This window comes from Hemiscyllium ocellatum, chromosome 21, assembly GCF_020745735.1.
Source record: "Hemiscyllium ocellatum isolate sHemOce1 chromosome 21, sHemOce1.pat.X.cur, whole genome shotgun sequence".
NCBI lineage: Eukaryota > Metazoa > Chordata > Chondrichthyes > Orectolobiformes > Hemiscylliidae > Hemiscyllium > Hemiscyllium ocellatum.
In genome coordinates this window covers 63,029,043-63,145,406 of record NC_083421.1, presented here as the reverse complement: position 1 = coordinate 63,145,406, position 116,364 = coordinate 63,029,043, and the positions used below count along the sequence as shown (strand labels likewise).

The 116,364-nt window shown below is 44.8% G+C and overlaps 3 protein-coding genes across 10 annotated transcripts in view; all 3 read left to right on the top strand.

The window, feature by feature from the left end:
* Positions 1-25,630: 25,630 nt before the first annotated feature.
* On the top strand, positions 25,631-75,302 carry tsc1b (TSC complex subunit 1b). Of its 7 annotated transcripts, none has more exons than XM_060841609.1 (23): positions 25,631-25,804; positions 37,462-37,677; positions 38,908-39,011; positions 40,197-40,349; positions 41,964-42,108; positions 43,517-43,671; positions 46,610-46,683; positions 49,017-49,195; positions 51,744-51,859; positions 51,942-52,059; positions 55,017-55,129; positions 56,432-56,513; positions 57,137-57,241; positions 59,853-60,459; positions 61,139-61,186; positions 62,983-63,026; positions 67,786-67,952; positions 69,297-69,479; positions 70,406-70,516; positions 71,048-71,170; positions 72,461-72,654; positions 73,193-73,351; positions 74,016-75,302. In XM_060841609.1, exons 2-23 carry the CDS (start codon positions 37,572-37,574, stop codon positions 74,479-74,481), a joined length of 3,552 nt encoding a protein of 1,183 aa, XP_060697592.1. In that variant the 5' UTR covers positions 25,631-25,804; positions 37,462-37,571; the 3' UTR covers positions 74,482-75,302. The 7 variants fall into 7 exon arrangements, with proteins under 7 accessions (XP_060697592.1, XP_060697593.1, XP_060697591.1 ...); XM_060841610.1 differs by having other exon boundaries at positions 25,631-25,811; positions 55,020-55,129; XM_060841608.1 differs by having other exon boundaries at positions 25,631-25,811.
* A 1,811-nt stretch (positions 75,303-77,113) lies between these two features.
* Positions 77,114-101,330, top strand: gtf3c5 (general transcription factor IIIC, polypeptide 5). 2 transcript variants are annotated; one of them, XM_060841606.1, is made up of 11 exons: positions 77,114-77,315; positions 78,999-79,227; positions 80,615-80,813; positions 87,117-87,312; positions 87,933-88,037; positions 92,763-92,877; positions 93,570-93,650; positions 95,498-95,595; positions 95,958-96,040; positions 98,323-98,465; positions 99,048-101,330. In XM_060841606.1, exons 1-11 carry the CDS (start codon positions 77,145-77,147, stop codon positions 99,194-99,196), a joined length of 1,569 nt encoding a protein of 522 aa, XP_060697589.1. In that variant the 5' UTR covers positions 77,114-77,144; the 3' UTR covers positions 99,197-101,330. The 2 variants fall into 2 exon arrangements, with proteins under 2 accessions (XP_060697589.1, XP_060697590.1); XM_060841607.1 differs by lacking the exon at positions 77,114-77,315 and adding an exon at positions 78,141-78,495.
* A 10,563-nt stretch (positions 101,331-111,893) lies between these two features.
* LOC132825731 (bile salt-activated lipase-like) overlaps positions 111,894-116,364 on the top strand; it is a 21,823-nt gene continuing 17,352 nt past the window's right edge. The window contains exons 1-3 of the mRNA XM_060841154.1: positions 111,894-111,962; positions 113,232-113,379; positions 115,872-115,991. Coding sequence (XP_060697137.1) covers positions 111,894-111,962; positions 113,232-113,379; positions 115,872-115,991 — 337 coding nt within the window. The remainder of the gene's footprint in view (positions 111,963-113,231; positions 113,380-115,871; positions 115,992-116,364) is intronic.

The window sequence follows — 116,364 nt, the reverse complement described above, 5'->3', positions numbered from 1 at the left end:
TCTTGTCTTAGAAAGTTATGAAGAATCTAGAATCAATGTCTATTTATAGAGGCATTGAATACAGTATACAGATACAAATACCTGTTGCTGAGAGCATAAGGTTTCAAGGTATATTTGCATGGATGTTTTTTTCAAGGGAACATACAGTTTGGGAGTGTATTTAAGACTAGGACTTTCTCTCACTGACTTTTTTTAACAGCATATTAAATGTAAGATTGTGTTGACACTGGAAGCTGTGTCTGTTTCAGATTCAGAAATGTTTATTCCATTTCTCTCTCTGATCTGATGTATCTTTTTTAATTCCTCCTTACTGAGCTATACCCTCACATCTGACTGATAACAAAGCTCTTATCTAAGCCATACAGCGAAAACTTGGGGTTTGGTAAGACAGAAAACCGCCCTACTCCAAGTGAAGCTGAGAGATAGGCAGAAAGAAGGAAGGAGAAAGCAGTGAAGGCAAAATAGCAAGGAAAAAGAGGCAGGAGGAAGGAGATATGATGGATAGAGAAAGAAAACAGTCATGTTTATAACAAACAGCAGCCGAGGTATAATTTCACATGCAATTGTCCTGTTAATTTGTGCTTAATATAAACAGATCTGAAACAGTCCACTCAGAGTTTATTAACTCTTGTGTACTATAATTTCTAAAATTGAAGAATATTCTACAGATTCACAAAGAATTCAGGGAAATGTTTGAGATGATGTGCAAAATACAAAAAACACAGATATCAAGACTCACTTAAATAGAGATATTTCTCTCTCTCTCTCTCACACACACACACACATACACGTTCACAGACCCCACAAATATAGGCATCTGGACAAACAGACACAGACACTCATACCCACACGTACAGACAGACGGACACACACATTCACAGAGATAAACACACACATACCCACAATCACTTACACAGACACAAACACATGCACACACTTACACAGACAGATAGACTCACACACCCCACACTCTCAGTCAGAGACACAAACAGACACACACATACCTACATGCACACACAGCCACATGCACACACAGCCACACTCACAGACAGACAAACACAGGCACAAAGACATACACACCCACAGTCCCAGACACAGACAGACAAATGCACACTCAACCACAATCACAGACAAACACTCAGACAGACAAACAGACCGAAACACACCTATCCACACTCATGGATACAGGCACACACACACCTCCCAAAACACACTCACACACACACCTCCCAAAGCACACACACACACACCCCTCCCAAAACACACACACACACACACACACACACACACACACACGAATACAATTTGTTGCAGTGCCTGGCTACATTCCCAGAGAGCAATGTGAGGTGTTTGCCACAGTCACCAAAACAGGGCTATCTGCAGCTTGCGGTGGTGAATGGGGAACAGCCACTTCCCAACAGGAATAAGTAGCTCAGAGAAATCCAGCTGGGAGCAAGCAATGGGGGAATCCCAACGATGGTGCCTAGAAAGTACTTATGGCAAAGAAATTCAAGGGGTCAGTGATTTTTACTGACAGTGTCAGGCTCTGAGTGAGAATAGGCCTCTGGCTTTGAACAAGTCGAGGACACAGGGATAGACAGAATCCAGCCATAGACTCGATGGGCTGAAGGGCTGTAGACTCCCAGACATATTACTTCAGTGACTTCAGGTAGCCTCTGGAGATACCAACCGTGAGAACAGCGAAAATGAGATGGGTTTGCCTGTAGACCTTGCGCAGTGACTGTTCCTGGGTGTCAACATGTCATGCCTTGCTCTACATCACAACAGCGAGGTTATGTTACTCCTGTGAGTGACTCCTCTTGAAGAATGTCCCGTTTTTATATGGACAGTGAGTATCCTGGTAAATCTCCCTGTGCTATCAGGTGTAAGAGGTAAAGTGACTATGCCTCACTCCTTAGAGAGAGACGACTGGTGGGGATTTAACCTGAGAGTCACCACAGCTCAGGTGAGGGGAGAGGTTGAGTAAGAGAATCCTTCATGGTAAATTCAGCCGGGTTGGGAATTGAACCCACTCTGTAAGCATCGTTGCAAAGGTTCACCAGACTGATTCCTGGGATGGCGGGACTGACAGATGAGGAAAGGTTGGATCGACTGGATTTGTACTCACTGGAGTTTCGAAGAGTGGGGGGGATCTCATAGAAACATATAAAATCCTGATGGGACTGTGCAGGTTAGATGTGGGAAGAATGATCCCGATATTGGGGAAAATCAGAATAATGGGTCCCAGTCTGAGAATAAAGGGGAAGCCATTCAGGACAGAGATGAGAAAGAATATCTTCACTCAGAGGATTGTGAAGCTGTGGAATTCTCTCCCACAGGAAGCTGTTGGGGGCCAGTTCATGAGATAGATTCAAGAGGGAGCTGGATGTGGACCTTGCGGCTGAAGGGATCAAGGGATATGGAGAGAAAGCAGGAGTGGGATCCTGAGATTGAACGATCAGCCATGATCATATTGAATAGTGGGGTAGGGCTGGAAGGGCCGAATGGCCTGCTCCTGTTTTCCATGTTTCTGTTCAGAATTCCAAGCTAACTGATTGCCAAAGATCAGTCCACCCAAGAGGCACCCCGTCTCAATTTCCCACCCCACCTGAGACAGGGTTAAGCCAGCACCTGTTGTTTTTCTCTCTCTCTCTCACTCGAATGAGTGAGTGACCCTATGTAAGACTATAGCAGGACTATGGTGACTACAGGATGTACAGTATAAGGGAAAGGGCAGAGTGCTCTCTGGCCTCTCTGATAATGTCACAAGGAAACTAAATGAATGCATCAGCAAGAAATCCATCTCTTCAATATAGCCCTTTCCTCAGTCCCGTTGTTATCCATCTCAATCCTTCTTAGAATCCCACTCTGATCTTGAGTGATAGTGCCTCCCTGTAGCTCTCCTAGTCCTCTCTCAATCCAATGCCAGCCCTCCCCACTCACTGCTCAGGAATCCCTCCGATCTCCCTTTCCCAATGGATGGTCACCTGGTAGTGATGCTAGCTCAGTCCCATTGGCTATTTGGTTTGTGATGTAGAATGAAACCCACAACGTGGCTTTGATTCCTGCACGGATTGTGGGATCTGTTGGGGAATTGAGGGTTACGGAGGAAGGTTGGGAAAGTGGACGTGAGGAACGTGGGATCATCCTAAGTGATGGCTCTCTCCCCACCCCCACCCTCCTCTCGCTTATCTCTCCACGCCTCAGGCTCACTGCCTTTATTCGTAATGAAGGGCTTTTGCCTGAAACGTCGATTTTGCTGCTTGTTGGATGCTGCCTGAACTGCTGTGCTCTTCCAGCACCACTGATCCAGAATCTGGTTTCCAGCATCTGCAGTCATTGTTTTTACCTAAGTGATGGCAGCCCAAGTCAGAGGGGCTGAATGGCCTACCCCTTTTCCTATTTCTTATTGTACTCTTAACCATCACATACGTGAGACATGAACTACAAACGTCCCAATAAATGAATTAGGAGCAGAAACCACTACTAGCCTGCTCCTACATCAATAAGATCACAGCTGATCTGTTTGTGTTTGAAATTCCCATCAAAACCTTTGTCCTTCTGTCTCACATAAATCTCTCCGCCTCCACCGTCATATTCAATGACCCACCACATTCTGAGGCAGAGGGTCTCAAAGTCACACAAGCTTCTGAGAAAAACATTCCCCCCTTCATGCCCTGAAAAGGTCACCCCTCATTTTAAAATAATGCCCCCCTGGATCTGGACTGACCCACAAGAGGAGACATCCTTTCCCCAACCACCTTGTCAAGACCCCTCAGCATCTTATAGACTTCCATCAAATCATCCCTCACCCTTCTAAACTTCAGTGGAAACAAGCCCAGTCTGTCCAACTATTCCCCAAACAGCAACACACTCATTCCAGCTCTCAATCCGGGAAACCCTCCTCAGAACCAGCTCTCATGTATTTACGTCGTTCCTTCAATAACGAGCTGAAAACTGCACAAGGTATTTCAATAAATGTTCTCAGCAATCCTCTGTATGACTGCAGCATAATCCTCCCAGTGCAGTGCCCAGCAGGGGTCTGCTACATTGTCAGGGGTCTGCCAAAGGGAATCAAATATCAGACAAATCAGGTTGGTGTTGGATTGACTGAAATAACTCCAAAGGTAAAAACAATGACTGCAGATGCTGGAAACCAGATTCTGGATCAGTGGTGCTGGAAGAGCACAGCAGTTCAGGCAGCATCCAAAGTGCAGCGAAATCTGCACTTTGATTAGATTAGATTACTTACAGTGTGGAAACAGGCCCTTCGGCCCAACAAGTCCACGCCAACCCGCCGAAGCACAACCCACCCATACCCCTACCTTTACCCCTTCACTTAACACTACGGGCAATTTAGCATGGCCAATTCACCTGACTTGCACATTTTTGGATGTTGCCTGAACTGCTGTGCTCTTCCAGCACCACTAATCCTGAAATAACTCCAAAGGCCAGTATCCCATCACCAAGTCACCCTCAATTTACACACGATGAGTCATGATCCTGAATCAGCTCCCTCAGAGCCAGGTCACAGAGAGGACAGAATCTCTGAAACTCCGGTTTCTATCTGTCAGCTGGGGCTCCCTGATTGGATCAGATCAACAGCCCCAGTCAGGGAACTCCTATTCTAGGAGGTCCACCTGGCTGACCTTGTTATAATCACTACAGAGACAAGCAGAGACATCTGGTCAACATTTTCATTGAACACAAACTGACCTGGGACCCTGATCTGACATAAATTCATTTGTTGTGTGTTGGATCAATCTCCCATTGCAAGACTTTGGTGGTCTTTCTCAACATGATGACTCTTGCAACACAGTCATGAACTTGTTGAATCTCCAATCATTTTATTCACTCAGTGCTGGCTTGACCAGTATTTATTGCCTATCTCCAGCTGCCATTGAGAAGGTGGGGGTTAGCTACCTTCCTCACTGCTCCACTCCATCTGCTGGAGGTTGATTCCAGGATTCTGACCCAGCGACACTGAAGGAACGGCGATATATTTCCAAATCAAGATGGGGAATGGCTTGGAGGGGAATGTGCAGGGGGTGGTGTTCCCATGTATCTGCTGCCCTTGTCCTTCTAGATGGAAGTGGTCATGGGTTTGGAAGGTGCTGCCTGAGGAACTCTGGTGAATTTCTGCAGTGCCTTTTGTAGATGGTACACACTGCTGTTACTGAGCATTGGTGGGGGAAGGGAGGGGATGGTACACACTGCTGTTACTGAGCGTCGGTGGGGGAGGGAGGGGATGGTACACACTGCTGTTACTGAGCATCGGTGGGGGAGGGAGGGGATGGTACACACTGCTGTTACTGAGCATCGGTGGGGGGAGGGAGGGGATGGTACACACTGCTGTTACTGAGTGTCAGTGGGGGGAGGGAGGGGATGGTACACACTGCTGTTACTGAGTGTTGGTGGGGGGAGGGAGGGGATGGTACACACTGCTGTTACTGAGCGTCGGTGGGTGGAGGGAGGGGATGGTACACACTGCTGTTACTGAGCGTCGGTGGGGAGGGAGGGGATGGTACACACTGCTGTTACTGAGCATCGGTTGGGGAGGGAGGGGATGGTACACACTGCTGTTACTGAGCATCGGTGGGGGAGGGAGGAGATGGTACACACTGCTGTTACTGAGCGTCGGTGGGGAGGGAGGGGATGGTACACACTGCTGTTACTGAGTGTCGGTGGGGGGGAGGGAGGGGATGGTACACACTGCTGTTACTGAGCATTGGTGGGGGAGGGAGGGGATGGTACACACTGCTGTTACTGAGTGTTGGTGGGGGGAGGGAGGGGCTGGTACACACTGCTGTTACTGAGTGTCGGTGGGGGAGGGAGGGGATGGTACACACTGCTGTTACTGAGTGTCGGTGGGGGAGGGAGGGGATGGTACACACTGCTGTTACTGAGTGTCGGTGGGGGAGGGAGGGGATGGTACACACTGCTGTTACTGAGTGTGGGTGGGGGAGGGAGGGATGGTACACACTGCTGTTACTGAGTGTCGGTGGGGGAGAGAGGGGATGGTACACACTGCTGTTACTGAGTGTGGGTGGGGGGAGGGAGTGGGTGTTTGTGGGTGTGGTGCCAATCAAGCAGCTGCTTTGTCTTGGGTGGTGTTGTGTTGTTAGAGCTGCCCCCATCCAGGGGCAAGTGGGGAGTATTCCATCACATTCCTGACTTGTGCCTTGTCGATGGTGGACAGGCTTTGGGGAGTCAGGAGGGGAGTTACTCACCACGGTATTCCTGGCTTCTGACCTGTTCTTGTAGCCACTGTGTTTATATGGTGAGTCTGGCTAAGTTTCTGGTCAATGGTAATCCCCAGGATATTGACAGTGGGGAATTCAGTGATGGGAACACCGTTGAATATCAAGTAGTGGTGGTTAGAGTGTCTCTTATAGAGTCACAGACTCATGTAACACAGAAACAGACCCTTCGGTCTAACCAGTCCATGCTAACCATAATCCCAAACTAAACGAGTCCCACCTACCCATATCCCTGCAAACATTTCTTATTCATGAATGTAGCTCAATGTCTTTTAAATGTTGTAACTGTACCCACATCCACCACTTCCTCTGATGTTCATTCCACACACAAACCACCCTCTGTGTAAAAAGTTGCCTCCATGCCCTTTTTAAATTTTTCTCCTCTCCCCCTGAAAATATGCCCTTAGTCCTGAAATCCCCCACCCGAGGGAAAAGGCACCTGCTGTATTCCCCTCATTATTTTAAAAACCTCAATAAGGTCACCTGTCAGCCTCCGACGCTCCAGTAAACTCTTATTGCTGATGGTCAGAGCCTGGTATCTGTGCGCTGCAAATGTTACTTGCCCCTTGTCAGCCCGAGCCTGGATACTGTCCAGATCTTGTTGTATTTGAACATGGGCTGCTTCAGTATCTGAGGAGCTGTGAATGGTGCTGAACACTGTGCAATCATTGGTGAACATCCCCACTCTGACCTTACGGTGGAGGGAAGGTCATTGATGAAGCAGCTGAAGATGGTTGGGTCTAGGACACTACCCTGAGGAACTCCTGCAGAGATGTCCTGGAGCTGAGATAACTGACCTCCAACATCCACAACCATGTCCCTTTGTGCCAGGTATGAGTCTAACCATTGGAGTGTTTGCCCCCTGATACCCATTGAATCCAGTTTTGCCAGGGCTTCTTGATGCCATACTCAGTCAAATGCAGCTTTAATGTCAAGGACTGTCCCTCTCCCCTCCCCTCTGGAATCCAGCTCTTTTGTCCATGTTTGACCCAAGGCTGTAATGGGGTCAGGAGCTGAGTGACCCTGGGGGGCCCTCCCTCCTCACCTTCCTCTCCCCCTCTCCCTCCACTCCCTCCTCAACTTCCACTCCCTCCTCACCCTCCTCTCCTTCCTCTCCCTTCACTCCCTCCTCACCCTTCTTGCCCTCCCTCGTCTCCTTCCTCTGCCTCCTCTCCTTCCTCTCTCTTCTCTCCCTCCTCACCTTCCTCTCCCTCCTCACCTTCCTCCCTCCTCTCCTTCCGCTCCCTCATCTCCCTCATCTCCCTCCTATCCTTCCTCTCCCTCCCCTCCCTCCTTCCTCTCCTTCCTCTCCATCCTCTCCCTCCTCTCCGTCCTCCCTCTCCTCAACCTCCACTCCCTCCTCAACCTCCACTCCCTCCTCCCACTCCTTCCTCACCCTCCTCACTCTCCTCTCCCTCCTCACTCTCCTCTCCCTCCCTCCTCTTCCTCCTCTCTCTCCGTCCTCTCCCCCTCCCCCTCCTCTCCCCCCTCCCCCCACTGTTTCTCGGGCCCAAGTCTCCCCTCTGCAATGTCACACACTCCTGTTTATCCCCCCGCCCCCCCCCCCGTCACTGCTGCTGCAGACTCTGATAACTGACATAAACCTGTCTGTTTGAAACATTTGCATTGGAAATTACTTTGAATGTTTCCACCTGATTTGAGTACAACTGTTGTGAGAAACGTTGCTGGGACAGAATTTATGGAAATGACAGTCAGAACTCTGAGCAGGAGATAAAAGTTTAAATCCTACAGTGAAATCTCTGCTTGTATCAGTGTCTGAACATCACATTGGAAACCCAGCCCTGAGACTGGGGGACTGACCATTTAAACCGAAAGCAAACACCAGCTTCTCCCTGAACAAAACTTAGACCAGGGCAGTGACAGATTGAAACAACTTCTCCCGATCGCTCTGTAGTGGTATGAGGGTTCGGTGGTTAGCGCTGTTGTCTCATAGCGCCAGGACCCGGGTTCGATTCCAGCCTCAGGTAACTGTCTGTGTGGTGTTTGCACATTCTCCCCGTGTCTGTGTGGGTTTTCTCCAGGTGCTTGGGTTTCCTCCCACAGTCCAAACATGTGCCATTTAGGGTGGATTTGCCACGTGAAATTGCCCACTGTGTCCAGAGATGTGCATTAATTAGAGTTAAGTGTAGAATAATGGGTAATGCAATTGGGTGGGATACTCTTCGGTGGGGACTTGTTGGGCTGAAGGGCTTGTGTTCACACAGTTGGGATTCTATGATTTAAAATAAACCAACAACTTCCAGTACCTTCAGCACTGACCCTCCGACAGTGCGGCACTCCCTCAGCACTGACCCTCCGACAGTGCGGCACTCCCTCAGCACTGACCCTCTAATAGTATGGCACTCCCTCAGCACTGACCCTCCGACAGTGCGGCACTCCCTCAGCACTGACCCTCTAATAGTATGGCACTCCCTCAGCACTGACCCTCCGACAGTGCGGCACTCCCTCAGCACTGACCCTCCGACAGTGCGGCACTCCCTCAGCACTGACCCTCTAATAGCATGGCACTCCCTCAGCACTGACCCTCCGACAGTGCGGCACTCCCTCAGCACTGACCCTCTAATAGTATGGCACTCCCTCAGCACTGACCCTCCGACAGTGCGGCACTCCCTCAGCACTGACCCTCTAATAGTATGGCACTCCCTCAGCACTGACCCTCCGACAGTGCGGCACTCCCTCAGCACTGACCCTCCGACAGTGCGGCACTCCCTCAGCACTGACCCTCTAATAGCATGGCACTCCCTCAGCACTGACCCTCCGACAGTGCGGCCCTCCCTCAGCACTGACCCTCTAATAGTATGGCACTCCCTCAGCACTGACCCTCCGACAGTGCGGCACTCCCTCAGCACTGACCCTCCGACAGTGCGGCACTCCCTCAGCACTGACCCTCCGACAGTGCGGCACTCCCTCAGCACTGACCCTCTAATAGTATGGCACTCCCTCAGCACTGACCCTCCGACAGTGCGGCACTCCCTCAGCACTGACCCTCTAATAGTGTGGCACTCCCTCAGCACTGACCCTCTGACAGTGCGGCACTCCCTCAGCACTGACCTCTGACAGTGCGGCACTCCCTCAGCACTCACCCTCCAACAGTGCGGTGCTCCCTCAGCACTGACCCTCTGACAGTGCGGTGCTCCCTCAGCACTGACCCTCCGACAGTGCAGCGCTCCCTCAGCACTGACCCTCTAATAGCGTGGCACTCCCTCAGCACTGATCCTCCGACAGTGCGGCACTCCCTCAGCACTGACCCTCTAACAGTGTGGCACTCCCTCAGCACTGACCCTCCGACAGTGTGGCACTCCCTCAGCACTGATCCTCCGACAGTGTGGCACTCCCTCAGCACTGACCTCTGACTGTGCGGCACTCCCTCAGCACTGACCCTCTAACAGTGTGGCACTCCCTCAGCACTGACCCTCCGACAGTGTGGCACTCCCTCAGCACTGACCCTCTAATAGTGTGGCACTCCCTCAGCACTGACCCTCCGACAGTGCGGCACTCCCTCAGCACTGACCCTCTAATAGTGTGGCACTCCCTCAGCACTGACCCTCCGACAGTGCGGCACTCCCTTAGCACTGACCCTCTAATAGTGCGGCACTCCCTCAGCACTGACCCTCCGACAGTGCGGCACTCCCTCAGCACTGACCCTCTAATAGTGTGGCACTCTCTCAGCACTGACCCTCCGACTGTGTGGCACTCCCTCAGCACTGACCTCTGACAGTGCGGCACTCCCTCAGCACTGACCCTCCGACAGTGCGGCACTCCCTCAGCACTGACCCTCTAATAGTGTGGCACTCCCTCAGCACTGACCCTCCGACTGTGTGGCACTCCCTCAGCACTGACCTCTGACAGTGCGGCACTCCCTCAGCACTGACCCTCCGACAGTGCGGCACTCCCTCAGCACTGACCCTCCGACAGTGGAGCTGACTCTCCAACAGTCTGTCCAGATGGAGGGAGGTGGGAGTGAGTATCACGGGACGGAGGGAGGTGGGAGTGAGTATCACGGGAGTGTTGATGAGAGTGACCATGAGGTAGGAGAATGTGGAAGGACAGTACAAGAATAACGCCCTTCAGTCTGTGTCTGAAGCTGAGCTGCTGCTGCTTTGGTTTCTCTGAGACAAACACTTGACCAGCACTTTATCCAAAATCTGAAAGTTTGCAAAGAGTTTGCCAGCACTCCCTGCTCCTCGATCAGTTGGGGAACTGATGCAGCAATGAAGGGAATTGCTGCCTGACCTGCTGTGCGTTTCCAGCACCACTCTAATCTTGACTGATTTCCAGCACCTGCAGTCCTCACTTTGGCCTGGTAGAGATTGGAACCCTGTTCACAACCAGTTGTTAATACCAGCTCACTTGTTCATTACAAATCTGATATTATTTGAAAATGAACAGTTATTTGAATTATTTGAAAATTAACAAAGGTCTTATTGATTGCTGGAATTGTCTTGAGGGGCTGAATGGCTCCCTGCTGTTCCTTCGTTCTGCACTTGTCTGTTCTCTGACATGTTCTGCACATTTTCTAGCTAAGACTGTAATAAGATCTAAAGAAATTGTAACAGCAGTAGGCCATTCGGCCCCTCGAGCCTGCTCCACCATTCAATAGAATCCTGACTGATCTGACATTCCTCCCTTCCACTTTCCTGACCTTTGGCCATAACTATTGATTCCCCGACTGATCACAAATCTAACCCTAACCCTAGCCCTAGCCCTAATGAAGGGCTTTTGCCTGAAACATTGACTCTCCTGCTCCTCAGATGCTGCCTGACCTGCTGTGCTTTTCCAGTACCACACTCTCGATACAAATCTCCCAACGTCAACCTCAGCCAAGGACTCTGCCCCTACAGCTCTCTGTTGCAAGGAATTCCAAAGACTCTGAGAGAAGAAATTCCTCATCTTTGTCTTAAATTGATGTTCCTTTTTTCTGAGACTGTGCCCTCTGGCCCCAAATTCTCCCACAAGGGGAAACACTCTCTCAGCATTGACCGTTTCCAGCCCATTACGAATCCGATTTGTTTTTACCAGATGAGATGTATACAAGTTACAGCCAGTAACCAGGACATGAGAGACTCCCAACTCGACTGGAGTCTGTCTCCCGAATCAATCCAGCTCAGTGCTCACTGACAATCCTGGAGTTAAGTCGGACATTGCAGGTGGTGCAGCACCTGTGGAGAGACAAACAGAGCTGAGGTCTCAGGTCCAGTGAGCTTTCATCATTTTTTTTTCCATGTGAGGTGAGTCCAATGTCAGGGGCAGTCGCTGAGGAGTGAGATGTGGCTGTGGAAGTGAGTGTTGGCAAATATCTTGCCAGAGAAGGAGGGATAGTGAAAGAAATGATTGTGAACAAGTAGAAAGATTGGAACATAAGTCCTGTCAGAGACAGTCATACAGCACAGAAAGAAGCCCTTCGGCCCAACTCATCCCTGCTGACCAGCTTTCCCAAACTAATCTCGTCCCCCTTGATTCCATTTGGCCCATATCCCATTACCTGTCCAAATGTCTTTTGCATGTTGTAATTGTCTCTGCATCTATCACTTCTTCTGGCAGCTCATTTCCACACATGACCTTCCAGGTGGGAACACATGGCCGAGTGGCAGTGGGTTAAACCCTAAAGCAAAACCTGGGAATAGCAGGGGCTCAGCCTCCCTCATGAGGAGGCTGAAAGCTGCACTACAGCTGGACCGCCAGTAGGCGGCGTTCTGATTCCGTTGTGGCGGCGACACAGGCACGTCCTCTGCTGGTGATAAAGCGACATGACACGCACCCGTAGTCCCGCCCTCAGCCAGCAGATGGGAGTGGTGCGCTGTTCCAGGATTGTTGAACCTGATGCAAAAGCTTGTGATAAACCTGTTGGACAATCACCTGGTGCTGTGTGACTTGTCAAAAATAATGAGGGTCTTAGAGTGGACAGGGAAGGCCTGTTTCCCCAATCAGAGATCAGTTATCAGGAGGCACAGACTTAAGGTGATAAGGTTATAGATTAGAAAGGTGAAAGTGAGGTCTGCAGATACTGGAGATGGGAGCTGAAAATGTGTTGCTGGAAAAGCGCAGCAGGTCAGGCAGCATCCAATTTCCTGTTCCTTGGATGCTGCCTAACCTGCTGAGCTTTTCCAGCAACACATTTTCAGCTATAGATTTAGAAAGGACATGAGGAAAAGCTTTTCCGCAGGGACTTGGTGTGGATTAAGACAGGGACAGCAGACTTTTGGATGAACTCAATTCTGCAGATGATGGAAAATGGGAATGTGGCCAGGAAGCCATTGGAATGGTCAAGATTGGAAGTGACAAAGACATTGATGAAGGTTTCAGCAGGGACAAATGGGGATGGGTGACAGTACGTCCGTGGAAATAGATGACTTGATGATGGAGAAAACGGGTTAGAATATTTTCACAAAATATGTTTTTTTAATCTTTCTTTGCACAACAAACAGCGCCTATAGTTCAAAGTCAAATCTTCTTGGAGGATAAACATTGCATGACAATCCGAGGACCCTGGTATATCTCAAACTGCAGTTGGGTGTCACACTGCCACCTGTTGGTAGCAATGAAAGGTACACAGAAAAACACTACCACTCATGTCCAGTTGGAGGCAGTGTGGGAATTGAATTGAATTTATTGTCATGTGTACTAAGGCACAGTGAAAAACTTTGGTAAAAACAATGACTGCAGATGCTGGAAACCAAATTCTGGATTAGTGGTGCTGGAAGAGCACAGCAGTTCAGGCAGCATCCAAAGTGCAGCGAAATCGACGTTTCAGGCAAAAGCCCTTCATCAGGAATAAAAGGAATTTATTCCTGATGAGGGGCTTTTGCCCAAAACATCGATTTCGCTGCACTTTGGATGCTGCCAGAACTGCTGTGCTCTTCCAGCACCACTAATCCAGTGAAAAACTTTGTCTTGCAAGCAATACAGGCAGATCACAGAATTAAGTCGCATAGATAAGTAAATAATAGGTAAACAGCAGCAAAAACAAAAACACAGGTGTAGGTGAATGTTAAGAGTTTGTAAGTCCATTCAATATTCTAACAACAGTAGAGGAGAAACTGTTTCAAAATCCGGCTGGTGCGTATGTACCTGCTCCCCAATGATAGAAGTTGTAGAAAAATATTGCCACGGTGGGATGGATCTTTGAGAATGCTGGCGGCCTTTCCTTGACAGTGGGCCTGGTAGATGGCTTCTAATTCAGACGTGTATACAAGGGAGAACACCCCCAGACACTCTGAGAGGCTTCTCAATCGTTCAGCAGGTCTCCAGTGCATTTGGACCATTTCACAGAATCATGGAAGGAAGCCATTCAGCCCATTGTGTCTACATTGGCTATCCCCAATAAGCATTATGGCTTAGTGCCTTTTCATAAGGTTTCTGCTTAAGTGACCAGCCAATGCCTGGGTGAATCACATTTCCAGACAGTGCGTTCCAGACCTGAACCACTTGCTGTGTGAAGAAAGGTTTTTCTCACCTCATATTTGTTGTGTTTGCAAATCATTTAAACCAGCACCCTCTCGATCTGGATTCTGTTACGAGTGGAAACCGTTTCTCTCAGAATACTCGTGATCTTGAAAACCTCGATCAGATCACCCTCTCATCCTTCTCCTCTCCAGGGAGGACAGTCCTAACGTCTTCAGTCTAATCTCCCTGAACTTCCTCAACCCTGGAGCCATTATTGAAAATGACTGTGCTTTCTCCAATAAATACACGCCACATCTTACAGCATTATTTCATGGACCCCAGTTACGTTACGGATCACTGCTCCTTATTTATACTGCTGTTCCTTACACAGATTGTGGAAAAAAAGATTAATCAAGTCCCCTCCCCATCTCCTTCCCTCTTATTCCAAAATATCCCATGGACTGCCCTTCGGCAACAGGACTTTAAACTAAATACAGGGCTGGATTCAGATGCACGTAAAATTAGAAAATCGAAAGGAAAGCAGAAGGTAGGATTGCAGGTTAGTGATGGAGCTGATTATTACCAGAAAATAAAAGGAAAGGGCAGAATGTGTGAGTGTCATCTTGTACCAAGGAACTATGAATGTCTGGGGAAATGCAATAATAGACCAAACTCAAAGGCTTTGTATCTTAATGCATGAAGCATTCGGAATGAGGCTGACGAACTGCAAATTGAGGTAATTGAATGTCATCTCATCATCTTTATGGAAACAAGGAGATCAAAACCGGGAACTTAACACCCAGGGATATTTATCCTTTCAGACAGACAGGAGGTATAGAATTAGAATTGGCATTAGCTTTATTGTCACGTGTACGCGAATGAGCACGGTTTTCAGCACCATCTTAGGGACAAAGATGCCGAGGCACAGCTTCTTCAGTTACAGTTCTTGGAAAAATAGGGAAATAAAAAAGGCCAACATTGCTGGAATAAATTAACAAATGGAGAAAAAAATGGTTCAGAGCAATGGTCTTCTGACCCAGTCCGTACCGGACCGTGACTCCAGTCCACACTGGGCCGTGATTCCAGTCCACACTGGGCCGTGATTCCAGTCCATACTGGGCTGTGATCCAGTGCATGCCAGGCTTCACAAGGCTGGGAGACCGCTCTGGAATCACCTCAAAACTGGAAGTTCAAGCCGAGGCCATGCCAGGCCGAGAGACCACCTCGCTGGGCTGAGAGACAATGGGCTGCTGGGAGATCTCCATGCTGGGAGGCCGCCATGTTGGGCCTGTGCTGAGGGTGGGAGTTCTGAGGCTGACAGCTCTGAGACAGTGAGGTCAGAGGCCACAAGGTCAGAGACCACAAGGTCCAGAATGGAAAAGCCGGTGCAGTAGCACTGTTATTAAGAGATGAAACGAAGACAGCTGTAAAAGGTGATCCAGGTTTAGGTGATGTAGAGTCCATTTGGGTGGGAGTAAAATAAAAGCAAGGGAACAAAGACATTGGTAGCAGTAGTGCACAGACCCCAAACAGAAGCCATTCTGTGGGAAAAGTAAATGAGAGGTGACCTCATTGAAATATATAGGATTCTTTAGGACCTGACTCTTTCCGGTCAATGCTGAGAGGGAGTTTCACCCACATGGGAGAATCTAGGACCAGAGGGCACAGTCTCAGAAACAAGTGGTCCCAATTTCAGACTGAAGTGAGGAGGAATTTCTTCTCTTAGAGAGTTGAGATCCTTTGGAACCCCTTGCTGCAGAGAGCTGTGGGGGCAGAGTCCTTGTGTATATGTCAGGCTGAGACAGATTCTTGATCAGTCGGGGAATCAAGGGGTACAAGGAAAGGGCAGAAGAGTGGATGTGAGGAGTGTAGGATCAACCATGATCCCATTGAATGGTGAAGAAGTTTGAGGGGCTGAATGGCTTTCTCCTGTTCCTAGCTTTTAACATCTGTGCTCTAATCTTCTCAATTTCCCTTCCTCCCCTTTAGTCCTTTTCCTGTCACATGTTAATGATTCAATATTAAAAATTACGTTTCAGTATCATTGCATTAATTAATTGAATGTTAAATGTTTTAAATCTATATTAATATTGTTATTGTCAGCTAAATATCTCCCCCTTAGAGCATCAGTTTTGCTCTTGCCCTGCTGATGACCTACGCATCAGCTTATTAGTTAATCCCGAACTCATTTCTGCAATTACAGCAAGTCTGTCTACAGGACTTTGACATTAACCCTTCACAATGTTTCAGCCGTAGCCTTTAATCAGAAGCACAATGTGAACATGAACCTCATTCACTGAGAACAGAATAGAAAGAAAGGCTGTATCAATGTGAGAGGGAGAAAGCGACTTGTTATGTGGTTAAAAGCCAAACAAGGGAATGGTTAAGCATCTGAAGTGGTATCAATGTATGGCTACTTCATTCCCCCGCCCCCCCCCCACCATTCTCCTGATTCCATCCCTCTCCCCACACCTTTTCTTGTGATTGAATCAGATTGCCTATAACCTTCAAATTGTATTTGACAGCAAAACTAATCAACCACACATCTACGGTGCCACTACAGCTCCACACTTACATCTTCATTCTATTCTCTTCTCTGTCCCTCCCTTCCATTTGCCACTCCTGAAATCCTCAGCCATGCTTTTCGTTACCTCCGGGTGTGGCAATTCTAACAAAAGCCTCTTATCCTCCAGAGACGGTGCTGCCTGTGTCCTGACTTGTACCAAATGCTGTTTATCATTGCCCCATGTTCATTGTTGTTCCCGTCAACCATCTTGGTTCTAAGATTCACAGTATTGTTTGTGAATCCACCTTGTGATTGTCCCTGCTCCACACTCCTCCTAGCCCTCTGCATTCCTCCAATTCTCGCCTCTTATGCAGCCTCGCTTTTAATTGCTGTATCACCCACAGACAGACCTGTGTCGTCAGCTCTGCAACTCCCTTTCTAATAGCTCAGCTTCCCTTTTACAACTATCCCTTTGATGGAACCTTTAGTCTCCTGCCCTGAAACTTCCTTTGAAGTACATCTGCGAGACACCTTAAGATGTTTTGTTATTTTACGAATGGATTATTCATTTTGTTAAATGTTAAAGATGCTAACTAAATACAAGTTGTTCTTGACAAGAATTTACCAGTTTTAGTTAACAGTGTTGTCAGTAAATTAAAATCAAATTACAAAGACATTGCAAGGCTGTGCTCTGAACCAATGCCACCATCCATTGCTAAAAATCACATAACACCAGGTTATAGTCCAATAGCTGAAAATGTGTTGCTGGAAAAGCGCAGCAGGTCAGGCAGCATCCAAGGAGCAGGAGAATCGACATTTTGGGCATGAGCCCTTCTTCAGGAATGAGGAAAGTGTGTCCAGCAGGCTAAGATAAAAGGTAGGGAGGAGGGACTTGGGGAGGGGCGCTGGAAATGTGATAGGTGGAAGGAGGTCAAGGTGAGGGTGATAGGCCGGAGTGGGGTGGGGGCGGAGAGGTCAGGAAGAGGATTGCAGGTTAGGAAGGTGGTGCTGAGTTCGAGGGATTTGACTGAGAGAAGGTGGGGGGTTTGAGGGATTTGACTGAGAGAAGGTGGGGGGGTTTGAAGGTTTTGACTGAGAGAAGGTGGGGGGGTTTGAAGGTTTTGACTGAGAGAAGGTGGGGGAGTTCAAGGGATTTGACTGAGACAATAGTCTAATAGGTTTATTTGGAAGTGTGAGCTTTCAGAGCACTGCTCCTTTGCCAGGTAGCTAGTGGGACAGGATCATAGGACACAGAACTTATAGTAAAAGATCAAAGTGTCATACAACTGATGCAACTTATTAATGAATCGAAAACTGCATCCCCATTCTAAGTGATTAAAGACTTAACAGCAATCTGGGTTTGTTTGACACATCGCATTAGTTGGATGATACTTTGATCTTTTATTATAAATTCTGTGTCCTATGATCCTGCCTCACTAGTTACCTGACGAAGGAGCAGCGCTCCGAAAGCTTGTACTTCCAAATAAACCTGTTGAAAGATTTAGAATCTCCTCAGTTTAGGGGATTGACTCTGTGCGGTTTGGGCCACAGTTAGTGTGTTACTGCTGCAGTTGGTTTCTGCTTTTTTGGGGGGAAACCTGATTCCTGAACAGGCTGAATTATATAGCCAGTTTACTAACTGGTATTCCTTTTTACCATATAATATATTTTTATTAAGAAAAAATAGATTTTTAAATATTACAACAAATACAAAACAGTACAAAAATAGTACAAAATTAAACCCAAAATATAAAAAAATCCCCAGCCCACCCTCCTATACGAATGTATAAACATATATAGAGAAGTATAAAATTAAAAAAAAACCTAAACTAGCTATTTAACTAACTAAATAAATACCTAACAACAAACAAATAAATAATAATAACTCAATCCAGCCAAACAAACCACTCATACATTCACAGTTCCTCCTCCCTGGATCCATGAAACACAATCGTTACGGCTATATAAAAGCTCTTGTTGGTGTGGCAGATAAATCTGTGTCCAGGTATTTCAAAAGGGGTTGCCATGTCTTGTAAAAATTCTCAGTTTTGTGGTGTACCATATTTGTGAGAAAATCCAGGGGAATATGCTCCATAACAATCTTCCGCCAACCCGACAGGCCTGGGGTGTTTTCTGATATCCAACCTAGCAAGATATTCTTCCTTGCACAGAATGTAAGAATATTGAAAAGTTTTGCCTTATGTGAGTCTGCAGGAAATACAATGGGTAGGCCCAAAAGGAGAGAGACAGGATCCTTCTCCACCCCTACAGCTAAAATCCCCTCCATTGCACCCACCACAGCGCTCCAATATGTTTGAAGCCTGTCACAAGACCAAAGACAATGGGTAAGAGTACCCGTACAGACCTTGCACTTGGGGCATGCTGAAGATACCCCTGGTTTAAATTTTGACAAATGGTCTGGGGCTAAGTGGACCCTGTGGAGAATCTTCAACTGTAAAGCATGGGCCCTATTGCAAACTGATATCTTCCTTACATTCTCCCAAATATCCACCCATGGCTCTGATGAAACTTCAACATCCAACTCTCTTTCCCACATCTTGCAGAGTCGATCAGACTCATCTGAGGTGGCACCCCCCAATTGGTGATCTAAAGTACTGACAGAGAGTACACTTTTAGCCCTTAGTACCCCTCTTTCTATGTCAGATTTGTAGGGATCAGTCAAAAGTGTATTTTTTTTTAATAAAATCCCTAACTTTAAAAAAACGAAAGAGGTCTCTATGAGGTAGCTCGTACTTCCGTACTAACTGATCGAAGGACATCATTACAGCTCCCTCAAATAAATCACCCATGCAAAATATACCCCTAGCTGCCCAACATTTAAATCCTGAATCTATCATACCTGGTTGAAAACTCGGCATACCCACTAAAGGTGTAAACAAAGAGGTTTTGCCAATATTACCTTCCCTCTGCCGAATTGCCCTCCATGCTTTAACAGTATTGATGACTGTTGGGTTATGGCAATATTCCCTAACTGTCCTCACCTTGTCCAAAAACAGCAAACTGGTAAGGGGGCACCTTGCCTGGGAGGCTTCAATATCTAGCCATATTGAAAGAGGGTCCCCACAAACCCAATCACTTACATAGGTCAAAAGCGAGCTTAACTGGTAATTTTTAATGTCCGGAAGGTCTACTCCCCCGAGTCTGTGAGGCAACTGCAGTTTGGCTAATTTAATGAGGGGCCGTTTACGGGGCCAGATAAAGGAGCTGAACCAACCGTTCAGTCTCCTGAGTGTTTGTTTATTGAAAATCAGGGGAGCATCTGTATAGGGTATAGCAAACCAGGGAGAATATTCATCTTAATAGGTGCTATCCGACTCAACCATGAGACTGGAAGTGCCTCCCATCTTTGGAGATCTTGTTTAATTTTTACAAATAATTGAGTAAAATTGGCATTGAACAGCCAATCCAGAACTGGAGTAATGAATATGCCCAAATACACAAACCCCCCTGTGACCACCTAAATGGGACTCTATAGGCACTCTCAAAGGCCAACTCTTTCATAAGACCAGCCATAGGCACAGCCTCTGATTTAGCAAAATTAATCTTATACCCTGAAAAAGTGCCAAACATGTGAATGCATTGTATCAGGCAAGGCACTGAGACTGCTGGATTTGTCAAGAAAACTAGAACATCATCTGCATACAGCGAGATCTTATGTAATTTTGACCCCACTTCTGGAGCTGATATATTGAGATCCCCACGAATGGCCGCTGCCAACGGTCAATCACCAACGTAAAAAGTAATGGTGAATGGCTGCCCCTAGAAATATTAAAATTGATTGATCGTACCCTGTTGGTAATGACCACAGCAAGAAGTACACTGTAGAGAACATTTAGGTATTCCTTTTTTTCTTAAGGACTGATTTCTAACCTGCCTGTTCTACACAGTTAATGTGTTTCGGGTATAACTCAGTTCTCATTAGGGAACATAGAACATAGAAAAGCACAGCACTGAACAGGCCCTTCAACTCACTATGTTGTGCTGAGGATTACTCCTAATCTAAAATAAAATAACCTAACCTAACCCTGTGCATGTCCAGCAGTCCCCTAAATGTCCCAAATGACTCTGCTTCCATCACCACCACCACTGACAACACATTCCATGCATTCACAGCTATTGTTTCACTGTCTGGTTACAGCTTGTGTAAAAAAATATAAAATAAACCTGTTGGACTATAACCTGGTATTGCATGATTTTCAACTGCAGTCTAACACCAGCTCTTCTACGTCTTGGTTACCATCCATTGCAATCAATTTGAATCATTGATATTTTCCTGCAGTGGCATTATCATTCAGCAGGGGGCATTGTTGCACATGTTGCGATCCCAGTTGACGTGAGTAGGGGACAAAGAGCAGACGACAGAGCAGGAGAAGGGCAATGGGGAATAACTGCTGACCCTACCACATGACAGAAAACTAACTGACATTTTGGGGTGCTTATAGCTTTAGACATTTAACAGCAGCACTGTGATCAACAGGGTTCACTGCAGAAATTCACCAAAATACCTTGGATGGTACCTTCCAAACCAATTTACACCAAGGTGGACAAAGGCAGCAGATACATGGGAACCCCATTCCAAACTATTCACCATCTTCACTTGGATACATATTGCTATTCCTTAAGTGATACTGAGTCAAAATCCTAGTAATCCCTCCCTAACAGCATTGTGGATGTAACTAAACCACACAGACTGCATAGTTCATGAAGACAGCTCACCACCACCTTCTGAACAGTATTCTGGGGAGGGGTGATAAATGCTGTCTCAGCAGTGACACTCACATCCCCTAAATGAATTTTTTAAACAAGGACTTGAAATGTTAACTGTTGAACTGTTTCTCTTCCCCACGATGCTGCCAGACCTGCTGAGTTCCACCAGCATTTATTTAGTCATAGAGATGTACAGCATGGAAACAGATCCTTTGGTCCAACTTGTCCACGCTGACCAGATATCCCAACCCAATCTAGTCCCACTTGCCAGCACCCGACCCATATCCCTCCAAACCCTTCCCATTCATATACCCATCCAAATGCCTCTTAAATGTTACAATTGTACCAGCCTCCACCACTTCCTCTGGCAGCTCATTCCATACACACACCACCCTCTGAGTAAAAAACTTGCCCCTAAGTCCCTTTTATATTTTTCCCCTCTCACCCTAAACCTATGCCCTCTAGTTCTGGACTCCCCAACCCCAGGGAAAAGACTTTGCTTATTTATCCTATCCATGCCCCTCATAATTTTGTAAACCTCTATAAGGTCACCCCTCAGCCTCTGACGCTCCAAGGAAAACAGCCCCAGCCTTTTCAACCTCTCCCTATATCACAAATGCTCCAACCTTGTCAACATCCTTAAATCTTTTCTGAACCCTTTCAAGTTTCACAACATCCTTCTGATAGGAAGGAGACCAGAATTGCATGCAATATTCCAAAAGTGGCCTAACCAATGTCCTGTACAGCCTCAACATGACCTCGCAACTCCTGTACTCAATACTCTGACCAATAAAGGAAAGCATACCAAAAGCCTTCTTCACTATTCTATCTACATTAGGAACCTGCACTCCAAGGTCTCTTCATTTAGCAACACTCTCTTGAACCTTACCATTAAGTGTATAAGTCCTGCTAAGATTTGCTTTCCAAAATGCAGCATCTCACACTTATCTAAATTAAACTCCATCTGCTACTCCTCAGCCCATTGGCCCATCTGACCAAGAAGGCAAAAGTGAGGACTGCAGATGTTGGAAACCAGCGTTTAGATTAGAGTGGTGCTGGAAAAGCACAGCAGATCAGGCAGCATCCAGAGAGCAGGAAAATCGACGTTTCGGGCAAAAGCCCTTCATCAGGATCAAGATCCCATTGTAATCTGAGGTAACCTTCGCTGTCCATTACACCTCCAATTTTGGAGTCATTTGCAACTTACTAGCTATACCTCCTGTGTTCATATTCAAATCATTTATATAAATGACGAAAAGTAGTGGACCCAGCACCGATCCTTGTGGCACTCCACTGGTCACAGGCGTTCAATCTGAAAAACAACCCTCCACCACCACCCTCTGTCTTCTACCTTCGAGCCAGTTCTGTATCCAAATGGCTAGTTCTCCCTGTATTCCATGAGATCTAACCTTGCTAATCAGTCTCCCGTGGGGAACCTTGTCAAACGCCTTACTGAAGTCCATATAGATCACATCTACTGCTCTGCCCTCATTAATCCTCTTTGTTACTTTTTCAAAAATCTCAATCAAGTTTGTGAGACATGATTTCCCATGCACAAAGCCATGTTGACTATCCTTAATCAGTTCTTGCCTTTCCAAATACATGTAAATCCTGCCCCTCAGGATTCCCTCCAACAACTTGCCCATCTCTGACGTCAGGCTCCCTGGTCTATAGTTCCCTGGCTTGTCCTTACCACCTTTCTTAAATAATGATAGCACATTAGCCAACCTCCAGTCTTCTGGCACCTCACCTATGACTATTGATGATACAAATATCTCAGCAAGGGGCCCAGGAATCACTTCTCTAGCTTCCCACAGAGTCCTAGGGTACACCTGATCAGGTCCTGAGGATTTACCCACCTTTATGCATTTCAAGACATCCAGTGCTTCCTCCTCTGTAATATGGACATTTTTCAAGATGTCACCATCTATTTCCCCATATTCTATATCTTCCATGTTCTCTGTATCCTTCTGTCTATTCCTTTATTTTGTCCTTTATCTCTTCTCTCTCCATCTTTCCATCCCTCTCCCTCTGTAGTTCTGGCTTTATCTCTGTTTATTTCTCCTTCTCTCTGTCGTTTTTCCCTGGCTCCATCTCTGTGTTCCCCAGATCTGTCTTTATCTCTCTTCCCCTCTCACTCTCTGCTTCGCTATCTCTGTATCCTTTTCTCCGTTCCTCTGTCTCTTTTCTTATTTGGCTCCATGTTTTTATTACTCTCTGTCCCTCCATCTCTCTCTGACACTCTATCTGGGTTGCTCCATTCTCTGTCTTTATCTCTCTCTCTCTTGATATTTCTCCCTCTCCCTTTCTTTATCCCTAATGTGGAGGTGTAGGTGTGGTACTGGCTGACTGCCACACTGACCAACTGCCTACAGGTTGGTGCTTTTTGAAGAAAATAGACTGTATCTATGAATACAAATATCCAAATGCAAATTCACCCCATAGATTTGATAAAGTTTTGAGAATTCAACAGCAAACATTCTATTATGACAGCCTGTCATCATGTTTTAGAGCATTGGGAATTCAACAGTCAAAAACTCTCTATGATAGTGGCTTACTATAATCTTAAAAATCACACAACACCAGTGACGCTCCTTCATCACTATCACCTGATGAAGGAGTGACGCTCTGAAAGCTAGTGTGCTTCCAATTAAACCTGTTGGACTATTACCTGGTGTTGTGTGATTTTTAACTTTGTACACCCCAGTCCAACACCGGCATCTCCAAATCATGACTACTATAATCTTGACTGTGTCCCTGCCCTCTGGCAGGCTGAGACCGGAAATCACAGTGGGTGTCTGGTTCTCTCAGAACTGTAGAAAGTGTCTGGAGCCGTAGGTGTGTATTTTGCCCTCAGCCCTCGGGCAAAGCTATTTGTTCCAGATTGTCAGCCCTGGTTATAGATCTTATTAACTGCTTCCTGTTCCTATTAACATACTTCCTTACCTAGTAAGAAGGGTATGTGAAGACCAACAATGAGAACACTACTGGATCCTATTATCTACCTCCTTACCTATTAACCCAAGATTGTAAATAATACAGTAACAGGGTCATGTGAACAATTCAGTATTTGTCACAGAAAGGAGGCAATCACTAGTCATTGTAAGATTGCTATTATATTATTAAAAACAGGTATTTCTCAATCAGCCATGTGGTGTTAAGAACTTTGTATGAGTCACACCTGAACAAGATATAAAGTATACTGCTTGCATGTAATGTTCAGAGATTCATCGAGGAATGCCACTGCAAGCAGGCTATCAGATTTGTTTGGTGTCACCAAGAATCCCTCCTGGCTAAGCAGAAATAAAGGTTTGTTTCTCTTCAAACTGAAATTTGTGTCATCTGGAATTAAGAGTCAACAGATTTATATATGTGTGTGAGAGATGGCATCTCTCCATCATGCTCCCTCTCTCTATCCTTCTCTCCCCATCCTTCTCCCTCTCCCCTCTCTCCACCCTTCTTCCTCTCTCTCCCCATTCTCTCCCCCTCTCTCTCTCTCTCTCCCCCCATCCTTCTCCCTCTCCCCTCTCTCTCCATCCTTCTCCATCTCCCCTCTCTCTCTCTCCCCATCCTTCTCCCTCTCCCCTCTCTCCACCCTTCTTCCTCTCTCTCCCCATTCTCTCCCCTCTCTCTCTCTCTCCCCCCATCCTTCTCCCTCTCCCCTCTCTCTCCATCCTTCTCCCTCTCCTCTCTCTCTCCATCCTTCTCCCTCTCCTCTCTCTCTCCATCCTTCTCCCTCTTCCCTCTCTCCCCCCATCCTTCTCCATCTCCTCTCTCCCCCCATCCTTCTCCCACTCCCCCCTCTCTCCCCATCCTTTTCCTTCTCCCTCCCTCTATCTCCTTCCTTCTTCCTCTCTCCCCCCATCCTTCTCCCTTTCCCATCTCTCTCTCAATCCTTCTCCCTCTCCTCTCTCTCCATCCATCTCCTTCTCCCTCCCTCTCTCTCCATCCTTCTCTCTCTCCCTCCCTCCCTCCCTCCCTCTCTCTCCATCCCTCCCTCTCTCTCCATCCTTCTCCCTCTTTCCTCTCTCTCCATCCTTCTTCCTTTCCCTCTGCATCCTTCTCCCACTCCCCCTCTCTCTCTCTCCATCCTTCTCCCTCTTCCCTCTCTCTCTCCCCCCCCTCTCCATCCTTCTCCTTTTCCCTCTCAATCTTTTTCCCTCTCTCCATCCTTCTCCTTCTCTCTCTCTCTCCATCCTTTTCATTCTCCCTCCCTCTCTCTCTCTATCCCTCTCCCTCCCTCCTTCTCCTTTTCCCTCCATCCTTCTCTCTCCATCCTTCTCCCTCTCCTCTCTGTCTCTATCCTTCTCTCTCTGTCTCTATCCTTCTCCTTCTTCCTCCCTCCCCCCCTCTCTCTCTCTCTCTCTCTCTCTCCATCCTTATCCTTCTTCTCCTTCTCTCTCTCTCTCTCTCTCTATCCTTCTCCCTCTCCCCTCCCCCGAGCCAGGTCGGGACACGCTGTGACTGACAGGTGGGTGACCACGCCCCCTTGACCGGGAATTACCCCTGTTTACCAGGGCCCGGTGACGTCATGCGGGTCCGCGGCTGGCGGCGCAGGCGCGCTCGGGACACCCGCAGTCACGCGCAGCCGCGTCGCCCCGCCTGGTATCCGTCCGCAGACAATGGGGGGAGGGGGTGAAGAGCCCGCGGGGACTACTTCTCCACACACTCTCCCAAAGAAATGAGGGGCCTGGACGGAGAGATGATCGGGGAGGGGGAAGTAGAGTTTCGACTACGACTGTAGTTGGCGCCCAGCAGTTTGTATTTTAGGATTTGAAAGGAGATTGGAAGATGTAGTTCCGAGTTTATTTTTTATATGGCCGAGGCTGGCGGATGTGGATGGTCCGTCTGTGGTGGTGGGTGGTGAGGCGGTTAAGATGGCGGCGCCCTGTGGAATGTCGACTCGGTGAGAGGTAAACCCCCCCTCCCCAGGACACCCCAACACCCCCCTCCCCCCCTCCCACAGCTTCTCCCCTCAGGGTTCGGGATCCTCCCTCCCCCCCCACCCCCCTCATCCTCCCCATTACCCCTCATCCTCCCCATTACCCCTCATCCTCCCCATTACCCCTCATCCTCCCCCCCACCCCCCTCATCCTCCCCCTCCACCCCCCTCATCCTCTCCCCCCCCACCCCCCTCATCCTCTCCCCCCACCCCCCTCATCCTCTCCCCCCTCACCCCCTCATCCTCTCCCCCCTCACCCTCCTCATCCTCTCCCCCCTCACCCCCCTCATCCTCTCCCCCCTCACCCCCTCATCCTCTCCCCCCTCACCCCCCTCATCCTCTCCCCCCCCACCCTCCTCATCCTCCCCCCCCACCCTCCTCATCCTCCCCCCCACCACCCCCCTCATCCTCTCCCCCACCACCCCCCTCATCCTCTTCCCCCCCATCATCTCCCCTTCCCCCCATCATCTCCCCTTCCCCCCCCATCATCTCCCCTTCCCCCCCCATCATCTCCCCTTCCCCCCCCCCATCATCTCCCCTTCCCCCCCCCCATCATCTCCCCTTCCCCCCCCCCCCATCATCTCCCCTTCCCCCCCCCCATCATCTCCCCTTTCCCCCCCCCCCATCATCTCCCCTTCCCCCCCCCATCATCTCCCCTTCCCCCCCCATCATCTCCCCTTCCCCCCCCCCATCATCTCCCCTTCCCCCCCCCCATCATCTCCCCTTCCCCCCCCCATCATCTCCCCTTCCCCCCCCCCATCATCTCCCCTTCCCCCCCCATCATCTCCCCTTCCCCCCCCATCATCTCCCCTTCCCCCCCCCCCATCATCTCCCCTCCCCCCCCCCCATCATCTCCCCTTCCCCCCCCCCCATCATCTCCCCTTCCCCCCCCCCCATCATCTCCCCTTCCCCCCCCCCCATCATCTCCCCTTCCCCATCCCCCCATCTCTCCTCCCCCCCCCAACCACCAACCCCCATCTCCCCTTCCCCGAATCCTGATGTGGCGGGTGGGGGTTACACGAGTCCCAACCTGAGTCTGGGGGTTGGGGGGGAGATACGAAATGAATGAGTGAATCTGTTGGGTTATATTTTGGGGTCGGGGTCGGGGTCGGGGTCGGAGTCTTGGCCGTGGGATTAAGCTGAGTTTGTGTATTTGGGTTTCTCCTCCGTCCTGGTCTGGGCCTGGTCCGATGCCATAGGAGCTGCTTTCTGTCCAGTCTTTTGTTCTGATCCATTGTGTGTTTTTTTTAATATGGCGAAAGTTAAACTGTAGAGTCAGATTTTGCCTTTCCTCTTCCTTTTTCTACCTCTGCCCCCGTGTATGGTGCAGGGTTTATCTCCGACTCTTTGCAAAGAGAAAAACAATTCTTCTAACTGCCCCCCCCTTAAATGATTGGGATTGCAAAGCTCGCTTCAGATTGTTTTCAATTTATCAGAGATCCTTCTTTAATTTTCACAACTGAGAATCAGTAATGTCTGGTCTATAGATGCAAGCTAACCTGGGACTATGTTATGTTTGTAAATAGCCCTGTTTTTAAACGCGCAGGAAGTATCAATGGATACTTCTAGATCAATCACCAGAATTGATTTGAAGGGCTGAAAGGCCTGTTCATGTGCAACTACAAGATGGAGCATTGATAGGCCATTCACTTCTGACCCACCCCATGCAATGCGAACGTGACTGTTTTGATAACCCTGAACTCCACTTTCCTGCTTTATCCCCATAACCATTGATTCCCTTCCTGATCAGAAATCTGCCTCAGTTTTGAGTATGCCTCCTCATCTGGTCTTGATAGTCTCTGTGGTAAAGAAATCCACAGATTAATTACCCCTATGAGGAAAAAAATCCTCATCTGTTTGAAATGAGCAACCCCTTACTCAAAGATTGTGCTGTTTGCTTATGCATCCTCCCACAACAAGAAACAAATTTGCAGCATCTAGCTTGTCAAGCCTCCCAGGAAGCTTGTGTATTCTAATAATGAATCCTCCTCTTCCTATAAACTCTAAAATGGGTACAAGCCCCACTTACTCAACGTCTCCTCATAAGTTTAAAAATCACACAACACCAGAATATAGTCCCAACAGGTTTATTTGGAAGAACTAGCTTTCAGATCGCTGTACCTTCAACAGGAACAGGGCTTCAAAAGCTGGTGCTTCCAAATAAACCTGATGGGACTATAACCTGGTGTTGTGTGATTTTTAATTTTGTACACCCCAGTCCAACACTGACATCTCCAAATCTCCTCATAAGCTCCCTCCATACTTGGGATCAACCTAGTAAACATTCTGTAGACTGTCTCCAATGCCAACATATCATTCTGCAGATAAGGGGAGACAATACTGATCAGTATTCCAAGTGTGGTCTGTCCAATTCCTTGTATGGTTTTAGTAAGACATCAACATTTTCAGACTCTATTTCCATTGAATTAAAGGTCACTTGTCCATTTGCGTTCCCCTGTTATATGCTAGCAATTTGTTGATTCATGCATGAGGATCCCAAAATTCCTCCACTGCAGCTTTCTTGAGGTTGTCTGGATTTAAATGAAATCCAACTCTTGTTCTTCCAACTAAAGTGTATACCTCATTTCCCCATGTTATATCCCTTCAGCCAAATTTTGCCCACTCACTTTCCCTGTTGGTATCCTTTTGCAGGCTTCAAGTCATCCTGACTACCTGCCTTCCCACTTATTTTTGACATCTCCAAATTTATATGTGCAAATCGTGAATGTATATAGTAAATAATTTTGACCCCAATGCTGACCCATGCAGCACTGCCCTGATTACAGGTTGCTATAGAAAGAGAAGATAGGAGTAGGCCAGCCCTCCCCTCGAGCCTGCTCCCCTAGTTAATATGATCATGGCTGATCCTCCAGCTCAATACCCCTAATGCTTTGATCCTGTGGCCCCAAGACCTGTATTACCTCTTTCTTGAAAACAGTGTTTTGAACTTTTGGCCACTTTCAGTGGTAATGAAGTCCACGGGCTCACTACTCAGTGGGTAAGAAATTTCTCCTCATCTCAACCCTTAAAAAAGGACTCCCTTTTCCTTCAACTGTGACTCTGGTTCTGGACTCTCCCACTGTGTGAACATCTTTCCTGCATCTAACCTGTCTAGTCCTGTTAGAATTTTATAGATTTCTGAGATTATCCTGCTTAATTATTCTAAACCTCAGTGAATACTATCCGAGCCAACACAATCTCTCTTCTTCTGTTCGTCCTGCTGCCCCAAGAAACAGATTGGCAAAACTTTGCTGCATATCCTCTGTAGCAAGAACATCCTTCTTCAGTAAAGGAGACAAAAACTACATAGAATGTTCCGGGTGTGGTTTCACTAATGCCCTGCATAACAGCAGCAAGACATCCTTGTTCCTGTATTTGAATCCTCTCACAGTGAAGGCCGATATACTGTTAGCCGCCTTTACCACCTGCTGCACCTGCATGCTTACTTTCAATGATTGGTGGACATGGACAAGGTCTCGAGAACATTTCTTGCTCCCAACTTAGTTGTTCAAATAACTATCTGTCTTTTAATTTTTGCTACCCGTGTTGTGGGCGACACGGTGGCACAGTGGTTAGCACTGCTGCCTCACAGCGCCTGAGACCCGGGTTCAGTTCCCGACTCCGGCGACTGACTGTGTGGAGTTTGCACGTTCTCCCCGTGTCTGCGTGGGTTTCCTCCGGGTGCTCCGGTTTCCTCCCACAGTCCAAAGATGTGCAGGTCAGGTGAATTGCTCATGCTAAATTGCCCGTAGTGTTAGGTAAGGGGTAAATGTAGGGCTATGGGTGGGTTGCGTTTCGGCGGGTCGGTGTGGACTTGTTGGGCCGAAGGGCCTGTTTCCACACTGTAAGTAATCTAAAAAAAATCAAAGTGAATAACCTCACATTTATCCACATTAAATTGCATGTGCCTGGTTGGATGCTGCCTGAACTGCTGTGCTCTTCCAGCACCACTGATCCAGAATTTGCCTATCTGGCTTGTTCAAATCACACTGCAACATAGTTGTATCCGCCTCAGCTCACCTTCCATACAGCTTTACGTCATTTGCAAATTTTGGGAAATTACATTTGATTCCCTCATGTCAATCATAACATATATTGTGAAGAGCTGGGGACCAAGTACTGATTCCTTCAGTACCCCACTAGTCGCTGCCTGCCACAATGGGTCACACCCATTTATCCCTACTCTTTGTTTCCCCTTTGCTAAGCAATATTATATTCATCTCCATACACTGCCATCAGTCCCATATGCTTTAATTTTACACATTAATCTCTTATGAGGGACTTTGTCAAAACTCTTCTGAATGTTCAAATAAACCTCATCCACCAGCTCCCCGATCAACTCTACCAGTTACATCCTTGAAGAATTTCAGTTGATTTGTCAAACACTTTCCCTTTTGTAAATTCATGCTGACTCTGTCTGATTCTGTCAATGTTTTCTAAATGCTCTGCTATAAAATCCTTGATAGTGGATTCTAGCATCTTCTCCATTACTGACATCAGACTCACTGGAGTATCATTCCACTTTCTCTCTATCTCCCTTTTCTAAATTGTGGGGTTCATTAGCTACTGTCCAATCTGTAGGAACTGTTCCAGAGCCTAAAGAGCCTTGGAAGTTAACCACCAATGCATCCACTACTTCTAGGCCCACTTCCTTAAGTATCTTAAGATTTATCAATGTTCAATCCCATCAATTTCTCCAACACCATTTTTCTTATAATACTGATTTGCTTCAGTTCCTCCCTCTCACTGAACCCTGTGTTCCCCATCATTTCTGATGTTATTTATATTTTTCTTTGCAAAGACCTGAAGCAAAGTATGAATTTAGTTTGTCAGTCATTTCTTTATTTCTCATATATTTGCCTGTTTCTGACTGGAAGGGATCTACATTTAGTTTTTACCCAACTTTTTCTCTTTGATACTTTTGTAGTCCGTCTTATGATCCCTGAAGCTTACTGTCTCACTGTATCTTAGTCAATCTCGGTCCTCCTTTGCTGAATTCTAAACTTTCCCAATCCTCAGTTTTCTTTTTTTCTCGCCCATTTGAATGCCTCTTTTTCTGCATCTGATGCTGTCACTAACTTCCTTCACAAGCTATTCTTCTCTTTGCACTCTTGCACCAGACAGGAATAAACAATTTTTGTAGTTCAGCCATTTGCTCTTTGAATGTTTACCATTGCCTACCTACTGTCATTCCTTCCAATAACATTTCCCAATTCATCTCGGCTAACTCACACCTCATGCCATTAGAGTTTCCCTTTATTAAGATTCAGGACCCTTGTCTCAGACTCCATTACCCCACTCTCCAATTTGAAGAATTCTATCATGTTCAATCATAGCCATTTTTTTTCCCAATTTTCTGTCTTCTAGTCGTTAGCCAACATTTATCCATGCAAATGCACCAACCCTAACACCTTTTCAATAGCTTGATAAGATATTGAATATAAATATGCTGTGTCCTGCACTGATAGTCAGTTGCATATCTTTTCAGAAAAGTCCTGTCCTTTTTTGATTTGCAGTGTAAGCTGCCTTTTTAACTTCTGTAGAATCTCTGTAACAGGGACTATATCTTTAAAAATTAACTCACCAATACTTTGTTTAATATGTAAATCAACTGTGCTTTCATTTCTGTAATCCTTTAGTGTAGTCAACATGCTTCAGAGAAACAAACAAAATTTGATGCTGAGTCTCGTAAGCAGACCTGAAGAAGGCACGTTCAATTAAAGCTTTCTAGAAAGAATTAGACTTTTATCTGAAAAGAAAGACTGTGCAAGATTATGAGCAAATTCTGGATGAATGGCATTAAGTGAAATGCTAATTAATTTAACCAGTACAGAGAAGATGGACTCCCTCCTGTGCTTGAACAATTCTATGATTGGTGTAGATAATCAAAACTTTGGTAGGTTATAAAGAGCCTTCTAAAGGAGGACAGTGAGACTTTATGACCGAGACACCTGAGGGCGGCCTGTGGTGAAGTGATGAAAATTAGCAATGCTCTAAAGGCCACAATTGGGATGAGCACAAATACATCCGAGAGGTGAGGAGTGGGACTGGCAGAAGTGAGCAGCTGTAAGTGACTTGAAAACTAAACCAATGCGTGTTAGTCAGTGAGCACAGGATCTGAGCATGACTTGGTGCTCATTGGCAGTGGAGGTTTGCAGTTGACCAAGTTTACAGAAAATAGAATGTGGAGGTGACCCTGGAGTGCATTGGACTAGTGAAGTCGAGAAGTAACTAAAGCCGTTGAGGGTTTAAACTGAGGATGAGCAATTGAAACTGGGAATTGGGCGATATCATCAAATTGAAATTGATGTGGTCAGGAACTCAGCTTTGGTCAGGTTTGTCATTGCAAACTGAACAATTTATTTCAGCCTTCCAGTTGTCAGGCACGGATGGAATTTGAATAAGTTCTAACTCTTCATGCTAATCCGTCTTGCTTGAGTTCTGTTGCAGAGAGCATCTTGGGTGAAGTACGAGTTTTACCTGGCTGTTTCATTAGTACATTCCCCAGCTTTCTTCACTGTTGCCTTACCAAGCTGCTACATCTTGTTGGGGTACAATTTTACATGTGTTAGTTGTTCTCTGCTAATTCACCTGAATGATCAATCTGGAGTAATCTGTCAGTATCTGAGGGCTTGATCCTAACATCGCCGCCTCTGCCAGTGTTTGATTTGCACCAGGACTCCGTGTGAACAGGAACAGCAGTTTTTTTTTTCCTACTGAACCTCCCCACAGGAGGTGAGGATGAACCTCTTGGAGTAACACATCTGCCCACCCCCAAATCTGTGAAACTTGTTGGAAGGGGCATGGGGCTACTGGTGGTGTTAGTGGGTGCACACTGTCTGCAGCAATACTTCATGTCAGTTACGGTTCTGTACCTTGATGGGGAAGCTTGCTCCTCACAGCAGTGCCATTCACGCATTGCATAATGTGTTGCTTGTCCTGTTAAAGGGCACAAACACTGACTCATTATGACTAAAGCCAAGAGAGCTTTGCTAATGTATACATTTACAGCTAGTTTGTATTTTTTATTCATACATGAGACATGGATGTTGCCAAACCGGCTTGTATTTATTGTCCTTGAATGGGTGGTGTTGAGTGGTTACCTTGAACTGCATTGGTGAGATCACATCTGGAGTACCGTGTACAGTATTGGTCATCTCACTTAATGAAGTAAATACATTAGAAGTAGTTCAGAGAGTGTTTCCTGGGTTAATATTTAGAATGGGTGAACTGTCACATGAAGAAAGACCTGGACAAACTGGATTTGTATCTGCTGGAGTTTTGATGAGTAGAATTTAACTTGACTGAAGTACAAGATCTTGAGGGATTTTGGCAGGGTGATGTGGAAAGGATGTTTACCTCTTGTGGGAGAACCTAGAGCCAGAGGTTACTGTATAAAAATAAATTTGACCATCCATTTAATACAGGTAACAATTCGTTTCTCAGAGGCTGATGTGTCTTTTTAACTTTCTTCCTCAATAGGTGATGGAAGCAGAGTCCTAGAGATGTACAGCACGGAAACAGACCCTTCGGTCCAACCCGTCCATGCTGACCAGATATCCCGACCCAATCTAGTCCCAGCACCCAGCCCATATCCCTCCAAACCCGTCCTATTCATATACCCATCCAAATGCCTCTTAAATGTTGCAATTGTACCAGCTGCCACCACTTCCTCTGGCAGCTCATTCCATACACTCACCACCCTCTGTGTGAAAAGTTGCCTCTTAGGTCTCTTTTATATCTTTCCCTTCTCATCCTAAACCTATGCCCTCTAGTTCTGGACTCCCCAACCCCAGGGAAAAGACTTTGCTTATTTATCTTATCCATGCCCCTCATAATTTTGTAAACCTCGATAAGGTCACCCCTCAGCTTCTGACGCTCCAGGGAAAACAGCCCAGCCTGTTCAGCCTCTCCCTGTAGCTCAAATCCTCCAACCCTGGCAACATCCTTATAAATCTTTTCTGAACCCTTTCAAGTTTCACAACATCTTTCCGATAGGAAGGAGACCAGAATTGCACACAATATTCCAACAGTTACCTAACCAATGTCCTGTACAGCCGCAACATGACCTCCCAACTCCTGTACTCAATACTCTGACCAATAAAGGAAAGCATACCAAACGCCGCCTTCACTATCCTATCTACCTGCGACTCCACTTTCAAGGAGCTATGAACATGCACTCCAAGGTCTCTTTGTTCAGCAACACTTACCATTAAGTGTCTAAGTCCAGCTAAGATTTGTTTTCCCAAAATGCAGCACCTGTCATTTATCTGAATTAAACTCCATCTGCCACTTCTCAGCCCACTGGCCCACCTGGTCCAGATCCTGTTGTAATCTGAGGTAACCCTCTTCACTGTCCACTACACCTCCAATTTTGGTCTCATCTGCAAACTTACTATGCTCGCATCCAAATCATTTATATAAATGACAAAAAGTAGAGGACCCAGCACTCCAGTCTGAAAAACAACCCTCCACCACCACCCCCTGTCTTCCTTGAATGTATTTAAGGCAAATACTGATCGATTCTTGTTATGGGAAGTGGATACAAGGTTATTGGGGGTGTAAGGCTAACAATCAGACCAACTGGAGCATTGAGGGGTCAAGTGGCCCGCACCCTGTCTGTGTGACCACCCTTGTTCGACAGATGGTATAGGAAAGGGTGAATATGCTGGGGCTATTTTCCCTAGAGAATCAGAGTCTGAGGGATGACTTTATAGAGGTTTACAAAATCTGAGGGGCATGGATATGGTGAATAGCCAAGGTCATTTTCCCGGAGTGGAGGAGTCCAAAACTAGAGAGCACAGGTTTAAGGTGAGAGGAGAAAGATTTAAAAGGGACCTAAGGGGGCAACTGTTTCCATGCAGAGGGTGATGCTTGTATGGAAGTGGTGGAGGCTGGTACAATTACAACAATTACAACATTTAACAGACATCTGGATGGGGAACATGGATAGGAAGGATTTAGAGGGATATGGGCCAAATATTGTCAAATGGGACTGGATTAATTTATGATACCTGGCTGGTGTGGGCAAGTTGAACTGTAGGGTCTGTTTCTGTGCTGTATGACTCTTGAGTCTGTGTATGAGTTCTTTCAGGTGAGGGCTTATGTTGAATTAAATTGAGTCGACATCGCAAACAAGTCTTTTGTCCTCATCAATCTCTGGCAGTGTTATTGCTCCAGAAAAACCTCTCTCCCTGTCAACATATCCTCTCTACCTTGCTTGCTCATACATATCCCGTTTCCCATACAATGCATCCAAGTGTTTTGCCTCAACCACACTCCGTGGAAGAGAGTTCCATATGCTCCCTACTCTCCAGTTAAGTTTCTTCTGAATTCCTAATTGTGGTGTTTTATATTTATGACTGTAATTGAACCCACCCGCAAGTGGAAATATTACACTGACTCTATTAAACACCTTCATAATTGAAACACTTCTACTATAGCACAGAAACTGGTTGCTGAGTCTCATTGATCCACCTCTATGTTGATACTGCATAAAATAAAAATAGAAAATTATTCCTGGTGAGAAAACCTTTAATCTGTCTTTTCTGTTACTGAATACTTACTGATCAGATCTGTCTTTCAGCAGTTTTCTATTGTTTTCATGGGGTGCTACTAGACTCGACAAAAACTCAGTGACTAATCAACTAAAATAGAGTCCATGTTGTAACATTTGATCATTGCTTTTTTTTTTGAAAGAAAGTTGCATGTTCCCAGTTCCACAGCTTCTGTTGTCGTTCTCCATTTTAACTCTAACTTTGAGCAGCATGAAACCCAACCTTAGTAACTAAAGTTGAGTGTTGCCGTTTTTCTGGGCAAGTGGCCAGCAATTTGAACTTGAGGCTCCCGATCAATGTATTGAGTGTTAGTCTCCTGCCAAGGCACAAATCATTGCTTTGTGGTTGTGTTTTCTTAAATGGATATTTCTATTCGCAAGCAGCAGTGAGCACTCCTCATCAGGATATCTTAAAACTGACGTTTGAGGGAGGGGTGAAAACTTTTCAGGTCTGTTCTTTGTTTTTCTACTGAGTTTGATTTTTCAATCCAGCTATCACCAAGCAGCGATCGAATGAAAAGACCCAGAATTTGTGGTTTTGATCCCTTCCCTTGTTGCCAGCCTGTAGAAACAGACTGAATCATCCATTTGAGTGTTTGGTCATAACAACTATTTGAGTACAGTCATGATTTGGAGATGCCTGTGTTGGACTGGGGTGTACAAAGTTAAAAATCACACAACACCAGGTTATAGTCCAACAGGTTTAATTGGAAGCACTAGCTTTCGGAGCGACGCTCCTTTATCAGGTGGTTGTGGAGGGCTCAATCCTAACACAGAATTTACATCACACTGTAAATTTTTGCTATAAATTCTGTGTAAGGATTGAGCCCTCCACTATCACCTGATAAGGAACGTTGTTCCGAAAGCTAGTGTGCTTCCAATTAAACCTGTTGGACTATAACCTGGTGTTGTGAGATTTTTAAATTTTGAGTACAGAATAGTACTCTTCATGATTAGAGCTGCTGGTATGAATGGTGTGCACCCCCTATCTCTCTGCAGCACTTGAGAATGCAGTGAAATAAAACTGTCCTGCTTAAATGATAAACTTAATTTCTGCAACACTTTTCCTGTGTTTGGTGCATCCTAAAGCACTTTGTAGTCACTTATTCTATAGGAAATGCAGCAGCAGCAATTAGCACATAGCAAGCCCGCACTAACTCAAACTGGTAACTAAATATGTGTTCATGGTATTGGTTGAGGGATCAGTATCGACCTACTTCCAAGACTCATTTCCCTTCTCTTCATAGTAATACCCAAAAGGGCAGATGCGGCTTTTAGTTTAAAGAATCATTTAAAAGGCAACATTTTTGACAATGTAGCACTGCTTTGGCCTTGCGTTCAGGATGTTGACGTGGAATTTATATTGAAAGTATTAAACTAAAGATGCTCTCTGGTCAGAATTATTTCCAGCTTGCTAATACTATTTTCACCTGAAAGATTTGTGTGATCTGGATTCTGTGAAATCTGCCACTGGAAGGAATCAGTCAGTCTTAAAATTTGAGCATTTAATTTTAAATTGCAATTATCTGATTCGGATGAGGAAGTTACTACAACAGACAGTGAAGCTATACAGGTTGTTAGTTAATTGTTCCTCATGCTCTAAGAGCACTGAGGTCAATTTTAACACAGCAGTTATCTCCACTGAGATCAGTTAATTTGCTCGGGACCTGGGATCAAATACTATTAAGTAGCAAAATAAACACTAAGATAATTTCCAAATCGAAGTAATGTTGGTTTAAAAGTGAACCTAGATCAGTGAGCAGAAAGCGGTGTGGTGAGCAAAATCTGATGTGAGTTAGGATATGTGTGGCAGAGTCAAACATGGGAGAATGACCAAAACAGTGTTTGGTTAAGCTTTCAGGCAAGAGGAACGCAAATGAGTTTGAGGAAGGCCGGTATAGTGACAACAGGTTGCATCTATGTCGCTTCTTTAACATTATAAGCTAGTGATGTTTCCGAATAACCTCTGAACCTTCACATCTGTTGCAAAACTAATTTTATACTGAAATTACTTGAGTCTAAGAATGAGTAACAATGACTTCTGCTGTTTTATCTTTGTTTACAGTATTACCCTGCTAGTCAGCAGCCAGGGTCGAGTCGGTTCAGACCTGGTGTGGGCTGAGGCTGCCGCCTGGGTTTGAGCTAAGGAGACGGGTCAGAGGAAGCTGGTACAGCATGACGCAGCCGGTAAACGTTAGTGACCTGGTTCCACTGCTGGAGTCCACAGACCTGCAGGTTCTCGAGGAAGTCAAGGGAATTGTCACTGAACACCTCCGCTCAGGTGTCAGACTGTACTGGAACTTATTTGTGATTCAGTCTTCGATTCTGATGAAGGGGTTCAATTACAGTTGTGTTTTTTATATTTCCAGCATTTGATGTTTTTATTTAATTTCTTACATGTGAGCTTTTGTTCTTAAAAGTAACTTTTTCTAATGTGCGTGAATCTAAGTTTTGCTATTTCTGTCAATCACCTATCTCGAAGTTGGGAGTGGTTAGTATTTGTCTTCATCCACTCTTGTTTGTCTACTATTATAGTTCTCGGGCCACTCAGTCTATCATCCCTGTGCCAGCTTTCTGTAAGAATTATTTAATTGATGTCCTATTCATTTCTCAGCCTAAGTAATTGTACATTTCTAAGTGGTTTCCAAGTCACCTTTGGAAGTTGCAATTTAATTGGTTCTGCCAGACTTTCAGGCAGTACATTCAAATCATCACAACTCCTTACATTTATACATTTCAGAAACTAAAATTTGCATCTCGCCTCTGACTCTTTTACCAGCTATTTTAATTCTGGTTTCTCTGGTTACCATTGGAAGCAATTTCTCCTTATTTACTCTGTCAAAATCTCTTGATAACCTGATCTGACTACATCTCCTGCTATCCTTCTCCAGTCTGAAATGGGCAGCCTCTGTTCATACAAGCAGAGTTTTGACTTCATTGTAATCCTCTCTACACATTTCCAAAGTGTGGTGACTAGAATTAGACCATAAGAAATAGGAACAGAAGTAGGCCATTCAGCCCATTGAGTCTACTGTACCATTCATGGCTGATCTGATAATCCTCAACTTTGCTTTACTGTCTCATCCCTATAACCCTTGATTCCCTGACTGATTAAAATTCTGTCTGCCTCAGCTTTGAATACACTTAATGACCCAGCCTGCACAACTCTCTGCAGTAAAGAATTCCACAGATATGCAACCCTAAGAAGGATTTGCTTCTCATCTCTGTCTTAAATATGTGATTCCTTGTTCTAAAATGATGCCTTCTGATCTTAGACTCTCTGTACCTACCCTGTCAAGCTTCTTAAGAATCTTGTATGTTTCATTGATGTCTAACCAGTGTTCTGTTAAAATTTAATGTAACCCTTCATGGGAGGAATTAGGAGCATGACCTCCTTGGACAACTCAAAAGTGTAATATTGTGAAGTCCAGTTGTACAAACTTATTGAGAACACTTGCTCTGTCAGTAAAAAAGATCTGTGCTTACCATTGGTGATGTTATCTGTCTACAGACCGTGGCCCCTTGCTGCTGAATGCTTTGGTGGATCATTATTTGGAACATAATTCTGTGTTAGCTGTACAGATTCTTTCAGCTGTGCAGGAGCCCCATGATAAGGTACGTGAGCTTCAAGATGTGTTTTTTTTCACATGGGGTTGCTGAATCTCCCACTTTAACAGAGGCTTGGCAGTAACCAGATGAATATACCTCCAGAATGTTAGCTCATTCCTGTTTATTTATAAGAATACAAAACAAAAGAGAGAAACCCAGAACCATTTCAACAGGCTTCTCTACATTGTATTGCAAGAAATTAGGTTGGAAAAGTGGGGCACTGGTGAAGCAGGTCAGGCAGCATCCGATGAGCAGGAGAGTTGACGTTTCGGGCATAAGCTCTTCATCAGGAATGTGGAGGGGCAAGGGAGCTGAGAGAAAAATAAGGGGGTGGGGCTGGGGGAAGGTGGATGGGATGATGATAGGTGGTTACAGTTAGGGCGTGATGGTGATACGTCAGTGGGGAAAGTGGAGTGGATAGGTGGGAAGGAAAATGTTCAGATCAAGAGGGCGGTGCCGAGATGGAGGGCTGGATCTGGGATGAGGTGGAGGGAGGTTAAATTTGGAAACTGGTGAAGTTGATGTTGATGCCGTGTGATTGGAGGGTCCCGAGGCAGAAGAAGAGGGGTTCTTCCAGTTGGCTGGTGAGTTTGATTTGGCGGTGGAGGTCCGGGGCTTGTGTATGCTTGGGGGCGCAGGAAGGGGGAATTGAAGTGGTTGGCCACAGGGAGTGGGGTTGTTGGATGCATGTGTCCCAGAGATGTTCCCAGAACCCCTCTGTGAGACTGGTAGTTGATGCTACAATCCTGATGGATAGGATCTGTAGAACAGAGCACTAAGAAGTGTCACCCATCAGATGTGTGTTAAGGTTAACATACAACTTTGCAAATATGGGTAAAGTGGATTCACTTCACTAAAAAGAGTGAACTGTATTGTCTAAAGACTATTTTATGAATACCACTTTTTCCTTAAATGAAAATTTCCACATCTGCTTTAAATCATAAATTGAGGACCACCACAATTTGGTTTTGAGTTTGCGATTTAATACTTTTGAAAGGTGAGAGTCAAATGTCTTTAATTGCGATTTCAGAGTGTGTGAGTTGCTGAAATGACATTAGAGTCTCTGAGGGGACTGACTGCCTTTTCTATTTAACTGGCTATTTCCTTTTTTGCCTAGAAAGTGTTAGCAGTTTAGATTGCTGTATTCGCTCCAACAATCTGGTTTATCTTGAAAGTTTTTGTATTTTCCAGCATCTTCTGGATCGATTAAACGAGTGCATGGGAAAAACAGCCACCCGACTGCCTGCTGTGACCTTGCTGGGGCATGTCATTCGACGTGAGCCAACATGGATTCATAAACTCTTTCGTGCACCTGTGCTGGTTTCACTACTCAAGTGTCTGAAGGTTCAGTACACATGTTTCAAAATAGCTTTGTTTCCCACTGTTAGCATCTAAAATATGCTTTGTTGATTAGCAAACATGGTACTGCTAGAAGTGAGCAATGGACTGCTTCAATTTACAATTAGGCTATTGGTTAGCTTGTTGAGATGTTTATTAATCCTTGACAAATCCTCTGAGTCTTAGTAATGTACTTATAATTAGAAATGTTTAGATTAAATTACTTACAGTGTGGAAACAGGCCCTTCGGCCCAACAAGTCCACACTGACCCGCCGAAGCGCAACCCACCCATACCCCTACATTTACCCCTTGCCTAACACTACGGGCAATATAGCATGGCCAATTCACCTGACCCGCACATCTTTGGACTGTGGGAGGAGACCGGAGCACCTGGAGGAAACCCACGCAGACACGGGGAGAACGTGCAAACTCCACATATTCACGCCTCAGGCGACTGACTTGAACCCTGGTCTCTGGCGCTGTGAGGCAGCAGTGCTAACCACTGTGCCACCATGTGTTCAGCTCATACGTGGTTGGCTGGATGGCTGGTTTGTGATTTAGAGTTGACTTCCTTTACTGGCTGAGGTTACCATGAAGGTCCTGCCTTCTCAACTGTGTGCCTCACCTGAGCCATGGTGACCCTTGGGTTAAACTCACCATTGGTCACCTCTCTGTTATCACAGGGCAGCCTATAGTGCCTCTGAGGCCAAGCAGCTTTCACTTTCTCTCATTATCCAGTCCACTTACCGGTTGATTAAATACCTTTTTGGAAGTGTAGTCACTGTTAACTTGAAAGAAATACAATCAATTTACTTGCAGCAAGCTCCCACATGTAGTAACACCATAATTACCAACTAATTTCTTAGAGTTTTCATTTGAATGATAAATATTAGTCAGTACATTGGGAAGCACTCCCCTGCTCCTCAATGATTGAGGGTATGGGATCTCTGTGTCCGATTGGGAGAACTGGAGACTCTGTCTAACACCTCACTCCAAAGGCAGTGCAGTGGGACGGTGCTGTAATGCTGGCTTATGTGATGGGCTCTGGAGTGAAACTTGAACCCACAGCTGTCTTAATTGCAAAGTGAGAGAGTTTCCAACTAAAATGTGGTCAACAAAGAATGTAGAATTTCTGCTATCCCATTGATAGAAATTCTGAAAAGAAGCTATTCTCTGATTTGGATGAGCGCTCCTTTTACTTTGAAAGTGTGCGATCCTCTTCAGTTATTTCCCCACACACTCTGGCATCTTTCACAGCCAATCCACGACCAGGCAAAGAACAGTGTTGAGGTATGGATTCATTTTAAAATAGTGTTACAAGTATGGTTTGATAGATATTTGTTAGATGGGTATGGAGAGAATGAAGGACTATGAAATACAGAAGTATAAATCAACCAAAGTCTAATTAAATGACTTGACAGCCTTGATGGGGGTTGGGTGAATACTGTCGTTCATATAATGTCTTAAATGCTGGAGTGTATTTGTGCAGCTTCCTGCTTCCTGTGTGTTCCTCTTCCTCCCTGACTCTGTTCGAGGACAATTATCACATTGTACTAATGTTCTCTTCAATGTTAATGTCTGTCTTCATTGACTCGCAGCTGTTGATCTTCTCTCTGCAGACAGAGACTGAAGTTGTTGTGCTCACTACCGGACTCCTTGTGTTAATCATCCTTCTGCCCATGATACCACAAGCTGGGAAGCAGTATCTCCTCGATTTCTTTGAAATCTTTGGCCGGTTGGCTGCATGGAGCCTACAGAAACCAGGTATGACAATGGGGCACTGAGGTGATGCCTGATTCTGCTAGTGAAGGCCGAGTATATGGGTCATCAGCGGTTCTCTTTTGTTTCCCTGGAGGGCTTGGCTATGAATCTGAGTCTCTTGGGATGAAAGTTTCTTCGGCCCAAGAGTATATTAAATGTAGGTCTGAGTTTTGGTGCTTTCAACTCTGCAAATATTTGATTATTGGAAACAAAGTGGGCAAACTCATCCTGGTGTCTCTGGCTGGTTGCGTTATAAGTATAATCAGCAGTTGAGGAGATGAATGATTGGGTGTTTTTTGTATGGGTCGTTCTTCTATAACGCGATGGTTGCGTCCTTGTGCAACCCCATGTCAATCGGCTTTAGAAACAGCACTTGGTGTTGGCGATGTAATCATGTTACAGCCAACGCACGTTTTAAAAGTTTGCACTTCAGAAACAGTGTCTCCAATTCGATCGTGTTACAGCAAACTTGTGTTAATGAAACACTCGTTACAGCAGAACGACCTGTCCTTAAATCTTGCTCTATTCTCCCCGGGGCAAAAAATAGTTTTTAATTGTTTAGCAGCTTTCATAACTTCAGGAAGTTCAAAAGTGCCTCATACTCGGTGAAGAACTTTTGAAGTGTAATTACTTCAGTGAAGGAAACTCGAGCTGAGTTGCACACAGCAAGATCCCACATAGACCAGTGTGATAAATGTCCAGATAATGTGTTTGATGATGATTTGAGGAATAAATATTGACTGCACCGGGCAAACCCACCCCCTGCAATTCTGAAATGATGCCCCTTTTTAAACTTACCCAGGGGAGCAAATGGCTTTGTTTTAATACATCAGCTGAATTAAGTTCATTCTAATTCCAGTAACTGTCAAAGATTCTTTAGAATTTGTAACTTGGTGTTCCACTTCTATTGGTGCCCTGCCCACCTTTATTTTTGTAACAAGTGTAAATTAGTTCTAATGTTGATGACCTGAAATGAAGATTACAAAATGCAGGAAACCACAGGCCAGACCATGTATATGGTGAGAGATTCAGAAGTAATGTTTAAAGTTCTTGACTACTCATCAAAACGTGGTTTTCAGTACATTGACTTCAGGAACAGCTTGCATTTATATAATATTTCATATGGTAAAACTGGCCTAATAGATGATGATGGGTTGTCATGTGAAGAAGCAGCAGATCCTGGGGCTTGTACACAATAACTGATATGATGCAGAGCTACTGCTAAACAAACTGGGTGCAAGTAGATTAGGAAGCAGGAGGGGGATATTTTAATTAATGCTTAACTTGCTGTTTTGCAAATGGATTTTTTCTTGCATTTAAAATTAGATTTTGTAAAAGTTAAAAGGATACTTTGAATGACACTAAGGGCTGCTCTCAGTGTATCATATTTTCTGTTCTCTATTGCTATCAGGCCAAGTGCCAGAAGTATATTTGATCCACCTACATGCCAGTGTTTATGCATTATTTCACCGTCTCTATGGGATGTACCCGTGCAATTTTGTGTCCTACCTCCGCTCCCACTACAGTATGAAGGAAAACATGGAAACATTTGAGGAGGTGGTAAAGGTAAGGCTTAAGTCAGATACATTTGTTTTCCAAAGTGGTTGGACATTGTAACATTGGAGGGAGAGCTCCAGGTTTGGCAGTTAATGCTTGGGTTTTACTTTGGGGTTGTAAGACTGGGGGAGTTTCAGGTTTGAGGTGCTGTGCTCCCTTCGGGGCAGCATGATGGCTCAGTGGTTAGCCTCACAGCGCTAGGTTTATGGGTTCAATTCCAGCCTTGGGTGATTGTCTTTTCAGAGTTTGCACATTCTCCCCGTGTCGACATGTGTTTCCTCGGGGTGCTCTGGTTTCCTCTTGCAGTCCAAAGATGTGCAGGTTAGGGTGGATTGGCTGTCCTACATTGCCCACAAGAATGCGCAGGCTAGGTGAGTTAGCCTTGGGAAATGTAGGGTTATAATGGAACATAGAACATTCCAGCACAGTACAGGTCCTTCGGCGTTTGATGGTTCCACAGGTCAGTGCAACAATCAGAATCCTATCCTACACTATTCCATTATCATCCATATGTTTGTCCAGTGACCACTGAAATGTCCTTAAAGTTGGCAAGTCTATGGTTGCAGGCAGTGCATTCCACACGTCTACCACTCTGAGTAAAGAAACTACCTCTGAGATCTGTCCTATGTCTATCACCCCTCAATTTAAAGCTATGTCCCCTCATGCTAGCCATCACCATCTGAGGAAAAAGGCTCTCACTGTTCACCTTATCTAGCCCTCTGTTTATCTTATATGTCCCAATTAAGTCACCTCTCAATCTCCTTCTCTCTAATGAAAGCAGCCTCAAATCCCTCAACCTTTCCTCATAAGACTTCCCTCCATGTGAGGCAACATCCTAGTAAATCGCCTCTGAACCCTTTCCAAACCTTCCACATCCTTCCTATAATGCAGTGACTAGAACTGTACGCAATACTCCAAGTGTGGCCGCAGCAGGATTTTGTACAGCTGCAACATGACTTCGTGGCGCTGAAACACAATCCCTCTACCAGTAAAAGCTAATGCACCGTATGCCTTCTTAACAACCCTCTCAACCTGGGTGGCAACTTTCAGGGATCTATGTACATGAATTTCTGCTCATCTACACTGGCAAAAATCTTACCATTAGCTCAGTATTCTTTATCGCTGTTTCTCCTTCCAAAGTGAATCACCTCACACTTGTCCGCATTAAACTCCCTTTGCCACCTCTCAGCCCAACTCTGCAGCTCATCTATGTCCCTCTGTAAACTGAAGCATCCTTTGGCACTATCCACAACTCCACTGACCTTAGTGTCATCTATCAATTTACTAACCCATCTTTCTACGCTCTCATCCAGGTCACTTATAAAAATGACAAACAGTAGTGGACCCAAAACAGACCCTTGCAGTACACCGCTAGTAACTGAACTCCAGGATGAACATTTCCAATCAACCACCATCCTCTGTCTTCTTTCAGCTAGTCAATTTCTGATCCAAACTGCTAAATCACCCTCAATCCCATGTCTCTATTTTTTACAATAGCCTACCATGGAGAACCTTATCAAATGCCTTACTGAAACCCATATATACCACATCAATGGCTTTATCCTCATCCACCTGTTTGGTCACTTTCTCAAATAAATTTGAGGAGAAAGTGAGGTCTGCAGATGCTGGAGATCAGAGCTGAAAATTCATTTCCTGATGAAGGGCTTGTGCCCGAAACGTCGAATTTCCTGTTCCTTGGATGCTGCCTGACCTGCTGCGCTTTTCCAGCAACACATTTTCAGCACCTTCTCAAATAAGTCAATAAGGCTTATGAGACACGACCTACCCTTTACAAATCGTGTTGACTATCCCTAATCAGCTTTTTCCTTTCTAGATGATGATAAATGCTCTCTCTTATAACCTTTTCTAACACTTTAACCATAACTGAAGTAAGGATCACTGGTCTATAATTACCAGGGTTGTCTTTACTCCCCTTCTTGAACAAGGGAGCAACATTTGATATTCTGGTTCTGTTCCTGTAGATGATGATGACATAAAGATCAAAGGCTAAGCAAAGATAGCGTAAGGGTGTGGATTCTATGGGCCGAATGCCCCCAGTTTTAAGCTGTACAGGTTCTGTAATTTGTAGTTGAGTTGCCTGTTGGCATTTGCTCAACAGCCACAAGTGGTGAGTTGGGTTTGGCATGAGCACAGGCAGCATTCTGTCTGGGTGTCTATTCCAGAACAGATTAGCACCTTCAGTAACAGGAAGAAATTTGGAGTGTGGTTGAGGTAGCAATTTCAGTGGACCATGGTTAAATGCAAATGGCAGAAAATTAAAGCTAGGGATTTTAAAAATTCTTCCATGGTACTTGGAGGTCATCGATATGGCCAATGTTTGTTGTCCATTCCAAACTGCCCTCTTGCTAAATAGCTTCTTGACCATAGTAGAGGGCATTTAAGAATCAACCCCATTACTGTATGTCTGGAATTATGTGTATGGTCAGGTAGGGATGACAGATTTCCTTCACTAAAAGACAATTGGTTGTTTAACAGCAATCTCTGATTTTATGTTCACCATTACTGAGACCAGCAGTACATTTCAGATTTTATTCATTGAAGTTAAATTCCACCAACTGTAGTGATAGGATTTGAACATTCATTCCATAAAAAATTAATCTGGGTCTCTGGCTTACTCACGCCACACTACTGTCTCCTCTGTACTTGATAATTAAAGAAGTTAAAACTTCAAAATGTTAATTGTGTTGGAGATGTTTACTTATTCTCTCCATTGAGATCTGAAATTTAAATTCATCCACACAAACTATTCTTTGCTTAAGTTTGAGTTTTATTGAGGGAGAGGTGAAGTGTGCATGTGTATGCATTTGTGTGCGGTTCACAGTGGCTGGTTCAGCTTTTCTTTGGAGCCCTGTATGGTTCTTGGGCAGTGACAAGTTCTTGATTGCATTGATTTTAATTTGACTGCATTCCTCAATAACTGTTGCAGCCGATGCTGGAACATGTGCGAATCCACCCTGAACTAGTGACTGGAACCAAGGACCGTGAACTGGATCCCATTAAGTAAGTGATGGATGAGCTGAATATTGAGAACTCTTGTTTGCTTCATTTTCACTTGCTTTCTCATTTTTCTATGTCAACTTGAATTTTCAAGGAGCATTTTAATCTGCAACATCCCCGTTACTTTCAACTGTATTAAACTTAGTTTCCATCTGATCAGATTAACCTCGTGGACCATCAACACACTTTCTCCCCCAGCACTCCACCATCCACTATTGCATAAATGCTGCCCCCTCTACACTTCACCTCAGCTCTAATGAAGAGTCAACTAGACTCCATGTTAGCTTGCTGTCTCTCCATTGATGCTGCCTGATCCGCTGTGATCTCCAACATTTTATGTTTTCAACCTCATGGACTTGTTGTAAAGCCTTCCATTTTGTGTCGTCTCCGCCTGGTGTTAAAGCCAGTTTTCAAACAGCTTTGGAGAGATTGATTGCTTTACATGTGTTTGTGTCTGTGTTGTAATCAATCCTAGCACCTCTCTCAAATGACATTTTTATTTCTCTGTTCCTCTAATCTAAAACAGAAACTTGACATTTGTATGATAAAATCTCAGGAATTTGTGTACTGCTTTACAACTAACAAAGTACCTTGTGAAGTGTAGTCGCTGTTACAGTGCTGGAAATGTAGTGCACAGTAAGGTTCCACAAAAAGCAGAGCAGGCAATCTGTTTTTGTAATGTTGTTCATCGCATTTATATTAGCCAGAACACTAGAAAATAAGACTCCTGTGCTTTTTTAGAAAAGTGTCATGGTGTCTTCTATCTCCCAGAGATGGCAAACAGAGTCCCTGATTAGTGTCTCATCTTAAAGCCAGTATCTTTGACAGTGTAGTACACCCTTAAGGACTGTCAGCTCGGATTACGGGCTTAATTCCCCAGAGTGGTGTGATTTGAATAAGATCTCAGTGCAAAAATGGTTAATTATCTTGTACTAGATACATACAATCGGGCATAATGAAAAGTTACTAACAATCAAATGTTTACAGGGCTAGAAGAGGCTATTGGCCTCTTGAACCTGATCTGGCACATGCAAGAACAATTTCACCAGTTCTACTTCTCCATCCTTTCATTGATGCCCTGGAGATATTTTCATTTGAAATGCCAGTCCAGCTCCTTTATAAAAACCATGATTGAAACTTTCTCAGACTTTAACCATTTACTGCACTTCCATTTTTGAAAGCAAAATCCTCACTTCACCTTAAGTTCTTTAGCTGGTCCCTTTACATCTATTTCTTCTGATTTTCGACCTTCCTTCCATTGCAAGCAGTTTTTCTTTCTCTGGGCCACTTATGATTTTGAGCAGCTTTCTAAGTTTCGTCTAAGTCTTCAAAATTGGAGGAATGTTTTAATGGAAGTTGTTTAGGATGTAGAACCTGCTGGTGACATGGCTGAACTCAAGTGGCAGTTTGATGCCTATATGAACAAGAAAGGAATTAAGAGTTAACTCAAGTGGCAGGCAGCTCAGATGGACTACACATGCTGTAATCAAAGAGACATTGAATGGAAAGAACTGCAGATGCTGGAAATCTGAAACAAAAACAAATTGCTGGAAAAGCGCAGCAGGTCGGGCAGCATCTGTGGAGAGAAATCAGAGTTAATGTTTTGGGTCGAGTGACCCTTCCTCAGAACCTTTCTCACTGGACCTGAAATGTTAACTCTGATTTCTCTCCAAAGATGCTGCCAGACTTGCTGAGCTTTTCATCGATCTCTGTTTCTGATTGAGTGAGCGGTGTCTGCTGGTATCACAGACAAATGTCCGTACTCTGCCATTATTTTATGAAAAATGGATACTAACGTAATGGTGACCAGATAGGTAGATATTGGCCAGGACGTGCAGGGGATCTCCCTTGTTGCTTTGAAATAGTACCACAGGATCGTTTACGTCCACCCAAGCAGGCTTGGTTTAAAATCTTTTGTTTGAAGAATTCCCTCAGTACTGCACTGGAGTTGCAGCTTTGGATTTTTTTTCTTGGTGATCAAGCTCTGGAGTGGGATTTGAACCTGAAATTGAGAGATTCAGGGGCAAGTGTGCTACCAACCGATCCACAGCTGAAGCAGAGCCATGCAGTCGTGGAATGTAACACAAGTACCTGCCTGCACCTTGTGAAATAGACGTGAAATTGGGGAAATACCATAATTATTTCGATTCAGAAGAGTTGCAGCAGCGTACATGCACGTGTTATCCTAAACACTGGAGGCAGAAGCTTGAAACTCGATCTTTACAACAGCTGACTTGGTTAGATGAACCCTGAAGCAACAAATTCTTAATCCCTTTGTTTCTGAAATGTGATCATTGGCAACAACTAATTGTTCATTTTCTGGTTCCGTTGCGCAGGTGGAAGCGATTTGAAACACATGACATTGTCATAGAATGTGCCAAAGTTTCCCTGGATCCAAAGGAGGCTTCATGTGAGGAAGGTTACACGGTTATGCCTAAACATTTCTCTACCCATACTCAGCATAAGCCCGCTGACCACAGCTCTAGTCCGTTTTCAGATTCTCAGAGCAGCTTTGGTAAGAGAGACTATTTTTAATTAATACAAAGTTGTACAGAAATTGCAAAACAAACAGGCCATTCAGCCCATCTATTCTGTATTGGTATTTACCCTTTTTTTAATAGATATTTTTATTGGGAATTTAACATTTTGACAAATTTACAAAAATAAGCAAAATTTTCAAGCACAAACATTAATATAAAAATAGATCTTAAATATATAATCATCAAAATTCAACTAATCCACAATCATCCAGAGTGTATAATTGAGTCGCTTACATCCTTCAAATAAGAGAAAATGTTCTCTAATACACTCATACCAGTATGATAAAAAGGAAGCTATTTCCAAACAATAAGAACAAACAAAAAAAAATTAAACATGTTTGAATGGAGATCTTCCCCCTTGTTCTCAGGGGGCCTTACTACCTTTCCAACGTTCCACCATATCCTCTCCCAAACAGTGTCCCACCCTCGACCCGGGCGCTCCTTAATAGGATTTAGATATAATACCGAGCTAGAGTTAACAGTGAGCGCCGCACCCCCACCCCTCCCCACCCATACCTGAGTATATCTAATAGCATCAATGCCACGTACAAACACACATAACTATAAAATTACAACTCCAACAGATTACAGTTAAGTATAATAACATAAAATAGCAAGGGAAGACAACCCTGCTCCCAGAAGCAAAAGTAAAGTAGAATAAAGTATCCATTTCTCCCCACGGAGTGTGGGAGAGGCAAGCCAACATAAATTGTCTCTTACGATTTATTTAACCGAGTCTAAAAGTTTCTTGGCCTCTTCCGATGATCTAAAATTATACTCGGATCCTTCGTGGGTAAAGCATAACGTCGCTGGGTAGCGTAAGGTGTATTGAATATCTAAGTCCCTTAAACATTTCTTCACCTCATCAAACGCCTTCCTCCTTCGTGCCAAAGCCGGGGAGAAGTCCTGAAATAACATAATCTTGGATCCTTCATGAATCATAGCTTTAGGATCCTTTCCAAGCTTTCTGGAGGCATCCAGGAGTATCTGCCTCTCCCTATAACTCTGCAGCCGGAACAGGACCGGGCGTGGGCGCTGGTTTGGGCCAGATCCACGTACTGCGACCCGGTAGGCCCACTCCACCCTTACCCGGTCAGTTTCAGCCCCCAGGTTTAAAAGCTGGGGCAGCCATCGCTCCAGAAATACTGCTAACTGTCCTTTCCCTTCTTGCTCTTGAAGGCCCAGCAACCGAATATTTTTTCTCCGATTTCTGTTGTCAATATCATCGATGTAGATTTCAAAGGCCTGGACTCTCTGCTCCAGAGCTCGCACCTGTTCTGCAGCTGTTTGAGCTGCAGCCTCGGAGGTCGTGGCCTTTAGTTCCGCCCCCTCCACTCGGCCCTGCAGCTCCTCCATGGTTTGATTCTGTTTCTGCAGCTTTTCTTCGAATGCATTCCATCGCTGTCGGGATTCTGCAATGAAATTGACGAGTGTCGATTCCAATCTGGCAATCATCTCTTCAAGGCCCGTTTTTACATCAGCTGCAGCCGGAGGAGAGGAGGGTGGGGGAGGGGTCTTTGTTTTCTGAGAGCTGCGGGGTCCCTTTGATTTACTCATTATCCACTCAGTATTAGACTATTTAAATATAATATTCAGCAGCTAATTAAGATTAAAGAAATTTTTTGGGTGGTTTGGCAAGTGTGGTGGGGGCAGGAAACCCACTTTACCCAGGTTTTGGGAAGGGCTCTGTAGACTCAGACTTGCTGAGTCGCCGCCATCTTGGATCTCCGGTATTTACCCTTCTAACCAGTACTCTAGCCTTATATGCCTGGGGAAAGGTGCTCAGGCCCCAGAATTATTAAACTGCTGAGTCTGGAAAGCTGCAGGGTCCTCAAGCTGAAAGGGAGATACAGTTCTCCCACTTGTGCTGAGCTTCGCTGGAGCACTGCAGCAAGCCTGAGAGACGCATGTTGGCCAGGGGACATGGTAGTGTGTTGAAGTGGCAGGCAACAAGAACATCGGTCACTTTTATGGACGGATATTGATGAAGGCTGAGAAAGGAAGAAAGGAGCACCTCCGTCCTATCTTCACTGAACTTCCTCACTCACCAGACTCCTCCCTTTACACACACTGCTCCAAAGCAACTCTCGCTACAGACCAATGCAGGCCTTTTTATGCTCCCTTGAAGAAAAAAACTGAATTCAAGCTTCTGCAAATCATTTTTAACCTGAGATCTTGTTAACCAGTGCAGTTGCTATAAGTGCTTGATTCAAAGCTAAAATAACATCCTATCATAATTGCATTACAAATACTAAGTTAAATTAAAGAAAAACTAAACATTAGATAGAAATTAACAGATTAATCCCTCATCAGCTCTCCATGCAAACGTTGGTGCTAAGAAATAAGGTTCCAATATATGATGTTTTACATTGACTTCAAAAGTTTGTGACCAGAGGGGGAAAAATAAAAAGGGGCAAATGTTGCTTGTGGGAGATATTTTATTGCAGTTTTTAACTGGTTTAATTTATTTGTGAAGCGGTTTTAGTGAGTGAATTATTTCCCTTTTGCTGAATTTTATTGCAGGTAGTGCATCATCATCAACATACACGCCCCGGGTTCCTTTCTCCAATCTCCCAGGGTCCCAGGCTCATTACAAGACACCACCAACCTTACAACGCCTCCCTGCAGATGGGATCCAGGTCAGCCAAGTTCTTGCTAAATAAGAAAGATCCAGCTCAAATTTTGAATGTCCTGTATTTTAAATTTCTGTCTTCATTGTAGGACACACTCTGGAGTCCATCATCAGCGTGTGGGCTGTCGACGCCTCCATCCTCCAGAGGACTTTCTCCCAGCCCATTTGAAAGTGCCTCCTGCTTACACAGAGTTCACAGTACACCAGGTGTGTATACCCCAGCCCACTGCATCTGTAAGGGGTGTTGCCCACTCACCTGAGCTGTGATTACGTAGCCTACACTAGGAAAACCCCTAGGTGCACTGTTCCATTTGACTTTGCACAGTTGGTGTCGTCACAAGCTTTTCAGTGAAATGCAGTTGTGCATCCTTTCAAATGTCCCTGCTTTGGAAATAACATCTGACATAAATAACAAATTATTCCTCTCCTCTGTTTTGGGTCATATTGAACTCTGATATATTACGATTAGAGAGTGTCACAGGTGTTGTGAAAAGAGCAATTGGAGATAGTCATATCGTACGGAAACAGACATTTCGGTCCAACTCATCCCTGCTGACCAGACAACCCAATCTGCCCTAATCCCAATTATCAGCATTTGGCCGATATCCCTATAAACCCTTCCTATTCTTGTACCCATCCACTTCCCTTTGAAATGTTGTATTGTACCAGCCTCTATCACTTCCTCTGGCAGCTCATTCCAGACAAGCACCACCCTCTGCATGGAAATTGTTGCCCCCTTAGCTCCCTTTTAAACCTTTCCCCTCTCTAGTTTTGGACTCCTCCACTCCGGGAAAATGACCTTGGCTATTCACCCTATCCATGCCCCTCATTATTTCGTAAACCTCATAAGGTCACCCCTCAGCCTCTGACACTCCAGGGAAAACAGCCCTAGCCTATTCAACCTCTCCCTATAGCTCAAATCCTCCAACCCTGGCAACATCCTTGGAAATCTTGTCTGCACCCTCTCAAGTTTAACAACAATCTTCCTATGGAAGGGTGACCAGAATTGCAAGCAGTATTCCAAAAGTGGCCTCACCAATGTCCTGTACAGATGCAACATGATATCCTATTTCCTATACTCAAAACTCCTAGACTAATCGATGAAAGGACCTTCACCACCCTGTCTACTTGACAGTCCACTTTCAAGGAATTATGCACCTGCACCCTTTGGTCTCTTTGTAAATATGCCCTGGTTTGCCTTACCAAAATGCAACATTATACATTTATCTAAATTTAAACATCATCTGCCTCTCCTCAGCCCATTGGGTCATCTGATCAAGGTCTATGTACCCCGAGCTGATAATTTTCACTGTGCACTAAACTACCTATCTTCATGTTATCTGCAAACTTACTAGCCATGCTTCCTACGTTCACATCTAAATCATTTATGTAAATAATAAAAAGTATTGGGCACAGCAGCTATCCCTGTGGCACATCACTGGTCTCTGACCAAAGAAAGTTAAGAAGAATTCAAAGAGATTCTACGTGCATTAAGGGCAAAAGAGTAACTAGGGGGAGAATAGGGCCCATTAAAGATCAACTTGGTGGTGTATGTGTGGAATCACAGTAGATGCGTGAGATGCTAAACTATTGCATCAGTATTTACTGTGGAGAAGAACAGGGAACTTGGGGAAATAAGTAGTGATATCCTGAAAACAGTTCATTTTTCAGAAAAGGAGGTGCTGGAGGTGTTAAAATGCGTGTATCACTCCCCAGGACCTGATCAAATGTTTCACAGAACTTTATGAGAAGCTAGGGAACAGATTGTTGGGCTCCTTGCTGAGAAATTTGTATCATCGACAGCCACAGGTAAGGTGCTGGAAGACTTGGAGATTTGGCTAATGTGGTGCCATTATTTAAGAAAGGCAGTAAGGAAAAGCCAGGGAACCTAGGACCGATGAGCCTTATGTCAATGGTGGGCAAGTTATTGGAGGGAATTCTGAGGGACAGGAGTTACATGCATTTGGAAAGGAAAGGATTGATTAGGGATAGTCAACATGGATTTATGCGTGGGAAATGGCATCTCACTAACTTGATTGAGTTTTTATTTTGAAGAGATGACAAAATTGATGAAGGCAGAGCAGTGGCCATTGTCTGTGTGGACTTCAGCAAAGTATTCGATAAGGTTCCACATGGTAGACTGGTTAGCAAGGTTAGATCACATGGGATCCAGGCAGAGCTTGCCAAATCGATCCAAAATTGGCTTGAAGGTAGGAGATGGAAGAAGGTGCTGGAGGGTGAAGAGAACCTCACATTCAAATGCATTAACTTAGGTAACCATTGCACTAAGACTGGAGACAATACAGTGCAGTAATGTAAATTGAAGTGTAAGTTATCTAGATGGATATGGAATCCTCTTTGTAGTGCCTCAATGTTTTAACATCATGTGTGCTTTACACATCCCTGTGTCAGAAGCAACCTTTGGTTTTGGTCACTGGGAAGTTACTCGCTCTGACCAAATGTCTTGGCGCAACATTCTTGTTTCACATGTTGGGAAGACAGATGATGAAGAAATTGCAAATACAAAAAATGAGATATAAACTCACTAGTATTTGGAAGAATGGGAGGGGATTTTACAGTAACATGTAAAATTTATAAAAGGGTTAGAAAAAGTAGAGGCAGGCAAGTTGTTTTTGCTGATGGGTGAGACTATGACTCTGGGACATGGCCTCAAGATTAGGGAGAGTAAATTTAGGACAGAGATAAGAAGGAATTACTTTTCCCAGTGAGTAGTTAATCTATGGAATTCTCTGTCCAAGGAAGAAGTGGAGGCAGCTTTCGTTAAATATATTTAAGATACAGTTGGATGGATTTTTGCATGGTAGGGGAATTAAGGGTTATGGGGATAATGCAGGTAGGAGGAGATGAGACGATGGATAGATCAGCCATGATCTTACTCAGGTTGGATGGGCCAAATGGCCTAATCCTGCTTCTATTACTATGGAACTGAAACATGTACAATACTTTGAATACACAAGAGATCAATCAGCGAAAGGAAAAGAGAAGTGATGGTGTTTCATTGTGAGAAGGTTGTTCACGTTGAATCTCTGATCTGCAGCAATTAACTTCTACAAGTTAGGGAAGGTTTGAACACAGATCATTAGTTGGTGGGGAGATTAAGGATGTGAATGGGTAATTTGTTAATTTTGGTTCCCTTTTTGCAGTAGGTGGAAAAGGATCATCTACTGAAGCACCCACTCTCTCCCCTCCCCCTCCATGTCCTGCAGATGAGCTCATGCACAGTTCATTACCAACAGCAGCATCACTGCCAAGAAAGGTAAAATTCATTGGGTGGGTGGTGTTTACTGATCCAAATTTACGGTTGAGTAATATCAGTCATCACTGTTAGATATTGTTCTCAAAAGAAGCCCATGGAATATTTTGAAGGTGTTTTAATTGCAGGCTCTGTCTTTTCTTTCTCATTTTTATCTGGGCTATCTTAACTATTCTCTCTTTTCCATCTCTCTTTCCCCCCCCCCCCCCCCCACACACACACACACACACACACACACACACACACACACACACACACACACACACACAATCCCTGACATGTCACTATCATTTCTCCCATTTCCAAGCTTTGTTTATTAGCAAGGGCTGCTGTGGGAATCAGCGTGGATATGAGTGAAGCCCTTCTGAACATGCTCAGTCATTCTTATAGCTGGTTTTATTGATCTGGGTGCAGTGGGTGCTCTCCAGTTCAATGTTAAGGGGCTTTGCTCAGAATCCAGAGATTCCCAAATGTTTTACTTGGAGCAAGTCATCCTACCAGTGCCCCCATGTAAGCTACGCTTTTAAAGTGAGAATGTCCACTCTGAATTTAGAATGGTGATTGCGTTCTGCCTCCAGCTCTCTGCAGACTGCCAGTAGTTGCTGCTCTCGGGTACTGCTAGACTATTTTGCAGACTCTTTTCCCTACCTCACCCATTCTACCCCATCCCCTTCTGTGACCTAGGGAACTTATTGTGGGTGCCAGTCGAAGCAATATTCCACTGGCCTATCAGTCAGCTTCTGGACTAGTATTTGAAAAATTGCAAGTTCAAATCCTGACCGTCATAAAACTCAATTTAGTATACATGATGGGTAAAAAAGATAACAAAAATTACCACGTTGTGGATTTAAATATCCAACTGGGTCACTATTCCTTTTATTATGGAAGAGAGTGCTAGTTTTCCTAACTGGTCTAGTTTACATGCAACTCTAATCCCAATTATGTAGTTCACTCTTTATTGGGGCAATTTTTGGAGGATTCTGAAATACTGCCTTTATTATTGTTGTTCATTTTCCAAGAAAAACAAGGTCCTGAGTTGTTTCTTTCCAGTGTGTCTTTGATATTCTGTCCTGTTTTCCTTCCACTGTAATATGATTCTTTAACTTGACCTGTTCAGGGTTCCTTTGGTTTGAAGGTTTCAGCTCCTGTTGCAAGCATTAATTACAGCAAAAATGCCTGCCATTGCAGCCTCCCCTGGTGTTCTTAATTGAACCCTTGCATTCCTGTTATCTATTTGTATACAGTTGCTTTTTTAATGCCTCAGTGGTGTACCACTATCGTGTCTTATTTTTACTGCTGTTACAGGATGGTAAACTTGAGAGTGGAAAGCCATTAATTAAACAGCGGCATGTGACTAGTGATAAAGGAGCCGCTGAAAGCCCAGGTGGTGAGTGGAATACCTGCTTTGTCCATATTCTGAGTCGGTTGAGGCGCTCTGCCTCTCCTCGAAGTACGTTCCATCATGAAGAAAAATGGATTAACCAGCTAGATTGGGAGGGGTTGATAAAAGTTTGTTTCTAGAAATTAATTTTATGCATACACACCTCAAAAATAGGCCATTTGGCCCAACTAGTCTCTGCTGGTGTTTATGCTCCACCTTAGTTTCCTTCATTTTACTCTATCACCTTATACATATCTGCAGTTTTCACCTTAAAATCCATTCATGTCATTTGTCTCAATCATTCAATATTGTAGGAGGTATCGCTGTCTAAGTAAAGTTTCTGCTGAATTCTGTATTGGATTTATTATTGACTGTCTTATAGTTTCTAGTCTTGTCATATCAGTGCAAGCATCTTATCTAGGTTTACCTTATCAAACCCTTTAATTTCAGGGTATTTATCAGGTTACCAGTCTGTGCAATATTGTCTTGTAGTTACTTTACTATGAGACCTTTGTAGACCAAAATTATTAGCTTGCTTGTTACACAAGCAATTTTGTGTATCGGAAGCATATTGTTTCAATGTTATCTCCAGCAAATTTCTTCTCTTTTTATTTGGTCTTTGTATTCAGGCTTCGAGAATGAGAGCATCAAAACTGTCTCCTTGAAAGAGCTGCCGGAGGTTATAAAGGGGTTGAATCTACAGCCAGCTGGAACCGAGAAGGAGAATGAAGAAGGTACATTCCTTGCAGCAAATGCTGAAAATGACAAGCCAAGGGGATTGAATGCAGAGATTATGAAGGACTTCCCATCCCTATTTTCCCACCCTGCCCCCCTCATTATTTCCAGACTGTTTTTCTGCCCTCTCCTGAAGGTACAGATACCAAGCATCTCTTAAAGAATCCTGCCTTGTTTTCCTAAAGTTAACCATGTCGATTTTATAATCTGTGATGACAAACCAATTTCCAAGACCCGAGATAGTTAATGCTGATAAATTCTTCGCCAGGAGTGCATTAGTTCTCTAACTGTTCTCTTCATAGACTTCAGAGTTCCACTCAGATTTTAAATTTTTTAAAACTTTGAGATCTAGATAGCAATATCCTGTACACAGAACGCATACACAATTGGAAAAAGTACAAATTCTTAATAGGAAATGCAGTGACAAGCTGGTATTTTGACATCTTGTGGTGTTTGAATTAGGGAAGTTAGTAACTATCTCTTAAGATCTTGGGAAAGCAACAATGATCTTGGTTTGAACATGGGAGGATACTGGTAGGAAGAAAAAGGGTGTTCTGTTCTGAAACCAGAAACCATAGCCTTTTTATAAGAAAGGAAGGCCTTCTATAAGTTTGATGTTTTAGTTACACTAATTGCTGTCCACCTCCTGTCCCTCCAACCTGGGTGTTCAGGTCTCCCTCCACTAATCAAGCACCTAATACAATACAGGCTGCCTGGTTGGAAACATCATCTTTTGTGTGACTTAAATAAAGTTAAAATGTCGCAGCTGCTGAAAACCTGAAATAAGAATTTCAGCTGGAGAAACTCAGCAGACCTGGTAAATATGTGGAGAGCAAAACAAGAGTTAACATTTCGAGTCCAATGTGACGACTTCAAAATCTGGCAAAGACATGTTGGACTCAGTGTTAGCTTTATTTCTTATATATAATTGTTATTGTTAGGCAAGTGTGTTAAAGGTTATCAAGGATGGATGGGAATGCGAATTTGAAGTTTTAATGAGATCAGTCATGATCGTATTGAATGGTGGAGCAGAATAAGAGTCTGGATATGCAGCTTAATTCGTCTGTTTGTATATGGACTGGCTGAGTTTCTTTTGGGTGAGAATTACTTACTCAATTAGATACAAAGATCCGTCCTAATTGCTGGAAAACAGCTACTTGGTTTTGCCAAGAGCCTTGGCCAGTTAACAAAAACAGATTTGTCATTATTTTATTGCTTTGAGCAATCTTGTATTTCACTGTCAGCAACATGTAGCCACAGTTGATTGGTAAACTAATGCTGAAAGTGTTTGGGGATGTCCCAAGGCCATGAAAGGTGTGAATGGAAAGTGGTGCTGTTGTAGTAATATCACTTGGTGAGTAATCCAGAACTCTGGTCTGATACCCAGGGACATCGTTCAAATCCCACCATGGCAGGTACTGAAATTTTAATTTAATACAAATGTATAAAAAGAAATGCTGGCCCATTGGTAACCATGTTAACATTGGATTTTCGTAAAAACCCACCTGGCTCACTAATATCATTCAGGGAAAGAAATCTGCTGTTCTGACCTGGCCTGGCCGACGTGAGTGGACCACACACTCTCAAGAAAGACTCTTAACTGCCCTCTGGGCAACTCTGGATAGGGCAATAAATGCTGGCCTAGCCAGTGACTTCCACACACTATGAACAATTATTTAAAAAAAACAGCAAGTTTGTTATTTTTGCTGTTCCTTTTGATGGGTCTAATGTTTGAACACACTGAGAATTTAGACACCCGTTCCTTACACAGGCAGTTTAGAATATGGAATCCTCTTCCACAAGTGAGGAGGGTGAAGAGAATTTGTTTTGTTTTTGAGCCAAAGGAAGGGCAGGAGCGTCTGAGTACTCCTGGTGACTCATGGGGAAAAAAAAATCTCCAGCTCAAATCAGCCAAATAACTTGTTCAAGTCTGTTTCTCATTCCAGCTAATGGGTAACAGGAGTTAACTTTTAACACACATTAGCAAAATAACTGAATTTGTGATTTATTTGATGTAAAGAAAAATAGCCTGGCATCTGAACAAATAAGGGATAATGCACCAACTTCACAAAAAAAACTTAATAACTAACATTTCAGAGGTGTTGCATTTCATCTGGGCTTTTTGTGATGTGCAGGAAGATAAAATTGTTTTCTCTCAATTGATGTCTTATCCTTCACAGGGAGTCTGAGCAGGGTCAGTGACATTGCAATTGATACTCAGCCACTGTCCGATTTCCAGCATTTTCCTTCTGCCCACCAATAAAATAACAGGCACACCTTCAGTTACTTTTATCCTCTCTCTCAACCTTTCCAACTCTATCTTCAACACGCTCTCAAAAATGCTCACCTCCTGAACTTTGTTTACTTTTCCTAATTTTCCTATATGTGGCACTGTGTCAACTTTTGTCTAATACTCATGTCAACTGTTAAGAGTCATTGTACTGTGTTAAAGATGATTTTTGATGCAATTTGTCTTGTTTTACTTGACTAACAATGGTTGGTGGATCTAAAGCAAAGCTGATCAATTCTCTGTACGGATAAATGAGGGGTGATACAGTTAGGCCTGTACTAGGAGTTTTACTGATGAGATCTGCATTTTTATTTTGGCAGCTGCTATTGCTGATGAACTTTCTGAAATTACGCCCATGGATCTTCAGTCCCTGGTTACTCGAGGAGGATTTGACTCGCCATTTCAACACAGGACTGAGACACTCACTGGTCCTCAGATGAAACGTGAGCAGGAATTTTACTCTTCAGCCAGTGAGCAGGGGCTGTGTCCCGAGCCCCAGCAAGCCCTGCCTTCAACTTGCAAAGCGTCAGACCATCACAGACGAGAACAATGTCCTATCAAACAGGGGTTCATGCCCATTGAGAAGCCCAGTGAGAATTGCTCTGGAAGCCCAGTCAAACAGGAGATGCTCAAAGCAGGTTCAACATCATTGGATGTTTTTACACCCAGCCCTTTGTTAAAGGTCCAGGCACTGAGGCACCCTTCACTTGGTAGTGGTCATCCCCTCCCATATGAACACCTCTTCGATTTGGCTTTGCCCAAGACAGCGAGTCTCTTCATCAAACAGAAGACCTCTGAGCTGCAAAAGGTAGCTGCTGAGCACTCTGAGGACCCAGTGTTGCAGTCATCTGCGCCAATCTCACCCCTCGATGTGCTGGACAAGCTTATTCAGCATGGGGGCGATGCACATGTGAAGGAGCTTAGCAGGTAAGATGGGAGGGAACAGGGGAATACCATTGTAGTATTGAGTGAGTACCACACTGTCACGCGCCATCTTTTCAAAGGAATCATTAAACTTAGACCCTGTCAGCTTCCTTGGATGGACATGAAAGATCTCACAGTACTCTTTCAATGAAGAGCAGTGTAGTTCTCTCTAGTGCTCCCCAGCCTTCAATTATTCCTCAACCAATTGCTTTATATTGTTCCAAGGAAATGAGAATTTAACATTTTAAAAATGCAGGTCTTTGTGACGTTTCAAAACATTTTTATTTTAAGTGCAGCAGTATGTAAATTCTGCATTTCAAATGAAGGCAGATGTCCTCAGAGACTTTTCTTTCTTTCCTGATTAAATTCCAATTGACATCCTTCAAGATTATTAAGCACGATTTTTAGGGGCAATATTGTAAAGCAGAATATTTATTTTTAACAAAATGTATAGAACACTGTCATTTATTCCAGTCTACACCTGATCTCCTTACCAGCTGCTGTTGATGAGTTAGTCTTGGACTGGCTGCACCTCTGACCATCAGTTTAGGTGTCAGGCGTTGTGTTTTTTTTTCGCTGTTGGGTGGCTGGTACAACTTGCCACCTAAAGATATTTTCTGTTACTGAACATTTTGGACAGGAAAGCTAACTGATGGAAGTGCGTCCCCCATGTTTGTTTTAGAGTTTGTCCTGTGCAGCATGAGCCCCAAAGTCAAAGAAAAATGGTCAGGTAAGTGTGGAATTTGCTGTCATGATAAATAATAACCAATAATTAATTGAATCCACTAATTGTTTCTAACTCTGTGATTGCTGTGGATAATTTATTTGATCACTGGGAAGTCACAATGTCCTGGGTGAATCTTGAGTTTCCCTGTGCTCCTACAGCATGATGGGAGACATTATTAACTATTATCTTCATATTTTTGTTCCTTGGTTGTACAAGCATGGAGATGGGCAGGATGAATAGAATCTGTTCGCTGGGTGAAATGCTTGCAGATTATGTAACAAAACTTGAATGGCTACACTGAGGAATCTACACCAATCTGTTTGACTGACTGGGGATATATCACATCCAACTGTTATCTCACTGGAGGGTGTTTAGTCACGGAAGCAGGCAGCTGATTTTTTTTCTTCTTCCTTCCAAGCGCTGCCACAGTGCTCCTACCACACTCCCCTCCCTCTCTCAACGCAATGACCTTTCTATTTTGCTCTTGGGACAGTAGTAGTTTTCAAACTTGGCGTTTCAAGGTCAGTGTTCAAATAATGGGACTCCCTTACCACCCCAGATCCTCCAAACCAGGTTTTGTTACTAAAGGTTGGTGCTATATTAACTCAGATGATGTTTCCTAATTTAGTAATATTTTATGTATACTAACATTGAAACAAAAATTGTATATCTCTCAACCTTACTTTTAAACTCTTGCCCAATCTTGCAATCAGTGTTTGCAATATTAATTTTACATGATTGAATCTGAATAGTATGTGGACTTCTGGTCAATGAGCATCCACTGTGTTGTACTCTGCCTCTTGGCTTTCTCTATCTGACCTCAGCAAATACCTGCCACTTTGGGCAAGTAATTCTATTGCCAAGCACTGGTATCTGTTAGGGACAGCACAGAATCTAACCAAAATCGGAAACCTCCCTCACCCCGAGGATCTGAAGATAATGTTGATGAAATGTATCTTCGTCATTGTTTCTCTTTAATCCCTATGAAAGGCAAAACCAATATAAATCCATATTATGCACTTAAATGTGCTGTGTCAATTAAAGATATTGTTGTTTTGTTGTGGTGGTGGTTGAGAATCTTGGTGAACTTTTTTTTTATCCTCACTTTTTTATTATCATCAGAATTCCATTAGTGCTGTACCCCAGTGCGTGCCCAGGCCATGTACCCCAGTGCGTGCCCAGGCCATGTGTCCCAGCACCAGAGATGAATTTCACCCACAGCCACCTGAAGTTCAAAATGAGACTGAGCGTAGTTGGCACATCCACTTCCATCAGTGGTAGTGATTCAGCATATTTTTCACAGCCTTTCTCCTCTGTGGTACTAATTTCCCACCCACTGCTCCCCAGCAGGATATACTCCCTCTTACTTACTGGTTCTCTCAGCTGACCATTCTTTATGTGTGAGCCTTCATGTAGAGTGTCAAGAGGCTTACCCAGTCTTATCTAGACATTCCATGTCAAACCGAGTACTATTTTCACACTGATATCCATTTACTCGTTTGCTAGCGTCAGCTGCAGGAAAGAAACCGGTGAGTGGTGGAAGGAAGGGGAATGGAGGCTGGTAAGATTCCCCATACTGTTATTAACAAAGCTATAACTTTGTATTGTTGATTTGTAACCTAATGTCACATCTCAGGTTGACCTTTTTTCCTTTTTGGTCCTTGACCGATTGAATTTTGCTAACTATTATGTGACTAGCAAATTTGCACAAATGCCTAGTAGTTCTAGTTGATAAGCTGGTTACCGGTTTTTGGCCTGAATCATCTTTCTCACTGTTTGTTTTTGTGCACTAATTTTAGATTGCCTTTGCCCAGCAAATCTGCAGATTGGACTCACTTTGGAGGTATGTTGCATATATTATCGTGATTGCTGTCTGGGTTGCAATGCTTAACTGGTGAGTGAAGCTGACACATCAGTCACAAATGATGCAGCCAGTACTATGAACAAAGGTTTAAACAAAACCGTTCTAAAAAGCAGACTGACTGCAATGTGACGTGAATGCAATGTTTTAAGTGCTAGATTATCCCCTTTCATTGCCTATGCTTCTAAATCCTTTAAAACAACACTGAGGCTGTATGGGTTCATGTTTTGAGAAGGTTCCCTGAACCTCTGTAGCGTTCATAAATCACTAAAATGATGCAGTGGGCACTGAGCAGCAGCTTCCGGGATTGTGTTACTGTGATGGCAGTTTGGAGAATTGCTGGGCACTCATTGGGAGAGTCTAAAATATCAGAGAAGAAAGGGGCAGCATGGTAACTCAGTTGGTAACTCATGTTGTCTCAGCGCTAGGGACCCGGGTTCAATTCGAGCCTCAGGCGACTGTGTGAAGTTTGCACATTCGTCCTGTGTCTGTTTGGGTAACCCCTGGGTGCTCCAGTCTCCTCCCACTTTAGGTGGACTGGCCGTGGGAAGTGCTGGCTAGGTGGGTTAGCCATGGTAAATGTAGGATTACAGGGATAAGCTAGGGAATCGGTGGGGGTGGGGTGGTGGGTATGTGTGGACTCGACGACCAATTGTCTTGCTTCTACACTTAAAGGGATTCTATGATTCTAAATGAAGCGTTGCTATGTGAGCAGGTATTTTTGTATAGTACTTAGATTACTGAACTAATACTTATTTAAAATTGTCAATGTTTCATTAAAATTACAAACTATCAGTAGCTTCTGCATGAAACTGAAATGGTAAAATTTGTTTCTATTAAGTCACTTGAGTGCCCAGGGTTTGTGTTTGTGTGTTTGATGGAGTTTTGGTGCCAAGTATAAATCCCCTTCCTCCTTCATGTGCAGATCTCTCATTCCTGATTTCAAACACATTTTCACTGCTTTGGTTTAGAATGGGACAACAGTGTTGTGAACAATTCTTTTCAAACACACAGACCACAATATTCAAATAAGCAAATAAATAATTTAGACTTGAAAAAGATTGAATTGCCTCAGTTTCAAAGGAACAGGGAGTTACAGATAAGAGACCGCAAATGTCTTTTCACTGTTTGCTTCTGAGGCGGTCTCCCTCATGATTGGAAACATAAATAATTAAAGCGTGGTTGTTCTTATTATGTGCTATTTATATAAAAATGTTAATATGATTTTAAGAGTGTGACTTTTAAAGGAGTTCTATTTGGCTGGGTTACTTTTTATTGAAAGGTTTAAAACCTATAACTGGATCAGACAGTCCTTCTGGAACAGAGATGTAATGCATTCAGTATGTGTCAGAGAGGAGAAACCCTTGGAGTGTTCATGGAAGATTTTGTACTGCACTGGTTTATGATAGGGAATTGTTTTTTGCTTGTTTCTGGTTCATTGTAATCAAGGGTTGACTTTTTAGCTTTGGAAATCCAGAGATTAAAGGTTTTTGGGCAGTTCAGAGGAGACCTGACTGAGGTCAGAAGCGACGAGGTTTTCTCTCCTCAAAGTGTAAAATCTTCCATATAAAAGCTTTGTTTTTGCAGTTTCTAGACCAGGAATATTTGATTATAAATCTACATAAAGCCAGCTTGCAAATTCAGTTCAATCTTGGATTGAGTGTGTGTATATTTTGGTTATTGTGGTTCTGTTCGCTGAGCTGGGAGTTTTTGTTGCAAACGTTTCGTCCCCTTTCTAGGTGACATCTTCTGTGCTTGGGAACCTCCTGTGAAGCGCTTCTATGCTGATTCCTCCACCATTTATACTGGTTTGAATCTGCCGCAGAAGCGGCAGATTCAAACCACTATAAATGCCGGAGGAGATGAGATCCAAGATGGCGGCGACTCAGCAAGTCTGAGTCTACAGAGCCCTTCCCAAAACCTGGGTAAAGTGGGTTTCCTGTCCCCACCACACTTGCCAAACCACCCAAAAAATTTCTTTAATCTTAATTAGCTGCTGAATATTATATTTAAATAGTCTAATACTGAGTGGATAATGAGTAAATCAAAGGGACCCCGCAGCTCTCAGAAAACAAAGACCCCTCCCCCACCCTCCTCTCCTCTGGCTGCAGCTGATGTAAAAACGGGCCTTATAGAGATGATTGCTAGACTGGAATCGACACTCGTCAATTTCATCGCAGAATCCAGACAGAGATGGAATGCATTCGAAGAAAAGCTGCAGAAACAGAATCAAACCATGGAAGAGCTGCAGGGCCGAGTGGAGGGGGTGGAACTAAAGGCCACGACCTCCAAGGCTGCAGCTCAAACAGCTGCAGAACAGGTGAGAGCTCTGGAGCAGAGAGTCAGGGCCTTTGAAATTTACATCGATGATATTGACAACAGAAATCGGAGAAAGAATATTCGGCTGCTGGGCCTTCAAGAGCAAGAAGGGAAAGAACAGTTAATAGCATTTCTGGAGCGATGGCTGCCGCAGATTTTAAACCTGGGGGCTGAAACTGACCGGGTAAGGGTGGAGTGGGCCTACCGGGTCGCAGTACGCGGATCTGGCCCAAACCAGCGCCCACGCCCGGTCCTGTTCCGGCTGCAGAGTTATAGGGAGAGGCAGATACTCCTGGATGCCTCCAGAAAGCTTGGAAAGGATCCTAAAGCTATGATTCATGAAGGATCCAAGATTATGTTATTTCAGGACTTCTCCCCGGCTTTGGCACGAAGGAGGAAGGCGTTTGATGAGGTGAAGAAATGTTTAAGGGACTTAGATATTCAATACACCTTACGCTACCCAGCGACGTTATGCTTTACCCACGAAGGATCCGAGTATAATTTTAGATCATCGGAAGAGGCCAAGAAACTTTTAGACTCGGTTAAATAAATCGTAAGAGACAATTTATGTTGGCTTGCCTCTCCCACACTCCGTGGGGAGAAATGGTTACTTTATTCTACTTTACTTTTGCCTCTGGGAGCGGGGTTGTCTTCCTTGCTATGTTATTATACTTAACTGTAATCTGTTGGAGTTGTAATTTTATAGTTATGTGTGTTTGTACGTGGCATTGATGCTATTAGATATACTCAGGTATGGGTGGGGTGGGGTGGGGATGCGGCGCTCACTGTTAACTCTAGCTCGGTATTATATCTAAATCCTATTAAGGAGCGCCCGGGTCGAGGGTGGGACACTGTTTGGGAGAGGATATGGTGGAACGTTGGAAAGGTAGTAAGGCCCCCTGAGAACAAGGGGGAAGATCTCCATTCAAACATGTTTAATTTTTTTTTTGTTTGTTCTTATTGTTTGGAAATAGCTTCCTTTTAATCATACTGTTATGAGTGTATTAGAGAACATTTTCTCTTATTTGAAGGATGTAAGCGACTCAACTATACACTCTGGATGATTGTGGATTAGTTGAATTTTGATGATTATATATTTAAGATCTATTTTTATATTAATGTTTGTGCTTGAAAATTCTGCTTATTTTTGTAAATTTGTCAAAATGTTAAATTCCCAATAAAAATATCTATAAAAAAAAATAAATGCCGGAGGAAAGATCACAGAAGCGCTTCACAGGAGGCTCCCAAGCACAGAAGATGTCACCTAGAAAGGGGATGAAACGTTTGCAACAAAAACTCCCAGCTCGGCGAACAGAACCACAACAATGAGCACCCGAGCTACAAATCTTCTCACAAACTTATAGTTTGGTTAAGAATACGTATAACTATTTAATTTTTGTAAACCTAATTTAGCTTACAGTTGGCACTAAAATCAAACTTGGAATTTCGGCATTCTGGTTGTGGGATTGAAGCAGTTCCATTGGTGGTGTAGCCTACTTGAGAACCAGCATAAACTGGATCCTTATTAACTCAGTGAGATAGACCCTTTGTGTTGAATGCATATATAGGTAACCGACTTAGTATGACTTAGCCCTTGAGTATTGGAGTTGAGCACGTCAGAGTTCAGTAAGGGCAGGAAAGAGATGTTTGGTTGCTTTTACCCAAGCAAAGAACCTTGGAGTCCAGCAGCTCCCACATGTAGGATTGGTGAGTATTTATAGTCTTTTGAGTAAAAATAAGGTGTTTGTTTTGTGTTGAGGTTTTATTTTCCCTTTCTTATAAATCACTTGTTAGGGATTAGATTGGTAATTGTGCACTAAAAATAATTACAAATGTACCAGAGTGGTTAATAACTTAAAGTATGATACAGATGGCAGATTGAGTGATGTGTTGCAGCTACAGCATGTGGGAGCTGCTGGACTCCAAGGTGATCCACAGTGAGCGCCATGGTGCCAGGATGTGGTCACACCCTTCATAAATCAAGAGCTTTAGCACAACGCGTGTTTCCAAATTTTGGTCTCTTATGCCGATTTGCATTGCCTCAACATTTGTGAATGTGCCTGTGGTGAAATTCTCTTTTCCCCTCCCAACCACCCCTCTCCACTCCCACTCACATCTCTCCACCTCCTGTCAAAACACTCTATAATCAGATTGTGTCAGTTGTGAAGTGCTGTGGAGTGCTACTTAAATGCAGGTTTTGGATTTGGTAATTTTTTGAAGTCCGGTCAAATTGTTATTAACATAATGCAGCAAAACAGGAAGTTTATCTAAAACCAAAAGAGAAAACGCTGGAAAATCTCAGCAGGTCTGGCAGCATCTGTAAGGAGAGGAAAGAGCTGATGTTTCAAGTCTAAATGACCCTTTGTCAAAGCTGTCAAAGTTTATCTAAAAGCTGTTTCTAACACTGTTCAATTGATCCCAGGTTCTGTCCCCATGGATGAGCTACAAAGGCTTAGGAATCAACTAATTTTATTGCACAACCAGCTACTGTATGAACGCTACAAGCGAGAGCAGCATGCTGTTCGGAATAGGCGTCTGCTGCGCAAAATCCTCAAAGCAACTGCACTGGAGGAACAAAACTTAGCTATGGTGAGGCTTTTAAAAGAGAATTATAATGCATTATCTTCTTAGGTATCCATGTACACACTCACTGTAGGTTCCAGCAGCTGCACTTGTGACAATGTTCATAAGATATCTGTAAGAAAACCCCTCATGACCCACTTCTGCTTTTTCTTTGTCCTCTTTGTTCATCTTTCTCTGGGATTCATTAACCGTACATTCCTTTTATGAGGAAAGGCTGGACACCTAGACTTATATCCAAAAGTTTCGAAGGAAAAAGGCAACTTGATTTGAAACATGCACAATCACAAGGGGTGTTGACAGGCTACGTGTGGAAATGGATGCTTCCTGTTGTGGGAGAATCTCAAACTCTGGGGCATTTGAGACAAAGATGCAGAGGGTCATGAGTGCTTGGAACACTTTTCCTGATATTTGGTAGAAGCAGAGTCCTTGAGTTTTGTTTTTAGCAGAACTGGGTACAATGAGAGAATGTAGAGTAATGAGATCAGCCGCGATCTTATTGGATGGTGCGACAGGCTCCAGGTGCTGAATGGTTTATTCCTGCTCCCAGTTAATATGTATGATTAGGAGAGTTTCCTCTCCACTGTAAATGTTAAACTAATGAGTGAAATGGGTATAAGAGATCCCTTGGGGTTATTGGAGGAAGAAGGTGCCTTCCTGCTGACATGATCAATGTGACTAAGATCACTCATCTAGTCATTTCTATGCCTTGTTTGTGGGATCTTGCTATGTGCACGTTGGCTACATTGAGTTCCGCCCCCCCACCTTGTCCTGGAACCCTGATGTAGTCAGGCTGTTAATTCTCAGTGGTTAGCACTGCTGTCTCACAGCATCAGAGACCTGGGTTCGATTTCACCCTTGCACCACTGTCTGCATGGAATTTGCACATTCTCCACGTCTTTGTGTGCGTTTCCTCCAGCTGTTCTGGTTTCCACCCATTGTCCAAAGATGTGCAGGATTGGCCATGGGAATTTACCCATCATGTCAAGGGATTTTCAGGCTAGGTAGGTTAGCCATGCAAAATGCAGGGTTGCAGGGATAGGCCTGGGAATGGTGAGTCTAGGCGAGATGCTCTTTGGGCAGTCAATATGAACTTGATGGGCCGAATGGCCTGCTTCCACACTGTAGGGATTCTATGATCTATGAAATATGGGCCTTTGGCACCTCATTATGGTAGGAATCAACAGCAGCAAGTTCAGAAGCTTGTCAAAGCTTTAATATGGGCTGGATGAACAGGAGACTTGAGGTGATGATTATAGCTTTCCTCATTGATTGAGGACAAAATAAAGTTTACATTTCACTGCTGTGAGCAACCTAAGCCTCTGTCCCTCTTGTGACCAATTCTGTGTGCAGAAGGACCAGCTGCAACTTCAGGAATTGGACATTGGATCCCTCAAGCACAGTTTGTTCATCGAGCAGAACCAGTCTCGGCTGCTGCGAGAAGAGAAGGAATCTATTGTCAAGCATCTCAACAGCCAGATCGCAGACTTACAGAAGGAGCGAGGTGACTATCGAGCCAGCTGCCAGGAGTTACAGGTACAACATCGCTCATGGACAGAAGCTGTTTTCCTATTGGGAAAGGAATAGGGTGAGGTCAAACTAGATAGTAGAGATTCCTTTATCTTCTGTTAACACCTGTAGAGAACTCAAGCTGAAGCTCTGACCTGTGGTTAATTGCCGAGTGCAGGAAAACGGGATTAGAACACATGGATGTTTGATGACCAGCACAAACCAGAAGGGCCAAAGGCCTCATTCCATGCTGTAAAATACTCTGACATTTTACAGACCATCCACCTAATCAGTCTGAAAGTTTACTAACCAATGAAATTCAAGTGAGTCTGTATTTACAGAGTACATGCACACTCATGAGATTTTACTTCACAGTTTTATATTACAAATACATTTGTATAATGGGTATGGCTGATGTTTATCACTCATTCCTAATTGGCTTTGACAGTGGTGATGAGTTACTGCAATAGAGAGAGAGAGTCTTTGTCCAGATGCCTGTGGAAGGCATCCGAATCATATGGGTGTAACTTCTGATAATGTTTATACATTGGAGGGAATAATAGAGTTCATGGTTGGGTGCAATGTACATCAAATTCCACAGCGTTACAATGTGGAAGAACCTCATTCTGCTGATCATATCTGCACCAGCTCTCTCAGCTCCTTGTCTTTTGACCACAACCTTGCAAATTTTATCTGTTGAGATAATTATTGGTTTTCTCTTGCAATCTTTTGTAATAGATTCTGCCCCCACTTCTGTTGCTTAATTCACAAATTAGTCTGATATTCCTAAATTAAATAGATCACTGACCAGAGTCTCCTATTTCCTGAGTACGTGCTTTAATCAAGTTTGTGCCGGGATCAGGGATGAAGAACTTAATGGCTTTTGTGGGTTCATTCTTTGTTTGTTTAATTTCCACCAAACTAGAGTGTGTATTGTACCTTTTTCCTTTTAGAATAAACTACAGGATTGTCAGAAGATGATTGGGGAGTTGAAGCTGGAACTACAGAAGGCCAATAACAAAGCCTGTAACACTGCATATCTGCTGAACCAAATGACTGAGAAGGTGAGAGGTGTGACCATCTGCTTAAAGCCTGAACTGGCCTATATCCAACCGCAATTGGCGCCAACTCCTTCAGTGTATGGTTTATAGTTCAAGATTCCTCTGCCTGTGAAACCTCTGCGAATTATTCCATACCCAGCCCTTTCTGCCATTCTGTGCAGGTAGCCCACGCTTATAACCATCAAAACTGTGGATGTCTGCTAGGTTTGTCTACTGCCACACATCCAGCATGGGGTTAGATACAGAGTAGGGCTCTCTCAAACTGAAATTAAAACTGTCTTTACTATTGCAAAACTTTACCTAAAGTTTCCTTCATACTGTCCCCATCAAACATTCCTAAGAGAGGTACAGTTTGGGGCTAGATACAGAGTAAAGCTCCCTCTATACTGTTGGTTAAGTGGTGCATGTTGCCTAGTTCTTTGCCTCACAGGGATCCCAGAGGAGATTTAAAAGATTACTCTCCAGTTTCTGTTGTCATTCTTCGGGCCTGAGTGCACCAGTAAATGGCTGATCATTTCACTGAATTATTCCTAGTTTACCAGCACTCAGTCTGTACAGCAGCAAATGGAATGGTTGAACAAGCAGCTGCTGCTCCTGAGTGAAGTGAATGAGCTACATATGGAGAAGTTGCTGCATTCTCAGATGGGCTCTGCTAAGGTAAGGATAATCGCAAAGCATTGAAAGTTTGTGTTTTTAAGGCAATGATCATTCATGTTCAGGAATACTGTATGAAACTCATAATCACTGGTGATACAAGTCAAATCTGTAAGAATAGTACTTAGGGTTAAGAAAACTATAACTTTTTAAGATTTTACAATTCAATCCCTTGTAGAGTTGAACATGGGCATTTGGACTAAGTAAAGCATATTAAACTGTGAAAATCCTTACTTGATTTTTAAAATTTTCATCTTGGTGTTCAAATCCTTCCATATGTTATTCCTTGCTATCTTTTTCACCATTCCCAGCCTATCAACTCTAATCTCTGCGCTACTCTGAGTTTGGTCACTTATATATGCCTAATTTTCCTCTCCGCTCATTGGTGGAAATCGCTTTGTTGTCGGGGTCATGAGCTCTACAATCCTCTCCCTAAATTTCCTTCCACTCTGTGCTCCTCACAGTCACTCCATAAACCATTCCACTTTGACCAGCCTGAGCAAACAGCTTGGTGTTAAATTTTGTCTTGTATTCCTGTGAAGTGCCTTGGGACTACTTTCACCATGTTCAAAAAACTGTATAAATGCACATTATTAATTGGGCAAAGGCAGTAGATTTAATTAAGTTTCTATTTTAGAATCATTATTTGTATTAAGTTAAAAATCTCACAACACCAGATTATAGTCCAACAGGTTTAATTGGAAGCGCTAGCTTTTGGAGCGCTGCTCCTTCAGGTGAACCACCTGATGAAGGAGCAGTGCTCTGAAAGCTCGTGCTTCCAATTAAACCTGTTGGACTATAGCCTGGTGTTGTGAGTTTTAACTTTGTCCACCACCGGCATCTTCACATCATTATTTTGTATTATCCACATAAATATGCTACTTAATTGGTCACACTCAGTGCACTTGAGCCCTCCTCCCTTTGTCTAACTCCATCAACATCCTTTTCTGTGTTCCTAATGACATTTAGTGGAACAAGCCTTTATCATATAGCCATTCCGTGACTACACGTTCTCAACAGTGCTGTACTGCTTCCACTGGTAGGAGGGTGTAAGTTTACATAGACTAATTCCGTTATAAATATGGACAAATGTTTTCTGTTGTGAGGGGCAGCCCCGCAACTGAGATGTTGAGCCGTCTGTTCAGGTGGACACATGAGAAAAAGGTCATGTGCCAACTTGTATCTCGCTCTGACTCAATTGTCAATAAGCACAAAACATGGGGAAGTTCTGCTAATCAGTATAAAAAGCTCCCTGTATTTAAGTGCATCTTCTGCTCTCATCAATTTGTTCAGGCAGCAGAGGCGGAGATGCTGCAGATTTCTTTAGTCCGAGAGAGGGAGAAGATGAAGCACCGCATTCAGCAGCAAAACCAAAGGTTGGAGGCATCGCAACGCCGTATAATGGAGCTGGAAAACCACCTGACAAAGAAAGAGCACCTGTTCCTGGAGCAAAAGAAATATCTGGAGAATGTCAAAAACATGGCCAGGTATGGTGGGCGAGTGTTTGGCACAGGGTGGGTAAGGGGTTAGTGCATTTAATCTTTTGACCATCCTTTTGGGTGGCACAGTGGCTGTAGCATTGCTGCCCCACAGCATCAGGGACCCAGGTTCACTTCCAGCCTCTGGTGACTGTCTGGGTGGAGTTTGCACATTCTCCGCGTGTCTGCGTGGGTTTCCTCCTGCGGTCCAAAGCTGTACAGGAGAGGGTGGATTGCTCATGCTAAATTGCCCGTAGTGTCCTGGGGTGTGCTAGGTGGATTAGCTTTGGGAAGTTATAGGGATAGGGGAAGCAGGTGGGTCTGGATGGCATGCTCCACGGAAGGTCGATATGGAACTATGGGCTGAATGGCCTGCTTCCACAGTGTAGGGATTCTATGGTGTCTCTTGTTTAAGGAATGGATTGACTGTTTCCTCAGTATGATCATTGTGAAAGAACTGAAATAACCGTGCAGTTCGGCTGCACTGTTTGGGTACTGGGTGGCATTCAGCTGAAACTGAATGTTCCAGGCTCGGTTTGTTTTCCAGTGGAGAGCTGCAGGCAGCAGAAAGCCGCTATGAAGCCCAGAAACGGATAACGCAGACTCTACAATGCGAAATCCTGGAACTCTACAGCAAGTTGGAACGGGCCGGACCTCCAGAGAAGCCAGTGACAGCAGAAAGAACACCTCGGCCTGTAGAGGACATGTGAGATATTTCTACTTTTAAGTTAAATTTGGGTGACTTTTAGGTGGTACATTGAGTTGACGCGTGTGTTTTAAAGGACACATGTATTTGATGAGCAAATTACAATCAGTGCAAACTCTAAATTATAAATGAAACAGTTGAGCCTGTCTTATGGGATGACCAGCATTCCTATACAAATATGGCCCCACATGCAATCTCCTTATTAAATAAGAAACACAAACTGCTGGAAAAACACAGCTGGACTGACTCCATCTGTGCAGAGAGGAACACGGTAAATATTTTGAATCCAATATGAATTGAGTTGAGAAGATGGTCTTACAAATCACAAACCCAGGTATAGACCAGAAGTGTGCCTCTGCAAAATTTATGATGTGGAGGTGCTGGTGTTGGGGTGGACGAAGCCAGAAGTCAGACGACACCAGGTGTCAGACGACACCAGGTTATAGTCCAACGGGCTTATTTAAAATCTCAAGCATTTGGAGTGCTGCTCTGAAAACTTGTGATTTCAAATGAATCTGTTAGACTTTATCCTGGTGGTGTCTGATTTCTGACTTTGCAAAATTTACACAACAAAATCTGAGCTCTAATAAAATCCCTATCAAGTTTGCAGAGCATTAACTAAAAGACTTTTGCTGTCCTTATCCTTTTTTTTTAAACAAAATAGGTCTGAAAACACCAGTGCCATTTCTGACTCATTTGATAAGAGTCCAGATATGGAGAGCGCAAACCATCAAGTGCAGCCTGCTGTGGGCCCCAGCACCTCGACTGACCGGTCTCCCGAAAGAAAGCTACAACCTTCCCTGATGGTGGCGGAGCAAGGGGAGGTCAGTCAAGGAACCCTGAGCCCAAACCTCCTGGAGCAGCCCACCACCCCAGTCACAGTCGGTTCCTACCCCAGCTCAAAGAGTCTCCTTGGGATGCGTGCCCGTGAGCTGTTCAGGAACAAGAGCGAGAGCCAGTGTGACAATGAGCGGCCCAAGATGGACAGCCTCTTTGACTCCCTCAAAACAGAGTACAGCGTGGAGCTTGGAGACTCGCTTGGGCCCATGAAATTGCAGGTGTCCAGTCCAGAAAGCGTCAGGCAGCTCAGCATAATGGACTATGATGGAACACATCATGACCAGAATTAATGGGGGTGCGGGGGGGAAGGGGAGTGGGTCGGGAAGCAAAGAAACGTAGTCAGTATTATTCTGAGCAGTTAATGCCTGCTTTGCTTTGTAAGCATGTTGTAAGTTTATAACAAGGTACAATCCAGTTAAGGGTCACGTGCTCCCTTCAGTGGAATGTTTATATATCCCAAGAGGAAAAAAAAATGCAAAAAAAAACTTGACATCAAATCCCTGTGTAACTGTGAACAAATAAGTTGTCTTTCATGTTTTGCACTACATTATGTTGTACGTATGGTATGTCTGTAGATGATGGCCACCCAGGTATGATGGAACATCTGATTGGAACCTTTTCTACTCCCTCCCCTTCAAATGCTTGCTGCTGACCCAATCGGACTGCTCCTCTTCAGTTGGGCTGGAAGTGTGACCTTAAAGACGTTCATCGTACAAACGGATGAATTCTCTTGCGGTGTTCAAAAGAAAATATAGGCTGGACCAACTTCCCCGCAGGATCTTTGTATCAAGACTTTAAATAATGAAACAGTGCTGTGATTTCAAACCTCCTTACTTTTATCCTGACATTTCCAGTCATTGCTTCCCAAGCTGTGATGATTTAGACTGTTGAAGTTACTCGCCAATTGAAATCAAGCCAGAGACTGGGGGCAGAACTGCTCGTGGATTTGAACGAGAGACCCTGACTCGCCATTTGAAGTGAGGAGTGGTGTTCAGTGTTCTCTGCCAAATATGTCTGTCTTTCGGAGGGTGGGGTGGCCACTGGAAGGGGGAGGGTTTGTCTGCCTACTCAGACTCAGTATTTTTTTTGGGAGGGGTGGGGGTTTGAAGTTAAGTTGATGATGAATATTGCGCAGTGATTTAATAAAGGGCTACCCTCCACACTTGCAACTCTCTTTTGGTTTTGATTTATTTACCTCTCCTGTTCATTGTTATCTGAGCTGATTTCTCATACACTGTGAAGGTCTGCCTAAGGTTGAGCCTACACTCCTGTGAGCTGGAATATGAGCACAGTGATCCAAAATCTTAGATAGCAAGGTGAGGTGTTGTATCAAGTGAGGTGTGCTTCAAAATTGAATAGTTGTCATATTCCATCCTTGGAAGTCTCATATGAGCTGATATGTGTACATTTGACTATAACTGTGCATAGTTTGTTATGAAAATAAACAAGTTAGAGCAAACTACAGGTTTCACTAGAACATAGTTTACTCCCTGTTTCAAAAATTTTAATAAAACATTGAAGCATGTATTATTCTTGAGTAGGTTAGATCATTTAGATCCCACTTAAGTGGGATTCCAGGAATGGATTATTAAACAAAGATTACCAACATAATTTAAATGCATCTCCTCAAACATTGAAGCAGTCCATATCCAAGCACAGCAAGTCTAGGACAATATAGAGATTTGGTCTGATAAGTGACAAGTGATATTTGTGCAATACAGCTGCCAGACAATGATCATCTCTGCTGAGAGAATCTAAGCATTGCCTTTTGATGTTCACTGGCATTACTATCACTGAGTCTACACAATCAACATCCTGGGGATTACCATTAACCAGAAACACTGGACTAGCCATATAAATACTGTGGTTACAAAAGGTAAGTCAGTGGATAGGAATCCTGAGAAACCAGTCTTTCCCCAAAGCCTGTCAACTACAAGACATAAGTTAGGTGTGAGATGGAAAGTTCCCCATTTGCCTGGATAAGCAGCTCCAACAATGCTTGAGAAATGTGACACCATCCAGAACAAAGCAGCCTGCTTAACTGGGCACCACACTCACTCCACAGTAACAGCAGTGTGTAACATCTACAAGATTATTTACCAAGGCTCCTTAGCACTTTCCAAACCATGACCTTTACCATCCCAAAGGACAAGGGTCCATGGGAACAATACCACCTACAAATTACATTCCAAGTCACAAACTGTCCTGACTTGGAATATGTTGCTATTCCTTCAATTATGTTAAGTGATAATCCTGGAACAACTTCTCTAACACAAGTGTGGGTGTTCCTACACACCAGGGACTACAGTTCAAACTAAATAAATCTTTTAGTTAACATCTCAAAACATGCCTAATCTAGTTACAAAACCCCTCTTATAGGAATAGCAGAAAATTTCTCAAGGCCTATGCTCCCTACCATTATAGGAAAACAAGTTCTAAAAGCCCTATTTTCCATTAATACTATATTTTTCCCTGGTAATTGTTCGCAGTGTAGCTCTGACTTATGAGCAGCACTTTGAGGCAGGCTAACTCGTGGTACTTAAACACCAGTTAATCTTCAAAATGACCATGACTCCTTGAAGATTATTGAAAAACACAGTATACAATATCTAATGTAAGAGAGTTCTATTAATAAAATGACATCAAATAAAACAGAAAATTTTAATATTTCTAGATATTACGTGTATTGTAAAAATGTATATAATAAAGGATTAGAATTATTAGTAACATGATAGAATTTATGACCATACATATGCAAACCATACCATACATTTTTATTGTGTGTGTATATATATATATATATATTATATATATTAAAATTTAATGTGAGGAGTGGCTTGAAGCGGAACCTTTGTTGTTGTTGTTGCCCGGACTTTCTGTTCGACCCGCTGCTCTCCAGTCGGAGGGGGTAGGTGTGTGGGGCCGGAAGTTGACCCGCGGCGGTGGCGGGAGGATGGAGTCCGGCTCCGGCCAGTGTTCAGCGCCAGGACCCGGAGCTCAGGCCACGGCGATCAGGCTCCGGTTTGACCCGGACAAGCGGCTGGTCTGCGCCGAGTATCCGGGGGCCGTTCGCGATCCGCGGAAGATGCTGGAGACCCTGGGGGGAGAGGAGGGGGTGTCCCGGGTAAGAGCCTCCCCCACCCCCACCCCCACCCCCCCCCCCACCCCCACCCCCCCCCAAAACAAACACTCCCCACCCCACCCCCACAAAACAAACCCAACAAATACCCCCCACCCCAACAAACAATCCCCACACCCAAACACCCCCACACCCACACCCACAAAACAGCCCCCCAACAAACACCCCCACACCCACAAAACAAATAACCCCCACCCCAAAACACCCCCAGACCCCCAACAAACACCCCCACACCCACACCCACAAAACAGCCCCCCAGCAAACACCCCCACACCCACAAAACAAATAACCCCCACCCCAAAACACCCCCAGACCCCCAACAAACACCCCCACACCCACAAAACAGCCCCCAACAAACACCCTCACACCCCCAACAAACACCCCCACACCCATAAAACAGCCCCCAACAAACACCCTCACACCAACAAACCCCCCCCCACCCCCAACAAACACCCCCACACCCATAAAACAGCCCCCCAACAAACACCCTCACACCAACAACCCCCCCCACCCCCAACAAACACCCCCACACGCACAAAACAGCCCCCCAACAAACACCCTCACACCAACAAACCCCCCCACCCCCAACAAATACCCCCCACACCCACAAAACAGCCCCCCAACAAACACCCTCACACCAACAAACCCCCCACCCCCAACAAACAATCCCCACACCCAAACAACCCCCGCCCACAAATACCCCCAATAACCCCCATCCACAAAACAAATAACCCCCACCCCAAAACACCCCCAGACCCCCAACAATCTCCACACTCAAACAACCCACACCCCCAACAAACACCTTCATCCCCCAATGTACACCCCACCCCAGTGTACCTCCACCGCCCAACTCCCAATACACACCCCTACCCTATCAAACACTCCCCACCCCCCCATAAACACCTCCCACCCCAATATACATCCTTACCTCATCAAATACCCTTTACCTCAAATAAACACCCCTCGTCCCCTTCCCCAATAAGCATGCACCCCCCACCTAACCCCAATATACACCCTGCTCCTATCAGACACTCCCAGGACAGGGACAGCACGTGGTTAGAAACAAAGTAAAGCTCTCTCTACACTGTCCTCATCACCCAGCTGCAGAATAGGGACAGAACTATATTAGATATGAAGTAAAACGTTTTCTATCAAATGCTGACAGGTTAGTGACAGTATGGGGTAAGATACACACTAAATCTCTCACTACACCAAACTTTGTTTTGATTTTTGGACTGTTTAAGCTGGCCATTTAACATGGCTGTATGTGGGCTCTTGCATATCCTGAGCTGAAAATGTGTTACTGGTCAAAGCACAGCAGGCCAGGCAGCATCTCAGGAATAGGGAATTCGACGTTTCGAGCATAAGCCCTTCATCAGGGTTTATGCTCGAAACGTCGAATTCCCTATCCCTGTGATGCTGCCTGGCCTGCTGTGCTTTGACCAGCAACACATTTTCAGCTGTGATCTCCAGCATCTGCAGACCTCATTTTTTACTCTTGCATATCCTGCATTACAACATTTAAGTATGTTATCGCTTATAAATTACCAGGAGGTATCTGGTTGCTGTAATAGTGCTATATTATTGCAAGTCTTGTTTATTCTCTTTCACTGCTGCACAGCCATTATTCTCACAATAATATTTCTAAACCTATTTACTTTGGTATAGACCTATGCTGACCCATCCCGGAGGCTGGAACTGCACTTCCGCCCAAATGACCCTTACTGCCACCCAGTGTGTGCCAACCGTTTCCCATCGACCAGCATGCTGCTCAGGGTAAAGAGGAGGCAGAGAAAACCGAGAGCTGGAGCATCTCCTGTGGAGGAACACAAAGGAGAAATGGTTAAATATGAAATGGAAATCCTGGGACTTATTGGGACCACTTACAAATTCCAGGGTAATGCATTCTTGGATTGTGTGTGAATGCTGTTTAATACCTCTGAAGAATTGAGGAAATAACTATTCGTGTTGACTCAATGACAGCCTGAGTTTGGGGGTAGTCGATGTAAAAAACTTCTACTGAGTCCGGAATTTTTGGTGCCGATTGAGGAGAGACACTGGGAATGAAACTGCAGAAGGTTGGAGGATTTGAGTTATAGGGAGAGGCTGAACAGGCTGGAGCTGTTTTCCCCGGAGCGTCGAAGGATGAGGGATGACCTTATAGGGGTTTATAAAATCATGAGGGGCATGGATAGGATAAATAGACGAGGTCTTTTCCCTGGGGTGGGGGAGTCCAGAACTAGAGGACATAGGTTTAGAGTGAGAGGGGAAAGATGTAAAAGAGACCTAAGGGGCAACTTTTTCACACAGAGGGTGGTACGTGTATGGAATGAGCTGTCAGAGGAAGTGGTGGAGGCTGATACAATTGCAACATTTAAGAGGCATTTGGATGTGTATATGAATAGGAAGGGTTTGGATGGATATGGCCTGGGAGGTGGCAGGTGGGACTAGATTGGGTTGGTCGGCGTGGACGGGTTGAACCGAAAGGTCTGTTTCCGTGCTGTACATCTCTATGACTATAAATGTAACCAGTGAACGTTACAGTAAGGTGTCTGTAAAATGTAGGAGCAGAAGTGGACCATTCGGCCCGTTGAGTATACTCTGTCATTTGATGCAATCATGTCTATTCTGATAATCCTCAACTCCACCTTCCTGCCTTATTCTAAAACACTCGACTCCTTTATTGATTAAAATCTGTCTGTCTCAGCCTAAGATGTATTTAACGACCCAGCCTCGACAGCCCTCTGCAGAGATGGAATTTGACAAATTGTCTATTCTCATAGAATCATAAAACTCCTACAGTGCAGAAAGAGGCCCATAGAGTCTGCATTGACCCTCCAAAGAGCATCCCTCCCAAATCCAGTTTCTCACCCTATCCGCATAAGCCCACATTTCCCATGACAAGCCCACATTTCCCATGACTAACCCACCTAGCCTGCACATCCTTGGACACGATAGGGAAATTTAGCATGCTCAACCTACCCTAACCTGCACATCTGTGAATGGTGGGAGGAAACTGGAGCATCTGGTGGAAACTCACGCAGATACAGGGAGAATGTGCAAAATTTGACACAGACAGTCACCTGAAGCTGCAAACCTGGATCCTTGGCACTGTGAGGCAGCAGTGCTGACCACTGTGCGACCATGCTGCACTCTGAGAGGGCTTCTCTCGTTCTTCTAAACTCTAATGGGTACAAGCCCACCATGGCCTCCTGATTCATTGACACCTCCCTTCACTACAAGTCTACAGTTAATGAATGTGGTCTTCTGATTATGTCTGATAGGAATGTCCGATTTCCAGTTTCTGGTCATGCACACGACAGCAAGTGGCTCACAAGTGTCCATGTACGACAAGGTCATTCTCCACAAGCCCGAACACAGAGAGTTTTTTGACCAGGAATTGCCGCTTTACATTCCTCCACCAATATTTTCCCGCGTGGATAACCCCGTGGATTATTACTACCGTCCAGAAGTCCAGCACAGGTCAGTGGCAGCATTCAGTGCCAGGGTTTCAACTCACTAAGCACATGTCGGAAATCTGAATTAAACACTGGAAATGCTGGAGAAACTCATCAGGTCTGGTAACATCTAGGGAGGGAGAAACAGGGTTAATGTTTTGAGTCTGATATGTCTCTTTGATGTAGAGGTGCTAGTGTTGGACTGGAGTGGACAAAGTTAAAAATCGCACAACACCAGGTTATAGTCCAACAGGTTTCAGAGCACTGCTCCTTCATCAGGTAGCTAGTGGGGCAGGATCTTCTTTGCCTGAGGTGTGGTGACTTTCACAATAATCCACCACCAGTTGAATCTCTAAGGCTTCTGGGACTTTTTTTTTCTCTTTTGTTTCTTAGTAAGGGACGTTAGCAGGGATGGCAGAGCAGGTGGTGCAAGGTTCCTCCTGTGGGATGTTAGAGTTAAGAGGCACCATTAGTATCCCAGCTGAGTACACCTGCAGGAAGTGCACCCAACTCCAGCTTCTTGAAGACCATGTTAGGATACTGGAGCTGGAACTGTCTGAACTCAAGATCATTCCAGGGACAGAGACAATTATAGATAAAAGCTACAGGGTGGTGGTTACTTCTAGAATTGAAGATAGTTGGGTGACTGTTAGAAAGGGGTAAGGAGCAGTCAGTGCGGGGATCACCTGGGACTGTTCCCCTGGTATAACAAGTATACCATTTTGGATACTGCTTGGGGGGGAGAGCGACTTACTGGGGTATAGGTCTCTGGCCATGGGGTATAGGTCTCTGTTGCTCAGAAGGGATGGGGGCAGAGTATTAATCGTTGGGGACTTCATAGTTCGGGGGACAGATAGGAGATTTTGTGGGAACAAGAGAGATTCATGGTTAGTGTGTTGCTTCCCAGGGTCCATGATGTCTCGGACCTGTTTTTGGGATCCTTAAGGGGCAGGGGGAGCAACCCCAAGTCATAGTTCACATAGGCACCAGCGACATAGGTAGGAAAAGGGATGGGAATTTAAGGCAGAAATTCAGGGAGCTAGGGTGGAAGCTTAGAGCGAGAACAAACAGAGTTGTTAAATCTGATTTGTTACCTATGCCATGTGCTAGCGAGGAGAGGAATAAGGAGAGAGAGCAGTTGAACACGTGGCTACAGGGATGGTGCAGGAGGGAGGGTTTCAGATACCTGGATAATTGGGGGTCACTCTGGCGTAGGTGGGACCTCTACAAACAGGGTGGACTATACCTGAACCAGACGGGTGCCAATATCCTGGGGTGAAATTTGCTAATGCTCTTCAGGAGGGTTTAAACTAATTCAGCAGTGGGATGGGAACCCAAATTGTGGATCCAGTGTACAGGAGGTTGAGAGAACGGAGATTATGAATAAAGATACAAAGCAGGACTATATCGACAGGCAGGAAGGTGGTTTTAAATGTGTCTGCTTCAATGCCAAGAGCATCCGGAATCAGGTGGATGAACTTGCAGCATTGGTTGGTACCTGGAACTTTGTTGTGGCCATTTCGGAGGCACGGATAGAGCAGGGACAGGAATTTTTTGTTGTTGGAGGTTCAGTGATTTAGACGTTTCAGTAAGAACGGAGAAGATGGTAAAAGAGGGGGCGATGTGGCATTGTTAGTTAAGGACAGTATTATAGTGGCAGAAAGGACATTTGATGAGGACTTGTCTACTGAGGTAGTTTGGGCTCAGGTTAGAAACAAGAAAGGAGAGGTCGCCAGTGTTCTATGGCAGTGTTCTATAGGCCTCCAAATAGTTCCAGAGATGTAGAGGAAAGGATTGCAAAGATGATCCTTGATAGGAGCGAAAGTAACAGGGTAGTTGTTATGGGGGTTCTTTAACTTTCCAGCTGTTGATCGGAAATGCTATAGTTTGAGTCAGTTTTTGTCCAGTGTGTGCAGGAGGGTTTCCTGACACAGTATGTAGACAGGCCAACAAGAGGCAAGGCCATATTAGATTCAGTACGTAGAACATAGAACATTACAGCACAGTACAGATCCTTTGGCCCTCGATGTTGCGCCGACCTGTCATACCAATCTGAAGCCCATCTAACCTACACTATTCCATGTACGTACATATGCTTGTCCAATGACGACTTAAATGTACTTAAAGTTGGCGAATCTACTACCGTTGCAGGCAAAGCATTCCATACCCTTATTACTCTCTGAGTAAAGAAACTACCTCTGACATCTGTCTTATATCTATCACCTCTCAATGTAAAGCTCTGCCCCCTCGTTCTCGCCGTCACCATACTTGTAAAATGTCTCTCACTGACCACCCTATCTAATCCTCTGATCGTCTTGTATGCTTCCACTATGCCAACTCTCGACCACCTTCTCTCGAACAAAACAGCCTCAAGTCCCTCAGCCTTTCCTCGTAAGACCTTCCCTCCATACCAGGCAACATCCTAGTAAATCTCCTCTGCACTCTTTCCAAAGTTTCCACATCCTTCTTATAATGCGGTGACCAAAACTGTACACAATACTCCAAGTGCGGCCGCACCAGAGTTTTGTACAGCTGCAGCATAACCTCATGGTTCTGGAACTCGCTCCCTCTATTAATAAAAACTAAAACACTGTATGCCTTCTTAACAACCCTGTCAACCTGGGTGGCAACTTTCAAGGATCTGTCCACCTGGACACCGAGATATCTCTGCTCATCTACACTACCAAGAATCTTACCATGAGCCCAGTACTTTGCATTCCGGTTACTCCAACCAAAGTGAATCACATCATACTTGTCCGCATTAAACTCCATTTGCCACCTCTCAGCCCAGCTCTGCAGCTTATCTATGTCTCTCTGTAACCTACAACATCCTTCGTCACTATCCACAACTCCATCGACCTTAGTGTCATCTGCAAATTTACTAACCCACCCTTCTACACCCTGGTCCAGGTCGTTTATAAAAATGACGAACAGCAGTGGACCCAACATCGACCCTTGCGGTACACCTCTGGTAACTGGATTCCAGGATGAACATTTTCCATCAACCACCACTCTCTGTCTTCTTTCAGCAAGCCAATTACTGATCCAAACTGCTATATCTCTCACAATCCCATTCCTCTGCATTTTGTACAATAGACTACTCTGGGGAACCTTATCGAACGCCTGGTTGAAATCCATATACACCACATAAACTGGTTCACTCTCATCTACATGTTTGGTCACCTTCTCAAAGAACTCAATAAGGTTTGTGAGGCACGACCTACCCTTCACAAAACCATGCTGACTATCGCTAATCAAATTATTCTTTTCTGGATGATTATAAATCCTATCTCTTATAACCTTTTCCAACACTTTACCAACAACTGAAGTAAGGCTCACTGGTCTATAATACCAGGATTGTCTCTACTCCCCTTCTTGAACGGGGAACCACATTTGCTATCCTCCAGTCTTCTGGCACTATTCCTGTAGACAATGAAAATTTAAAGATCAATGCAAAAGACTCGGCAATCTCCTCCCTGGCTTCCCAGAGGATCCTAGGATAAATCCCATCCAGCCCAGGGGACTTATCTATTTTCACACTCTGCAGGATTTCTAATACCTCTTCCTTGTGAACCTCAATCCCACCTAGTCTAGTAGCCTGTATCTCAGTATTCTCCTCGACAACATTGTCGTTTCTAGAGTGAATACTGTTGAAAAATATTCATTAAGTGCTTCCCCTATCTCCTCTGACTCCACACACAACTTCCCACTACTATCCTTGATTGGCCCTAATCTTACTCTCATCATTCTTTTATTCCTTAAATACCTATAGAAAGCCTTAGGGTTTACCCTGATCCGATCCGCCAACACCTTCTCATGTCTCCTCCTGGCTCTTCTGAGCTCTCTCCTGGCTACCTTGTAACCCTCAAGCGCCCTAACTGAGCCTTCACATCTCATCCTAACATAAGCCTTCTTCTTTCTCTTGGCCAGAGATTCCACTTCCTTCGTAAACCACGGCTCCTGCGCTGTACAGCTTCCTTCCTGCCTGATAGGTACATACTTATCTCGGACACACAGTAGCTTTTCTTTGAATAAGCTCCACATTTCTAATGTGCCTATCTCCTGCAGTTTCTTTCCCCATCCTATGCTATCTAAATCTTGCCTAATCGCATTGTAACTGCCTTTCCCCCAGCTGTAACTCCTGCCCAATGGTATCCATCTCTCCATTTCTACTGGGTAATGAACCCGGCCAGGTGTTAGATTTGAAGTTAGGTGAACACTTTGGTGATAGTGACCACAATTTGGTTATGTTTACTTTAGCGATGGAAAGGGATGGATATATACTGCAGGGCAGGTGTTACAGGTGGGGCAAAGGCAATTATGATGCAATTAGGCAAGATTTAGGATGCATAAGATGGGGAAGGAAACTGTAGGGGATAGGCACCATGGAAATTTGGAGCTTGTTCAAAGAACAGCTACTGCGTGTCCTTGATAAGTATGTACCTGCCAGGCAGGGAGGAGATGGTTGAGCGAGGGGACCGTGGTTTACTAAAGAAGTTGAAACCCTTGTCAAGAGGAAGAAGGAGGCTTACGTAAAGATGAGGAGTGAAGACTCCGTTTGGGCACCTGAGAGTTACAAGTTTGCCATGAAGGACCTAAAGAGAGAGTTAAGAAGAGCCAGGAGGAGACATGAGACGTCTTTGGCAGGTAGGATCAAGGAAAACCCTAAAGTTTTCTGTAGGTATGTCAGGAATAAAAGAATGACTAGAGTAAGATTAGGGCTAATCACGGACAGTAATGGGAAGTTGTGCATGGAGTTTGAAGTGACAGGAGAGACTCTAATTGAATATTTTTCGTCAGTATTCACACAGGAAAAAGAAGATAGCAAATGTCCCCTTGTTTGAGAAGGGGAGTGGAGGCAACCCTAATAATTATAGACCAGTGAGCTTTACTTCTGTTGTGGGCAAAGTTTTGGAAAGAATTGTAAGAGATAGGATTTATAATCATCTAAAAAGGAATAATTTGATTAGGGATAGTCAACATGATTTTGTGAAGAGTAGGTCATGCCTCACAAACCTTATTGAGTTCTTTCAGAAGGTGATGAAACACTTGGAGGAGGTTAGAGCAGTTGGTGTAGTGTATATGGTTTTCAGTAAAGTGTTTGATAAGGTTCTGTACGGTAGGCTATTGTAGAAAATATGGAGGCATGGGATTAAGGGTGATTTAGCAGTTTGATCAGAAATTGACTAGCTGGAAGAAGACAGAGGGTGGTAGTTGATGGGAAATATTCATCCTGGAGCTCAGTTACCAGTGGTGTACCGCAAGGATCTGTTTTGAGACCACTGCTGTTTGTCATTTTTATAAATGACCTGGATGAGGGCAAAGAAGAATGGGTTAGTAAATTGCAGCTAATGCTAAGGTCGGTGGAGTTGTGGATAGTGCAGTAGGATGTTGCAGGTTACAGAGGGACATAGATAAGTTGCAGGGCTGGGCTGAGAGGTGGCAAATGGAGTTTAATGCAGAAAGATGTGAGGTGATTCACTTTGGAAGGAGTAACAGGAATGCAGTGTACTGGGCAAATGGAAAGATTCATGGTAATGTAAATGAGCAGAGAGATCACGGAGTCCATGTGCATAGATCCCTGAAAGTTGCCACCCAGGTTGATCGGGTTGTAAAGGAGGCATTTGGTGTGTTAACTTTTATTGGTAGAGGGATTGAGTTTCGGAGACATGAGGTCATGTTGCAGCTGTACAAAGTCTGGTGCGGCTGCATTTGGAGTATTGCGTACAGTTCTGGTCACCGCATTATAGGAAGGACGTGGAAGTATCGGAAAGGGTGCAGAGGCGATTTACTAGGATGTTGCTTGGTCTTTTGAGAAAAGGCTGAGGGACTTGAGGCTGTTTTCGTTTGAGAGAAAGAGGTTAAGAGGTGACTTAATTGAAACATACAAGATGATCAGAGGGGTAGATAGGGTGAACAGTGAGAGCCTTTTTCCTTGGGTGGTGATGGCTAGCACAAGGGGGTGTAGCTTTAAATTGAGGGATGATAGATATAGGACAGATGTCAGAGGTAGTTTCTTTACTCAGAGAGTAGTAGGGGCGTGGAACACACTGCCTACAACAGCAGTAGACTCGCCAACTTTCAGGGCATTTAAACGGTCATTGGATAAACATGTGGATGATAATGGAATAGTGTAAGTTAGATAGGCTTCAGATTGGTTTCTCAGGTTAGTGCAGCATCAAGGGCTGTATTGTTCTAAGGGAGATCAGCTCTATGGTCCAGTAAGACTGGTGACTTTACCTAATGAGAGAACAGTCAAATATCCAGTTTCTGTGAAAGCATTCCAATGAAGTTTGTTTTCTTTATTTGTGGCTTTCCTTGTTTGCAGGGATGGTTACCATCCTCCAAAAGTATCCAACGAGAACCTGATAGGCCTGGGGCGTGCTCGCCGTCCTCACAACGCCATATTTGTGAATTTTGATGATGCAGAGGTGCCATCCCAGCCTCTTGAAGCTGCTGTTCAGAACTGGAGGAAATTCAACACCCAGACCCCAGACCGGAGAGCCGAAGAGGAGCTGAAGAGGGTGAGTGCTGAAGGTGTCTCTGCTGTGTCTACATCTCCCCCGGTATTTCTTCAGAACAGCATCACTTTCAAACTGAAGTTTTAAAGAACAGGGCAGTTTTGCACAGTATTCTGCCACTATTTATCAGACTGTAAAACAAATTATCTGCGTGTTTGTACACTACAGTCTGTATTGGCTGCTGGGTTTCTTACATTGCAACAGTGACAACATTTTCAAAATTGCTTCATTTGAAACTTGAGGTTATAAAATGCATGTCTTTCCCAGTGGGGAGGGATTTACTTAAATTGGTGCTTGGCTGTATCTGATACAAACTAAGTGGCTTGGTGGGCCACTTCACAGAGCAGTTTGAAGCCAACTAGCTGAGGCCTATCTTTGGGCTCTCTGTGTGCAGTGCTGCAGAGTATTAATATATTTAAAATTAAATTCCTCAGCTGCCTGAGGATTGGACTTTTTCTGACATGGAGCCATTTCTCCCTCAGTACAAAAGCTGGGTGACTGTTATGTCCTTTTCCTAGTGAAGAATTAGTTGTGTTTCCATAAGCTTTTAAAGATTCAGGAGTTTAATTGGGATCACTGCAACCCAGAGATTAAATTGTTCACATCTGTCTCTGTCTTCACAGCTCTTTGAAATCCGACCCATTTGGTCCCGGAATGCAGTGAAGTCGAATATTGACATTCACCCAGACAAACTGAAGCTGCTTTTGCCTTTCGTGGCATACTATATGGTGAGTTGCTGCTTTAACTCCGCTTCACTGATTGGTTCAGTTCATGAATGCATTATCCTGTGTGAAGGTGAACTGTGTATGTGTCGTTTACATTAAGGTGTATAGACTAGGTCAGAGCTGTGGGTGTGTCTCCCTGGGTCTGTGTATGTGCCCAGGTACTGGTCCTATCACAGGCTTGTCACCCCTGCTAAAGCAGGGCGGGGGCTGGTCACAGGTTCAAATCCCACATGGCACATATGGAATTTAAATACAGTTAATTTTTTTTTAAAAGTCTGGAATTCATCTTGATAATGGTGAGCGTGAGAACTGTCATTGTTATAAAACCCTGGGCGAAAGTGAGGACTGCAGTTGCCGGAGATTAGAGTCAAGATTAGAGTGGTGCTGGAAAAGCATAGCAGGTCAGACAGCATCTGAGGAGCAGGAAAGTCAATGTTTCAAGCAAAAGCCCTTCATTCCTGATGAAAGGCTTTTGTACGAAAGGTCGATTTTCCTGCACCTTGTATGCTACCTGACTTGCTGCGCTTTTCCAGCACCACTCTAATCTTGTTATAAAACTCTGTCTGATTTGTGAACATCATTTAGAGAGGAAAATCTGCCACTCTTATTCAGTCTGGCCAAAATGTGACTCCATAAGACCACAAGATGTCAGGTGTTATGTCACGGGGTAAACCCTCCTGCTTAATTTAACCCAGCAACACAGAAAAGATTTATCCCATGCAGTAATCTGTGAAAATTCAAGAGGCCAAGAACCATTAAGTCGAATTGAACAACTTTATTTCTTAAAGTATAACAGAGAGTAATTAACTAACAACTATTTACAACTCCTTCCTCTAATCTATCTTTTACTTTCCCTTCTATAATACTAGTTTGATAAACCCTGATTAAGATTTACCAAAATTCAAATTTCAAAACCAGCCAGTTGTCAAATCTTCTTTATATATCTTTGTCTGTCTTTTCTTAGGGATTTCTGTTTCATAGGTCACTGATCGATAAAGGTACCTTTAAGAGAACTATTTTTGGGCAGTCTGTACATACTACTGGCTTGGCAGTTCTCCTCTCAACTGTTCAATTTTTCCCAGTCTTATATCCTAAAGCATCAGATTATGTCATTGGCTTTTAATATTTAGTACTAAATTCAAACTTGATTGGAGTTTGGTATTTTTCGGGGTATAATTTAAGCTGATTGGCCTAATTCAAATTTGCTTTTTTTTGTCTCCAGGCAACCAGCTACATTAGCTGCTGGACCAAAATGTTACACTATATCTTGTTCAGAACACTTGGTGCTGTCAGGTAGTTCTGCCATCTTTTAACTCTGTTAAAGGTACAGTACACCCACATTTTCATAACACAGAACAGAAGTGGCCCACTCAGCTCATTTGAGTCTGCTCCATCATTCAGTGGCTGATCTGATAATCCTCAACTCCACTTTCCTGCCTTGTCCCCATAATCCCACTTCCCTTTCCTGATTAGAAGCCTGCCTCATCCAGGTTTGAATATACTTAATGATCCAATCTTGACAGCTCTCTGAGGTAAAAATAAAAATTCCACAGTCACTTATTCTGAGATTATGCCCTCTGGTTCTAGACTGGCCCACAAGAGGAAACAACCTCTCCACATCCAGTCCTATCAAGGTCCCTAAGAACTGTGCTTATTTCAAAAAGGTCATTCTCTTATTCTTCTTCCAGACCAACAGTAATGTGGCTGACTCTTAACTGCCTTCTGAAATAATGCTAGCAGGCCAGTCAGTCCAAGGGCAATTCGGGATGGGCAACAGATGCTGGCCTTGTCAGCAACATCCACATCCTATTCAAAGAATTTTGAAAAATTTAGAGTTCACTCATGAAGAATTGGAAGCAACATGAGAAAATGTGTGTGTGTGTGTTGGGGGGAGGTTGTTTGTGGACTGCTGTCATTCCTTCTCAGTATGGGCCCCATTATCAAGAATAAAGATGAAAGAAGTTGGATCTGGTGTGTTGGGAGAGAGGTGAACTCAGTCTGTAACGAAGGTTCTACTGAATTCTGACACTTGTTTCTGTAGCGTCTGTCTAATTACAGTTTGCAGTTGGTACCATTTTCAGGCTTGATTGCTGAAGATAGATGTGTCGCTGTGAGAGATGGTTGGGTTGATGAGAAAGGAATGGGTTAACACAGGGTGGATGATGAGCTTTGATCAGGCTGAACCTTCTTGAGGGTTGAAGGTATATCCAGCTGGCTGGGGGAACCCCTGTTAGGGTAAACTTCTAACAGTGTGTATGACTCTATGGCTGGACAGTCCATGGAGGAAGGATATTCCTGATGATCGGGGATCACAGTCTGAGGGTATCAGTAGGCTGTTTAGGACTGAAATGAGGAGAAATTTCTTCACACAGAGAACGGTGAGACTGTAGAACTTTCTGCCACAATAAGCAGTTGAGGCTAAAACATTGAATGTTTTCAAGGAGTTAGATATTGTTCTTAGGGCTAAAGGGATCGAGGAATGTGGGTAGAGGGTACTGAGTGAATAACCAGCCACGGTCGTATTAAATGGAAGAGCAGGCTCAAAGGGCTGAATGGCCCACTCCTCCTATTTCCTTTGCTTCTCTGAGTATAAGTTGCACCCTCTCACTCCTTTCTTTTTTTTATAGATATTTTTATTGGAAGTTTAACATTTTGACAAATTTACAAAAATAAGAATTTTCAAGCACAAACATTAATATAAAAATAAATCTTAAATATATAATCATCAAAATTCAACTAATCCACAATCATCCAGAGTGTATAGTTGAGTCGCTTACATCCGTCAAACAAGAGAAAATGTTCTCTAATACACTCATAACAGTATGATAAAAAGGAAACTATTTCCAAACAATAAGAACAAAAAATTAAACATGTTTGAATGGAGATCTTCCCCCTTGTTCTCAGGGGGCCTTACTACCTTTCCAACGTTCCACCATATCCTCTCCCAAACAGTGTCCCACCCTCGACCCGGGCGCTCCTTAATAGGATTTAGATATAATACCGAGCTAGAGTTAACAGTGAGCGCCGCACCCCCACCCCTCCCCACCCATACCTGAGTATATCTGATAGCATCAATGCCACGTACAAACATACATAACTATAAAATTACAACTCCAACAGATTACAGTTAAGTATAATAACATAAGATAGCAAGGAAGACAACCCCGCTCCCAGAGGCAAAAGTAAAGTAGAATAAAGTATCCATTTCTCCCCACGGAGTGTGGGAGAGGCAAGCCAACATAAATTGTCTCTTACCATTTATTTAACCGAGTCTAAAAGTTTCTTGGCCTCTTCTGATGATCTAAAATTATACTTGGATCCTTCGTGGGTAAAGCATAGCGTCGCTGGGTAGCGTAAGGTGTATTGAATATCTAAGTCCCTTAAACATTTCTTCACCTCATCAAACGCCTTCCTCCTTCGTGCCAAAGCCGGGGAGAAGTCCTGAAATAACATAATCTTGGATCCTTCATGGATCATGGCTTTAGGATCCTTTCCAAGCTTTCTGGAGGCATCCAGGAGTATCTGCCTCTCCCTATAACTCTGCAGCCGGAACAGGACCGGGCGTGGGTGCTGGTTCGAGCCAGGCCCGCGTGTCACGACCCGGTAGGCCCACTCCACCCTTACCCGGTCAGTTTCAGCCCCCAGGTTCAAAAGTTGCGGCAGCCATCGCTCCAGAAATGCTATTAACTGTCCCTTCCCTTCTTGCTCGGGAAGGCCCAGCAACCGAATATTTTTTCTCCGATTTCTGTTGTCAATATCATCGATGTAAATTTCAAAGGTTCGGATTCTCTGCTCCAGAGCTGGCACCTGTTCTGCAGCTGTTTGAGCTGCAGCCTCGGAGGTCGTGGCCTTTAGTTCCGCCCCCTCCACTCGGCCCTGCAGCTCCTCGATGGTTTGATTCTGTTTCTGCAGCTTTTCTTCGAATGCATTCCATCGCTGTCGGGATTCTGCAATGAAATCGACGAGTGTCGATTCCAGTCTGGCAATCATCTCTATAAGGCCCGTTTTTACATCAGCTGCAGCCGGAGGAGAGGAGGGTGGGGGAGGGGTCTTTGTTTTCTGAGAGCTGCGGGGTCCCTTCGATTTACTCATTATCCACTCAGTATTAGACTATTTAAATATAATATTCAGCAGCTAATTAAGATTAAAGAAATTTTTTGGGTGGTTTGGCAAGTGTGGTGGGGACAGGAAACCCACTTTGCCCAGGTTTTGGGAAGGGCTTTGTAGACTCAGACTTGCTGAGTCGCCACCATCTTGGATCTCCCTCCCACTCCTTTCTAATGCTGTACTGGCCCATTGCATCATGTAATACTGGATTCTTACAGAGTCTGTCTATGAAATCACTCAAAGCCGGCTTCTTCCCCACAGTGCTTTCTTGTAGAACTGAGACTAGATGTCATGTTTCAGCATTGGAGTAGACTGACAGGTACATTAAAAATGCAACTCTGCAGCTGTTAGTAGTTTCTAACCAGGATAATCAAACTAAGATACATCGATTTTATGAAGAGTGTTTATTGATTATATAAGTCCCCCAGTTCTCCCCCCAGTCCCAGTTCTTCCCTCTTTATAAAAACTATTGTAAGTCAACCTGTTTGGACATGTTAGGTTAAATCTTCACGGCAGATGGGACTTGAACATCCTGGCCCTCAGGGAGAGACACCAACTGCATCATATTTTGTTCAGACTAATTTTGTTGTGTCTCCCCTCACCCTCCCCTCTTTGTCACAGCTTACAGGGCCCTGGCGGAGTCTTTGGGTCAGGTTTGGGTACGATCCACGAAAAGATCCCAAAGCGAAGATTTACCAGGTGTTGGATTTCAGGCTACGATGCAGCACCAAGCACGGTAACTGGCAACAAAAAGTGATTCGGCTGTACCCAGCAATAACAGCAGAAGAATCCACTCGACCCTCCGACAATGCCCTCTCCCTCAGCACTGACCCTCCGACAGTGCGGCGCTCCCTCAGCACTGACCCTCCGATAGTGCAGCACTCCCTCAGCACTGACCCTCCGATAGTGCAGCACTTCCTCAGCACTGACCCTCCGATAGTGCGGCACTCCTTCAGCACTGACCCTCCAACAGTGCAACACTCCCTCAGCACTGACCCTCCAACAGTGCAGCACTCCCTCAGCGCCGATGTTCCAACAATGCAGCGATCATGCTCCGACAGTGCGGTTCCCCCTCAGCACTGACCCTCCGACAGTGTGGAGCTCACTCAGCACTGACCCTCCGGCAGTGTGGAGCTCGCTCAGCACTGACCCTCCGACGGTGCAGTGCCCCCTCAGCGCTGACCCTCCAACAGTGTGGAACTCGCTCAGCACTGACCCTCCGATAGTGTGGCACTCCCTCAGCACTGACCCTCCCAACAGTGTGGCACTCCCTCGGCACTGACCCTCCCAACAGTGCGGTACTCTCTTAGCTATGAACCAGAGAAGAGTCCTGAACTGTGTGATAGCCCACAGGAGAACAATTGAACTGGAATCTGGAACTGTTTTTATATAACAACAATGATGCTGATGTAATTTTTTTTTTTGCAGGTTACATGCCCTCAGACATGCCAGTGAAGGCAAAGCGCAGCACGTTTAATTACAGTCTCCCCATCACCATCAGCAAGCCAGGTACTGAACACAGACGAGCCAGGCGCTGACTGAAACACAAACAGAAATTGCTGAGAAAACTCAGCAGGTCCGGCACCATCTGTGGAGAGATAGTAGAGTTAACGTTTCGGGTCCAGTGACCTTCTTCAGAACTTAGAGTTTTCTGACACAGGGTCAGAACTTAGAACAGAAGGTTACTTTGTGATAGACTACTGATAGAGCCTGTTATCCAAACAATGTGATCCACACAACTTGTGATACTTTGTGTGTCCCAACTTATTTGGAATGGCCACACAATTCAATCAAAAGCCCAAATCACTCCGGGTTTGTCGAGGATCTGAGAAATCTGGCCCAGGGTTAGGGATACTTTCGCTGTACCTCTAGATGCTGGAAATCCTTCTCCAACCCTCGGACATTTTACAAAAATTTGATAGGCTTTGGTTGTCACTGACAAGCATTTATAGCCCATCCTTCACCCCCCTCTTGAACTGAGCGGTTTGCTTGGCTATTTCAGAGGGCACTTTTGAGGCAGCCATATTGCTATGGGTCTGGATTCACGTGGAGTGAATCAGTGTCCACTGTCCATGCTGAAGACCCCTTGTTCTCTGAGGAGATCTTTCATGCTGCGTTGCTGCTGCCATTTCAGTTTGGACAATGGAGGTGCTGCCCAGGCAGAGAGCTGAGATCATCAGATTCTTGGTCAACTGATCAGTCACTGCTATCACAGCCTGACCCTCTGACAATGCCCTCTCCCTCAGCACTGACCCTCCAACTGTGCACCACTCCCTCAGCATTGACCCTCCGATAGTGCAGCACTCCCTCAGCACTGACCCTCTGATAGTGCAGCACTCCCTCAGCACTGACCCTCTGATAGTGCAGCACTCCCTCAGCACTGACCCTCTGATAGTGCAGCACTCCCTCAGCACTGACCCTCTGATAGTGCAGCACTCCCTCAGCACTGACCCTCTGATAGTGCAGCACTCCCTCAGCACTGACCCTCCGACAGTGCAGCACTCCCTCAGCACTGACCCTCCGACAGTGCGGCACTCCCTCAGCACTGACCCTCCGACAGTGCGGCACTCCCTCAGCACTGACCCTCCGACAGTGCAACACTCCCTCAGCACTGACCCTCCGACAGTGCAACACTCCCTCTGTGTAAATAGTTGAATTGGAAAGAGAGAGTGGATGTAAATTTGTTCAAATGCGTCAGTGACATTGTCCCTCCCTATCTCTGTCACCACCGACAACCGTCGATGTAGAGATGAACAATGTTTTGTATATTTGAAATTTAAAGAGGGGTTTGGTGTTGAGGGGAAGGCACTCCATGATTTCCCGGGTTCTGGCTAGCTCCTTGCTCACTGAAGAGGCCATACACACTGTAAACAGACTGGACACCCCTCAGTCTGGGCAGGTACATGTTTCCCATAGGCTGGTTTCAGGGATCTGGGAAGGAACCAGGCCCCTTGGCCCATGGGGATACACGACCTGCAGGGAGAAACCGTCCCCTCTCCTCACAGCTTTGGGTTTTAGTGGGATTTGCCGCTTTGGGCAATACTTGTCAAAAACGAAAAGCCAAGTAAACTAGCATTTCGATTTCTTTAAAAGCTGCTACGCTCTGAATCTCCTCAGTAAGATACTGCAACCAGTTCTGAAGAGCTGATTGAGATTGTTTGAAAAGTTGACTTGGCTGAATCATTAAGAATGTGTTCAGACTTGTTGACTGACCCAAAAGACTGTGTGGCCGATCCAGGTAGCTGCATTGTCAAACATGAGTAGTGTAAAGGGTGTGGAGACTATATTTGTGTGAATTAATTGTATGATTTAAGTCAGACTGAGTGTAAAATTGATGCTCTTCCTCCACCTCTTAGCCCCCCAGGTTGTAAGTATTCAGGATTTGGGAAAAGCTTCAGTAGTTCCCAGTGTCCCAGAGAGGAAGAAACTCGCATCATCTGGATACAAACTCAAAGTAAGTTTCTAACGCAGGCAGGTGTATTATTGTTGGGGTAACATTGGTGCTTTTATCAGAACAAACCTTACAGAGGTGGGAGTTCATGGGCTAAAGCAAGTCAGGGGGTGACTCCATGTAAATACCACTGGCTTATTGATAATGGGTTGAATCGTTCCTCCTTCCCCTGTTGTTGCTGTCCCTTGAGCAATGCTTTAGCTATTCCTGTCACAATATCTTTGAGGCCCGGTAGTCCCTCCACTCAGGTGTTAGTCTGAATAATCCAAAATCCCGGTCTCAGCAAGGACTCGATTTAAACCAACCTGGATTTTATAAAATGTGAATCTGTCGATGACCTGTTGCTGCTGTTTTTGTAATTCCAGCCGTCGGCCTACATATTCCGGGAGGACACTTTGCCACCTTATCGTCAGATGTTTTACCAGCTGTGTGACCTGGACGCAGAGAGGTAATGACTGGGTAGTAAGTGGGGAATGGGAGCAGAGTTTGGGGAGTTGCTGCACTGTGGATGTATTGAGAAGGGTAAAAACTGAGCACATCTGTTTCAAAGGCTTGGTCTCATTCAGTATTGTGCAGTTAAGCTGGTTGAAGAATAAATATTGACCGGGACACAATGGAGAAAGACCCTACTTCTCTTCACCTCTATCTAAGAAAAAGGGAGATTTTCAGCTTAAGGTTCCATTTGAAAGGTGGCACCTCTGATAATGTGAGACTCCCACAGTACTTGCTGTCTGACTACACAGCACTCCCTCAGCATTGATTTACCAACAGTGCGGTGCTCCCTCAGCACTGACCCTCCGACAGTGCGGAGCTCCCTCAGTACTGACCCTCTGACAGTGCGGCGTTCCCTCAGCACTGACCCTCCGGCAGTGCGGTGCTCCCTCAGCACTGACCCTCCGGCAGTGCGGTGCTCCCTCAGCACTGACCCTCCGACAGTGCGGAACTCCCTCAGCACTGACCCTCCGACAGTGCGGCGCTCCCTCAGTACTGATCCTCCGACAGTGCGGCGCTCCCTCAGCACTGACCCTCCGACAGTGCGGCGCTCCCTCAGTACTGATCCTCCGACAGTGCGGCGCTCCCTCAGCACTGACCCTCTGACAGTGCGGTTATCCCTCAGTACTGATCCTCCAACAGTGCGGTGCTCCCTCAGCACTGACCCTCTGACAGTGCAGTGCTCCCTCAGCACTGACCCTCTGACAGTGCGGCACTCCCTCAGTACTGACCCTCTGACAGTGCGGTTATCCCTCAGTACTGACCCTCTGACAGTGCAGTGCTCCCTCAATACTGTACTAGCAGAGATGGATGGAATGTGCGGACGTGACTCGACTTGAAAACAAGAGTCAAAGAGATGTACAGTATGGAAACAGATCCTTTGGTCCAAATCATCCATGCTGACCTGGTATACTAAATTAATTTAGTCTCATTTGCCAGCATTTGGCCCATATCCCTCTAAACCTTTTTTATTCATGTCCCCATCCAGATGCCTTTTAAATGCTGTAATTGTACCAGTCTCCATCACTTCCTCTGGCAGTTCATCCCATACACGTATCACCCTCTGGGTGAAAACATTGCCCCTTAGGTCCCTTTTAAATCTTATCCTTCTCGCCCTAAACGTCTGCCCTCTCGTTTTGGACTCCCCTCCCTTGGGAAAAAGACCTTGTTTATTTATCAATCCATGTCCCTCATTATTTTATAAACCTCTATAATGTCACCCCTCAGCCTGCCCCCTGCAGCCTATTCAGCTTCTCTCTATCACTCACCCTCCAACCCTGGCAACATCCCTGTAAACCTTTTCTGAACCCTTTCATGTTTCACAGCATCCTTCCTATAGCAGGGAGAGCAGAAGTGAACGCAGTGTTCCAAAAGTGGCCTAACCAGTGTTGTGTAACAGCTGCTAACACCGTTACTGAATTGCAGAAGCTCGATCGGATGTGCTCTGCTGTTTGCAGTTTGCACATTCAGGTCTGGGTAACTCTATCTGTACTGTACCCTCCAGTGAACTTTCTCAGTAGAAATAAAGTGGTTGCTGCAAAATAAAGAACTTTAATTGATATAGCACCTTTTCGTATTCTGAGTGTATCTTAAGAGTTGCAGGGAGATGGTGGCATAGTGATAATATTGCTGGACTGGTAAGCCAATGAGCCAGGACATGTATTCAGATCTCATCAAGACCGCTCGTGGAATATACAGTCCGTTAATTAAATCTGGAATATAAAGCTAGTTCACATTGATTGTCTCAATAACTCATCTGGTTCACTGATATCCTTTAGGGTTGGGAATCTGCCGTCCTTACAGGTCTGCTCATCATATAATTCCAGCAATGTGATACATTCTTAACTGCCCTCTGAAATGGCCAAACAAACCAAGGGCAAGGGCTTGTTCAAGGGCAGTTAGGGATTGGAAGCAACAAATGCCAGCAATTCCAGTGAGACACCTGTCCCATGAATGAATTATTTTAGAATTTGGGAACACCAGATTATAATTAAACCGTTCTAATTAAAAACTGAAAGAACTGCAGATGCTGGAAGTCAGAAACAAAAGCAGAAGTTGAGGGAAAAGCTCAGAAGGTTTGGCAGCATCTGTGGAGAGAAATCAGAACTGAGGAAGGGTCACTGGACCCAAAACATTAACTCTGATTTCTCTCCACAGATGCTGCCAGACCTGCTGAGCTTTTCCAGCTGTTTGTTTTGTTTTTGAAACAGTTCTAATTGTTCCCTTTTGGCATTTCAGTTTAAGAAAAATAATTGATCGCAATGAAGGCAGAGAGACGACATGTACTGAGCGGGACGGATGGTGTCTACCCAAAACCAACGATGAGCTCCGCGACCGGATGTCTAACATGATTAAAGAAGTTTGGCACAAGAACAAAGCAGGTGAAACCAGTGTGCATGCTGAAAAAGGGATACTGAAATCTATGCAGTTAAACCACCTCAGAGTACGGGTTAGTCCCCTTGGTTGCCCTTCTCCATTTTCCCTCTAACTGTGACCAACTCCTCGAATCCTGCTGTGTGTGTTGCATGGTGCCTGTCCTTCCAGAGTGACAGCACCTTTCTCAGCGCATTGTTCCCCTGCCCTTGCAGTGCCATACCTTCGGTCAAAGAGATGTACAGCATGGAAACAGACCCTTTGGTCCAAATCATCCATGAGACTAAATTAATTTAGTCTCACTTGCCCCATATCCCTCTAAACCCTTCGGGGTTCGGTGAGATCTGTTCAGTTTTGACACTGTCAGAAACACACTGTCTGAGTTTAGCTGTAACCTGGACATGATGCAGGGGAGTCAGATTCCTGTGTGAAGGTCTTTTACATTTTGTGAATGACCTGGATAATGGTCACTCTCCATAACACGAGGGGGGGGTCAGAAGAACAGGTTATAGTTTGTCACCGGAGCCACTGTGTGAGACTGACTGACTCCACATTCCTGATAATGGGATTTTCCTTTATTTTGGGTTTAGTTTCATCCTCTTCAAAAAAGAAGCCACTGGTCACACAGGGGAGAGAAGACTCCGAATCTGCCGAGGATGAGGAGGATGAAGAGGAAGAGTATCCACCGTCAGAAGGAAGTGAAAATGAAATGGAGACTGAAATTCTCGATTACCTGTGACATGAGTGACCGGGAGCTGCTGTTGGAGACGTGGAGGGAGAGTGGAGTGGTGGTGATTCTGTTAGACAGATTGTTCTGCTTTCCTGGAGGAGTAAGGTGGTATTCCTGCAGCCGCTGTATACAGCCGCCTGGGGCTCCTGCAGTTAGGGAACCAGTGAACAAAGAGGCTGCTGATCATGTTGGTTACTGGTGTTCAGCCAACAAATTCACATGCCTCCTGTTTAACTTTCACCTTGACAGCCAAAAACATTAGCCACTGACTGGGGATGGGGTGTGGAGTCACTGCTGTATTGTAGCGTTGTCTGTCTCTCTGTTACATTCATAGGGAGGGTTGTGGTTCCTTCGACTCCTTGGTGCAGCAGTTTATTAGACTTTTCCCAGTCTCATTATGGGGTGTCAAACAGGTCCTGTCACATGGTGTTAGGGCTAATGAGCCGCAGGTTATTAATTTTTGTCTGTTGTTATTATCTGAATCTTCCAGCAGTGAAGTCCTGTTCACCTTCTGCAAAAGCCTCAGAAGCAGCCTTCAGCCGCTGTCCATAGCGTTGGTTCCAGTATTTCTGATGTCGTATTTTGAGGCCTTTACTGTATCTCATGTATGTTCTACAACAGACAGGTGGCCAATTACACTCCAGTAGGGACCACTCTACCATGTAACAGATGAGCTACCCAACTCCTTAGCCTGGACTCACTTCAAACCCTGATCCCAAAAGGGATGCGATGGTGACTTCCCAGGATAGAGGGGTGATTACCATCAGGTTATTGGTCTGAGAGAGCCATTTCCATTAAACCTCTTTTCACCTCTAAAAGGATGGCTTTTAAAACATTGTTTTCTCTTGTTAAATATAGTTTTGCTTTCAAATGGTGTTGTGATGATATTTGCATTTGGGGTGAAATGAGGGTGGTGAGAGATTTACAGACTCACCTTGTCCTCACCTCTCCCACCTTGACCTAGTTCTGGGGCCTTGCACAGGATTGTCTTAAGAGCCTGCGATAACAGAGCTACCTCTGGGAACAGAGATTGTTGCCATTCCCCTGCAGTGATGCTGCAAACCAGTAGGTGGGGCAGTCCTGGGAAGTCTGTTAGTCCTCTGTACAGTCTTCACTGGTAAGGATGTCTGTAGTGCTACTGTTTGTAGCTGATGTTTCACCGGTCTTCGCTTTGCAAACCCTGTCGCTGGAAGACATTGGGTTGAAATATATCAAAGTGCCGGGCGGGGTAACATAAACTGGAGCATTGCAGATAGACACTTAACACAATAATACCCCTGACATGCCCATAAAGACGTCCACAGATGGTGAAGCTCTCAGTAGTTTGATTTGGAGATTGTTGACTGCATGGACTATGTGTGACTCAGATGGCTCAGCTGTCCTGTGCAGGTAGAGGTCACCCTGTGCCAGGAGACTGCAAGCTTTGAGCAGGTTTTTTTTATCCTTAAAGTAAGATTGGCCTTGACTCTGATGTGTGATTGCATCTTTGTTGCTGCATCTGGACTGACTGGGTCTGTTTCTGAGTGTGTCAGGTCAGGGTTACAGTACTGTCTTGGAGCTCAGGTCGATATAGGGAGGAAAGGCTTTAAATGCCAACACTTTAAGGACAAGTTGTGAGACTGATGGGAGGCGAGGGAAGGGGGAAGCCGGGTGGGTAAGTGGTATGATCTGGGATTGGATGGGTGCAGAAGTAGCAACACATAATGAGAGGGGAGATACATTCTCATCAAATTTAATTCACTCTGTCGTTCTTCCACCTCCTCCCCTGGATGTGTTGATGTTCTAAGGTGGCAAGTACGTTCCAAGGGCACCTGACAACTGAAGAGGAATAGGGAACAAGCAAACAGCAGGTGACTGCACCTCAGAACTCAAACTAATCTCAAGCCTGAGAAACACTCAGCTGTTAAAACGGTTACTTGGACAAATGAGAGTTATTTGTGGAGCTGTTTATTTGCAGCAGATGTGGACTGCGGGGAAAGGGAGATGCTTTTATTATACAAGGTTATGTAGCATGATTTTTTTCTTGCTGCTTTCATGTAATTGGAGTGTTTTTCCAACCTCAAATGAGAACTGTCAGCAATTCCATCGAGATATGCAGCTGTACCTACCTCATAAACTGAACAGAATAAAATGAACATGTTGTACCAGCTGTGCTTGTTGAAATGATGGGTTAACTTCACCCTCAGTCACACCCTGATTAATCAACTTAAATTCAGGACAGCTTTGAAAGAGGCAAATATGACACACCTCTTCATCCGATGCCTTAAATTGGCGGTGTTCAGACCCGACGTAGTACGCCAGTTGGAGGACGCTCAGGTGTGCAGTGGGATCCCGTCCGCGCTCACCCCAGCCCGGACAGAATTTCACATTGGCCCCAAGGTCCCGTACTTCCCGCGGGAGCCTGTGCCTCACAACCTGAGTCGCCTCCAGAATTTTAATTTTGTTCCCTTTCAGGGGGTAAAAAGGAGGGCCCTGTATAGACTGCTGCTGCACACCGTCCACCTCTTCTCCCTCATCCACTGTCCGGACACGCCTTGGCGTGCCTATTTGCTACCGGGCAGTGGGGATCCCCAGTGGAAGGCTCTCTACATGGGAGTCCTCCCCCTTTCTCTTGGGGATCTGGGGTGGAGGGTGCTGCACGCAGCAGTCCCCTGCAACCGCAGATTGAGGTGGTTCACAGACTTCCAGCCCAAACTGCTTGTTCTGTGGCGCTGTGAAGTCCGTGGACCACGTGTATATTGGATGTGGGCTCCTGATCTTCGGGCACCCGGTGCGGAGGAGGGAGGGCAGGTCTGAAGACCTCCTCGTGGGTCTGCTCCTGGGCCTGGCCAAACTGGCCATAAACAGATCCAGGCAGCGGGCCGTGGAGGGGGTCGTTAGGGCCGACTGCCTGCCCCTCTTCCGCGGTTATGTTAGAGCCCGGGTGTCCTTGGAGAAGGAGCACGCGGTGTCCACCAACACCTTGGAGTTGTTCAGGGAGAGGTGGGCGCCACAGGGAGTGGAGTGCATTATTTCCCCCTCCAACTCTATTTTGATTTAATCCCTGCCCTCCCCCGTCACTGTTTGATCCCACAGCCATTGCCCTTTGATGCGAAGGGCACTGCTTGTCACTGGCCACCAGGGTGTTTTCCTATCTTCCTGGTGGTGGAAATTAAATAAAGATTCATGCACTTTGTGTCTCTCACTGTAAAAAAAAACACACCTCTAAATTTAATTTTCAAGGTTTGTGGACTAACTTTGCAGAATTATTAAGGTGTGGAAGATGGCCATTTGGCCCATCATACCTGCACTGATGGTTTTGGGGGTAGCTTTTTTTGGAGTTGGCACACATGGGACAAGTTATAAACACCCTCCTCTGGGACAGTAAGATTCTATAATCCTGTTAATGACCTGCACAACCAATGGGAACACCACCCCCTGCAACTCCCCCTCCAAGCCATGCATCATTCCAACTTGGAAATATATCACCTTTCCCTCAGTGTCGCTGGGTCAAAATCCTGGAATTCCCTCCTTAAGGGCATTGTGGGTCTACCTACAGACTGCAGCAGTTCAAGATGGCATCTTACCCCCACCTTCTTGAGGGGCAACTAGGGATGGGCAATAAATGCTGGGCTCACCTAGTGTTGGCCCATATTCCCACGAATGAATAAAGAATAACTTTCCAAGTGCAGCCTCTGTTGTAAAGGGAACTACAATAAAGCACTTAGACACAGCTAACTCTTGTAAATGTCAGCAATAAGTGCTTTCAATCCGCACACACCCCAGGCCTTGTCATCGCATGGGCTGCTACTACACACAGCTGAAAATGTGTTGCTGGAAAAGCACAGCAGGTCAATTCAATGTTTCAGGCATCACATTTTCAGCTCATCTCCAGCATCTGCAGACCTCACTTTCTCCTGCTACAACACACAGCCCATTGACCGCTAATAGATTCCACTGGCAGCTATTCATTCACCCAGACTGTCTTTACCTACTCCTTTGTCCAACTGTTTTCGGGCTATATCTCCGGTTTACTCCTGTTCCCCATCCTAGATTAGATTACTTACAGTGTGGAAGCAGGCTCTTCGGCCCAATGAGTCCACACCGACCCGCCGAAGCACAACCCACCCATACCCCTACATTTGCCCCTTACCTAACACTACGGGCAATTTAGCATGGCCAATTCACCTGACCCGCACATCTTTCTGACTGTGGGAGGAAACCGGAGCACCCGGAGGAAACCCACACAGACACGGGGAGAACGTGCAAACTCCACACAGTCAGTCGCCCGAGTCGGGAATTGAACCCGGGTCCCTGGCGCTGTGAGGCAGCAGTGCTAACCACTGTGCCACCGTGCCGCCCATCTTCTGTATATAAAAAAAATCTTTTTCCTAGTTACCATCAGTTCTGAAGACGGGTAACTGGAACTGAAACATTAACTTTGATTTCTCTCCACAGTTGCTGCCAGACCTGCTGAGATTTTCCAGTAATTCCTATGATTCTAGTTACATAAGGAGGTGAAAGGTTATCAGAGTAGGTGGGGAATGTGGAGTAATCAAATCAGCCCTGGACAGCAAGGAAGGGTCTGTGTGGGGCGTTCCTGATTTGTGTGTACGTGCTAATTTAAATAACTTGCACACACTGTGGAGGCTGTTGGACTTATTTCAAAGGACCTGTTCCTTGTGTCATCATTTCACCTTCCTCTGTTTCCACTATTTCATGGGAATAGTAGTCTGGCCTGTTACTGGCTACTCTGACAGTTCACTCCCTGGACAACAAACGCTACATCTGGCCCTGAGGCTTGCTGACAACAAATAACTGGCTTCATCCATGTAATGGCCAGTGGCCACTTTGTAGACATCTTACACACAGAGAAATCTGTCTTTCTAAATGCTGCCCCTGCAAGTTCCCCTCCAAGCCACTCGCCATCCTGACTTGGAAATATATCACCGTTCCTTCACCGTCACTCGGTAAAAATCCTGGAATTCCCTTTCGAAGGGCATTGAGGGTTAGCCTACAGCACATCGACTGTGACGGTTCAAGAAGGCAGCTCCCCCCTACCTTCTTAAGGGGCAGCTAGGGATGGGTAATAAATGCTGGGCCCAGCCAGCATTACCCATGTTCCACAAGTGAATATTTTTAAAAAGCATTTTATTTCAGAGAGTGTAGCACCTTCTGCCATACTCTGGTGAAGATGTTTTTTCCTGAATCCCCCTTTGGATATATTTGGAACACTCTTCAACTTATGGCCTTAAATAAAAGTGAAATACTGCAGATGCTGGAAATCTGGAACAAAACAAAGTGCTAGAAAAGGTCAACAGGTCAGGAGTTCTAAAGAAGTCATATTGGACTCTTAAGCACTAACTCTGTCTCTCTCCTCACAGACATTGCCAGTCTCTGCCATTTTCTGTTTCGTTTCAGATTTACAGCCCCTGGTTTTGGCTTCCTGTCAAGTGAAAACATTTGTATGTCTGCTCTTATCAAATTAATTTCATAATTATAAAGACCTCTATGTACTAACACCTTGAACTCCCTTTCCTAGAGATAAAAGCACTTAGCAGTTCAGTATTTCCCAATATTTGTTAACCTGTATAAAAGTTGTAATGAAGACAGATACCTACTTACAATATTGAGTGCTGAAATCGAATCTGTTAGCAAGTATTGAACAACACCAGTTCTGAACTCACCACCACCTCTTCGGTCATTGGGAAATGGAATGGTGCATAGTAAGTCTAAAAGTGCAGTCCATAATACCTTCCGGAAGTTAGCTCTATAAAGTACAGACAGCACACAAAAATATATCAAGGTTATGGGGAGAAAGCAGGAGAATGAGATTGAGAAACATATCAGCCACAATTGAATGGCAGAGCATTCTCGATGGGCTGAATGGCCTAATTTCTGCTCCTATGTCTATGGTCTTTTATGGAAGTGAGAATCACCACACTGAGCCAAACCTGAAAAAGCAACATTTCCCGACGGTTCAATGTATCTAGTAACCAGGGAAAGATGCCACAAGGGTTTTTTTTCTCAAGTGTGTCCGGTACAGCTCATTCCGTTCCAATCTTCCAGCTCTTTCACTGCTGTCTTGTGTGTACACGAGCAAGCTGTGATTTATAGCAGGAAGCCTGGTGGATTCACCATGATTGGAGATGACAGTTAACTCTGCCCGCTTAGGCAGCAAGTTGCCTCATTTAAATGTCATTTTGCTTTAATGTCAATGGGTTAATGGGGTCTGTTGTCTCTCTGAGCTTTGCAAGATAAATTTTAATGTATCTTTTGACACCTGCCTGTGCTAGACAGCCTGTTGTTTTTGTCTTCTTACCTGTTTGATTTGATGTCAGAGGTCCAATTTGAATGAGGGTCTGGAGATGAGCGACATTGACAAGAGGCAGCTGTCTCAAGAGTGAAGAAAGAAACTCTGATTCAATTGGTTTGCATTTCTTTGTGAGTGAACAGGAGACATTAAGATGTGTTTAGTCATTTTCCCTGTAATATAGGAGTAGAATTAGGCTATTCAGCCCTTCTACCCTATTCTGCCATTCGATCATGGCTGCTACATTTCTCAACCTCATTCTCCTGCCTTTTCCCCGTAACCCTTAATCCCCTTACTAACCAAGAACCTGTCTATCTCTGTCTGAAAGACACTCAATGACTTGGCCTCCACAGCCCTCTGCAACAATGGGTTCCACAAAGTCACCACCCTCTGGCTGAAGAGATTCCTCCTCATCTCAGTTCTAAAGAGTCGTCCCTTCATTCTGAGGCTGTGTCCTTGGGTCCTGGTCTCTCCTCCTGGTGGAAACATCTTCTCTATAACCACTCTATTCAAGTCTCTCAATATTCCACAAATTTCAATCAGATTCCCCCCTTAACCTTTCAAACTCTGAGTACAGACTCAGAGTCCTCAACTGCTCCTCTTATGACAAGCCTTTCATCCCTGGACTCATTGTTGTAAACCTCCTCTGGATCCCCTCCAACATCAACCCATCCTTCCTTAGATACAGGTTGGTGGATAAGAGATGGTATTGAAGAGGAGTGACCTTCATTCTGCCAGGGACAGTGTGACAAAGGGGGCTCGTGCATGGCCACCATTTGTCTACCTTTATATTCTATGGTTTTGGTTTATTCTTCTGTGGTTTAAGGTGGTGTCAGAGGGTGTGGCAATACAATACAACACTTTTCACTGTATTTTGTAACAGGATACACGTGACAATAAATAAATCAAATCAAATTAAATACAGGGCCCAAAATTGCTCACAAGTCTCAAATGCGGTCTGATCAGAAGCCTTATACAGCCTCAGGAGTACATCTCTGCTCTTGTATTCTAACTTTCTCGAAATGAATGCGAACATTGCATTTATCTTCCTAACTGCTAAATGAACCTGCATGTTATCTTGAAGAGAATCCTGAACTAGGATTCCCAGGTTCCTGTGTGACCTAGTTCAGGATTCCCAAGTTCAGAGTGTAGGTTTGCTCAAACCTACAGCTCAGCGAGCAAACCTATACCCTAAACCTCAACCTGAGCAACAAACCTTGCAATTCCCAAGTTCCTTTGTGGCTCTGTGGAACTCCACTTGTCATCAGCTGCCATCCTGAGAAAGACCCCTTTCTTTCCACTCTCTGCCTTCTGCCAGCCAGCCAATCCTTTATCCCATGCCCTTAATTCCATGGGCTCTTAACTTACTTAGCAGCCTCCCATGTGGCACCTCACCAAAAATTATCCTCATTGCAGTTTTATCTGCAAGTTTGTGCACAGGGAAATGATGGGTTCATTCACACAGGGCTGTGGTCAACTCCACAAGGCGCTGTGACTGGGTGATGGTGATTCACATGCCCAGTTTCCTGATCAGGTTTGGGCAGTAACGAAAGCCTCTGTGATCCTGGGGAGGGACTGAAAAATGACATCAGGCCCTGATCACTGTCCAGAAATCACAGCTGGAAACTGTGTGGGGCTCAGAGGAAGCTGTTACCCTTGGGGTGACAAATCCCTAGCTCCTTATCGGCTGTACTCCAGAACTCTGTGGGATGCTAAGAGAAGTGATTGCTGGGTCCCTTGCTGAGATATTTCTATTACTGATGGTTATAGGTGAGGTGCTGGAAGACTGAAGGTTGGCTAACGTGGTGCCACTATTTAAGAAAGGTGGTAAGGACAATCCAGGGAACTACAGACCAGTGAGCCTGATATGGTTGTTGGAAGGAATTCTGAGGGACACAATGTACATGTATTTGGAAATCATGTCTCACGAACTTGATTGAGTTTTTTGAAGAAAAATGAAGAGGATTGATGAGGGCAGAGCGGTGGACGTGATCTATACGAACTTCAGTAAGGCGTTTGACAAGGTTCTTCATTGGTAGACTGGTTAGCAAGGTTAGCTCACATGGGGTACAGGGAGAACTAGCTATTTGGTTACAGAACTGGCCCAAGGTAGAAGACAGAGGGTAGTGGTGAAGAGTTGCCTTTCAGATTGGAGGCCTATGACCAGTGGTGTACCACAAGGATCAGTGCTGGGTCCTTGATTTGGATGTGATCATAGAAGGTACAGTTAGTAAGTTTGCAGATGATACCAAAATTGAAGGTGTACTGGACAGCGAAGATGCTTACCTCAGAGTACAATGGGTTCTTGATCAGATGGGCCAATGGACTGAGGAGTGACAGATGGAGTTTAATTTAGATCAATGTGAGGTGCTGCATTTTGGAAAAGCAAATCTTAGTAAGACTTATACACTTAATGGTAAGGTCCGAGGGAGTGTTGCTGAACAAAAAGACCTTGGAGTGCAGGTTCATAGCTCCTTGAAAGAGAAGTCACAGATAGATAAGTAGTGAAGAAGGCGTTTGGTGTGCTTTCGTTTATTGGTCAGAGTATTGAGGACAGGAGTTGGGAGATCATGTTACGGCTGTACAGGACATTTTCCCTGGGTTGGGAGTGTCCAGAACTGGAGGGTATAGCTTTAGGGTGAGAGGGGAAAGATTAAAAAAGGACGTAAGGGGCAGTTTTTTCATGTAGAGGGTGGTACATCTATGGAATAGGCTGCCTGAGGAAGTGGAGGAGGCTAGTACAATTGCAGCATTTAAAAGGCATCTGGATGGGTATACGAATAGGAAGGATTTAGAGGGATCTGGGCCAAGTGCTGGCAAATGGGTCTAGATTAGGTTAGGATATCTGGTCGGTGTGGATGAGTTGGACCGAAGGTCTGTTTCCGTGCTGTATATCTCTATGACTCTATGACAGGAGTTGGGGTTGTGGGCAATGTAGCCAGGTTGTGGGAAATGACTTGATAAACCCAACTCCTACGTTAAATGGTGACATTACTATTTCCTGGAGAAAGAGGATAATTCCTGTTAGCATAATTTTCTTAATGTTAGACGTATTTAGTTGCCTAGACAGGATGGCTCAGTGGTTAGCACTACTGCCTCACAGCGCCAGGGACACAGGTTCAATTCCACCTTCAACTGTCTGTGGGGAGTTTGCATGTTTTCCCTATGTCTTTAGGGAAGACACCGTGCCCCCGCGCCGGGGGCAGCATGGTGGCACAGTGGTTAGCACTGCTGCCTCACAGCGCCAGGGACCTGGGTTCAATTCCCGCCTCAGGCGACTGACTGTGTGGAGTTTGCACGTTCTCCCCGTGTCTGCGTGGGTTTCCTCCGGGTGCTCCGGTTTCCTCCCACAGTCACAAAGATGTGTGGGTCAGGTGAATTGGCCATGCTAAAATTGCCCGTAGTGTTAGGTAAGGGGTATATGTAGGGGTATGGGTGGGTTGCGCTTCGGCGGGTCGGTGTGGACTTGTTGGGCCGAAGGGCCTGTTTCCACACTGTAAGTAATCTAATCTAATCTAATTTATGGGTTTCCTCCCACAGTCCAAAGATGTGCAGGTTAGGGTGGATTGGCCATGCTAAATTGCATATGGTGTTCAGGGATGTGCAGGCTCTGTGGATTAGCCGTGGGGTTACAGGGATTGGATGGGATTCTTTTCCGAGGCTTTTTGCAAACTCGACCAGTTTGTATCTGCACTTAGGGAATCTATGATGTTAGCCTGATAGAACCTTTACTGTTACTGTTATGGACTCTGATGCAGCCTATGTACGAGCAAGGAGCAAACAGAGGCCATTTGGCCCTTCTGGCCTGCTCCCCCATTGAATAAAATCATGGCTGACCTGATTGTAACCACATCTCTCCATTCCTGCCTTCCCTCGACAATAATTCATCTGGTTGGTCATCAAGAATCTATCTCTCTGCCTTAAAAATATTTAAAGATTCTGCATCTACTGCCTTTGGAGGAAGGGAATTCCAACCCTCTGAGAGAGAAAAAAATGTTTTAAATGAGTGACCACTTGTTTTTAAACCAAGACCTCAGTTCTAGATTCTCCCACAAGAGGAAACATCCTTTCCACATCCATCCAGTCAAGTCCCTTCAGGGCGTTATACATTTCAATTAAATCACTCTGACTCTTCTGAACTCCAGAGAATACAAGCCTGGTCTGTCTCGCCTTTTCTTACAAGGCTATCCACTCATTCCTGGTACTAGTCTCATAAATCTCTGAACTGCTTCCAACACATTAGCGTCATTTTGTAACTGTAGTGAACAGTACTGTACACAGTTCTCTAGATGCAGTCTTATCAATGCACTAGGAGAAAGTGAGGACTGCAGATGCTGGAGACTGCACTGTATGGCTTAATGAACATGTAAAGATACAACTATACTGCTGCAATTCTCAATATACCAATGTCTTCACCAAGTTGTGGATGCATTAATGAAAAATCCACAACTTTAAGTGAATCATTATTTCCCGTAGAAATCAATGTTGAAGCTAGTACTGTATTAGGACTTGCAAGGACTTGCTTTTCAGAATAAACCATTAAAGTATTATAACTTATCTGTTGAAATACTTTAAACAGCAAAATTCATTAACTGCTAAATCAAATAACTTTTAAATGTAAAAAAACTAACCTTCTACTTCCAGTACACATATCTCCTGTTTGCATTTACAGAAATCTGAGCACCAGGAAGAAATTATAATTTTTGAGGAGGCAAGGTGGAAGGCTGACAAAGTGAACATTGGAATAGTTAGGTGTAGAGGTAACAAACCATGGGGAAGGATTTCAGTAGAAGGGCAGACACTGGCAATGTTACAATTGCCAAACGAGATACAGAATGCATGGGGTCAGAAGCTCAGATCGGGACCAAATAGAATCCCAAAGCTGTAGATAATCTGGTTCAGTCTCAGGCAGTGGCCAGGGAGGGGATTGCAATTAAGGGTTTAGAAATGAGGAATTAAAGACAGTGGCTTCAGACTTCCTAATGAGATTTCTGCTCACACAATTTATGGTCTTCCCTTCCATAATTTTGAAGACCACTCTGAGGCCAACTCTTTATCTTTTGTTTCGGGTTATACCCGAAACGTCGTATTTCCTGTTCCTTGGATGCTGCCTGACCTGCTGCGCTTTTCCAGCAACACATTTTCAGCTCCAGCATCTGCAGACCTCACTTTTTCCTGTAGTGAAATGAACCCAGCCGTTTCAATCTGACCTCAACGTTAAAACCCTGGTCTCTAATTGATTCCAATGTTTCACTTCAACTCTGGGCATACATTTGCTGATCAACCTGGTATCTGAGGAGGAACATTACCTTGTACCATTTTGTCCAGGTGCTCTCCTCTGTCCTTAACTTTTAAGACAATTTGAATTCATTTTTCTGTTGTCTGTCTCCCATTCTGTTTACTGTCTAGAATGTCTTAGCATTGATCAGATTTTTCTCAGCCATGTACATCTGAAGTCTATGCTGATTCTTCTTGTGTTTTCTACCCAGCGCAGTCCAAGCATCACAACCTCCATCATGGACAGATTCAGGAGCTGGTCCCACATTCACCCAGACCGAATGGTGGTTAAACCCGGTGCTGTTGCCACAAATCTAATCCATACCAGCCCACTTGCCCCCACTGGCTCTGGCAACATCTACTTTTGATGCTGTTGTAAGCCGGAGCTATGGATGATAACGGTACAGGCTCTAATTTCTTCCCACCACACAATTGGCCAGGAATCTATCTCACTCTTCCTGCTTGCAATTGGCACATCTTCCTCGACCAAAGAAACTGGGAGTGGGACTTGAACCCTGAGCTTCTGGCTTAAAGGAGAAAGAGAGGATGGCAGATGCTGCAGAGTCAGAGTTGATCAGCATGGGCAAGCACAGCAGGTAAGGCAGCATCCTGAAAAAGAGTCCAGTCCGAAAAGTCGACTCTCTTGCTCCTTGGGTGCTGCCTGACCCGCTGTGCTTTTTCCTGCGCCACGCTTATCATCTTATAGCTTAAAGGCCAGGATACTACTCAGAGCCCCACAGGATTTCCTCACTGCATTGCTAAGAAAGCCAAAGCATTTGTTTCTTTGCATCTTGACTTCACCATTACTCAGATTAGATACACCCAGCACGTGATAATTTTCTACAAATTTCACTACTTTCTGGACTAAGTCACCAGGGGGAGGAAACCATCTGAAACATGTTCCTGAAAAGAGCACACTGTTTACTGAAGATCGATTTATTGACCATGTGTTGCTGAGGTGACCTTGAAAGAAGCCAGCCTTGCCTTCTGATGAAACAACTGTCTACCCACATTAAATAATAACTTATTAAGATCTGCCTGTCGACCAAAATAAACAGACTGACCTTGGTGGAGTTTAGCTGCAAGTTATAGATATATACGTCGGCAGCTTGGATCGTGGTGAAGTTGGACTTCAAGATGGCTAGCTGGCCGTTACTGTACCTTTTGCTCAGTAATTGTCTCCTCAGTGTCACAGCGGGAGCCACGGTGAGATACAGCACACACTCCACTATTCAGTGATTTCGGGGTGGGACTGGGTCATTTGGTGCATTGTCCTTTCCCCAAGATGACTTCAGTTTCAGCTCAGAGCGATTCATGTAAGTCCTCCAATAACTGTACTGTCAAGGGATTGGAGAAGGTTCAGTCTGACTATAAATCCATTTTACTAAGGGTTAGCACAAATTAACGTTATGGGAAGATGCAGTGAATTACTGGAAAATCTCCATGACATGCGTGCTGCTATAGAGAGTCTCTTCTGTGTGTTTGAAAATGTTCAGACATTTTAGAGGCAGCTTCCCTGTGGATCATAGGAATGGTTCTAGGGATAAGGAAATACAATTACGAAGATTAATTGGAGAATTTGGGACTGTTTCCCTTGAAGAGAAGGTTGAGAAGAGATGTCAGAGATACACTCAAAACCATGAGACGCCTGGTCAGAGTTAACGGAAAGAAACTGTTCACAAAAGGTCACAGATTAGACAGCCAGATTTAGACTGGCAAAAAGAAAATGACAATAACATGAGGAGAAACATACTTTTCAGGTGATCAGAAGCTGGAACACTTTCAATGAGAGTGTGGTTGAGGTACATTTAACGAAGGAATTGCATGATTAGAAATGGAAAATGTGCAGGACTGCAGGGACAAAAGGAGAGTGGCATAAAGTAACATGCTGTCCCTGTCCTGGGAGTGTTTGATGGGGGGACAGTGTAGAGGGAGATTTACTCTGTATCTAACCCCGTGCTGTCCCTGTCCTGGGAGCATTTGATTGGGGCAGTGTAGAGAGAACTTTACTCTGTATCTAACCCCGTGCTGTCCCAGTCCTGGGAGTGTTTGATGGGGACAATATAGACGGATCTTTATTCAGTATCTAACTCTGTGCAGTCCCAATCCTGGGAGTGTTTCATGGGGATAGAGTAGGGAGAGCTTTGCTCTGTATCTAAATTCATGCTGTGCCTATCCTGTGAGTGTTTGATAGGAATAGTGTAGAGGGAACTTTACTCTGTATCTAATACAGTGCTGTCCCTGTCCTCGGTGTGTTTCATGGGGACAGTGTAGAGGGAGCTTTACTCTGTATCTAACTCCGTGCTGACCCTGTCCTGGAAATGTTTCATAGGGACAGTGTAGAGAGAACTTTATTCTGTATCTCTTGACATGTTGTATCTGTCTAGTTCAATCTCTCCTTCCCTGATATTCCTTTTTCTGATTTTCTCTCCCTCTCTTCCCTGGTTAACTCTTGTTTTGTCTCCTTCCCTGCAGCTGGGGGTGGTGGAAACTGAAGGTGGCCGTGTGGAAGGAATTAATAAAAGGGATGGGTTTTTCGCCTCCATGGACATTTTTAAAGGAATTCCTTTTGCTGCAACACCAAAGCGATTTGAGAAAGCTGAACCCCATCCAGGATGGACTGGTAACTCATTTCCTTGTTTGCCTTTTTCTTTGTTTTAAAAAAAACAAATGGATAACACCCTGAAGTGTCTGGTTGCAGCAGGTTAGGGAGTTGCTGAGTAGAGGCCAGGGAACTTAGAAAATGCAGAATTACCTTGAATGCTCTTAAACGCAACTGAATAACCTGTAACTTAACTCCCCAGCATTTTCACTCAGTCCAACTCCCACTCTAGAGACTTGAACGCAAAGTTCAGTAAAGTACCTACACCAGACTCCCGAGTACCAACTCTAGATGACTGTCCTGGTGCAGTTTTGAGGAACTGCAGTACTGCTATAGATCCCATCTTTTGGATGAGATATTAAAACATAATGCCATCTGTCCTCAAGTTGATAATGAGTCACTGTTTTGCAAAAGACCACAGGATCTGTTTCTGTAATTTGAGATACCACATCGTTACCTACTTTACCACAGAGTCTACTCTTCAAATGTAATTAACTGTTAAATGCTTTGCTTCATCTTGAAGTTGTGAAAGAAGCTACATAGACACAAGTTCTCTCTGATTAAGTGGCACCTTCTGTCCAGTGCCTGCCCACAATGACCTAGAGCACTGGTTGAGCCTTGCAGAGCTGACTGGACCCAGTCTTAAGGACCATCTTGTTACCGAGTTAAGCAGATGTCCATTGGCCTAGAATGTGGCCCTGATTAGGGTGCAGCTATCTGTGCTGGAGGAGAACGAAGATTGCTCAACCTAGCTCACCTGCAGAATTCCAAGAGATTCCTGTGAGTGAGAAATGCAAGGGGAAGGAACCGAAGTTTATAATCAATTTTAGGTTAGACTGAGGGAGGGGCTGGATCAGCAAACACAGACTTGGTCCACGGCTGTAGCATTGTGTGCGGTTTTGGTCTCCTTACCCATGGAAAGACTTAGGAGAAAGTGAGGCTGGAGATCAGAGTTCAACAGTGTGGTGCTGGAAAAGCACAGCCGGTCAGGCAGCATCCGAGGAGCAGGAGAGTCGATGTTCGGGCATAAGCCCTTGATCAGGATTCCTGATGAAGGGCTTATGCCCGAAACGTCATTTCTCCTGCTCCTCGGATGTTGCCTGACCAGCTGTGCTTTTCCAGCACCATACTCTTCGACCATGGAGAGATATACCTGCTGCAGAGACAGTGCAATGCAGGTTCAGCAGACAAATTCCTGGGATGGAGGGATTGTCCTACGAGGAAAAATTAAATAGGCTGGGCCTTTGTTCTCTTGAATAAAAGCAAACCAAAGATGTGTGGCTGTTTTTTTTCCTTGTGGGATGTGGCCATTGCTGGCTGGTCAGTATTTATTGCCCATTCCTAGTTGCCCCGAGAAGGTGGGGGTGAGCTGCCTTCTTGAACCGCTGCAGTCCATGTGCTGTGGGTTGACCCACAATGCCCTGAGGGGGGGAGTTCCAGGATTTTGACCCAGCAACATTGAAGGAACAGCGATATATTTCCAAGTGAGGATGGTGAGTTGCTTGGAGAGGAACTTGCAGGGGGTGGTGTTCTCATGTATCTGCTGCCCTTGTCCTGCTGGATGGAAGTGGGTGTGAGTTTGGAAGGTGCTGTCTGAGGATCTTTAGTGAGTTTCTGCAGTGCCTCTTGTACATAGTACACACTGCTGCTGCTGAGCATCGGTGGTGGAGGGAGCAGAAGCCTGAGGATGTGGTGCTAATTTAACAGGTTGCTTTGTCCTGGAGGGCGTTGAGTGTTGTTGGAGCTGCACCCATCCAGATAGGTGGGGAGTATTCCATCACACTCCTGACTTGTGTCATGCAGATGGTGGACAGGCTTTGGGGAATCAGTAAGTGAGTTACTCGCCACAGTATTCCTAGCCTCGGATCTGTTCTTGTAGCCACTGTGTTTATAAAATGAGTCCAGTTGAATTTCTCGTCAATGATAACCCAACGATGTTGATAGTGGAGGATTCAGTGATGGTACACCATTGACTGTAAAGGGATGGTGATTAGACTGTTTCTTACTGGAGATTGTCATTGCCTGGCATTTGTGTGGTACAAATGTGGCTGGAAGTCAGAAACACAAACAGAAATTGCTGGAGAAACTCAACAGGTCTAGCAGGATCTGTGGAGAGAGAGAGAGAGAAAAAAAAAATGTTGGGTCCAGTGACTGTTCTTTGTTCTCTTGAGTTTAGAAAAATGAGAAATAATCTGTCATAGAAAATTCTCACAGAGCTCCACAGGGTAGATGTGTATGTGTGAAAGTGTGTGTGTGTGTGTGTGTGTATGTGTGTGTATGAGACCTTTCCTGCATTCCTTGAATCAAACCCACTATTAGGTGCGGTCTTCCCCTGCTGGTTATATACCTGTACTGTGTCAGTTTAATGCTGTTTCCACTTACATTTCCCTCGAACACAACAGTAACAGTAATTTAGAAGTACTTTGTTGTCTGTAAACTGGCTGCAATGTCCTGAGGCTCCGAAGATATAAACACATATCTTTATTTGTACTGCACCTCATGTCCATTACCAGGTGTTCTGAAGGCCAAAGATTTCAAACCCAGATGTTTGCAGACAACTCTGTCACAGAAAGCTGTCTTTGGGAGCGAGGATTGTCTCTACCTGAACATTTGGGTCCCTCATGGCAGAAAAGGTAAAAACAAAACCTCCAAACTAAAAACCACCTTTAAAATGTACCCAGTTGAGTAATGCCACCACAGAGTCATAGAGATGTACAGCACAGAGATAGACCCTTCGGTCCAACCTGTCCATGCCAACCGGATATCCTAACCTAATCTCGTCCCATTTGCCAGCATTTGGCCCATATCCCTCTAAACCCTTCCTTTTCTTATACCCATCCAGATGCCTTTTAAATGTTGTAATTGTACCAGCCTCCACCACTTCCTCTGGCAGCTCATTCCATACACGTACCACCCTCTGTGTGAAAAAGTTGCCCCTTAGGTCCCTTTTATATCTTTCCCCTCTCATCCTAAACCTATGTCCTCTAGTTCTGGACTCCTCCACCC

Bases quoted from the DNA above. Each gene is read 5' to 3' on its own strand.
- tsc1b (XM_060841609.1), top strand. From the start codon at position 37,572: ATGACGCAGCCGGTAAACGTTAGTGACCTGGTTCCACTGCTGGAGTCC. The intron at 49,196-51,743 runs GTAAGAGAGACT...ATTTTATTGCAG, and splicing joins AGATTCTCAGAGCAGCTTTG to GTAGTGCATCATCATCAACA. The intron at 71,171-72,460 runs GTAAGGATAATC...CAATTTGTTCAG, and splicing joins CTCAGATGGGCTCTGCTAAG to GCAGCAGAGGCGGAGATGCT.
- gtf3c5 (XM_060841606.1), top strand. From the start codon at position 77,145: ATGGAGTCCGGCTCCGGCCAGTGTTCAGCGCCAGGACCCGGAGCTCAG. The intron at 95,596-95,957 runs GTAAGTTTCTAA...TTGTAATTCCAG, and splicing joins CATCTGGATACAAACTCAAA to CCGTCGGCCTACATATTCCG. The intron at 98,466-99,047 runs GTGAAACCAGTG...TTTTGGGTTTAG, and splicing joins TTGGCACAAGAACAAAGCAG to TTTCATCCTCTTCAAAAAAG.